At 44.3% G+C, this 117,670-nt stretch overlaps 4 protein-coding genes across 6 annotated transcripts; all 4 read left to right on the top strand.

Annotated features, from left to right (window-relative positions):
- Positions 1-19,445: 19,445 nt before the first annotated feature.
- ap2a1 (adaptor related protein complex 2 subunit alpha 1) lies at positions 19,446-88,900 on the top strand. 2 transcript variants are annotated; one of them, XM_056288543.1, is made up of 21 exons: positions 19,446-20,312; positions 23,203-23,414; positions 36,334-36,527; positions 36,946-37,075; positions 38,693-38,794; positions 38,955-39,214; positions 41,332-41,500; positions 42,684-42,821; positions 63,732-63,914; positions 64,214-64,311; positions 65,275-65,506; positions 66,835-67,023; positions 68,376-68,530; positions 69,986-70,057; positions 70,382-70,464; positions 71,037-71,126; positions 71,685-71,808; positions 77,125-77,241; positions 77,442-77,511; positions 77,777-77,911; positions 86,594-88,900. In XM_056288543.1, the coding sequence occupies exons 1-21, from the start codon at positions 20,246-20,248 to the stop codon at positions 86,669-86,671; spliced, it is 2,898 nt and encodes a 965-aa protein (XP_056144518.1). In that variant the 5' UTR covers positions 19,446-20,245; the 3' UTR covers positions 86,672-88,900. The 2 variants fall into 2 exon arrangements, with proteins under 2 accessions (XP_056144518.1, XP_056144520.1); XM_056288545.1 differs by lacking the exon at positions 69,986-70,057 and having other exon boundaries at positions 71,037-71,115; positions 71,674-71,808.
- Positions 88,901-90,064: 1,164 nt separating this feature from the next.
- si:ch211-195b15.8 (tyrosine-protein phosphatase vhp-1) lies at positions 90,065-93,313 on the top strand. The gene is made up of 5 exons (XM_056288333.1): positions 90,065-90,294; positions 90,585-90,697; positions 90,917-91,076; positions 91,328-91,451; positions 91,579-93,313. Exons 2-5 carry the CDS (start codon positions 90,605-90,607, stop codon positions 92,732-92,734), a joined length of 1,533 nt encoding a protein of 510 aa, XP_056144308.1. The 5' UTR covers positions 90,065-90,294; positions 90,585-90,604; the 3' UTR covers positions 92,735-93,313.
- A 3,834-nt stretch (positions 93,314-97,147) lies between these two features.
- rras (RAS related) lies at positions 97,148-112,130 on the top strand. Its single transcript, XM_056287353.1, has 6 exons — positions 97,148-98,035; positions 98,236-98,323; positions 99,705-99,807; positions 103,592-103,700; positions 105,886-106,004; positions 109,901-112,130. Exons 1-6 carry the CDS (start codon positions 97,949-97,951, stop codon positions 109,986-109,988), a joined length of 594 nt encoding a protein of 197 aa, XP_056143328.1. The 5' UTR covers positions 97,148-97,948; the 3' UTR covers positions 109,989-112,130.
- A 90-nt stretch (positions 112,131-112,220) lies between these two features.
- Positions 112,221-117,015, top strand: prrg2 (proline rich Gla (G-carboxyglutamic acid) 2). 2 transcript variants are annotated; one of them, XM_056288568.1, is made up of 7 exons: positions 112,221-113,461; positions 113,779-113,865; positions 114,441-114,604; positions 115,147-115,177; positions 115,989-116,121; positions 116,392-116,535; positions 116,702-117,015. In XM_056288568.1, the coding sequence occupies exons 2-7, from the start codon at positions 113,781-113,783 to the stop codon at positions 116,742-116,744; spliced, it is 600 nt and encodes a 199-aa protein (XP_056144543.1). In that variant the 5' UTR covers positions 112,221-113,461; positions 113,779-113,780; the 3' UTR covers positions 116,745-117,015. The 2 variants fall into 2 exon arrangements, with proteins under 2 accessions (XP_056144543.1, XP_056144542.1); XM_056288567.1 differs by lacking the exon at positions 116,702-117,015 and having other exon boundaries at positions 116,392-116,687.
- Positions 117,016-117,670: the final 655 nt, after the last annotated feature.

Here is a 117,670-nt window from a genome sequence, read left to right on the forward strand (position 1 = left end):
ATGTTGTCGCATGATCTTGAATCAACAAGTCTACCGGAACTGGTAGGCTACCAACAGAAGAAGTGGCAGTGACATCACATCCTGATGCACTGCCTAGTGTAAACATTGCCCTCTGGTGGACAAATAATATTATTGCCCTCTACTGGGCACAGGAGTTATATCCATTACTATGAACACAATAAGTAAGGGCGTACATTATATTATAATAAAACATTCAACACCCCCACTCGCACATAGCTTATTGTGGTATAACAGTGCAATGTAGAAAACAATAACCAAAAATATTCCCGCTATTTGGGGATTAGTTACCAAAATAACAAAAATACAATGAGTCACACCATACATGGCGTTTTAGCAGTTCAAGTACCAAACAAGTGCTGAGCAAACTTTTTAAGTTGTAGCTTTGTGGCTGGTTTGGTCATCAAGTCAGCGATCATGCTGTCAGTAGGACAGTATTCCAGAGATATCTTACCACTACTAACAGTCTCTCGTATGAAGTGATATTTAATATCAATGTGTTTACATCTTTGGCGATTAACTGGATTTCTTGCTAAAGCAATTGCTCCTTGGTTGTCATCATAAACCTTAGTTTGTGCATATTTGTATTTATCCATACCCTTGAGTAGCTGATGTAAATACATACACTCCTGAATAGCTGACGCTAAGGCCATGTATTCTGCCTCGCAGGTAGATAGTGCAACTGTCGGTTGTTTCCTACTCTTCCAAGAAATGAGAGAGCTTCTCTCACTTAGGCTGACACAATATCCCGTGGTGCTACGTCTATCAGAGACCTCTGAGGCCCAGTCAGCATCACTGTGGATTATAGGCCCTAGCTGACTTTTGTAATCCCTTTTAAAACATAAACCACGGTGACTTGTACCCTTGAGATACCTGAACACGTGCTTTACTGTGTTCCAGTGCTCCTCAGTTGGATCAGAGAAATGTTGGGAAAGTTTGCTGACCACAAAACTTAAATCTGGCCTAGTGCAAGTAGCCAAATAAATCAAACTCCCAACTGCCTCTCGATACAACCTTGGATCTTCCATTTTTTCTGCATCCTCTGTGTATTCTAGTTTTGCCTCGCATGGGGTCTCTCTAGACTTACAGTCTTGCATCCCAAACCTGGAGAGGATTTTATTCACATACCTCTCTTGTGACATAGTGACTTGGCTCCCTGACTGGTGAAAATCAATCCCTAGAAAATGATTGAGTTTCCCCAGGTCTTTCATTTTGAACCTAGCGGTGAGCATCATTTTTACAGTTTTCACAACATCCTCATTGTTAGCGGCAATGATTAGATCATCAACCCATACAATAATGATTACTTTTTCATTTTCCTTTTCCCTTGTGTATTGACAGTTATCAGCAGGATTTTGTTTGAAATCATTTTCTGTGAGGTATGCATGTAACAGAGCATACCAGTTCCTGCCGGACTGTTTAAGTCCATAAAGGGACTTCTGTAGTTTGCATACTAGTCGTTCTCCGGTTTTTGATACCTCCTCATAACCTTCTGGTTGTTCTAGGTATATCTCTTTATCTATTTTTGCATGCAGGTATGCAGTTTTTACATCCATCTGATGTAAAACTAAATCGTCCTGCACTGCTTTCTGCATGACAACTCTAACAGTAGTCATGTCAGCTGTCGGCGAGAAGGTTTCTTTGTAGTCAATACCTTCCTTTTGGCTGTAGCCCTTAGCTACATATCTAGCCTTACATTTTTCTGACCCATTAGCGTCACTCTTTAGGGAATACACCCACCTGCCCCCCACTGTCTTTTTGCCTGGTGGCAACTGGGTGATTTTAAAAGTCTCATTCTCTTTCAGTGACTGCATTTCGTCATCCATAGCATTTTTCCACTGTTTTGACTTTGTTGACCTGATAGCTTCCTGAAAAGTTTGTGGTATGTCACAAACAGCTCTGTAACAAGCATCTACACAAATTACCAGTGTGTCTGTTGTATCAGTGTCGTATCCCTGTAAATGCGCTGGCATTCTCCTATTTCTAGGTGGGTTCCTTCTAACTCCCCCACTGCTTGGCTGTTCACTCTCGACCTCAGAAACATCACCACCAACACTTTGACCTGATGCATTTTCATCATCATTTATCTCATTGTCATAGACCATGGGTTCTACCTCCCTGTCCTGACATTCACTGTGTGGTCCCTGTGTCTGTGTTTCTTTCTCTTTAGGGGTCCTATTGTTGAACTTCACCAACCTGTGTCGTGATACCTTCTGTGTGTCAGGAAAATATACAAGATAAGCAGGACTATTCTTATCGTAGCCCACGAAAACACCCTCTTTACATCTGGAGTCCATCTTCCCTTTCTCTTGTGTGTATGTAAAACACACAGACCCGAATTTCTGAAGTCTGGACATGTCTGGTTTCTTGCCTGTAAGCATCTCATATGGTGTTTGCTGGGTGCGTTTACTATAGCACCTATTTCTTACGTGTGCTGCGGTCTGCACAGCATGACTCCACAGTGTATCTGGTAACTTGCTGTCTAGCAGCATACACCTACCCATCTCAAAGAGGGTTCGCCAACCTCTCTCCGCTGTACCGTTCTGGTGAGGTGAATAGGGTGCGGATGTTTCATGTTTTATGCCATTTTTGGTTAGCAGTGCTCTGAACTCTTTACTGGTGAATTCGCTCCCATTATCTGAGCGAATTATTTTGACCTTTCCAAAGGGGGCGGAGTCTGCTAAGTACCTCTCTGTGGCCTGTAAGGCATCACTTTTGGATTTGAGAAAATATACGGTCATCGCACCCGAATAATCGTCTGTAAAAGACTGTGCATACTTGTGACCTTCTAGACTTGGGGTTCTCATGGGACCAGCAAGATCCGTATGGACTAGCTGAAGAGGCTCTGTAGCCTTTTTATCTGCCTCTCTATTCCGTGTTTGTGTGAACTTTCCTTTAGTACATATCTCACACATCTGTGCTGGTCTAACAGCACTACCTCGTATTTCCATACCTCTTACCACACCCATTAGTTTGCTTACATCCTCGTAGTTGCAATGCCCTAAAATCTCATGCCATGTTTGCATGTCATGGCACACACTGCAAGTATCAACATTTTTCACAACAGTGGGTAGGTAGAACAAATTACCACTTTCATGGAAATCAAACCTGGTACCCTTCTTGGTGAGCATGTGACTGTCCCCTCTCTTAAAAGTCACTGTCGCCCCTGCATTGGTTGCTCTTGCCACTGAAAAGATGTCGTGCGGGTACGTCGGCATATACAATGTGTCCTGTAGCTGTGCGGTTTGTTCTCGTCCATCGCTGTCTAGTAGAGAGATCAGCGCCGTCCCTCTGCGTTGCGCTGTCCCCGTGCACTTAGTTCCATCTGCCAGCTCGATTGAATGGGCGTCGGGCTGGAAAGTGTTATCGAAGCTCTCGAACATGGCAATATCAGTCACAATGTGAGATGTCGCCCCAGCGTCCACCATGATCCCTTTCTTTTTCACATTGGCTGGTGGCCTGTCGTTGCTCGTCGTCATGAAGAGGAAGTCCCTGTCGTTCCTGCTCTCCTCCTCTTCGTCCTCTGCAACCTTTCGGGCTCCGTCTCCTTTTCCCTTCTTCCTGCACACTGAGTCAGCGTGCGAGTTGCTCCTGCAGTGACTGCACCACACTTTCTGGGTGCACTTGGTCCTGACATGTCCTTTAACACCACATCGGTAACACGTCAGAGTGGCTTCCCCATCTTTTCTTTGTGTCTTGGTGCCTTGTTTGCTTTGCTTAGTGTTAGTCTTCATCACAGTGTCCGCAGATCCAGACGTCCTCATCTTTTCGGACTCTTCATACACCCTCAATCTTCTCTTAAAGTCTTGGAATGTGACATTGTCCTCATTTTGCGTTACATGGACAGCCAGTGGTCTGAATGAGTCAGGCAGTCCATTCAAGATGGTGGCTACAAGTAGCCCATCACTTATATTCTCTCCTGCATCGCGGAGAGCTGTTATAATATTCTCTGCCCTTATTATGTAATCTGTAACAGTCTCAGTTCCTTCCATACTTATAGTGGTCAAGGATGTGTACAGATTCAGAATCCTTGGCTTGCTTTTACCTGTATAGTGCTCTCTTAATATTTTTAGAGCTTTGCGGCCATCTTCAGCAGCATCGTGTCTTATTAATGACAGACTCTTATCATCAAGTGAATTTACTAATTGTGCATAACAGTCTGCATTTCTTGCTACATCTGTAGCTATAGCGTTAGCATCGGCACCGTCGGCTGGTGCTTGTAAAATAGTGTCTTTTAATTTCAGAATGTGTAACCGGCTAAGAAATCTTGTCTCCCACAGATCGTACTTATCCTCTGCTCCGTCGAACACGGGCCTCATTAACTGCTGCTGTAACAAGGAGACCGTTCCTGCTGCAGCCGCCATTATCACTTTCTTTTCCAAGTTCAATCTCCAAACGTTGAACTGCGGCTTGTAGAAACTCTCGTTGCGCGCTTTTCACTGCATTTTCAGCGGGAGTCTCTCGGCGCCGTCTTCAGAAGCCCTTTTAGGCTAGCTAGTAGCTTCACTTGGCTAACAGACAAAGGTTCGTTTTTCTGTTACCTTTCCTTGCTCTAAACTGGCATGACTGGGCCCATAACCTGTCAGATGTATCGGCGTAGCGGTGGAGATTGATACAACTTGACACTATTAGTATCTTTAGCCTTTGGCATATTTATTTTCCATCAGGCTCATCATGCGACCATGTTGTCGCATGATCTTGAATCAACAAGTCTACCGGAACTGGTAGGCTACCAACAGAAGAAGTGGCAGTGACATCACATCCTGATGCACTGCCTAGTGTAAACATTGCCCTCTGGTGGACAAATAATATTATTGCCCTCTACTGGGCACAGGAGTTATATCCATTACTATGAACACAATAAGTAAGGGCGTACATTATATTATAATAAAACATTCAACACCGAGGAGGAGGGCAGTGGGTCTGCTAACACTTGCTCCGGAAAATCGGTAACGTTAGTGACCAGATCATCTGTAATGTTTTTTTTCTTTTTTGAGTCGGGACACGTTGAAACAAAAAAATCACTGATTTTACGAATATTAACTTTACTGCTCTTGCCTGATTTACAGGTAGCTTTCGGCGGCTCCATTGCTTTTGAAAAGCAAACTATAGATCGACCATTTAGCTAGCATAACCAGTGGCAGGTTGCTTAGCTGACTCGTCAGACCCCTGAGCCAATCAAAAGCGTGTGATTTTATTTGTTTTACGAAACAGACCAATAAGATACATCATGTTTGGAAACAAATTAACTGACAGGTTTAACGCCTGTCAGTCACGATAGATGCAGTGTATGAGTAGGCTAGGGGGGCGGTGACAAATAATCAAAACGATAACTAAATAATTATTGGTGCCATTTCAGACGGGCCGTGGGGTTTCGGGGGGGGGGGGTTCAGACACGAAAACAGCCTACCTGGCTACGTGCCTGATCAGAACCCCCAAGGATGTACCAAGGGACCGTCCCCTTCATACACTAAACCCCATCTTAGATGAGAACAGCCTTCTGAGGGTAGGTGGGCGCATATCTCAAGCTAGAATTAGATATGAGAAGAATCTCATCATAGTTCCGGGACGACACCACATCACAACTCTGTTGGTAAGGCAGTATCACGAGCAATCACATCTTTTCGAGCAGCTCATGTGGGGTACTTGGGATTTAGTAGCCCCCCATCTATTTTTTATTTTATATACTTACCTTCATTGACCACTCACTAATAGTAAAGAGGAGAATTGTCTGCTGTGTTGTTGTGATAGCCGGTTCTCGCCACAGGAGGGCACTGCAGGTTAATTGCTTCTAGCCTGTGTGACGTAGTGCTGGCTCTCGCCGTGCACTCTGGGACATAGAGTCGTCAGATGAGTGTTGCCGTTCGTATAGTGAGCCATGCTCTGAAAACGTGTCCTCTGTAATGTCTATTTGACAGATGGAGTAAAACAACAAAAACACCAGCCCTTGTAAGTGTCATTCTTATCAAGTGTGCTACAAATATTGGTGCCGAAACCCGGGATCAGCGCCATTGCCACCATTGTCAGGAGAAGAAGTGGGGAGCGGAGTGAGAACACGTGACCAACAATGGAACTGGAGCTTGAGCAACTGCAAGACAGGCTGAGTGAGACCCTCCTGCAGTTAGGGCTGGACCAGTTAAAAGAGGTGTGTGTTATTGCTAAAGTCCCCACTGAAAACCAGACAAAGAGGCATGCGCTGATCAGACTTATTAGTGAAACTGTGGATGAAGCAATTGAGAAGGAGGATGAAGAGGTAGCACGTCAGTTTCTGTCCAGACTAGTGGACCTCTCTAGTGAAATGAAGCAGAGAGGGGCGGAGTCACATACTGGTGCAGGTGCAGACAGTACTAACAAGGATGCTGCTGAATTGGCAAGCTTACATGAACAATATCAGGCCTTACAGTCCAGCTTTACTGCATCCACAAAAGCGCTTGAGGAAGAGATATCACGCCTCAGTGAGAAACTAAGTCTTAAAGAACCCAGTAGACCTAGTCAACCTTCAAACCCAATCCCGTCAGTAATCCAACCCCCTGAAGTAACCATACGCAGAGACTTTAAGATAAATGGCCAAATAGGAGAACGGGGGCAGATAGACAAGTTGTCTTATATAAATCTTACGCATCAGATTGATATGGGGGTGAGAAAAGGCCACAGCGAGTTGGAGATAATAGAGGCTGTAATCCGAGCCATCAGCCCTGGGCTGACTCTCCGTGACTTGTTAGAGATCAAAACCGAACTCACCCTCCCTCAGCTGAGGACCATTCTGAAAGGCCATTTCAAAGAGGATAGCTCTGTGGACCTATATCACCGACTAATCAACATCACACAGGACAGTCAGGAGTCACCACAGAACTTCCTGTTCCGAGCCATAGCATGTAAAGAGAGACTCTTAGCAGCAGCGAGAGAGCCTGGCTCTGATGAACAATACAGCCCTGAACTGATACAGAAGAAGTTCCTAAGAGCTGTGGGAACTGGGCTAGTGAGTGACCAGGTAAAATATCAGCTCAAGAGCTATCTCGATGATCAAGCAACAACTGATGATGTTCTCATTGTTAAGATGATAGAGGCCGCAAGTTTCGAGTCAGAGAGACAGCGGAAATTCAAGAAGAGCTCCCACAGTAAGGAAACCAGAGTGCGGGAAGTGCGAGCTGAGGCACATCAGTATCTAGGAGCGGAAGCTGCAGTGGTCGGGGGTCAGGAGTCGTCACCATCAACATCCGCGAGTGTGAAAGCCCTTAAGACACAGGCAGGGAACCAAAAGGAGTCTGCGTTCTACGAGATAATCCAACAGCTGAAAGGAGAAATGGAACAGATGAGAAAAGCCATGAACCACTCCTCTGGCCAAAGACCTTCTCGTCAGCAGCAGCCTGTGAGGAAGCGCGGATGCAAAGCCTGTCAAGACAGTGAAAGGGGCGACCAGTGCAACCACTGTTTCAAATGCGGACAGAGTGGCCATCTTTCAAGAGGGTGTAGAGCTCAGAGGCCTGAAAAATCGGAGCAGGTAGACACGTCTAGCTGTACTGTCACCAGCAAGCTCATCGACGACAGTATTCAGCTACTAGAAGCCAGAGTGTCTGCCCGACAGCGAGACGAGGCAGGGCGGGAACAGCAAGCACCCACAGTGAGTCATATCTCCTCAAAACGCCAGTCACAGCTGCTGAACCTAATTGGAAAGAAATACATGATAAACTGTTACATTGATGGTGTAGCCACACAGGCATTGTGGGATACCGGGTCGCAGGTCTGCCTAATCAGTGAAGAATGGAGGAGAAAACATCTCCCACACACCAAGGTGAGAAGCACAGAAGAGATCCTTGGCCCTGGCACCCTGACTGGTAAAGCAGCAAACCAGACAACCATTCCTTTCTCTGGATGGGTGGAAGTGACTGTCCAGTTAGCACCGAATAGCACCACTCAGACTCCACCAATGGAACTCACTGTGCCAATACTAGTAACCACACACCAGGGCACCGCAGAAGAACCGATCATCGGTTACAATGTAATTGAACACCTGTTAGAGTCTGGAGCTGGACAGCCATCAAGTGTAATCACAAAGGCACTAAGCATTGCGTTCGCGGTTGACTACAAGAAGGCTGAAGTCCTCGTGAAGCTGATAAACAGCCAAGATGATATGGAAGGTGAGGGGATGGTTAAAGTGGGCCGAGAAAGCATGACTATTCCGGCGGGCCAGACAAAGATTGTTAAGTGTGGTGTTAGAGCAGGGCCCCTCCAAGCAGACCAGAACGTCCTCTTTGAGCCTAATGTGAACCCAAAGTGGCCAGAGGGCCTGAAGGTGGATGAAAACATTGTATGTTTACAGAAGGGAACCTGGTCACGCATCGCTGTCCCAGTGACTAACGTCACAGCTCATGACATCACACTGCCGCCACGGACTCCCCTGGGGCAGACCCAAAGAACTAGAGCCATCTACCCTGCTGCCGTGAAGCCGTTGGATGTGGATGGGACTAGTACAGTGAACCCAGTCATCCCAGGGACCTCCACAACAGGTACAGAACGAAGACCTGTGATTAGAGACACAACAAAGCTGAAAGGGCCAGGTGATGTCAAGACGGAACACCAGGAGGAAGATCTATGGGACCCGCCTGTCCCTCTGAACCACCTGACACCTGAACAACAACTGCAGGTGAGAGAGCTACTGCGGGAGGAGAGTAGTGTGTTCGCACGCGATGACCATGATGTGGGGACTATTCCATCACTCCAGCTCAAGATCCGCCTGAGTGACACCACACCGGTGAAGCGGACATACACATCAGTCCCAAAGCCTCTTCATAAAGAAGTGAAGGAATACCTCGAGGATTTACTGAACAGAGGCTGGATAACTAAGTCAAAATCACCCTACTCAAGCCCAATCGTGTGTGTGCGGAAAAAGGATGGGAGCCTCCGCCTCTGCTGTGACTACCGTGAGTTGAACAAGAGGTCCATCCCAGACCGCCATCCAATACCACGCATCCAGGATATGCTCGACAGCCTGAAGGGGAGTGCCTGGTTTTCTGTCTTGGATCAGGGGAAGGCATATCACCAGGGGTTTCTTGAGGAGTCCAGCCGTCCACTGACTGCATTCATCACCCCGTGGGGATTATATGAATGGGTGAGAATTCCCTTCGGACTGTCCTCAGCACCAGCAGAGTTCCAGAGGTCCATGGAGGAATGTTTGATTGGGCTGAGGGACAACATTTGTCAGCCGTATTTAGATGACAACCTGGTCCACTCAACCACATTCGACGAACACCTCCAGCACCTGAGAAGAGTACTGCACCGCTACAGAAGCCATGGAATCAAGCTGACGGCAAGAAAATGTGAACTCTTCAAAAACCAAGTAAGGTTCCTGGGAAGGCTTGTGACCAAGGATGGATACACAATGGACCCCGCTGATGTGGCCCCGGTCCAGGCACTGAAGGAGAGAGAACCTACGACCATCGGAGAGCTCAGGAAGATGCTGGGATTCATCTCGTATTACCGGCCCTACATACCTAACTTCTCCCGAATCGCAAGGCCTCTCTATGACCTCCTCACCCCAGAGAAGACAGCAGCGGGGAAGCTCAAACAAAAGAGAAAGGACAAGGGGAGGAAGGGCTCCCGAGACCATCTGCCCTCCTCTCACCCAGTTAAGTGGACAGCTGAACACCAACAGGTCCTCTGTCAGTTGATTGAATTCCTCATCCAGCCACCAGTGTTGGGCTACCCAGACTTTGAACAGCCCTTTATCCTTCACTGCGACGCGTCACGAGAGGGCCTCGGGGCAGTATTGTATCAAAGACAGTCACAGGGTGGGCTGGCAGTCATCGCGTATGGGTCTAGGACACTGACAACTCCTGAGAAGAACTACCATCTCCACTCAGGGAAGTTGGAGTTCCTCGCGATGAAATGGGCCATATGTGAGAGATTTAGAGATTACCTCTACCACGCTCCATCATTCACTGTCTACACAGACAATAATCCCCTCACCTATGTGCTCACGACAGCCAAACTGAATGCGACCACCCACAGGTGGGTAGCAGAGTTAGCCGATTTCCAGTTCTCTATCAAGTACCGGCCTGGACGAGCCAATGGGGACGCAGATGGCCTCTCACGCATGCCGATGGAGCAGTACATGCAGACCTGTTCACAAGAAGTACGCCCCGAGGTCATGAACAGTGTGACCCAGGCGCTGTCAGTACAGCTGGAGAGAGCTGAGCCTTGGATGTGTCCGGTAACCATAGCCACAGCACTAGCCGAGTTTGAGAAGGAACATACATCACCTGTGGCAGAGATACCCAGTCAGACGGTGAGAGACGCCCAGAGGGAGGATGCTGTCATTGGAGAGGTGCTGAAGTACATAACCTCCAATCAGTGGCCTCGGGGAAAAACACAGTGTGCGAGCAGGGGTGTTGCGACACTCATGAGAGAGAAGCATCGGCTGTGCCTTGATGATGATGGCATCCTGCGCCGGAAAACAGCTACCCGAACTCAGCTAGTCCTGCCGAAAAAGTTCCATGAGCTGGTATATAAAGAACTGCACAGAGACCTGGGCCATCTAGGCGTGGAGAGGGTGTTGCACCTGTTGAGGGACCGTTTCTATTGGCCTCACATGCAGAAAGATGTGGAACATTACATCACACAGGTGTGTAGCTGCCTGAAGACCAAGCGCCCCAACAAACCAACCAGAGCCCCTCTCACCAACATCGTGACCACACACCCATTTGAGATGGTCTCCATTTACTTCTTACACTTAGAGAAGTGTAAGGGAGGGTACGAGTATATACTGGTGGTTATGGACCACTTTACCCGTTTTGTTCAAGCCTATGCATGCAGAAACAAAGCTGCCAAGACCGCCGCAGAGAAGGTATTCGGGGACTTTGTGCTGAGATTTGGTTTCCCGGCGACGCTGCACCATGACCAAGGGAAGGAGTTTGACAATAAGCTCTTCGCCAAGCTGCAGGAGTACAGTGGAGTCAGGGGTTCTCACACAACACCGTATCACCCGCAAGGAAATGGTCAGGTCGAGCGTTTCAACAGAACGGTTCTGGCGATGCTGAGAAACCTGCCAGCGGTTGCGAAAACGGATTGGAAAGCGTCACTCCCAAAGGTGATACATGCATACAACTGCACCCGAAATGAAGCGACCGGATTTGCACCTTACTATCTGTTGTTCGGCAGAAATCCAAGACTTCCCATTGACCTGATGTTTGGCCTTAGAGCAAAGGACCAGGCACTATCCCCTCAAGAATATGCAGAGAAGTGGAAGGCCCGCATGAATGACGCCTATCGCCTAGCATCAGAGACAGCACGGAAGGAGGGGGCCAGAAACAAAACACTATACGACAAAAAGGCCCACGGGACAGAGCTGTATCCCGGATGCAGGGTTCTCATCCGCAACCTGAACGAGAAAGGAGGACCGGGGAAATTAAGACCATTCTGGGAGGACCAGGTGCATGTAGTAACACAGAGGAAGCACGCCGACAGCCCTGTGTATGAGCTGAAGCCGGAGAATGGAAAAGGACGAACCAGAATCATGCATAGGAACCTTCTTCTGCCATGCGACTTCCTGCCGGTGGAACCAAGAGAAGAGGACTTACCTGTGAAACCTAGACGGGAGAGAAAGAAGACAGACAGACAAATGCAGTGGAACCAGGAACAGGACAGTGACTCAGATGATGAGGATAACTGGAGATGCATCGTGGGACGACCAACAGTCAGAGCCAGTGAGCGGATCCAGAGTCAGCTGAGCCCAAATGCCTTGGAGTTCTATCCGGAGGAAAGAGACGGTCAAGATGAAGAGGATTTTGCGGAGCAGCCTGCAACAATAGAGGACAATGGGACAGTGTCAGAGAATGGCGAGACATCTGGAGCTGAAGAAGAGGATGAGCCCGATGACGACAAGAGCCTGGAAGATGCCTTGCAGCCTCCACCAGAAGATGCCTTGCAGCCTCCTCCAGGGGAAGCTGTGCAGCCTGCCAGAGAAAAAGCATATCCTTTGAGAAATAGAAAACCTACACCAGTGTTTACTTATCACAGACTAGGGCAGCCTAGTGTGTCTGGTAGATAAGCAAATCAGACAACTCAGTATAAATAAATAAATGAAAAAAAAACAAAACAAAAAAAAAACAAAAAAAACAAAAAAAAAAACAAAAAAACTTTTGACATGTTACAATTGTTATAGCTATGTGATTTTAGTTGTCCTGTGATCACCAGACACAGAGTTACTGTAGCATTGGGGTTTTAGAACACACCTGTTACCACCAGGGATATTACTATTACAAAGTTATTTGCTTTTAGTCAGATACTATAGCTCCCCGGCCTCAAGACGGACGAAGCAGTGGATTCAAGTGCACATTATTTACTGCAAACATATACCATTAATAGGAGATGTGTGTTATGTGATATGACTGATTACAGTACAGTATCCAGATTGACTCCTGCTTAGTAATAACCTATCTTTTCAATGAAAAGTTATGCAATGTGGACTGGTAGATTTGTTATGTCGGGACGCCATTATCTTTTTGAGGGGAGAGTGTGGGGTACTTGGGATTTAGTAGCCCCCCATCTATTTTTTATTTTATATACTTACCTTCATTGACCACTCACTAATAGTAAAGAGGAGAATTGTCTGCTGTGTTGTTGTGATAGCCGGTTCTCGCCACAGGAGGGCACTGCAGGTTAATTGCTTCTAGCCTGTGTGACGTAGTGCTGGCTCTCGCCGTGCACTCTGGGACATAGAGTCGTCAGATGAGTGTTGCCGTTCGTATAGTGAGCCATGCTCTGAAAACGTGTCCTCTGTAATGTCTATTTGACAGATGGAGTAAAACAACAAAAACACCAGCCCTTGTAAGTGTCATTCTTATCAAGTGTGCTACACTCAGCTGATCGTCAATCCAGCCAAGTGCTAGTTCGGGCTGATCACCATCGACTTCCTTGGACACTGAGTCACCAAAGACGGGGCGGTATCCCTCCTGTCAAAGGTGGACGCTATTCGGATCACGCTATTCCCCACAGTTCCCTTCCCTGAACAGGCGTCTCGACCGACCAGAGGAGGCGCTAGTGCAGCGACCAGGACACATACCCACATCCGGCATCCCACCCGCAGACACGGCCAATTGTCTCTCTATGGACGCCCGACCAAGCCGGAGGTAACACGGGGATTCCAACCGACGATCCCCGTGTTGACAAGCAACGGAATAGACCGCTACGCTACCCGGACGCCCCTTAGACCTTTATTTCTAGATATGTACTGCAACATTGTGATTATATTTTTCTATTAAGATTGCAATTTCCTTTTTTCTATTGTTACTATACGTTTTCGCACTTTTTTCAAATAAAAGAAACGATGCATAAAATCTCTGGCTCATGACCTGAGATCTCGTGTATAAAACAGGATCCTCACTGAAACTGTATGTGCGCACAAAAGCCGAAAATGGCGTGCGCCAAAAAAAAAAATCGGACTTATAAAACAGTGCGTGCGCACACCTGCAATCTTCCATTTATAAATCAGTCTACCTGGAAATGTGCGCACCTGTATCAGTCTCATATCCCGCCCAAATTCAACCACATATGGTCAATGCAAAGCACCACATGTATGCGATGCATATAAATAAGCCTGGTGATCAATGGTATGTTAGGGTGAATCATGGCAACAACAGAGGAAGACCAGGAAAAGGATTTTTTTCCCCCTGACAGTTTGATTGCCTCAGCAGTGGGGTCACAAACAAAAGGAAATGCAGCGGGTGTCAACATGTTGCTGCTGCTTTAATGCAGTGACTGCGGCAGAGAGGACAGTACCAGAAATAGTAATAAAAAAAAGTGGTCAGATCTGAAGGCAAAAAAAAAATTGCATCCACCGTCAGAGGTGCCTGCTACTTGTGGGGGCAAGCGCACACCTGAGCTCACGCCGCTGGAAAACCAAACAGCCTCAATTATCGGGGAAGCAAGTGTGTGTGGCATGGTGTTGGAGAAGGAGGGGGACACGGACATGGCCGAAACCACAGACGATCCCGGTGAAGCATTGTTTTATTACATGGCTGTGTATACCATTTAGAGACGCGAAAAAGCACAGCGAGCTAATGTGTTGTGTCCTTTAGTTCTTCCAGAGTCGGGAGCGCTCGGTGGCGTGGAGGTTCCCGGCGAGGAGAGTCCCGGCGAAAGGTCTGTAGCCACGGGGCGTCCGGCTGGCCCCAGCACCAATGCGTCCTGTGCGCATGGCGCGTCTGGAAGTGGTCGGACTCTGACTGACGCCGTCCTACAGACACCAGTGCAATTAATGACATAGCAGACGAACTGAAACAAGTAAGAGCTGTGATGTGTAACATAACCGTGATGGGTGAAATAGCTAAATTAAAAGATCTTGTCAAAAAATGAACCTTAATTGCTGTCTTTTTAAAAACGCCGCATTATATCCTCACTGCTCCCTGTTGATAGCCTACTTGTCGGGGGGGGGGGCTGTGGGTCAGGGTCCTCATGCTGAGGGGGAGGGAGAGGAATGCCAATCAGTGTTATGCACAACGCCACACGCCCTGATGATCTTGCAGACTTTTGTCGGGTAGTACAAAATCTGCCACCTGAGGCATCTGAAGACCGCCATCGGCATTTGAGGAAGCCGATGGCACGCTCCACAACTTGGCGCGCACGAGCATGAGCAGCAATATAGCGAGTTTCCTCTGCGCATTGGGAAACGGGGCGAGGAGCCAGCGCCTGAGGGGGGTAGCCACTGTCCCCTGCAGGTTATAACGGCAGAGTAATTATACATCAGGCTTGAATGGTCAGAATTTCTACAATACGTTGGTTATTAACTTACCAAGAAGCCAGCCATCACGCACAGCGCCTGCCTGAGGTCTGTTCCCTACACTGCTATGCGTCAGGATAAAAGGAGTCACGTGTTGAGCCAGGCCATCGTGCCATTATCGTCAGGATCACACTTGCACATTAACTGAATGCACATGCTTTCGACTAACGTAAAAACATTTTAATTTTCATATGGAGCCTTGAAAGCAGTGCAGTCCGTTGCACCGGTTACATTTGGGAAACCGGACATTGCTGCCAATTGCTTTTTAATGTTGGCCTGTTCTCCCGCAGTGTAAGGAAACCTGATGCATTCATAACGATGCCATCCAAGACGGCAAGCATTATTGCACGGTCAAGGACGGCTGCGATATCCCAGACCCAAGGATAGAATTTAACAGAAGTATATTATTCCCAAAATGGGCTTTAGGCAGAAAGGTAAACATTATATATTGTTAATCATATCAAACACATATCTGTCGGCTAATTCCCGTTGGTAACAGCCGGGTGCCAGAAACCCCAGAGTGGTTAGTAGTTGTATGTGTACCGGGATGGCGCGGTTCCGTCGGGTTGGTCTGTCTAAGGCTGGACCCAGTTCAGCACATAGATCCAACAGCACGGCTCTAGGGAATCTAAATCGGCTTATTAGCCAGTCATCATTATGGCCAGGAAGTCTTCGTGGTCCCTGCACGCTCGTTCCCTCCTAATCCTTCCATTCGCGTAGTCCTCTGCCAGTGCATCCATCATGCATCATTACGCACGACTGTCCCCGCAGTATTTATATGTTTACAGCAATCAGACTGATTGCGTCACACCTTGCCAAATTGATCGCGTCAATCAGCGGTAGGCCTATCCATCACCCTGGGATATCGTTTGAATACGGAAGTTTGATAGGTGAACACAATTTCTTTTATTTACGTCGGTTATTTTTATTTTAGCGCAAGTACACATAACACTGCTGGTTTGAATGTTTGTCATAACGTGGATCTATAATTAACGTTTGATATTAAGTGAAATGGCGGCGCAGTGGTTAGCGCGGTCGCCTCACAGCAAGAAGGTTCTGGGTTCGAGCGCCGGGTTAGTCCAACCTGGGGGGGGGGGGTCGTCCCGGCCCGGGTCGTCCTCTGTGTGGAGTTTGCATGTTCTCCCCGTGTGTGCGTAGGGTTTCTCCGGAAGCTCCCCCCACAGTCCAAAGACATGTAGGTCAGGTCAGAGCCCTAGAAAGAGAGTTACGTCAACTCCGTAGACGTAAATGGGCCAATTATTTAACAGCAATGGCGGATCATGGGAGCCCCGGATAGTTCCAAACAGTGCGCATAGAATATGTGTCACGTTGGAATATATCTATATATAAATGTAAAAATCTGAAAATATTGGTTAGTAGTTACCAGAAACCGCGGCTAAGCAGTTCATTTAAATGACCCGCCAAGCTTCGTTAGGAACTATTCGGCGGCTACATGAACCACGTGACCCTCTGGCGTTCTGACCCCTCATGGACGCAACTCTCTTTCTGGGGCTCTGGGTCAGGTGAATCGGCCATACTAAATTGCCCCTAGGTATGAACGTGTGCGTGTGTGTGTATGTCGGCCCTGTGATGGCCTGGCGGCCTGTCCAGGGTGTATCCCCGCCTGCCGCCCAGTGACTGCTGGGCTCCAGCAGCCCCGCGACCCTGAGAGCAGGATAAGCGGGTCGGATAATAGGTGGATTAAGCGAAATTAAACGTGAGAGGCATCATTATACAACCTGGCTTCAATTCACCACCTCACCATCTGCGTCGCCAATTTCCCCCGTCTTCAAAATGTTCGTACGCATGGGTCAGAGTTTACGTACAGGTGTGCACATTCTCCCGTCGCGTTTGTTTTTATACATCACACATTTTGCGTGGGAAGTGACGTACGCCTCGTTCAGGCTCCGCTTTGTGCGTACGCAACGGCTGAGACCCCTGGTGGTTTAACTGTCTGCATGATTTTCGAAGTAACAGATTTCAAGTGACAAATTTCTCTTAGTTCTTAGTACTTGAAAACGGACCAGAGGCAGTCAGAGCCAGGTTATATGGAGAGGCCATTAGATTACAGGGACACAGAATGAGGCAAACTACCAGGAGGATCAATCCTGAGGGAGTGGCACACAGTGTTATCTCACCGCTTGCAGGGAAGGGTGTATCTGGTAGTTAGGCCAGATTCTCTATAGCCAAACGTATCTTTAGTTAGGCCATACCCCCATAGTCAAACTATACACTTTCATGTGTTAGCCCAAACATATCACCTCCTTTAGGTTAAAATGCAATCACAAAAACAATATTGTGTTCCTATTGGCCCATTGTTAGAGGAGCAATATGTGATTCTTGTTTTGCAAAGTGTTCTTCCAGTGTCACCTTGTTGTGCCGTTTTTTCTTTTTTGCCCATTGTGGCAGATCAGTTTACTTGGCAAAGGTTTTACAAGGCACGGTGCAAAATTTGCCATATAGCAAGGTGCTTATTGTCAATGCACACATGCAAAACAAAATCATTACAGTAAAAGCACATATTTGGGGCCCAAAATAAGGTTTGAGTTGATGATTTTACTTGTCATTCATAATCATAATCACAGAGTAAAAAGAGAATTCAGACAAAACAAAGACAACTCAAGTCCATAGAGCAAAATGTGCAATAAACACTTGCAAAATAAGACTAGACCAGCTTTGTTAACGTGTGAAAAATCAAGTTGGAGTTGTTAGTTAAGTTAGTTAAGTAAGCATGGGTAAAGTCTTCTCCAAGTTGCTGGCCACACCATCTTCACTTCGTCTTCAAACTTGCTGTCAGCTATACTTGGCTGCTGTGTGCTTAGTCCCCCCCCCCCCCAGGAAAGTCCTACATGAAAGTAACCATTAAATTGAGCAAGACAAAAGTATATTCATGATTTGAATATTTGTGTATTAGCCATCATAATCAGTGACAGAGATGTTGAAAAGGATACTTGATACACCATTGGGTTGGTGGACTGAAATTCTTGGCTGACAAGAGCTGCTGCTCACGCAAGAAATAATTGTTACAAATGGTTGTTTTGGGTTTTTTTCTAATTGTCTTAAATTGCCAGGGGGTGTCTAATATGCAATGGCCAGTTGCCAAGAGTCTTGCCTGCATGCTGCCCATGCTGTAGAGGACCAGGAAGGGTAGGCCGGTTGCAACTAATCGATCATTCTCTCTGATCATTAGACCCATGATGCATTGTATCAAAATGCGTTGTAACTGAGGTCTGTATAGGATTAGACAATCACTGTGTGTGGCAGGCTGAATATTTTCATCAGCCACAAGAGGTGCAGCCTCTGGTAAGCCATTTTGATGATACAGTCAAATAATTACCCCCAATAATTACTCTGCTGAGCAGGGAAAGCAGAGACCAGGGGCTCTTCATCAAATCTTCCGTCATCTCCACCAGCTTCAGAGCACCGGGCGCCTGATTGTTGTTGGTCTATTGGGACAAGACCAACTCGACCTACTGTCTGTATGCTGACTAAGTGCTGTTTGGTATGAGACCATTCAGTGTTGCATCGTTAGCAAAATTGAGGAGCGTTATTGGGAAGTCCTTGGAGGGGCAGACGTTGGCATAGAGGAGGTACAGTAAAGAAAAGAGCACACAGTCCTGTGGTCCTCCAGTGCTGAGGGTCAGTGTGTCCATTGTGTGCTTATACCCCACCTCGCATGCTGTTTCCTGTCTTTCAGGAAGTTGGCGGTCAGCTGACAGTTGGGATCGTGCACACTCAGCTGAGAAAGCTTAGCCTGCAGGAGCCCTGGTAAGATGGTGTTGAATACTGACCTGGGATCCAAACACAGTATTCTGACGTAAGGACCTGGGTTGTTAAGCTGTTGTAGAATGAGTTGATAGGCCATGTTGACAATGTCATTTATAGACTTGGTGGCTGTATGGACACATTTCTGGGGCTCCAGCACTAGTTTAGTTTACTTGAGAGTCAGCACACATATTTCAAAGGTCACTTTGATCACAGGGGTTGAATGAATAGTAGTGGTATGTTGAGATGAATTGTATGTGGTAGTCAGTTTGAAGCAGAGAAATAAATTTTAAAAAAATCCTATACAAACGTAATGTAAGATAAGACATAAGAGTCCCAATGTGAGAATTTAAGGACTGTTTTTGATGAGGCTTGTGGTCGTTAAGGCCTGTGATTCTTGGCATTTTGGGGACTGATGCAGAGTTGGAACTTTTGAAGAAGGTGGGAATGGTGCAAAGGTCCAATGAAGGTTAAAATGTCTGTGAAAAGTAGACTCTATCTATCTATCTATCTATCTATCTATCTATCTATCTATCTATCTATCTATCTATCTATCTATCTATCTATCTATCTATCACTTCGTGGTTGTTGGATAATGTGAACAAGGATATACTATGTACATATATCCACAACGAAATACCATTCGTTTTGGGCGCAAATAATATCATCAAAAGCCAGTGTCTAATTCGCGGAGTAACGTGAGAAAGTGTGCGTCATTGGTTTCATGGCAATACTTAAAAAAAATGCTGTTTGACATTCAAACCTCTATACAATTACTGCAATTACCGTCCAACCTGGACTCAATCAGTAGTTTCAACCAATCAGCAACGTGCGTGTGTGTGTGGGGTGGGGGGAGCGAGAGAACAGAGCGTGCGCGAGACTGGACTGCGTCGACCAGCCCGCTGCCTGCTCTGCTGTCACGAGCCCTGTCCAGCCGACGGAGAGGTGGATGGCGGAATAAGCACTGACATACACTTGTTACGACCTCATCCTAACCACATTTCACCGATCGTTAATAATAACAAAAGGACTGTGATTGTACACAACTGGATGAAAATCAAGACTATTTGCTGAACGATTGGTCAATTGGTGATGTATTCCAGCATTTAAATGACATTGCTAGCCAGCTAGCTCGCTAGCTGTTTAGCTAGCCTGACCGTGCATAACTCGAAGCTAACTTCATCTTCTTGGGACGTTGTGCTCGGCAGCGTATATCAGGAAACATTTCTATAAGCTATATATCCTTGGTGAGAGGCTCGGCTTGAGTTAGCTGTCATTGTCTGCATTGTGCGCTGTCACAACCAGCAGCAGGCGTCGCTTCTAATCAGATAGAGAAGCATTGAATGAAACGGCTACCCCTAAGTCATCGGAAGCGAGCTTGTTAACGGGGATACCCTGCTGCTAGCTGATCTACGGCCAGCCAGCTAATCTAGCAAATGCTATCTAGGCTAGCCAGCGGTAAACCCGGAGCAAGTGTATTAAGCTAATTATAAAGTTGTAGCTCACGTTTTGAACTGTTAATTTGTCGGCTGCCACTATTAGTGTCTGTAAGCCGGCAGTACTCGCCAGTTAGCACACATACATACTACTAGTTAACTTGCTTCCACTGCAAGGCCAGTTTGAAAAGCTGTCCAACATCGGTTCATTTTTACGGGAAAGGCCGGAGTGAGGACAGAAACCTGCAAAATGCCGGCTGTGTCGAAAGGAGACGGGATGCGCGGATTAGCGGTGTTCATCTCGGACATACGAAACTGTAAGTGCGTCTTTAATACAGTTTGCACGCTAACTACTATTAAATTGAAACCAATAACGGTAGTTTTTCCAACTGCTAGTTCCACGTTAACTTCTTGCTAACTGACCGTATCATCTGAGGGTTACTCGTCATTGAAAGGCATTGGCATGTAGTTGCTGCATACCACCATTCCTTCAGCGAGTGGCTCACTGTGTAGTTAGTTTAGTTACCACAGCCTTTTAATCTGCCCTTTTTTTGCCAACCGCTAGCTAGCCAACGGAATAAATCCACCAGACATTGCATGCCAGTGTCGCTTTACTGAACGCGACCTGCCGCAGCAGAAATAACGGATACTGGTGAGGTGTTGACGGCAACCACCTTTTTTAGATTCAGTTCTCATCACATACTCATCAACGTTGTCCTGGTCAAACTGACCCCACAAATTTGGATGACAGTAGATTGCATTTTCTCAGATATTTAAAACTAATCTGAAAATAAGGGGTTTACAGTTCAAAGTGTTCAGGGGGTTTTGCTTGTAAACTGTTTGAATTTTATTACTTAAGCTGAGCTTCATTGCGGCTGAAATGAGTGCAGCACAACAGACAGCTCAGGTGTATTTACAAGGTAACCATACACCGATTAGCCAAAACATTATGACCACCTGCCCAATATGCTGTTGGTCCTTTGTGTGCCACCAAAACGGCACCGGACCCATCAAGGCACGGACTCTACAAGACCCCTGAAGGTGTCCTGTGGTATCTGGCACCAAAACATTAGCAGCAGATCCTTCAAGTCCTGTAAATCGCGAGGTGGAGCCATTATAGATGGGACTTGTTGGTCCAGCAGATACCACAGATGCTAAATCGGATTGAGATTGAGAATTTGGAAGCCCAGGCAAAACCTTGAACACGTAATGATGTTCCTCAAGCTATTCCCGAACAATGTGGATTGTGGCAGGGCGCGTTATCCTGCTGAAAGAGGCCACTGCCATCAGGGAATACCATTGCCATGAAGGGGTGTCTGCAACAATGTGTGGGTAGGTGGCATGTGTCAAATTGATGTCCACATAAATGGCTGGACCCAGGGTTTCCCAGCAGAACATTGCCCAGAGTATCACACTCCTTCCACCGGCTTGTTGTCTTCCCACAGTGCATCCATCCTTGAGCCATCACTTCTTTTTTGGGGGGGACCCCCCCCCCCATTTACTCCCCAATTGTACCTGGCTAATTAACCCAGTCCTCCGAGCCGTCCCGGTCACTACCCACCTCCTCTGCCGATCTGGGGAGGGTTGCAGACTACCACATGCCTCCAATACATGTGGAGTCGCCAGCTGCTTCTTTTCACCTTCAATTTGGCCCTTGTCAAAGTCACTTGGGTCTTTACACCTGCTCATTTCGCCTGTATCCAACACATTGACTACAAGAACTGCTTGTTCGCTTACGATCTAATCTACCCAGACCTTGACAAGTACCCTTGTTTGGAAATGATCGTTATTCAGTTCACCTGTGAGTGGTCATAATGTTTTGGCCCATCAAGTGTATATGTTGCTTTAACTGTGCTATGCTATGGCCAGAGAAGGAAGTTCTGCTATTTGCTCCCTCTCTAGCCACCGGCAGACTAGCCCTGCTTCCATCACTTACCATATAAGTCAGTGGTTCTCTATAATTTGATGCTTTTGATTATTTTCACCATCACATACTGTGCACATGCAGAGATGAAACTGTTAAGTACTAGGCTGTGCTGTAGAAGAGAGAGTTCCTTTACAGATTTGTCACCCATGTGTTTTGCACCTGTCAACTGACTGCACGTTACAATATAGAAGTTTTGCATAGACAGCATTACATGCAGGTCCTTCTTGATAGGCATATCAGTTGCCATACAGGTGTTGACATTTTCTAATTTGTTTATTATGACATTGAGCCAGTCTGCCCTAGCTGCTAATTTGGGTTGATGACAATGATCTGATTTGCATTGACTTCTGGCTTCTCTTACTTTTTCCTGCTTTACATTCTTGCATATTTTCTCTGTGGCTAACAGGAAACTTGTAAGAGACTTCCTAGTTAATTGCATTAGTATTGTAATAAGGCAAATGTGTTGAAGAAAGCATTAGTCCACAAGCAAGATGTCATGCCCTTAAATGTTAAAGTATATATTGTTTTCTGTTGTTAAGGAATGGTTCCTCAGTTCAAGCAGTTTTTACATGGAGCTGTTTTATATCTAGTGTGTCTGACTTTCATCTCACGTGATTGAGTCTACACTTTTGCTGATGATGTACCTAACTACAGTGTCTGCCTTTTTCAGGGATAGGAATCATGGAATCAAACTCTTCTATTCCAAATGGCTGTCAATTATATTTTTTGTGTCCTATTTTTATCTCGTTTTCTCACTTTTCAGTCTGTCTAAATTTGGCAGCATTTTTCTCCCTAATCCACTGTCCCCGCTCAAAACTGAAGTTAATGTCCTAAGATACGAAAGACATGACTTCCTCCATATTTTATATTTGTCTTTTCAAGATTCCCCGTATTTTCTATAAAATGCATGTAATTTTAATTACAGTGTTTACTGTCCTTTATCAAGCCATGGCTTATCATGTTGGATTTGATGAAAAAAACAATTTCATGAAATTTGGAACTGGAGATCTTTCTTTTGTTTTGAAGAAATAGTCATCTAAATGGGGAGACATATTTTTAATGAATACAAATGTAGATGGTTCTAAAACAGGATTTAAGGGGTTATGTCTCTCCCAAGACAGGCTCTCTTGACACTTGAGCCATTGCTTATTGTCAACATGGTAACTTTCTGTCAGTGTAGACCATGATCCAGAGTCTCTAAATCAAGAATGTAAAATATCTTTCATGTTCCAACAAAAAATGGCACCCTCATTTTCCCGTACTTTGTTCTTTATACTAAGGCAAGAGCAAGGAAGCTGAGATCAAACGGATCAATAAAGAGCTGGCCAACATTCGGTCCAAGTTTAAGGGAGACAAGGCACTGGATGGCTATAGCAAGAAGAAGTATGTCTGCAAGCTTCTCTTCATCTTCCTGCTTGGCCATGACATTGACTTTGGGCACATGGAGGCTGTCAACCTGCTTAGTTCCAACAAATACACAGAGAAACAAATTGTAAGTATTTTACTATGGGAGAATTTCCTCTGCACATAATTTTGTTTTGTGGTGTTTTGTTATTGCCATTTCTTTTAGTGATGCGCGGGTCAACCGTCGTCCCGCGGGTTCGGGTAAGCTTACTAGAAAATATCAAAGGTTTGGGTGGGCGAGTCAAAGAGGTGACAAAGCAGCATTCTGTATAATTTATAAACAACTTACAGAAACATTAGGTGCAGTAGGCTAGGCTGTGCATTACAAGTCCACCTTCTTTTCCCCTCTCTGTCACTCTCTCTCTCAAACACACACACACACACACACACACACACACACACACACACACACACACACACACACACACACACACACACACACACATACAAGTAGCTATATCATCAATTTGTGATTGGGGTTGATGCATGTGTTAGTGTTGAGGCTTCACCTATGAGTTTTTTCCCCTAAGTGGTATCCTTAGATTTTGTTTACACCGGCAAAAACTTTTTTTGGTCAGAAAGAAGGGGCGTGTGCGTGTGTGTGTGTGTGTGTGTGCGCGCGCGCGCTTGTGAGAGAGACAGAGTTCATGTCTTCAATGATAGGTTACTTGTTTTGCTGCTGTTCAACAATAGACAGAATTCATGTCTTTAATGAAGGGTTACTTGTTTTGCTGCTATTCAACAACAAAGAACTCTGTTTGGAACAATTCCTCTGTTTATTTAGTAGCCTAGATTCAGACATTAGTGGGCTGAGCTACAATAGGCTTTGCCTTGCAATCAAGTGTATTATGGAGGGGAAACAGCCCAAAAATGAAAAAGTACAACACTGCTCACATTGCTCTAGGCTAAATTTGGATGTTTGCTAGGTGGGTTAAGTCAGGTACGGGTGGTTAATTAACACATATTTTAGCAAGGTCAGGCAGTGCGGATGGGCTCTCATAACAGATCGGGTGGGTGCCAGTATTAAAAAACCCTGACCCGCGCATCACTAATTTCTTTGCTCTCTTTCTGGGTACTTTTCGGTTTCCAGCCCGTTTGTGGTTATTACAAATGTATGGTCAAACCAGCAGTGACTAGAATAGTTATTCAAATCTTGCAACAATTTAACCAAACTCAATTCCAGGGTCCTGGCTGTCTTTGTTGACAGAACTGCAGATCAATGAGCGGTGTTTCATTGTCCAAATATTGGATGAAAAGCACAGGTCCTATAACTCTGGTTCCAAGAACTGGAACATATTGCAGCAAACGGTACAAGCGTTGTACAACTAGTATTTAATTATACAGTCTGCATATATTTTTATACATATATATAGGTGATATTGATAAGAGTGACCAAAATGCAGAGCTTAAGACTAACATTTCTAAGGGGTCATTGACTCCGAAACAACATAAGTTGGGGGCCTTTTTAAGACTTGGGGGGTCCAGAATTTCCAGTGAACACACCAATTTAGCCCCCAACCTCTTCAGCCTGAGCTGATTTGTCAGTTTGTTCTCCTATTAAGATTTTTCGTCATTACTTTTGCAATCAATACATTTGATCACATTTACTTTATTAATATGTTGTCATTTGGTAAGCATCTGTATGAATAGTTCAGTCTACATCAACAAAATGTGTGCCTTATGTATTCATTTACTCACTTCTTTTTCCTGACTGGCTGGCCTGTAGTCTTTCTCCTTTTCCCTGTTTCTTCTGCTTTTCTTTTACTTTCACTCGTTATTTGGGAAGTTGTTTCTCTCTTATGCAGCCTTAATTTTTGCTTGAAACATTTGTATTGTATTACTGGGTTACTAGTATTATATACAGTTATATTTATTATTGTACTGGTTAATGTTGACATAATTATTTCACTCTGTAGCAGCAGTCGGGTTTGGATGGTTTGCTCTTTTGCTTAGATAGCTAATGCAGACAAAACGCTGGCAGAACTGTGAAAGAAAAAGCTGAATGACCACAAGTTATTTATTTAAAAAAAGTTCAATAACAGCTGGTCTTAACAATGCATCATGTAGGGGTGCCCTGGTAGACTGCGTACCACATAAGGTTGAGTTCTTACCGCAGGCGGCTTGGGTTTGCATCCGGCCGGGGCCCTTTGCCACATGTCATCCCTTCTCTCTCCCATGCCCTCCCTGTCGCTCTTCTGTTACCATCAAATAAAGCGGGAAATGTAAAAAACAAAAAAAGAAACTGTCATGTAAGTGTCACATGCGTAAAAAACTTTTTCTTACGTCATGATTGAAACAAATGGCTTGCCAAAAAGACCTGTAATGTCCCTTGCTATCTAACTTAAACATTAAAAAGATGATACTCCTTCAAAAATTACAAGCTTAGTTGAAGTATTTATCTTGTATCTGGGTTTTATCGTGCATTTGTTTATATAATAAAATTGTTTGTGCATTGGCAGATTTGCCTACCAACACGAGGATCACCGATTCAAATTAATTATCTTGAAACTTGATAACCTTGGATACAAGATAAAATTGGCAACCAAGCTGGTCTTTTTTTGTTGAGTGAAATCCACTGTCCTTCGGTCATTGGTCAAATCACCTCAGCAGTTTATATTGATTATGATTCATGTGTAAAAGCTAGACTCCCAAGTCAAGTTGCTTTTTTCCATATTCTAATGTGAGGGAGACACGCATTTGTCAACTAATCTGGAATAAACCTATGCCATTGGCAAAGGCAATTTTCTCATCATGTTGTAGCCCTGAGTTTTGTGTCTCACCATTATAACATTAGTCCTTATGACAGATGGTGTCATAGGGCAACACAGATGCATACTGAGAGAGCATCTTGAGCCAAGACATTGGATCCCTATCATTTCTAGGGATGGCGTTTGATGGCCAAGGAGAGGAGGGGCTAGCCTATGGAACCGAGACTATCAAAATATTAAAAAATGTGTTGAGCTAGTCTGAGCAATTTCCCTAATCCTCTTTCCAAGATAGTGCCAGTTACCTGCATTGTATGTAAATGCACTGTCCTACCTAATAACATCACATAGGACTGCAAAACTGCAGCCACTAGCATGTTCAATGAGTCAAGGTAGAGCTTCTTTCTCTCTGTCCTTTTTTACAAATCAGAAAATCTCTTGTATCTTGGCTTACTGGGAGTCATTCAAAACGTGTTTAATTTTACATTAGGATTTTTCAGCCTTTAACTAAAAATACATAATAAACATCAGACATACTTGAATCACAGTTGACTTCAAAAAGAGTTTCATATATTGTAATACTCTTGATTGCACAACAAATTAGGCACTTATTCTCTTATTCTTTGCCTGACACATGTTCAGTTTAGACAGGAAAAGGAAATGGTTTGGAAGTAGAGTAGTGATGTGTCAGGATTTTCTAGCCAAATGGAGTGAAAGTAAACCGCTGTCCCAACCAAGGCTGCACAAGTCAACTAAGGCATGTCACTGTAATGGATGTCCTTACACCCAGTTCCATAAACATCTGTAAGATCACAGACACAAAGCATCATATGCATGTAAGGATTTAGCCTGCATTAAAAAATTGTGGCTAGCATAAAAAATACACAATATAAAAATACCTTTTCTGTCTTCACACTTGGTTGGAGAGGGATGACGAGTTAAATTCAGTATTGAGCAAGCTCATGTCAGCTAACAGCCTTGAGTCAAGCTGCACTGTAATCCTTGGCGTAACAGGGCTTGCCAATTCTTTTTTTCCCCCCCTCTTTTTTTTTTGGCACTAGCAGGTTCAGGATGTTCTGAGAAGTGTCAGACAACACCTTCCATTATGAAAAGACAATCCCAGTGCAGTTACACAGCACAGTCATAGACCTTTTTTGTGTTTGTTATTTTTCTTTTAGTTTCTCTCTGACTCTCGCACTTCCACTGTTGTCTTCCTGTAAAAACCAACTCCTCACGGGATTATAGAGCGATATTGCTGCTCCGGATTGGAAATTGATTATCTATATAATTCTATGATTGTTATCTTCGCTGAGGCTCTTTAGACGCCTCTCAAAACATTCTCACAGCCTGTTGGTGGTCAAAAAAAGAGCTCTGTTTAGTGGATGATATAAGGCGGTGCCTTTTCCGCAAAGTATTGCATTACAGCATGGTGCGTAGCAGTTGGGTGATGCTAGCTTGCACAATACTGAATCAGTTTCAACAATTCTGCTACCCATTGCTCAGTTTGACACCTAATGGTAGAAAAATAGGGCTTAGGTTAAAAAATATGGGCGTTTCCCTTCAAGTTAAATGTACCCTGTGTGCTTTTCCAAAGGAGTTGAATCAAGTGCAACTGGACTTCGTATATATCCGTGAAAGGATATATATCCAGTTGCACTTGATTCAATTCCTTTGGATAACCATGACCTGGATGAATGAGAACATTCACAGACATACCCCTTGTGTGCCTACATACACACTTACATTTTGTGCAGAACCTTGCTCACACATGGGTAATTACCCCTACTGGCACATTATTACATATTCAAGACCATTTTTGATACTGGTCCCAATGCCTTCATTTTTTTTCATTATATATATAATAATGATATGTACTGGATGTCAGATACTCGGCTGTATTGTAAAGACAATTTGTGTTGTTGTCATGTTATCCTTTCTTGGCTTTTCTAAATCTAACACTTGATTTAAGTGCAGAATAGTTACAAAAATTAGGGAGATTTGATTTTAAGAAACAGTTTTATGCTCAGCTCTGTTCACACCAATGGGACTTTCCCAGCACTAAGTAAGCACTTTGGGATTAACAGGCTTTTTTTTTTTTTTTTTTTTTGTGTATTTTTCCCCATTTTTCTTTGTACTGGCCAATTACTCTATTTTCTGAGCCGTCTCGGTCACTGCTCCACCCCCTTAGCCGATCTGGGGAGGGCTTCAGACTACCACATGCTTCCTCCGATGGATGTGGAGTCACCAGCCGCTTCTTTTCACCCGACAGTGAGGTGGGAGTATCACGCTATTTCCTGAGTTCCCCCTCCCTCCTGAACAGGCACCCTGAATGACCAGAGGAGGCACTAGTGTAGCGAGCAGGACACATACTCACATCCGGCTTCCCACCTGCAGACACAGCCAATTGTGTCTGTAGGGATGCCCAAGGTTTTGTCAAAAAAAAAGTAATAGAAATGACTTGACATTATATAATGTAATATGATTTAATATAATATGATGGCCTTTAAAGTGATTTTAATGTCACCACAGAAGTAATTTTGATGTCACCACAGCCATTTTTAAATAATTGAATTTGCAATGAATTTTCTCTAATGATGAAGGAACTAAAGATTATATACCTCCCAAAAATCAGTTATGGCAAGTCAAAAGTCAGCTGTGACTAGTATGATTTATTCTAAGGTTATCTTAATTTATCATTTATAAGTTGTTTTTTGTTTTTCTTGCCCTTTTGTATCTGTTGAAGTCGGAGGGTACTGCTGGCGTTGTGTGTGGCGGCAGCTCCCGGCTGCAACGGGAGCTGCCGCTTCTCCCTCTTGTAGCCCCCCCCCTTCTCATCCACCTCTGTACAGTGCATCCGGAAAGTATTCACACCCCTTCACTTTCCCCACATTTTGTTATGTTACAGCCTTATTCCAAAATGGATTAAATTCCTTTTTTTTCTCATCAGTCTACACACAATACCCCATAATGACAAAGTGAAAAAGGTTTTGTAGAAATTTTTGCAAATTGATTAAAAATAAAAAACTGAAATATTGCATGTACATAAGTATTCACACCCTTTGCTATGACGCTCAAAATTGAGCTCAGGTTCATCCTGTTTCCACTGATCATCCTTGAGATGTTTCTACATCTTGACTGGAGTCCACGTGTAGTAAATTCAATTGATTGGACATGATTTGGAAAGGCACACACCTGTCTATATAAAGTCCCACTGTTGACAGTGCATGTCAGAGCAGAAACCAAGCCATGAAGTCAAAGGAATTGTTTGTGGACCTCCGAGACATGATTGTATCAAGGCACAGATCTGGGGAAGGGTACAAAGAAATTTCTACAGCTTTGAAGGTCCTGAAGAGCACAGTGGTTTCCATCATTCGTAAATGGAAGAAGTTTGGATCCATCAGGACTCTTCCTAGAGCTAGCCGCCCAGCCAAACTGAGCAATTGGGGGAGAAGGGTCTTGGTCAGGGAGGTGACCAAGAACCCGATGGTCACTCTGACAGAGCTCCAGCGTTCCTCTGTGGAGATGGGAGAACTTTCCAGAAGGACAACCATCTCTGCAGTACTCCACCAATCAGGCCTTTATGGTAGAGTGGCCAGACGGAAGCCTCTGCTCAGTAAAAGGCACATAACAGCCCGCTTGGAGTTTGCCAGAAAGCACCTAAAGGACTCTCAGACCATGAGAAACAAGATTCTCTGGTCTGATGAAATCAAGATTGAACTCTTTGGCCTGAATGCCAAACATCACGTCTGGAGGAAACCAGGCACCTCCCATCAACTTGCTAATACCATCCCTACAGTGAAGCATGGTGGTGGCAGCATCATGCTGTGGGGATGTTTTTCAGCGGCAGGAACTGGGAGACTAGTCAGGATCAAGGTAAAGATGAATGGAGCAAAGTACAGAGAAATCCTTGATGAAAACCTGCTCCAGAGCGCTCAGGATCTCAGACTGGGGCGAAGGTTTACCTTTCAACACGACAACGACCCTAAGCACACAGCCAAGACAACGAAGGAGTGGCTTCAGGACAAGTCTGTGAATGTCCTTGAGTGGCCCAGCCAGAGCCCGGACTTGAACCCCGTTGAACATCTCTGGAAAGACCTGAAAATAGCTGTGCAGCGACGCTCCCCATCTAACCTTATAGAGCTCGAGAGGATCTGCAGAGAAGAATGGGAGAAATACCCCAAATATAGGTGTGCCAAGTTTGTAGCTTCATACCCAAGAAGACTTGAGGCTGTAATCGGTGCCAAGGGTGCCTCAATCCAGTACTGAGTAAAGGGTGTGAATACTTATGTACATGCAATATTTCAGTTTTTTATTTTTAATAAATTTGCAAAAAAATCTACAAAACCTTTTTCGCTTTGTCATTATGGGGTATTGTGTGTAGATTAATGAGAAAAAAAGGAATTTAATCCATTTTGGAATAAGGCTGTAACATAACAAAATGTGGGGAAAGTGAAGGGGTGTGAATACTTTCCGGATGCACTGTATGTTTATGTGTTGTCTTGTTTCACCCCATTTATTGTGGAGTGACTTTGAGTGTTAGAAAAGCCCTATATAAGATTGATTTATTATTACTATTATTATTATTATTTATTGCATTTTGAATAGGGGAACAAGAAAATGTAAATGTGTGTTTAAGTGATCAAATGTTAGAACAATGATAATGCCATACAGTGACAGCACTCTCCAGTTCCCTGAGAGAGCACACACACCAAACCCAGGACGATATAGTATATCTATATTGCAGGAAAGTAGAGACGGACAACAATTTCTCTCATTGACTACACGAATGCGTGTCTCTTTCATTTTCTTTATACAAAACTAAGAGCCCGAGCAACATGGCGCTGCCCCAACCAATCTAGTCCTCGCTTCACCCTCTCAACCCAGAAACCCTTTCTTAAAGGGTCCGCGTCTATAACAATTATGGTGAATTGTGCCCATATAGTCTGCTACATGCATCCCCCCAGAATTCCTCAAAATAAAAAAAAGTCTACGTGGAGGGGGGCGGGTGGCCCGGCCGCAACGGCTTCGCCGAACAGGTGCAGAGGCCGGGGTGCCTACAGGAGGGGCCTTAAAGGAGCAATTGGCGGCCGTTGATTCTGGGCAGAACTTAGAAATATTTTCAAACTGAATTTGACACCACCCTTCCCAATCAGAAAGCATCAGGATGCCTCCAAAGCCATGCCCCGAAAACACATGCACGCGCTGGACACACCAGCTGATTGAAGCGAAAGCATTTCACCTGAGACGAGCATCATTCTGAGCGGAGCCGAATTAGGTGTACCGAATGGATGTCACATAGGTAAGAGAAAACTAACTTTATTATTATAATTAACATAAACTACGTCCGATGAAGAGGATTTGTCGATGGTCGGAGCTATGCCTGTTCAACAACATGGGCAGCCGTGTCACTGAGGGTTTGATAAACAGCTTGCTCATTTCAATCATTTGACTTGGTCGTTCGTTTGATTGGATGTCGTTGTTTTAGCTCCTGCCCCTTACAGGGACAATGGATTTTTTTTCATTTCGGTGTCAAACATCTTGTTTTTTTTTAATACTATCGATTACTGTCGAGATATAATAAGAAATTTAAAATTTTGCCAAAAATCGGGGGCCACCTATAGCTCCTGTGGCAGTGTGGGGGTAGGGTGGGTGTTGGAGGAACCTTAGGGGCCTTGTTGGGGGATGGGGACTGCGCAAGTCCAACAGGTCGGTTCAAGTCCAGGTGAGCTGGTTTGAGGCGATCTGCTGAAATGTGCTGTGGCTTGTTGTCGATTTCCACAACAAAGTGCTTGTTTCTGGTCTCAAGGACGAGGAACGGGCCGTCGTAGGGAGGCTGTAGGGGTCCACGGTGGACATCGTGGCGGATTAAATCATATTCTGCCGACTGCAAACTTGCGGGGATGTGAGACTGTGGGTGGCCATGTTGCGAAGTGGGGACCGGTGCGAAAGCTCTGGCATTATCCAGGAGCATGGGCCGTTGATGGGCTGCAGACCAGGGAGCTGTGGTGTTGGGGACGAAATCCCTGCAGCGGCTGTCTGTAAATTAGTTCAGCGGAAAAGGACTGGAGGTTCTCCTTAGGGGCAGTCCTGAGGCCCAGGATGACCCACGGGAGCCTGTCGACCCAGCTGCTATCTTTGAGGCTGGCCCGAAGAACGGCCTTCATAGAGCAATGAAACCGCTCGTACAACCTATTGGCCTGCGGGTGGTACGATGGAGCTTCACCCCTATGCTCTCTGTGACTGCATTCCAGAGCTCACACACAAACTGTCAGCCCTGGTCTGAGGAGAGGTGAGATGGGGTGCTGAACTGGGCGACCCAGGTCCCAACGAATGCCCGGGCTACGGTGGTGGATGTCGTTGATGACAGTGGGACGGCTTCTGGCCATCGAGTGGTCCTGTCCACCATGGTGAAGAGGTAAATAGAACTGTGGGAGGGGGACAGGGGGCCCACTAGGTCCACGTTTACGTGATCGAACCTCCTTTCCGGCACCAGGAACTGTGCCAGGGGGGCTCTGGTGTGGCGGTGCACTTTAGAGCGTTGACACTCAACGCAGGTGTCAGCCCATCTCTCACATCTTTTTTGAGCCCATGCCAGGCAACTTGGCTGCCATTAGTCTTTGAGACAGCTTTTTGCCAGGGTGGGAGAGGCCATGGACAACATTGAAAACACGCCGTCTCCAGCCAGTGGGAATGACGGGCCGGGGCTGACCCGGGGAGACGTTACACAGGAGCGTGGTGCCAGCGTTGTCGAAAGCCCCATTCTCTAACTGCAGCCCTGTGACAGCCATCCTAAAAGCCTGCACGTCTGGGTCGGTGGCCTGGTCAGCTGTCATGCGGGCATAGTCAAGACCCAAGTGGGGCCCCTGCAATGGCCTGGGAGGGGCAGTCTATGGCGAGGTTAGTTTTGCCAACAACATGCTGTACTTCCGTGGTGAACTCCGAGATGTAGGAGAGCTGTCGTTCCTGGCGGGCAGACCACGGCTCAGCCCCCTTGGCCTTGGTGAATGTCAGTGGTTTGTGGTCCACAAACTTCATTAACTTTTGGGCCTCCAGCAGGGAATGGAAGTGTTGAACGGCGAGGTGGAGAGCGAGGAGCTCCCGATCAAAGGTGCTGTACTTCTGTTCGCTGGGGCGTCATTGTCGGCAGAAGAAAGTGAGCGGCTGCCAAGTGCCTTTCACCCACTGCTCGTGCACCACCCTAACTGCGTAGTCCGAACCGTCTGTAGTAATGGCGACCGGAGCCTTGGGAGATGGGTGCGCCACTATTGTTGCAGCAGCCAGAGCATCCTTAGTGTCCACAAACGCCTTGTCCCTCTCTGCAGACCAGTCCACAGTGTGTTTGCTGGCCTTGCCTTTCAGGGCCTCATACAAGGGGTCGCATGGGTTGAGCAGCTTGGGGTATAAAGTGGTGGTAAAAGTTCACCATGCCAAGGAACACCTGTAGGGGCTTGACTGTGAGTGGTCACGGGAAGTTCATGACGGTGTCCACCTTTGACAGGAGGAGTACCGCCCCGTCTAAGTTGATGGTGGTCAACCCGAACTGGCACTTGGCTGGATTGACGATCAGCCCGTGCTGGCTGAGCCGCTCAAAGAATCCAAAGGTGGGACAGGTGTTCTGCTTTGGAGGTGATGGCGACTAGGATGTGGTCTAGATAGACGAAAATGAAAGGCAGGTCCCGTAGCACCGAATCCATGAGGCCCTGCAATATCTGCGCAGCATTCTTGAGGCTGAACAGCATGCGCAGGAACTCGAACAGTCCAAATGGGGTGATCACCGCTGTTTTGGGGGCATCCAGTGGGTGGATGGGCACCTGATGGTATTCACGGACGAGGTCCACATTGGAAAAGATGACTTTTCCAGCCAGGTGGGTGGAAAAATCCTGGATGTGTGGGACTTAGTAGCGGTCCAGTGTTGTACTCTTGAGTCGGCGGTAATCACCGCACGGGCGCCACCCGCCACCAGGCTTCGGGACGATGTGGAGGGGTGAAGCCCACGGGCTGTTGGAGCAGCAAATGATGCCAAGACGCTCCATATTCTCAAACTCCTCCCTAGTGACGGTGAGCTTGGCCAGGTTGAGGTGCCGAGCCCAAGCATAGACTGGTGGGCCAGTGGTGGCTGTGGTGCTCAACTCCGTGCTTGGTGGTGGAAGACGAGAAGGTGGGCTGCGTGAGGACCAGGAACTCAGCGAGAAGCCGGAGAAAATCATCTGTGGCGGATAGCATGCTAGACAGTCTGATGGAGTTCACTCCGCTGAGAGTACACACATACAAACTGAAAGTGACCGCATCGATCAAGCGGCAGTTTTTGGCATCCACCAGTAGCCCATAGGCGCATAGGAAATCCGCGCCGAGGAGGGGGACGGCCACTTTTGCCATGACAAAGTCCCAACCAAACCGCTGTCCTCCAAAACACAGCTCGACGTACCTAGTGCCATAAGTGCGGATGGGGCTGCTGTTGGCGGCTTCCATAGGGGGGCCATATCCGCAGGACAGGATGTCTACTCTCGATGCAGGCGGGATGCTCCTCTGCGTGCCCATGTCGCACCGGAACCGCTGTCCAGAAATGGAGTCTTTGATGAAAAGCAGCCTGCCAGTTTGGCCGATGCACATGGCCACTACTGATCGCTGGCCCCGGCATTTCCCACGGTGCTTGGCCTTGGGTCCAAACTTTGTGTGGTAAAAACACCAGCCATGGTCCTGCCACCATTGAGGAGCTGCTGCTGCAGCGGCGACTGTTGTGTCTCCAGGCAGTGATGAAAATGTTTGGGCAGGAAAAAACGTGGCTGCATAGTACTGTTTACCAGCCAGAGAGTATGCCAGAGAACAACAGTCAGTGATGGCGATGTTGGCTAAAGCAGCTCGTACCTGAGAAGTCAGCTGTCGCAGAAACAGTTGGATGAAGAGGAAGTCGGGCTAGTGCTCTCCCAGGAGATCCAGCATCCTGTCCATAAGTTCAGACGGCTTACTGTCACTGAGGCCTTGTAGAGAGAAAAGCCAACTGGCCCGCTCAGCGTCAGAAAGTTCAAAAGTTTTCTACAGGTGAGCCTTGAGTGTCTCGTATTTATCCTGCTGCGGAGGATTTTTTTGAGGAGGCACACCACTCTGGTTGCTGTTGAACTCTCAGGAGCTGACGCCACATAATTATATTTTCGTCCGCAGTGATTTCCCGCAATGCGAACTGCACTTCTGTCTGGCCAAGGCTAATGACTCCCAGAACTTCGGCAGCTTGAGAGAAGCTGCATTTGTCGTCATGTTCACAAAGAATTGTCTCAGGAAACATCCAGCAGACAACCGTCGTGGTCACCAATGTAGGAACTGCAGGAAAGTAGAGACGGACAATTGCTCTCACTGACTACACGTGCGTGTGTCTTTTATTTTCTTTATACAGAACCAACAGCCCGAGCAACATGGCGCTTCCCCAGCCAATCTAATGATGATAATAATAATAATGATGATAATAAATCAAACTTGTATAGTGCTTTTCTAACACTCAAAGTCGCTTTACAGTAAACGGGGTGAAACAAGACAACAGATAAGCATAACACAGACATACAGGGGTGGATGGGAAGGCAGGGCTACAAGAGGGAGAATCGACAGCCACACATGACGCCAGCAGTACTCTCCCACTTAAACAGATACAAAAGGGAAAGAAAAACAAAAATCTAGTCCTCGCTCTGCCCTCTCAACCCGGAAACCCTTTCTTAAAGGGCCTGTGTTTACCAATTATGGTGAATTGTTCCCATATAGTCTGCTACAAAATATAACTTAAAACCTGTAATATCAATCCATTGTAGTTTCTTCTTGTTTTCGGTCTTTTTCCCCTCTCGTTTGCTTTCTCAACCAACATCTCATATTCTCTTTCTGCCCTTTATTCTCTGTGTCCATTCTGTATGATGTCATTATTTCTTTTCTGCCACTACTTGCCATTTTCATCCTTCTTGCTTATTTTACACTTTTTATTTTGCATCACCCTTCTCCTACAATTTTCCCATTCCTCGTTTCACCTCCCCCCTTGGTTTTGCAAATCTGTTCCCTCCATCTACATGTGTTCAGCCTGCCATGTCCAAAATTAATTAACTGTCTCTGGTTTCTGATCTCTCTGTATTTATCACTCCTTCTTATCCCTCCTCCCCTACGCACTATCCCTCCTACCATTATCTGCTGTTCTTTTTGTCTTTATCCTCCCTCACTATTCACCTTGCGACATCCATCTGTCCCTCACTTGTCTGTACTGCCTTGATCAATGTCCTGACATTTTACTTTTCTCCCCTTTTCAATTACTTTTCCTCTTCCCACACCCAGGGCTACCTTTTTATTTCGGTGCTGGTGAACAGCAACAGTGAGCTTATCCGTCTGATCAACAACGCCATCAAGAATGACCTGTCCAGCCGTAACCCCACCTTCATGTGCCTGGCTCTGCACTGCATCGCCAACGTGGGCAGCCGCGAGATGGCCGAGGCCTTTGCTGGCGAGATCCCCCGCATCCTTGTGGCTGGGTGAGTTGTACAGGATGAGATGCTAGAAATTGGAGTTGAGCATGTGGAACTGTAAAATAATGAAAATTGTTCTAGGATGTGAGTGAGGGGGTTTAGATTCAGAAAAGGATGTCAGTGTAAGAACCTTTTTCAAATTATTCCTGTTCGGAGCATAAAATGTTCCTGTGTGACCACTAGATTATTTTTTTATTGTTATTATTATTATTACTAGCAGTCTCCTTCAAAACTATTCTCAAATAACTGATCCAGGTGACAACCAAGTTAAGTCAGTATCCTTGTAGACAAATTATGCTCTTAATAGCTGTTTTAGTTATGTGAACAGCATTGGTCACAAGAGTATAACAGTACAGCACAGCTTAATATCCTTGGAATAAGTTGTTCACAGACTTTGCTTATATTTTACTCTAATGGGCTATAGTGACACAATGGACAGTGTGAAACAGTCAGCCGCCCTGTGTCTGCTGCGTCTTTACAAGACCTCACCTGACCTGGTGCTGATGGGCGAGTGGACATCCCGTGTGGTTCACCTTCTTAACGACCAGCACATGGTAAGATTGGGCCCAAGCCAAGTAAATTTGACTTATTATCCCACTCCTGTTTCTGTCCACTTAGGGTGCTTAGTTACCCAATATGTATATATCAAAATGTTGGTGTGTACTTATTGTATCTGTCTACTTAAATACAGTGTGGTTGAAATCAATTTATTTCCTGTTAAGCAATTGGGTGTCATTTAGCAATATGTTCGTCAACAAATGTGTAAGTTTTACTCATATAAAACACCCACAAAGATGATTCTCATATGAGAGATGGCGTCACACAGGCAGGAAAAAAATGTTTTGAGCTAAAGGGGTCAGCAGGCGGAGCTTTAATGTGCATGAGTACACTCTATGGTGCTAGGGAAGTGAGCCAGATTGAAAAAGGCCTATTTGACGCCCAGCTGACTGTGTACTGTAGGAACATTTATCATAGGCCTATTGTGGAGGTAGTTTTACAGTTGAATGTAGCACATGGGGCAGTATGTGACTTATGGAAGGTTGGGATATTCCTGAATGGTGACTTATCTCCCTTAGAAAGCACTAGTGGCCAAAAGTCCAAGCACACACAAGACTTGGACATGTGTTTGAATAGCACTAATTGCCCATGTTTACCTCGTGAGGTTTGACTCTAAGATGTTGCACAGTCTTGGCAGTTGGACTCTAGGGAATCAGGTTTGGTTCATTGATTGATTAATTGATTTGTTGATTGAAATAAATCTGCCCTGTCCTTGATATTAGGCTCTTGCCAGAGCACTGTTGCCAAAACCTCGAACAACGCAAGGTCAACCATTGCATGCTTTGACTTTGAAGCATTTTGGCTCTTTAAATGGCCTTTGTCATCAATCAACAAAATGTGGGTAATCATAATCCAGGAGCCTATTATTCACTTTATACATTTTATCTCCTTTAAAGATTAAAACATTTTGTTTCTGTTGCCTTTTATTACTCTCTATCTATTTCTGTAGGCCTGTTGCAGAACAAAGTCCACTCAAATAAGGCTATTTAATGATCACTCTTCACTTGAATGAAGGTGAAAGGTTGCATATAAAAGTAGAATTGTGGAGTTGACAAGCATCTTGCCTGTGGTCTTGGGTTTTTTTAGTGTTTGTTTTTTGTAAAGTTTTTCATGTTTAAATGTTGGTACGAGGGATTTACACAGAAATTTGTTCATAAATTCCTTGACAAATGTGGCCCATTGTGTACAATTAACCACAACATGGCCAAGTAGGCCCTATCTAAAAAGAATTTTACAGGAGGTGATAAAGGCTAATGTTGGTGATTGTTGGGAAGTGACGGTCCTTTTTCAATGTGGCAATGTAGACTTATGGTCTTTTGACTAAGAAAGATGTAAATGTTAGTATTGGTCAATTTGTCTGCTTAAGGAAGTATGAGTGATGGAGAGGTATTTAATTGTTTATTTCTATCCAAATATGGAGATGGGAGAAAAACTGCAGTTTCTTGTCCACAAAGGTTAAGACTGATACTATATGTCGGCCAGTCGACTACTAATCCAAGGGAGCATCACTCTTATTTACAGTGTTGTCTTGTTTGTTTTAAAGTAATGTTTATTTTTTTCCTCCTTCTTTTTAATTCCCCTCTCTATGTATGCTGCTCTTCTTTGCTCTCCAGGGTGTTGTGACAGCAGCCATCTCTCTCATTACCTGTCTCAGTCAGAAGAATCCAGATGAATTCAAGACTTGTGTGTCCCTTGCTGTTTCTCGACTCAGTAGGGTGGGTTTTGTGTGTGTGTATGTGTGTTGGGGGGGGGGGCAATTTTGCTCCTCAACTTGTCTGTACTTTTAAATATAATCTACAAAACCTCAACGAGTTTCATAAATTTGTCCGCACAGCAGTCAATAATTTCCCCCTCCTATCTACACCCCTCTTTCAGATTGTGTCATCGGCCTCCACTGATCTTCAAGACTATACCTACTACTTTGTTCCTGCACCTTGGCTTTCCTGCAAGCTGTTGCGTTTGCTGCAGTGCTATCCACCACCAGAAGATGGTGCCGTCAAGGGCCGGCTGGTGGAGTGTCTGGAGACCATCCTCAACAAGGCCCAGGAACCCCCCAAGTCCAAGAAGGTGCAGCACTCCAATGCCAAGAATGCCATCCTGTTTGAGGCCATCTCCTTAATCATCCATTATGACAGGTATGGGCTCTCAACACAGGCTTTGCCATTAGCTGTGGACTTTCTCAAAACCTTTTCAGGATTTATAAGTGCAAATACATCTTAAAAACAAGTCAGTTGCTCTTTTGAACGATTTCAATATTATTTAATTTTGTATAACAAAATGTGCAAAAAGAGCTGTTAAGGTTGATTGCTGCTGTAACATTATACCTCAAAACAAATTTTTATTAAAGCATAGATGGTCAAAGCATTATTTACACAGAATATTGTACATAACCCTTTGACATAGAAGCAGTATAAAATCAGGGTTGCCGCATGGTCTTAAAGTCTTAAATTTGATATAAAATGTGTCTTTTGGTCTTAAATATGATTTTGATAGGTCTTAAAAATATAAGTATCAGGTTAAACATGTTTGAGGGAAATGTCCGGGCTGCAACGTAAGCACTACAGTAATAGTCAGTTCCACTCCAATAATCCATATTGAAAGAAAACAACATGGAACCAATAGTTATTACTTTGCAGCTCCCTGGTCAATTTATCTGAGAACACTGAACTAGTGTTTTGTGTTTGTATCCTGTAGCATGTCATGCTGTCAGTCCTAGCCAAGAGATAAATGAATGCTAAAGTCTTGAACTTCTGTCTGTTACTTTTCTAACTTCATGGGGAAGTGCAGATTCAACTGCCAATGGTTGGAGAAAAGCACGTTTAGTGCTTGGATGAAACCGGTGGAGGGGAACGTTTTTGAAGCCCGCTGCATCATACGCAAAAGAACTATTAAACTCGGGATATTGGGGGTAAAGGCTTTAGAATTACACGGTCAGTCAGAGAAACGCAAGACCCAACTGAAAAGCCAACAACAAACGCCTGCCATCTGTTCGGTGTTCGCCACTGCTGTGGGAGCATCAAGTGCAGCAGTTCCCTTAACAACATCAGGGATAATCGACCTCCGGACGATATTTGGGTCTACGGCAACCCTAAAAGTAGAGACGCTAAACACTGTAGCTAAACACCTTTCCTCCAGCACCAACAAGGACATAGGTGAGCTTTTTAGAAGCATGTCCCCGAATTCAGAAATAGCAAAAACATTCACGTATGGTGGGGACAAAACTGCCTACATCATGAAATTTGGTTTAGTGGAAAACTTCAAGAGAGACCTCGTCTCTGAAGTAAACAACGGTCCGTTCGTTCTCATGTTTGATGAAAGTTTGAACCAGACGACCAAAACCTTTGGCTTTTCTGTAAACAAGGAGGTAGAGACTTGCAATAATGCACGAGGACACTGCTGTTGCTCACAGGCTTGTGTGCGACTATGTCAGTCTACACGGAGGTATTACCAAGGTCCCACTCACTAAGGACCTCCTGAATTCTGTGGCATCAGCCAGGTCCAGGTACCGTGTCCACCTCGATCAGGGGAGAAGGAAGGAGTCGGAAGCACGGTCAGAAGAGAGAGGCTGCGGAGGACCACCTGGAGAAACTGAAAAAGAGAAGGAAAACCATCCTAGAGGTGTCTGAAGGTCTGGTCAGAGATGCAGACAGGTTTGCAGAGGAGGCAGAGGGCAAGGCTGGCAGCAAAATGGCAGAGCTCATCTCCAAGTCAAATATTCTGAGGAGGGGCCACAAGGAGAAGTTGGCTGAGCTTGAGATCATTGAAAAGGAGATTGTGGCCAAGGGAGAAGAGCTCAGAAAATAGCTCTTGTCAGACAGACACACACACACACACACACAAATACACATACACTCAGTATTCTATAAAATGTGCAGCTGTGTATAGACAAGTGTGTGACTGGCAGATGTAAACGCACACTAACTGTCCCCAAACTCCATTCATACCCCCACACATAATCTGTGGTCTGTAGGAGGTGCCTGTACTGTAGTTGTTTTTTACTGCATGTTCATTGAAAGAATTGTTCTGATGGAATGTGAAGTTGTTCTTGTTGAACATTAATAAATTTACTTTGTAAGTAATTCTAGGACTTTTTATTCTTTCATAGTAATTTTCCATCATTCTTTTTTGCCATGAAATAAGTCTTAAATTTTATTCAAAGTGGTCTTAAGAAGTCTTAAATTGAACCTGTTGAAACCTGCAGGAACCCTGAAAATGTATCTATTAAGTTCTTTTGCCATCATTGTTTCCTCAGTGAACCCAACCTATTGGTGCGAGCCTGTAATCAGCTAGGTCAGTTCCTGCAGCACCGTGAGACTAATCTGCGCTACCTTGCTTTAGAGAGTATGTGCACTCTTGCCAGCTCTGAGTTCTCCCATGAGGCTGTCAAGACACACATTGAGACTGTCATCAATGCCCTCAAGGTATGCCATAATATTAACTTATACATACACACACACACACACACACTGGCATTTTAGGAGCAGTCTGGACTCGGCTTATTTATTTCACGCCACTTTTTATTTGTATAGCCCTAAATCACAATTTTGTCCCAGAGGGATTTACAATCACATGTATAGTAAGTACAATATATGACACTCCCTATCCTTACACCCCCAATTCGAATGAGGAAAAAACTCCACAGAAAAACCCTTGTCAGAAAAAATAAAGGGGGAAACCTCAGGAAGAGCAACAGAGGAGGGATCCATCTTCCAGAACAGATAGGTGTGCAGTAGGTGACCAGTGGACAGAGTAGATGGACTATAACAGATTAAGAATAACTGCTCAATAGATAAAAAATGGATTGCACACAAAAAAAATTGTTTAAAAATATTTGATTAATAATAAGTAGTAGCAAAACTAGTGAAAACTTAATGATTGCAAACAAATGCAAAGTGCATAGTGAAGCATCAGGGATCCTCCCTAGCAGCATGTCGGGCAAGGTATGAGCCCATGCATGAACACCAGAGTAGTACCATGGAGCCCTGGAGAAAGGAAAGCGCTCTCATGCACACAGGAGGAAAACTGGCTCAGCACTCGCACAGATGGAGAGAAAAGTGCAGCGTGAGAATGATGCACAGTCACACTCAACACAGATGGTGCAAAGTTAATCACGAACAAAAGCAAAACAAGCAGCTGTAGAGTCTGCAGGCGCCTGAAGGCCTGGGTCAGTGGGGTAAACGGGACACAACAAAGACAGAGAACTTGATCCCACAGTGACCACACAGTCCATAGCAAAATAACCTTGAGTCCTGAGAGATAGAGAGAGAATTCTTATCCCCAGGCCCGGTGTTTAGTGCTAAACTAGAAAGACTAATTACATTGAGACCGGGCCCCTCCCAGAGAGGGAAAGTAAAGATGAGGCTCAAAATAAGGCCATATTAACATAGTAGTAACACCTGGCTGACAGACAATGAGACAAGATAAGTTTTCAGTTTAGATTTGAAGGTCATTTATATGTCTTTCGGGTTTGATTGGGATATCCTGAGTAAATGTTGTTTGTAGTAGTGTATGTCAGTATCTAAAATATACTCTCTCCTGGCCTTGTTCTCTGTCAACATCTGTTGTTTTCTGTCTTACTGTTTTTGTCACTGTTTCTCCGTGCAGACTGAGCGGGATGTCAGTGTCCGTCAGAGGGCAGCTGACCTACTATACGCCATGTGTGACCGTAGCAATGCCAAACAGATCGTTGCAGAAATGCTGAGTTACCTGGAGACGGCTGACTACTCAATCAGGGAGGAGATGGTGGGTGGTGGTGTGTGTGTGTTGCGCACGTGTGTGCGAAGTGTCCATGTTTGAGAGTGAGTGAGTTAAAATAACATGTTGCCATGCTATAATCTACTACTTTTGGCTGCTCCCATTAGGGGTTGCCACAGCGGATCATCCGTTTCCATTTCTTCCTGTCCTCTGTCACACAAGCCACCTGCATGTCCTCTCTCACCACATCCATAAACCTCCTCTTTGGCCTTTCTCTTTTCCTCTTCCCTGGAAGCTCCATATTCAGCATCCTTCTCCCAATATACCCAGCATCTCTCCTCCACACATGTCCAAGCCATCTCAATTTTGCCTCTCTTGCTTTGTATCCAAACCGTCCAACCTTAGCGGTCCCTCTAATATACTTGTTCCTAATCCTGTCCTCCTTCGTCACTCCCAATGAAAATATATATTATATTGATATATATTTTCATTAATATATATAATACATATAAATGTCATTTCATTTTCAATTTATAAAAAAACATTTTATATTATATTGTGGCAGGAATGCGGAAAAACACAGGAGACCAAGGCGAGTTTGATGTTTATTCCTCAACGCCAAAAACCAACTGTAGCAGGAACAATCCTGCACCGGCGAGCCCGGGAACGTAAACCACGCCCCCAGCTCACAGTCCTGCTGGGTGAGAGGCATAGCCCCTAGTGTCCGCCACACAGCCCCCCCCCCCGAACACCCAGAAGGGACTACTGGAAAGAAAATTAGTGTCTCACTGGAGGCTTAAGCAGCCTGCCATAACGGCTGCGCCGTCCCTCAGCCGAAACAGCAGGTGAAACACAGTCCAAAGTCGGCTGAGAAGCAGAACGCTGAACCCGTGAAGACACTGCCGGGGTCCTGGAAGGAGGATGACCCCGACGGGGAACCTGGGCCGGAAACACAACTTCGCCTGCCACCCTGTGCGCCGGTTTAAGCCTATCAAGCGTGACACGCTCCCTACGCCCACCCATATCTAGCACAAAACCCTTAGGACCCGTCTCAAGAACCTGAAATGGGCCATTGTATGGGGGTTGGAGGGGCGAGCGGTGAGCATCATGCCGTACAAAAACAAAACGAGCCGACATGAGCTCCGCAGGCACGAACGACCGCGGAAAACAGGGGTGAACGGGGCCTGGAACCCGAGTGCTGTCGGACAAAAAAGGATAAACGGCCGGACAGGGTCGAGGAGCGGAACTCCCAGGCAAAAATTCCCCAGGGACGCGGAGCGGCTGACGCGTCGAGGTCCTCCTTAGGAGCCGAACGCAACCCGAGCATAACCCAAGGTAAACGATCCACCCAGTTACCATTCGAGAGCGCAGCGCGCAGCGCTGCCTTGAGCAACCAGTGAAAACGTTCACACAACCCGTCAGCCTGAGGGTGATACGCGGTAGTGCGGTGTACCTGTACACCCAAGGATCGCGCAAGTGCCGACCAGAGCTCTGACACGAACTGGGGGCCCCTGTCTGAGGTGATATCTGATGGAGTGCCGAAACAGGCGACCCAGGAGGAAAGAAAAGCGCGTGCAACATCCGAGGATGTTGTGGAGGATAGAGGGACAGCCTCTGGCCACCTGGTGGTCCGATCTACCATTGTGAGCAGGTGCATAAAACCCTGTGAAGAAGGTAGAGGGCCCACCAGGTCCACATGCACGTGGTCGAAACGTCTGGCTGGGATCGGAAACGGTTCGAGGGGCGATTTAGTGTGCTGGTGGACCTCAGCGTGCTGGCACGCTACACATGCAGCTGCCCACCCCTTGACGTCCTTACGGAGGCCAGGCCAGACGAACTTGGAACCGACCAACTTCACCGACGCCCGAACTCCAGGGTGCGAGAGGGAGTGAATCGAATTGAGAACTTGACGGCGCCAGGCCACTGGAACAACAGGGTGGGGACGGCCGATGGAGACATCGCAGAGGAGGGCAGGACTGCCTTCCTGCATCACAGCGTCCTCCAGCTTGAGACCGGTACGCGTTGACCTAAGGGCAAGGACGTCCGGGTCGCTGGGCTGGTCGCCAGCCATAGCGGAGAAATCCGCACCGAGGTGCACAGGACACACAAGCACATGCGACAGACAATCAGCAACAGGGTTGGACTTCCCGGCCACATGCTGAATGTCCGTTGTGAACTCGGAGATCGGCCTAGGGTGCGCTGTTGACGAGCAGACCACGGCTCAGTCACCTTGGACATGGCAAAAGTCAGCGGCTTATGATCCACATAAGCTGTGAATGGGCGACCCTCCAGCAGGAAGCGGAAATGCCGGGTTGTAAGGTGCAGTGCCAGCAACTCCCGGTCAAAAACGCTGTACTTGCGCTCGCTATCCCGCAGTTTGTGGCTAAAAAATGTGAGTGGCTGCCACGCATTCGCCACACGCTGTTCAACCACAGCCCCCACGGCTATGTCAGACGCATTGGTTGTTAAAGCTATGGACGCCGTGGGTGTGGGATGGGCGAGGAGGGCAGCGTTAGCCAGGGCGCACTTAGCTCCGTCAAAGGCCTTGACCTGTTCGGGAGTCCAGTCGACAGGGTCGTTAGCCTTCTTAAGCCACAGGGCTTCGTGAAGTGGCTGAAGGAGGTGGGCAGCGCGAGGGAGGAAACGGTTATAGAAATTCACCATGCCCAAGAATTTCTGCAATGCCTTAACAGAGACTGAGCGGGGAAATTCCGCCACCGCTTGCAACTTAGAAGGCAAAGGGACCGCGCCTTGCGGCGAAATGCAGTGACCCAAGAAGTCAATCACCGGCAGTCCAAACTGACACTTGGCCGGGTTGACTATCGGACCGTGTTCGTCCAGACGACGGAAAACCTGTTTCAGGTGCGCAAGGTGCTCTTCAGCTGACGGACTGACCACTAATATGTCGTCGAGATAAACGAACACGAAATCAAGGTCCCGCAACACCGAGTCCATCAGCCTCTGAAAGGTTTGCGCTGCCCCCTTCAAGCCAAAAGGCATGCGCATGAACTCAAAAAGCCCAAACGGGGTGATCACTGTGGTCTTGGGCACGTCCTCTGCGCGCACGGGAACCTGATGATAGCCGCGCACCAGGTCCACCTTAGAGAAAATAGTGGTACCTGCCAGGCGTATGGCAAAGTCCTGTATGTGTGGGATGGGATAGCGGTCATTGGCGGTGACGTTGTTCAGGCGGCGAAAATCGCCGCAAGGCCGCCACGACCCATCCGCCTTGGGCACCATGTGAAGCGGCGAGGCCCACGGGCTGTTGGAACGCCTCACTATACCCAGACGCTCCATGATGGCGAACTCCTCCTTAGCTATAGCCAATTTTACTGCGTTGAGGCGCCGTGCGCGCAAAAACTTGCGGTCCCAGAGTGGGAATGAAATGTTCTACCCCGTGTTTAGTAACCGCGGTGGAAAAGGCAGGTGTAGTCACCGATGGAAAATCCGCCAGCAAACGCTGAAAAACATCCCCTAATGCTAAAAAGTTAGTGTGTGTTAACGGCCCGGCTCCCACTGTCTCGCATGGAACAGTGGCGAAAGACACAGCATCAATTAAACGGCGGTTTGCAACATCAACCAGTAGACTATTAGCACACAGAAAATCCGCGCCGATAATAGGAACAGTAATGGCGGCGACTACAAAGTCCCACTCAAAATGGCGCCCGTGGAAGCAAACAGTCACCAACCTTGTGCCAAACGTCGCAATGGAAGAACCGTTAGCTGCACTTAACTGTGGGCCGCCGCCTTCGGCCGACCTGTCTGTCTTAGCAGGAGGGAGTAGGTTCTTTTGCGAGCCTGAGTCCACCAGAAACCGTCTTCCTGACATCATGTCCTTAATGAAAAGCAGCTCACTACGTCCGCCAGCGCCCACAGCTGCTACTGAGCGCTGGCCCTGGAGTTTCCCGGCGCCTCAAACGTGCACGGAGGGACGCAGCGCCTCGCCTTGCCGCCGAACCGCTGGTGGAAGAAACCGAAGCCTCTCCCACGCCGTCTCCGGGCAGTCACTTCAGCCACCACTGCCGGGTCCGTGTCCTCCGACGTCGGCTGCAGAGGCTCCGATGCCACACTCTGCACAGAGAACCGTCTGGTAGCCAGCAGGACCCGATCGGCCTCCTCAGCCAAACCTCGGCAGTTACCAGCGGCCAGACACGGGGAGTTAGCCAAAGCCGCGCGCACAGGAGACGGGAGCTGGCGCAGGAAAACGTGCGGGAAAAGGAATCCACCTTCGTCTGAGCCTAGCAGCGACAGCATATTGTCCAAGAGATCCACAGCCGTCCCGTCGCCCAAACCGGATAGGGAAAGGATTCTATCTGCCCTCTCTGCGGCAGATAGGCTGTACCTCCGGAGCAGAAGATGTTTGAGGGCGACGTATTTATCGTGTTGCGGAGGGGGCGCGCAACAGCTGCATGGCCCGGCGTGTGGACAGCTGGTCCAGCGTAGCGACGACCAAATAGTATCTGGAGTCGTCCGCGGAGATTCCACGCAGGTGGAACAGCGCCTCAACATGCTGGAACCACGAGGCCGGATCGCTCTGCCAGAACTCTGGGAGCTTCACAGCCGCGGCGAGAACGGCCGGCTGTGAGAGTTGGAGTGGCGTGGCCGAAGTGGATTCACACTCCTCTTCTGCTCCAGACATGTTCAATTCGGGGTCACCAATGTGGCAGGAATGAGGAAAAACACAGGAGACCAAGGCGAGTTTGATGTTTATTCCTCAACTCCAAAAACCAACTGTAGCAGGAACAACCCTGCACCGGAGAGCCCGGGAACGTAAACCACGCCCCCAGCTCACAGTCCTGCTGGGTGAGAGGCATAGCCCCTAGTGTCCGCCACAATCTACTACTACTACTTTCGGCTGCTCCCGTTAGGGGTCGCCACAGCGGATCATCCGTTTCCATTTCTTCCTGTCTTCTGCGTCTTCCTCTGTCACACCAGCCACCTGCATGTCTTCCCTCACCACATCCATAAACCTCCTCTTTGGCCTTCCTCTTCTCCTCTTCCCTGGCAGCTCCATATTGAGCATCCTTCTCCCAATATACTCAGCATCTCTCCTCCACACATGTCCAAGCCATCTCAATCTTGCCTCTCTTGCTTTGTCTCCAAACCGTCCAACCTGAGCGGTCCCTCTAATATAATCGTTCCTAATCCTGTCCTTCTTCGTTACTCCCAGTGAAAATCTTAGCATCTTCAACTCTGCCACCTCCAGCTCCGCCTCCTGTCTTTTCGTCAGTGCCACTGTCTCCAAACCATATAACATAGCTGGTCTCACAACCATCTTGTAAACCTTCCCTTTAACTCTTGCTGGTACCCTTCTGTCACAAATCACTCCTGACACTCTTCTCCACCCACTCCAACCTGCCTGCACTCTCTTTTTCACCTCTCTACTGCACTCCCCGTTACTTTGGACAGTTGACCCCAAGTATTTAAACTCAAATGCCTTTGTCACCTCTACTCCTTGCATCCTGACCATTCCACTGTCCTCTCTCTCATTCACGCATAGGTATTCCGTCTTGCTCCTACTGACTTTCATTCCTCTTCTCTCCAGTGCATACCTCCACCTCTCCAGGCTCTCCTCAACCTGCACCCTACTCTCGCTACATATCACAATGTCATCCGCGAACATCATCGTCCATGGAGACTCCTGCCTGATCTTGTCCGTCAACCTGTCCATCACCATTGTAAACAAGAAAGGGCTAAGAGCCGATCCTTGATGTAATCCCACCTCCACCTTGAACCCATCTGTCATTCCAACCGCACACCTCACCATTGTCACACTTCCCTCATACGTATCCTGCACCACTCCGACATACTTCTCTGCAACTCCTGACTTCCTCATACAATACCACACCTCCTCTCTCGGCACTCTGTCATAAGCTTTCTCTAAATCTACAAAGACACAATGCAACTCTTTCTGGCCTTCTCTATACTTCTCAATCAACATTCTCAAAGCAAACATCGCATTTGTGGTGTTCTTTTGTGGCATGAAACCATACTGCTGCTCGCTGATCGTCACCTCTCCTTTTAACCTAGCTTCTATTACTCTTTCCCAAATCTTCATGCTGTGGCTGATCAACTTTATACCTCTTTAGTTGTTACAGTTCTGCACATCGCCCTTGTTCTTGAAAATCGGTACCAGTATGCTTCTTCTCCACTCCTCAGGCATCCTCTCACTTTCCAGGATTGTGTTAAACAATCTAGTTAAAAACTCCACTGCCATCTCTCCTAAACATCTCCATGCCTCCACAGGTATGTCATCAGGACCAACTGCCTTTCCACTCTTCATCCTCTTCATAGCTGCCCTCACTTCCTCCTTGCTAATCCGCTGAACTTCCTGATTCACTATCCCTACATCATCCAACCTTCTCTCTCTCTCATTTTCTTCATTCATCAGCCCCTCAAAGTATTCCTTCCACCTTCTTAGCACACTCTCCTCGCTTGTCAGCACATTTCCATCTCTATCCTTGATCGCCCTAACTTGCTGCACATCCTTTGCAGCTTGGCCCCTCTGTCTAGCCAATCGGTACAAGTCCTTTTCTCCTTCCTTAGTGTCTAATCTGTCATACAACTCACCATACGCCTTTTCCTTTGCCTTTGCCACCTCTCTCTTTGCTTTATGCTGCATCTCCTTGTACTCCTGTGTACTTTCTTCATCTCTCTGACTATCCCACTTCTTCTTTGCCAACCTTTTCCTCTGTATAATTTGCTGTACTTCCTCATTCCACCACCAAGTCTCCTTGTCTTCCTTCCTGTGTCCTGATGACACACCAAGTACCTTCCTAGCTGTCTCCCTCACTATTTCTGCCGTGGTTTTCCAGCCATCTGGCAACTCTTCACTACCACCCAGTGCCTGTCTTAACTCCTGCCTGAACTCCACACAACAGTCTTCCTTCTTCAACTTCCACCATTTGATCTTCGGCTGTGTCTTCACTCGCTTCCTCTTCTTGGTCTCCAAAGTCATCCTACAGACCACCATCCGATGCTGCCTAGCTATGTTCTCCCCTGTCACCACCTTGCAGTCTCCAATCCCTTTTAGATGGCGCCTTCTACATAAGATATAGTCCACCTGTGTGCACTTTCCTCCACTCTTGTACGTCACCCTGTGTTCCTCCCTCTTCTTGAAATATGTATTCACCACAGCCATTTCCATCCTTTTCGCAAAATCCACCACCATCTGTCCTTCCACATTTCTCTTCTTGACTCCATACCTTCCCATCACCTCCTCATCACCTCTGTTCCCTTCACCAACATGTCCATTGAAGTCCGCTCCAATCACCACTCTCTCCTCCTTGGGTACCCTCTCCACCATGTCGTCCAACTCATTCCAGAATTCTTCTTTTTCATCCATCTCACACCCAACTTGCGGGGCATATGCGCTGATAACATTCAGCAATAAACCTTCAATTTCCAGCTTCATACTCATCACTCTGTCTGACACTCTCTTCACCTCTAGCACGCTCTTGACATACTCTTCCTTCAGAATTACCCCTACCCCATTACTCCTCCCATTCACACCATGATAGAAGAGTTTGAACCCACCTCCGATACTCCTGGCCTTACTCCCCTTCCACCTGGTCTCTTGCACACACAGTATACCTACCTTTCTTATTTCCATCATGTCAGCCAGCTCTCTTCCTTTACCAGTCATAGTGCCAACATTCAAAGTTCCAACTCTCACCTCCACATGCCTACCCTTCCTCCTCTCTAGCTGCCTCTGGACATGCTTTCCCCCTCTCCTTCTCCTTTGCCCAACAGTAGCATAGTTTCCACCGACACCCTGCTGGTTAACAGTACCGGTGGTGGTCGTTGGTAACCCGGGCCTCGACCGATCCGGTATGTAAGTCTTATTTATGATCCGCATATTTGATTTGGCAAAGATTTTACGCCGGATGCCCTTCCTGACGCAACCCTCCCCATTTGTCTGGGCTTGGGACCGGCACTAAGGATGCACTGGCTTGTGCATCCTTAGTGCCTTAGTGTCCGCCACAATATATTAATTAATATAGATATTAATATATATTATGTATATTAATTGTTGAGGTCTTTTTTTCTACATTGAAGGTTTCATTGCAACATCCTGTAGACATATACATATATATGTATGTAAGTGTGTTTGTGTGTGTGTGTGTGTGTGTGTGTGTGTATATATATATATATATATATATATATATATATATATATATACACAGTGCATCCGGAAAGTATTCACACCCCTTCACTTTCCCCACATTTTGTTATGTTACAGCCTTATTCCAAAATGGATTAAATTCTTTTTTTTCCTCATCAATCTACACACAATACCCCATAATGACAAAGTGAAAAAGGTTTTGTAGGAATTTTTGCAAATTTATTAAAAATAAAAAACTGAAATATTGCATGTACATAAGTATTCACACCCTTTGCTATGACACTTAAAATTGAGCTCAGGTTCATCCTGTTTCCACTGATTATCCCTGAGATGTTTCTACATCTTGATTGGAGTCCACGTGTAGTAAATTCAATTGATTGGACATGATTTGGATAGGCACACACCTGTCTATATAAGGTCCCACTGTTGACAGTGCATGTCAGAGCAGAAACCAAGACATGAAGTCAAAGGAATTGTCTGTGGACGCCGAGACATGATTGTATCGAGGCACAGATCTGAGGAAGGGTACAAAGAAATTTTTACAGCTTTGAAGGTCCCGAAGAGCACTGTGGTCTCCATCATTCGTAAATGGAAGAAGTTTGGATCCATCAGAACTCTTCCTAGAGCTGGCCACCCAGCCAAACTGAGCAATCGGGGGAGAAGGGCCTTGGTCAGGGAGGTGACCAAGAACCCGATGGTCACTCTGACAGAGCTCCAGCATTCCTCTTTGGAGATGGGAGAACCTTCCAGAAGTACAACCATCTCTGCAGCACTCCACCAATCAGGCCTTTATGGTAGAGTGACCAGACGGAAGTCTCTGCTCAGTAAAAGTCACATGACAGCCCGCTTGGAGTTTGCCAGAAAGCACCTAAAGGACTTTCAAACCATGAGAAACAAGATTTTCTGGTCTGATGAAACCAAGATTGAACTCTTTGGCCTGAATGTCAAACGTCACGTCTGGAGGAAACCAGGCACCTCTCATCACCTTGCTAATACCATCCCTACAGTGAAGCATGGTGGTGGCAGCATCATGCTGTGGGGATGTTTTTCAGCGGCAGGAACTGGGAGACTAGTCAGGATCAAGGTAAAGATGAATGTAGCAAAGTACAGAGAGATCCTTGATGAAAACCTGCTCCAGAGCGCTCAGGATCTCAGACTGGGGCGAAGGTTTACCTTTCAACACGACAACGACCCTAAGCACACAGCCAAGACAACGAAGGAGTGGCTTCGGGACAAGTCTGTGAATGTCCTTGAGTGGCCCAGCCAGAGTCCGGACTTGAACCCCATTGAACTTCTCTGGAAAGACCTGAAAATAGCTGCGCAGCGACGCTCCCCATCTAACCTTACAGAGCTCGAGAGGATCTGCGGAGAAGAATGGGAGAAATACCCCAAATATAGGTGTGCCAAGCTTGTAGCTTTATACCCAAGAAGACTTGAGGCTGTAATTGCTGCCAAGGGTGCCTCAACCAAGTACTGAGTACAGGGTGTGAATATTTATGTACATGCAATATTTCAGCTTTTAATTTTTACTAAATTTGCAAAAATTTCTACAAAACCTTTTTCGCTTTGTCATTATGGGGTATTGTGTGTAGATTGATGAGGAAAAAAAAGGAATTCAATCCATTTTGGAATAAGGCTGTAACAACAAAATGTGGGGAAAGTGAACGGGTGTGAATACTTTCCGGATGCACTTTATACATATATAATATTAATATGGTGCCTAATTCATACGAGATCAAATGGATTTTTGTTGTTGTTGTTTCTTTAGCATATGCATATGTTTGCCACTGTAGCTTTAGCCTGCTGTAATAGTTTTCATTTATACCTCAACAGCCTGGGAAGTTAGACTAGGCTTTTGTGTTTCCCTGCTCTAATAACTGATCCCGTTGTTAAAATGGGTACAATTAGTTGATCCCTGGGGTATATAGTCAGTTTTATCCTAGAAGTGTCCTCTGATAAACATGTTTTGGAAAGTTGAATAATGCGCTCTTTAGGGATGGGCATTGATAAGATTTTAACAGTACTACTGCTTTTACTGATACGATTATCAATCCGGTACTTTAACAGTACTCTTATCGGTTCTTTTTGTTATTTTCTTTTAAGAGTAAAAACAAAACAAATTAAAAACAGAGTTAACGTTTATTTATTGTCTCGTGTTTGGACAGAGTGTTACTTTTAATCATTATCCCATGTTTGTATAATTTAGTTAACTCCATTTGGGCTATAGGCTGAGGTGGATCGAGCAACGAGAGATGAACTACGAGCTAGGCAGTCGAAAACTGCATTTCTCTGCCTGTATTTGATGCACTTTCGCGAGATCACAGAAAATTGAATCAGTTCATCTGGACACAACGTTTATTGAGAGAAACATTTCATCACTCATCTAAGTGACCTCTTCAGTCTCAACTGACTGCAGGTATCTCCACCCTAATAAACAATACAGTGGCATAACGACCGAAAATAACGATCGGTTTCATATGCAAATTGCCATGACCATTAAGTAGAGTGCAATGGCCATGTGTACTATTCAGAGGATTGGGGAATAGTTGCAATCACAGCATTGTAAGATGGCGACAGATGTACTCTTAGCCTCCCCTTTCAGGGAGGATTTTTCCCTCTTCACATAGATGGCCTCTTTGATTCCCTGTTCAAACCAGCGTTCCTCTCTATCAAGGATGTGCACATCCTAATCCTTGAAAGAGTGGCCTCTGGCCTATAGATGGGTGGAGACTGTGGAGTCCTGGCATTAGCTCTTCTGTGTTGTGCCATCCTCTTTGCCAGCATCTGTTTAGTTTCCCCGATGTACAAGTCATGGCAATCCTCCCAGCTTAGCAGCGTACACTATTTTGCCCTGTTTGTGCTAGGGGACCTGATCCTTGGGGTGGACCAATTTCTAGCACAGTGTATTTTGGGATTTGAAAACTGAGACACGGTGTTTGGAAAATACGCGTGTCAACTGTTTCGAAACTCCCGTCACATATGGAATCACCAATGGTTTATGCTTGGGCAGCTGTTGTCCTTCTCCTCTCTTCGATGTGCTGGTGCACTGTTTGGGCGTCTTCCTGGCTTTGACAAACGCCCAGTTAGGATAACCACACTTAACCAGGGCCTGTTTAATGTGGGATTTCTCCCCTTCCCTGGTCGCTGTGTCGGTGGGGGCATTGTCAGCTTGGTGGTGCAGCGTCCTGATGACTCCTAGTTTGTGCTCCAATGGACGATGAGAGTCGCACCTTAAGTACTGACCAATATGTGTTGGTTTACAGTAAACATCAACAATAAAATTTTACCTATCACCAGTTGCAATTTCACAGTCTAGGAGGGCTAACCTGTCATTTTTCACATCCTCCCTTGTAAACTTGATGCGGTTGTCCACAGAGTTAATGTGGTCGGTGAAATGTGGTACATCCTGAGATTTAATTTTAACCCAGGTGTTGTCCACAAATCTGAACCAATGGCTAGGCATTGTCCCTGGATAGGACATCAGAGCCCACTTCTTCCATTTTCAAGTTGGCCACCATAGGTGAAACTGGAGAACCATAGCACACCCATGTTTCTGCCTATATAGTCCATGGGCCAGAGCCCAAAATTTCCTATTTCGGTACACTCAAGGTGGCAAAACTTACTTATAATTTTTGAAAGGATCCATGTCTGTAGATGATATTTTGGTATGATAACCATTCCTGAGTGGCAGCTGTATCACAGTTATCAGCTCATGAAGTTAACCACCCTCTAAAGTAAATTGCATTTTAGACGCTGGTGCATATCCTGGTTTAGCCTCATGGTCAGGACATTTTTCAATGTTCTATAATATTGTCTTTGGTATCATTGTAAAGGGGACCTTCTTAGCTTTCATTCAAGCCCTGTTGTGGATATTTCTCACAAATATAGAGGTCACTTGAGCTCTTCAACCCGTCAATAACACACATCTTTCTGCAATGTTCGTCTAAACTATATACTTTCTTTTAGCCCTGTGGCATCTAGGAATATCAGGGACACAAAACACAAAAACTGGAATACTCACAGGACTGTAAAGATTCAGGAAATGTATAATATACCCATACTATTTCATTGTGTGAGGTGATTGTGAACCTTAAATTAGAAGGGCATTATTACTAAGAAACTAACTAGACCAAAGCCAGTTAGTCCATGGGTCAGACCAGATATCGATATCACCCAAGGTGACACAACTTCACTGGTGCCATTTTATTTGGTACACTAACAGAAGTAAAATAATACATGATAACCTTTCCAAATGAGCAGCTATTTAATTTTTCTTTCAGGAAACCTGTTTCTGTGCCTCTCACGATTGTGTATTTGCCCAGATTTTTACAAATATAGCATTTCAACACCCCTGGTACTGATTAGCCTAGCTTAAACTCTGGGACAGTTCTTAGTTGGCCAACAACCAAGGATAACCAGTACTGTGTACTTCCATTCATTGTGCTAAGCTAGGCTAACGTGCAGCCAGATAGCTTTCTACTAAACACATATAGAGGAAACTGGTATCTATCTTCTTGTCTCACTCTGGAGAAGATTGTAAGCTAATTTCCCATAATGTTAGCATGTTCTTTTAATGTATATGTTAATATGATTAGTTAAAGTAGCTACGAGGAACTTTCATCTTGTGTTGATTTTAGCGGCCTCATGTGGACAAAATACAGCTGTTGCATAGCAACTAGGTAATGTATCTATTTGTGGCTATGTAAGATAAATAATGGTAATATGACGCTGGTGAAGCAAAGTAAACTTTGTTTTAGTAGTGTTCATACACCTAAGTTACATGTATTTGTTTGTATGTGGCAGGTGAAAACTGACTGAATATGGCCACTGGTGAACAAGCAAGTTTTTACCCAATACCAAAGCGCCCACGGGTGGAGTGCATTATCCACTGTTCTGATGATACAGATAAGCTGGTTTCACTACAAATTGTCGACTCATGGAGAACTCTGCTCAGGGCAGCTCAGATACGAAATCATGCACCAGTTTTGAAACTGGCAAAAGACATTCCTGAGGGACAGATTCCAGCAATCTACTACCACAGAAAGTGTTGCAGTATCTTCACTATGAAGCAAATTCTTGATGGCCTCCTTGCAAAAGAAAAGAAAAGTTGTGTCTCTGCTGAAGAGAAACAATCTAAGAGAGTAGCTCGACATGCTCCAAGTACATCTAGGACTTATGATGCAGAGTGCATATTTTGTCAGAAAAACAGCAAATATTCCAAGAGACAGAATACGAGAGAAGTACTGGTGCAGTGTCGAGAACTGCGAGCTGATGCAAAGATCAGGAGTGCAGCCACAAAGAAAAGGGACAGCAGAATCCTTGCCATTGTGAGTAGAGACCTTGTAGCAGCTGAAGGGCACTACCACAGGTCATGCTATAGACTTTACACCAAAGAAGAGGTTTCCAAAGGAGAGGTTGCCAGCAATGAAGATGATGATGCTGCAGCCCAGTATGAAGCTGCTGTGAATAAGGCATACAATGAGCTGTTCCTCTTCATCAGGATGGAGCTTTTTGGCAATCCTCAAGTGATGACAATGACTGATCTCTCTTCTAGACTGGTAGCTTCAATGAACTCCCAAGGCATTGCCCAAGTCAAGGAATCAACCAAGAAGCACATAAGGCGAAACCTTGAGAGTGAGTTTGCTGGAGCCTTGCAGATATTCCCTGATGAGAAAGGAAAATTCCTCCTCTATCCCGATAACTTGTCCATGAGGGAACTTGCCAAAGAAAATCAGTCTCTCAAAAGGGAGCTGCAGACCCTGAAAAGTGTCAGTGCACAAGATGTTATAGCCAAAGCAGCCATCAAATTGAGAGCAGACATTAAAAGTCAAGATGTTCCTCAAACCTGGCCGCCTAAAGTCAAACCAGAAGCAGAATGTCCTACCATTCCAGAGTCGCTCATTATCTTCCTGTACTCTCTACTCACAGGCTCAAATGATCCTGATTATGCATCCCAGAGAGTGCAGTGCCTTCTGCAGTCATTTGGCCATGACATAGTATATGCAGTGACATGTGGAAATACCAAGCCTTCCAAGCACATTGTTCTGCCATTCAGTGTCAAATCGTTGACAGGAAATGTAGAGTTGATAAACATCCTCAACCGACTTGGTCACAGTGTGTCCTATTCACAGATGGAAGAGATCAACACTGCCCTGTGTCTCCAGAAACTCTCATCATCAGGGAGTGGCATTGCCCTTCCAGCTAACATCCATCCTGGCATATTCACAACTTTAGCCTGGGACAATATCGACCGTCTTGAAGAAACTGTCAGTGGTGAGGGAACATCTCACAGAGTCAATGGGATTGCTGTGCAAGCAAAGCCAGTCAACCCACTTCCTGTCCAACCCATGCCCACTGTTCCCAAAACAAAGAAGAGAAGCATTGATGGACCCCCACCAATGTTACCAACTTACATTGCTGGACAACGGGTAGGGTCACCACAAAGCAAAAAGTCAGATGCCGATACTGCAGCCAATACTAAGCTTGCCAGAGAGAAAAACCTTCTTTGGGTCCTAGCACGCCTGTCACAACAAGAAGAACAGTCAGTCAGCAGCTGGACAGGCTTCAACATCCTGACTCGAGGAGAGATGACGGTCATCCCCGACAATATAGGCTATCTGCCTACCATCAATGCTCCAGCGACACAAATGTCTACTGTCAACGAGGTGCTTAACCAGTCACTGAGCATCATGCAGTGCTTAGGCCTGACGAAGATTGTCTGTGTCTTTGACCAAGCCCTGTATGCGAAGGCTGTCGAGATCACATGGAAACACCATGACAAGTTCCATGATATCATCGTTAGGCTTGGGGTATTCCACACCATCTGCACACTGCTGGCAATAATAGGAAAGCGTTTCCAAGATGCTGGACTCAAAGACCTCTGCACTGAGTCTGGCATGATTGCAGAAGGCTCAACTGCTGGTGTTATGGATGGCCGCAAGTACAACAGGGCAGTGCGACTACACAAGCTCCTGTATGAGGCTCTCATGCGACTGACCTTGAATGGTTTCCTGTCCTGGTTGGAAGAAACTCACAGGAATGACATGGTTCACCTGAATGAGACACTGAAGACCATTGACAGGCTTGGGAAAGAAGTCTCACAACATGCTTTGAAGGAGGTCCTCGAGAACAGCTCTTGTACACGCATCATGGATCTATTTGAAGTCTACCGTGAGTTCCTTAGAGGTGGAAACGGCAGCCTCTCGAACTTCTGGATGTCCTATTTGGACATGGTTGAAATCTTGTTGGGGCTCATCCGAGCATCCAGAGAGGGAGACTGGATGCTACACTTGGCTAGCATTCGAGCAATGATCCCATGGTGCTTTGCTTATGACAGGATGAATTATGCACGCTACCTCCCCTACTACTACGCCCAGATGTCTGAGCTGCCCATCACACACCCAGATGTGTACACAGAATTCATGGAAGGAGGCTTCTCAGTCCAACTGGGCTCCACCAATCCCTTTGGCCGAATCCCTGTTGACCAAGCTATAGAAGAAACGGTGAACAAAGACACCCAAACAGCTGGAGGGACAAAGGGATTCAGCTTGAAGCCAGGAGCTGTGACCAAATATTATCTCACAGCTGAGTATAGAAGCATGTACCTCAGACAGCTGAGAGACCTGACAGGTCAAGGCAGGTGCAAATGGTCTCATCCAGATCTACAGAGTCCAAGGATCAAGAGAGATGAAGCAGATGTCCAGTCTCTCATGGACCTTATGGAGAATAACTGGCTCAATCCTATGTCCCCTGATGAGATTGATTTGGTTAGCCTCTCCACTGGCAACATGGCTCCACCTGATGTGACCATAGATCTCTTGAGAGCTCTTGAGAAAGGAGAAGAGGCCTACCAAGCATTCCAGCAAACAAGGTTAGATGCAGACCCACCACCTGTGAAATTCCACGACAAGATGACCAAGCAAAGTCTGAAAACATTCTCCAATGTCAGCACAAAACAAGCTCATGGAAAGAAAGCACAGGATGTGGTTCTGAAGGCAGATAGAAACCTTTTCAGTCACATGATCCTGGTGGCTGAAAGCAGAAAGGTGAATCTGAAGGATGTCCTTGCCTACCCATTGGGCCCACTACCATGGGCACTGGCAAATGCTGATGGGTCCTTACGAAAAACAAACAAGGCTGCACTTGCCAGAGAGCTTGAAAAGAATGTATCTCCTGCAGAAGACATCCCAATCCCATCTACTTCCATCATTGATGGGATGAGCCTGGTCCAAAAAATGAATGGCAACAACAAAACCTTTGCACAGGTGGCAGAGTCAGCCTTGACCCAGGTCCTCCATGAGGGAGCACAGAGTGGGAGGATTGATGTTGTTTTTGATGTCTATCACCAGACTTCGATCAAAGATGCTGAACGACTGAACCGGGGTGGAGACATCACTCTCCAGTACAAGAATCTTGCAGGGGGACACCACATCCAGCAGTGGAGAAAATTTCTGTGCAGTTCCTCCAACAAGACCAGTCTCATCAAGTTTCTGGTGGAAGAGTGGAAACTCCCACGATACAGAGCTATGCTGCATGGCAAGGTGTTGTACATGACCTGTGAGGAAACCTGCTACAAGTTGACAGAAGATGGGTGTGAGGAAGCAGCAGAACTGCACTCCACACATGAAGAAGCTGACACCCGTCTGCTCCTGCATGCATTGCATGCAGCAAATGCGGGCTCAAAGTCAGTTATCATCACAGCTGAGGACACTGATGTCATGGTGCTTTGTCTTGGCTTCCAGAAGGACATCACCTGTCCCATCTACCAGAAGTGTGGGACTCAGAACCGCACACGGTTTGTCGACATCACCAAACTGGCAAGTTCACTTGGAGACAGCATCTGTGACAGCCTAATTGGCTTACATGCCTTCACAGGCTGCGACACTGTCAGTGCATTCGCTGGTCGAGGGAAGCTGAATGCCCTGAAGATAGTGAGAAAGCACACTTCCTGCCAAGAGACTTTTAGTCAACTGGGACAGACATGGAATGTGAGTGATGAGCTGTTCCAGAAAATTGAGCAGTTCACCTGTCGGATGTATGTTGCTAATAGCAGCACTGCTGAGGTGAACAAACTGCGTTACCAGCTCTTCTGCACCAAAAGGGGAGAGGTTGAGTCCAGCCAGCTGCCACCATGTAGAGACTGTCTCTTTATGCATGTTCAACGAGCCAACTATCAGGCAGCAATATGGAAGTGCTGTCTGCAGGCTAACCCTGTGGTGCCAAGCCCTACTGAGTATGGATGGACAGACGATGAAGGCAAGCTGGCCATTTACTGGATGCGCTCCCCACCTGCACCAGATGTGGTCTTGGAAATGCTAACATGCAAGTGTGTGCATTCATGCAAAATGCCAAGCTGCATGTGCCTGTCAAATGGACTTCCATGCACAGACATGTGCAGGTTACAGACCTGCAGTAACCAAAAACAGCAGGATGGTCCAGAACTGGACTTTGAACTTGGGGAGTCAGATGATGAGAGAAACGAGCAGTTTGATGAATGACAGTGTGATGATTCTGATGGTATTACTGTGGTAGTAGTCTATTGATGCACAGGATGTTGATTCTGGACTTGGTTACCCAGAGCTTGATAACAATATTGTAACCATATTCACATATACCCATTACCCTACCCATTACCATTACATATACCCACTAATGATATGGGATTACATGTATCATTGACTAAGTATATGTAAATGTCAATGTTGTTTAAAATATTAAAATAGTTCATTACCTCACTATGGTATTCCTTTTTATCATGTATTTTGATTGTGTATTTAAACAAATGTATAGAGACCAGTTTGTGACCTAACTGGCTTTGGTCTAGTTCTCATTTAAGGCTCACAATCACCTCACACAATGAAATAGTATGGGTATATTATACATTTCCTGAATCTTTACAGTCCTGTGAGTATTCCAGTTTTTGTGTTTTGTGTCCCTGATATTCCTAGATGCCACAGGGCTAAAAGAAAGTATATTGTTTAGGCGAAAATTGCAGAAAGATGTGTGTTATTGACGGGTTGAAGAGCTCAAGTGACCTCTATATTTGTGAGAAATATCCACAACAGGGCTTGAATGAAAGCTAAGAAGGTCCCCTTTAAAATGATACCAAAGACAATATTATAGAACATTGAAAAATGTCCTGACCATGAGGCTAAACCAGGATATGCACCAGCGTCTAAAATGCAATTTACTTTAGAGGGTGGTTAACTTCATGAGCTGATAACTGTGATACAGCTGCCACTCAGGAATGGTTATCATACCAAAATATCATCTACAGACATGGATCCTTTCAAAAATTATAAGTAAGTTTTGCCACCTTGAGTGTACCGAAATATCTTCTGGCCCATGGACTAGCAGTGCTGCCCCCTTTATGTGAAGTATGTGGACTGAAGACACAGCTTCAGTAGCAAACACACTTGGTCAGTCCCCTGAAAGGGAACTGACCAAGTGTGGACCAGGACCTCCCTAATAGCGCCACCCTGTGGTCCTATTAGGACCACCCTGTGGTGGGGTCGTTATGTAATTTCACATGGACTACCTCCATTGCTTCATCAATAGGAACGCACATGAAGAGAGACGTAACATAGAAACCATTGTTTCACCCCCCTCCATAATGATGTCCCTCACCTTATCTACAAGATCCATAGTGTTCTGAATGTGATGTTCATTACCTCCTACCAATGGATTAAGAATAGATGCCAGAAACTTAGAGATGTTATAGGTCACTGAGTTAATCATACAAACAATAGGCCATAATGGCACATTCTGTTTATGTATCTTAGGTAAACCATAGAGACTAGGTGTAGCTTCCCCTGGGTATAATCTATGGTATAAAATTCTGTCAATAGCATTGTCCTGTTTTAACAGCTTCAGACAATCTAACACCTTTTTCTTGTAACCACTGCTTGGATCTTGTTTCGGGGGCTCATAAGTGTTCATGTCACTAAGTAACGTCACGATAGTCTGTCTGGTTCAGTAAAACAGTGCATCTGCCTTTGTCCGCCAGAAGGATGATGATGTTATTGTCTTTACTGAGAGTCATGAGTGCATTCCTCTCGTCTCTGCTGATGTTGAATGGTGGCACCTCCGCATTGCTGAGGCAGGCTGAAACTTTCGTCCGCAGTTGTTCCACTTCCGGGTCCACAACGTTGTTGTTTCGGATCGCCGATTCCGTAGCTGCGATCAGTTCCACTAGCGGGACTTGCCTCGATGTGACAGCAAAATTCAGCCCCTTAGCAAGGATGTCTTTCTCCACCAGGGTGAATTGTCTGTCGGACAGATTTTTCACCCACTGGTCCACATCCTTGGCGTGTGTCTGGAATCCATCTCTGTCTGCTACTGAGGGCGCCGTCTGTTGTCTGCCAATGTCTCTGGTGTGCATTAAGTAGTTTGCTGCCTGGTTTTCGACTTTCGGTGTTGTGCTATATGAGCCCTCTCTGTGAACTCAATCATGTGTTGGAAAGTGGTCTCATCTAGTCTGTGAATGTTCTCATTCACCCAGGTCATAGTTATCCAAAGGAATTGAATCAAGTGCAACTTGGTTATATATCCATGAAGATGTTTCGCCTCTCATTCAAGAGGCTTCATCGGTTTCATCACCAGCCAGTCAAACTTCTTGGTCTAGTCAGAAAGGCACGAACTGATGAAGTCTCTTGGATGAGAGGCGAAACGTCTTCACGGATATATAACCAAGTCCAGTTGCACTTGATTCAGTTCCTTTGGATGGTCTCATCTAGACGCGACATGAGTCTCTGTTGGATCTGCTCTTTGGCTTTCAAAGTGTCGATGGTAAAATTTGTCTCACCCGTTTGTTCAACAGCTGACTGTGCCTTCTGGAGCGTCTTGTTAGCTCGTAGCCCTTGACCAAAGATTTCATTTGCATGCTCTTAGTTGTAATGTCTGTCTAAACCTGAGGCTTAATCTCAGATGGTTCCTGTAGTCTGCCATCTTACGCACTGTTGGCTTGTACTCATGTATAAGTTCAAGACAATCCTCGCCGAAATGAGTCAAAATGTCTTTATGCATACTCAATAATCCAGGTAAGGACACACACTGTATTGTTTATAAGGGTGGGGATACCTGCAGTCAGTTGAGACTGAAGAGGTCACTTAGATGAGTGATGAAACGTTTCTCTCTGTAAACGTTGTGTCCAGATGAACTGATCCAACTTTCTGTGATCTACAGACGTAACACGGGGATTCGAACCACCGATCTCCGTGTTGGTAGGCAACAGAGTAGACTATCACCCCACCTGGATGCCCAAGATGTTTTGAAAATTTGCTTGTGTTTCCACCCTTACATGCAAAAGACTTGGTGCACTTGTGGCGACGAGCATTGTCAGCATCGACTCTAGTGAAGTTTAACCAGACTTTTGCTCGTTTAGTTCTCTCTCCGCCATTGTCACTAAGAGCAGGCTGTGCGTGTGGCGTGTGTGCGGCATGCATGCGTGCGTGTGTGCGGCATGCATGCGTGCGTGTGTGCGGCATGCATGCGTGCGTGTGTGCGTGTGTGTCTGACAGAGAGCTGGCCTCACCCCTCAGCTCGCATATACAACAGGCTTTGAAAGAGAGATCTCTACATCATAGACAAATGTCTTTATCTTATTGCTAATTAGAAGCCTAGTTGGTGAGATAAAAGGTGCATGATAACGTTTATGTAGCCTAAATCAGTAGGAAATGTATTTTCTTAATTACTGATAGCAGAACCGTTAACGTCGGAGCGTATCAATGCTTAAGTCTTTTACAATTTATCACCAGTGCCTGTTTAATACCGGGTTTTGGTGCCCATCCCTAGTGCTCTTGCCTGACTGGCTCCTCTGCTCTCCTTCCTTTTAGGTGCTGAAAGTGGCCATCTTGGCAGAGAAATATGCTGTGGACTATTCCTGGTACGTTGACACCATTCTCAACCTCATCCGCATAGCTGGTGACTACGTTAGTGAGGAAGTTTGGTACCGTGTCATCCAGATTGTCATCAACCGTGATGATGTTCAGGGTTATGCTGCCAAGACAGTCTTCGAGGTAGGACCTTCCCTATCTTGGAGTCACACCGTTCTGTTCTAGTCTTCTTGTAGTTAATTTGATAGACTCAACCTCTGGCATTTTATGACAACCCATATAGTGCACAGTGATGTGGCTTAACATGTTACCATAGTTTAAATTTTCATACCAGATGATAATGATTTTAATCATGATACTTATACACACACTATTTGATGTCAAGTGTATTTGCTCATCTGTAAAGAAAGATGTTTAATGGGTCTTCAATGCTGAGTTCAATGGGAATAGTTAACTTGGCTAAAACAGTTCCCTCTTCCCAGGCCCTGCAGGCTCCTGCTTGCCATGAAAACATGGTGAAGGTAGGAGGCTACATCCTGGGTGAGTTCGGTAACCTCATCGCTGGTGACCCACGATCCAGGTATGTTCTTAATATGTTTTGGGGTGGGGGACGGGGATATTGAAGATCTTAAATTGCACTGTTAAGCCTTCTTGAGGTGTCATGGTCCTAACTCAAAAAAATATTATTTAGGGAGGGTGCTGACTTGATAACACTTTTGACAGTCTGGCTTGCACAGTTTAAACCCTCTTAATAGCTGGTATATGTTGTTTAGTAAGTGATACTACCTGTGAAATGGGCTTCTAGATATAGACAGTGAAGCCTGATGTTCTCTATAGTAACCATAGGTTAATACATCATGGCAAAACATGGGTTAAGGGCAACTGGGTAGCGTAGCAAGTCTATTCTGTTGCCTACCAACACGGGGATCGCTGGTTCAAATCCCCGTATTAACTTTGGCTTGGTTGGGCGTCCCAACAGACACAATTGGCCGTGTGGGTGGGTGGGAGGCTGGATGTGGGTATGTGTCCTGGTCGCTGCACTAGTACCTCCTCTGGTTGATCGGGGCGCCTGTTCAGGGGGAGTGGGAACTAGGGGGGAATAGCGTGATCCTCTCATGCGCTACATCTCTCTGGGTAAACGCCTCACTGTCAGGTGAAAAGAAGCAGCTGGCGACTCTACATGTATCGGAGGAGGCATATGGTAGTCTGCAGCCCTCCCCGGATTGGCAGAGGGGGTGGATCAGCGACTGGGACGGCTCAGAAGAGTGGGGTAATTGGATGGATATAATTGGGGAGAAAAAAAGGGGGGAAATCCGGAAAAAAAAACATGGGTTAATACATTGGCCTATTGTTTGAGCTGGTCTTCAGTTTAAATGTTCACGCTGGAGTAAAGCACAGGGAATATAACTTCATATTCTGTGTACTAGTAAGGCCTGCCTGGATCTCTCCTTTCATACTTTCATTTGTCTCCATTTTCACAACTCTTGATTTTCCATTCCCTCAATCCCTTTACCTCATTTTCCCCGTCTCATTTCTCTTACAGCCCCTTGGTTCAGTTCAACTTGCTCCATTCCAAGTTCCACTTGTGCTCAGTGCCCACCCGCGCCTTACTGCTCTCTGCCTACATAAAGTTCATCAACCTGTTTCCTGAGACTAAGGCCACCATCCAGGAGGTGTTGCGCTCTGACAGCCAGATACGTAACTCAGACGTGGAGTTGCAGCAGCGAGCTGTCGAGTATCTCAAGCTCTCCTCAATTGCAAGCACTGATGTCTTGGTTAGTTCCATATTACTGTCAGAATTGAATTATTAGCTCAACTTGTAGCAGCTTTGTGAACATGCTTTGATCTGTTGTGATTTGCTGGAGGTAGTGACCACAAGGCTTGTCACAGTGGTACCATTTTCACACCAGAATAGCTGCCCACTAATACCATTGATAACCAAGAGGTTATCAGTGTTATTGGAGGGAATATCCTGACAGTATGTTGGTTAGTAACCCCCAATTTCCAGTAAGAGTTCAGTCTCATTTGCCAATATCTGGGCTCACCTTTGAGGTAGCTCCACCCAACTCAGTGCAAGCTCAGCTGGAGTGATGAAAGCTGAGTCAGACAGTCTCAACTGATCTTATATGTATTTAGTAGGGTAGAGTTGGACAGAATAGCAAACTGTCTAAACAGCAAATGCATGCAAAGAAACAGACACTTGTATATACATTTACTCACTCTCTTACTACCCTTCCATTTCCTTCCCTTTTCCTCCCACTCTCCCTAGATGCTGTCTCGCAATATCTCTTACACACACACACACTCACACAAAGGAAAGAACGATGAGTTCAGAAGGAGTTACATGAATTATAGTCATTTCTGTAACTTCATTGTGGTCCTTTTTAGAGTTTACAGAAACAAATTTGTGAAATGGCTGGGAGATATTGTGTAATGCAAGGGTAAAAATGTGAGGATCAGCTGATACCAGCTGATAGGACGGAGCTAACACTGAGGAGTGTGGAGCTGTCAGACACTATTGCACCATTGTTGATCAGTAATGAACATATTGGGCTTGTCATTTCACACATTTGTTTACTGTAATCTAGATACCATTTACTGAAACTGGTGCGATGATACACATGTTTTTATTTTGTAATAGCAATATATAACTGTCATGGTGTTAAGATCTCCAGTGTTGCTCCAATACCATATGCCAAGAATAAAAGTGCCTCGAGTGACGAGCCTAATTATTACACTTGTGTATCATGCCATCATATCAAATCCATTGCACCCCTGAACACACCAGCGGTGTTTTGGGGCAAGTTAGATGGCAGTGTCTGACATAAACGGGTACTAGTGATCATTGTGCCAGCTAAAATGCTGGTACAGTATTACTGTTTGTTTGGTTCTTTAACTCTATGTCAAGTTAATTTGTATAGCCCTAAATTACAGTCTGCGGCCTTTTACATTCACATTACATGCTTCAAATATGGGCTTACAGATAAAAACAATTTACAGTGTTACTTATCCTTAGAACCTCAATTCAGATGAGGAAAAACTCTTTTCAGGAAAAGTCTTTTCAGGAAAAAAACAACTTTGATTTCTCCTTGTTCAATCCCAGGCTACAGTTCTGGAAGAGATGCCCCCCTTCCCAGAGAGGGAGTCCTCCATCCTGGCCAAGCTGAAGAAGAAGAAGGGACCCGGTGCTGTGTCAGTGTCAGAGCTGGAGGAGGGAAAGCGAGAAGGAGGGGAGCTCAATGGAGGAGCCGATAGGGGGACAGAGACATCAGCCATGGCTGCCTCAAATGCTGTAAGTTGAGGGGCAGCAGTGTTTCTGATTAAGCCTTCCTTTTCTTAGTGAATGAATCGATAGATAATTGGTTAAGGGTTTTGTTGAGATAGTTTGCTGTAATCATTTGGTGGGTTGTAATCTGTAGCATTTCCTAAAAAAAAATGCAAGGACATTGCTAGTATCAGATAATACCTATAAATATCTACAGACTGGTGACAAATTAAAGGAAAAATCAGAATATATGAGTGGATAAACATAACGAATGCAGGTGCTTCAATACACGTTTGAGAGTTCAGTGATGCAAAAACCATAGGCACTGGTCTACAGAGATGTGGAAAAAAGTGATATGGTCAGATGAGTCATCCTTCATGATATTCTCGACCAGTGGGTGAGTGCATTTGTGGCGTACACAGAGAGAATGGTACAGGCCTAAATACTTGACCCCTACAGTAAGGGGGTCCAGGGGCTCTGTTATGCAGTGGGGGGCATTTTCCTGGCACGGTTTGGGTCTACTTGTCCCCTTAGGTCTACATTAGGGGTTGCTGCAAACCAATACAAAGTTAGTTTGAGTGATCACCTTTATGCTATGATGAAACCTTTCTCTTCTGATGGGAATGGTCCCCTCTAGGATGACAAGGCCCCATCCACAGCGCACGAGGGGTCACTGAATGGTTTGATGAGTATGAAAATAATGTAAATCATATGCTATGGCCTTCGCAGTCACCAGATCTCAACACAATTGAACACCAATGGGAGATTTTGGACTGACGTGTTGGACAGTGCTCTCCACCACCATCATCAAAACATCAAATGAGAGAATATCTTTTGGAAGAATAGTGTGAATAATAGAGTTCAGAGACTTGTAGAATCTATGACGAGGAGCTGTCCTGCTCCTCTGTTCCAGAAGAGCTGTTCTGGAGGCTCGTGTTGACCCAACACCTTACTAAGACACTTTATGTTGGTTTTTCCTTTAATTTGTCACCCATCTGTATGTCCTACAGCAGATATGTATTCGGGATTGCACACATTTGCAGATGGACATGTTCGTTGTGCAAGACACCACAGTGTGCTTGCAATGGAAAAGGGTCTGTTGGTCTTAATATCATCATTGTGTAGAATGATGACCTTGGGCATTTTGCTGAAGTACATTTAACTTAAACTTTCATTTAATTATTCATTCATTTATTCTTTGATGCTGAGAAAGAAGCTGGGCATATTTACAGCAAAAGTGGTAAATGTAGAAGTCAATAAGTGTTTTAATAGTAATGTAAATGACTAATTGGGTATTACTGATTTGTGATGTAATTGGCTCTGAATCTGGTTGTATTTTTGAGAGCACCCTCTCACTGTTAAGTTCTTTTATTTTCCAGTCCACCCCCTCCCCTTCAGCTGATCTGCTTGGGCTTCGCTCTGCTGCCCCAGTTGGCACCGCCGCTCCCAGTGCTGGCAGCTTATTGGTGGATGTGTTTTCAGAGGCGGGACCAACCGCCCCTTCAGCCGGTGTGAATGATGACGGCTTCCTAAGGTGAAAGTTCATCCTTTGATGAGAGATTCTTTATTTGCAGATTTTAGGCTCTACCTAAAGCCTCAAATAAATATCAGTGAAATGGCAGGTCAGCCACCCTGATGATTGGACAATACAGCCTCATAATGAACAATAATAATGCTGAACTGCCAGAGTAAAGAAGCAAAACCTCTGTTTTGGGATTAAACGAGTTTACTGATACAGGATTGAGGCTTCAAGAGCTCTCAGTAGATTGCTGCTGAATGGATAGACCTCAGTGTTTCCCCAACCATTATCTTGGGGTTGGCCACTCCACTAAGGTAATCTACCACCCTGCCAAGGATAATAGGGGGGAAAATGTCAAAGTCATTTGCTGTAGCAGCTGACTGACAGCACCTGTAGTTTTAGGAAGCCTACCACCCGGCTTGGGGAAGAAAAAAAAAATAGGGGAAACACTGGTCCTGCATGGGTGGGATAAGCACCCTTATTATGTGTTACACTTAATGTATAAATAGGTTCATGTTCTGTCTAAAACTACCATGTAGAGATGTGCTTTTGTTGTGGTGGATTGCAATGGCTGTCTGTGAGATGTGCTTGGTCCTCTGTTTCTGTCTTCTGACACTGTATCTGCAGTCTTTTGGTGTTCTCTGCGTGTTTGTGTAATCTTGTCTCTTTTATCTTACTGTGTATGACTGTCTTTCTCTCTTGCCTTTTTTTCCTCCTTTCTGTCTCTCTTCTTCCCTCTATTTGTATGTCTATGAATGTGGTTGTGTGCGCATCTGTGTACATGTGTGAGTGCCTTTGTTTGTGTGGCTGTGTGCTTATGTTTCTGTTTGTTCGGCCTGATTGTGTGTTTGTGTGTGCGTGTTCACCTGCCTGCCTGTCTGTCTCTTGTCCTCTGTTGTGATTGGACATTGGCAGAGATCTGGAACAGCCAACCGAGACCTCTGACTCCCTATTGGTCGAGGGTCCTGGTGACTCGGAGTAAGGGGCCAGTAGTAAACTGCAACTTCACTCAGAAAACTGCTCCGAAAAATATACCTGGCATAGTCTCAGTACACGTTGTATTACTTAGCCTTTTCAATACTCTATTTGTCATATCACTGGTAATATATCTTGCGTGGGCAGTTGGTTGATGGTATCTGTTTACTTCAAACATAGCTAAATGTTCCACGCGTTTTTTAGCCAGCAAATACCTTTCATTGTTCTGTAGCTGGATGCTCTCATTTTTGTACATACTGGACTTTGCTTTTACTAACCACCTCTGCATTTTTTCCATTCCTCTTCTTATTCTGTCTCATGCCTCACTGCTTTTGCTTCTTTCTTTATCTCTCTCCCTCACGTTTTCTGTATCCTCCATGTTTTGGATGGCTTGCTCTTATATACCTACCCCCAACCACATTACACGTTTTCCTTTCACCTCTTTTATTATTTGGCTACCTCTCCCTTTCGTCCCACTGTCCTCTGGTCTCTCAGCTCTGCTCCCCCTTCTGCGGCTTCTGAGGATCCTGCCCCTCCTCTGCCTGAGGCAGAAGAGCTTCTGAACAAGTAAGGGCTATTTCTCTCTGTGTGTGTCTCCTACCCCTCCCTCCACTCCCCGCCATGCAAGCTTTGTTGGGTGTCTATGGCATTATGAACAAAGGTATCTAACTGCAGAAGCACATTGTGCACACCAGTTAATTCAAACAAATCTTAAATCCCCTGTACCCTCAAGACAACCCATAGATTATTTGCACTGCAATTTTGATCAGGTTCATTGATATCCCAAATCATTTGATTTCTCAGAAAAGTCACCCAAGTGTCAACTGCTAACTCTTGGTCTCGCTCTTCATCTCTCCCTCCCTCTGTTTTTTTCTGCCGCTGTTTCTTTAGATTTGTGTGCAAGAACAACGGGGTGCTGTTTGAGAACCAGCTGTTGCAGATTGGTATCAAGTCAGAGTACCGCCAGAATCTCGGTGAGTTATATCAGCACAAGTTGGAACACAATTGGAATGCATTACCATAAATCAGATATATTGTTCAAAGAATTGTCCATTATGATCCTTCAGTTTCAAATATATTCACAGATACATTGAGCTTATTGAGCAGAGAAGAAAACTGGGGGTAGCTTTTGTTGTACCTTGTTGCAAAAGCAGTCTTTTTGACCCCTTTTGTGAAACAAATCCTGTGCTCATAACTACATTAGGTGAGCTAGAGAGCCTGAAAATAACTAACCTTGGTGACTATCTTCAATATGAGAATGGAGTTTCCCCCGTTTGTGACATAGAGTAAGTTCTTGTGTCAAGAGACCAGTAAAAAATGTGAACCCTCAAAAATGAAACTCAAAATATTCAAGTATTAAAGACAGTAAACTTAACCATTTAAACAGTAAACTGAACTGCACTAATAATGACAAGACTAGTTGGTTTATGGAAATCCTTGTTTTCAGGTGGCCCAGCAGGAAGTGACAGCTGTGTGTTGATTATAATCTAACCCTTAGTGTGTGTGTATGTGTGTGTGTGCGTGCGTGCGCGCATGTTTCTTTCAGGGAGAATGTACTTGTTCTACGGTAATAAGACGTCTGTGCAGTTTGCCAGCTTCAGCACCACAGTCAGCTGCCCTGGGGAGCTGCAGTCTCATATCCTTTACAGTGTGTGGATTTAGGATAATCTGATATAAAGACTTGGTTTTATTTGTCACAAAACATGTTAACACCCTGCTGTTTTGATGCAGTCTTTATAAATCATTGCAACCGACCCTGAATAAAATCGACGAGTAAAAATATTAATCCACAAGCCAACCTGGTACAATTACATTGTACTGTATTGTGATGAAATTTTCATATTGTCATATCGTGAGACAATTTTCTTTATATTTAATTCATAATAAGAATCTATAAATTACAAATTTCTCACAATATGAGGTCTGAAATATTCGAGGGAGTAATTTGAAAAGTAGTTTTGGTTCAATATTATACTTTGTATCACCGAACTGTTCTATGATATTAACATCAGCTGGATATGGTATATATGTATATATAAAAAAATGGTATTTTTGCATATGTAAACAGATAACATGCTACACACTGATATTGTGTAAAATTCCCTATTGTGATCTCGATAAAATTTTCCGTATTACCCAGCGCTATAGGCAGCTTTCAGTTATATTGTGGTGCTCCTTGACAGCCTGGGGCCACAGCTCAATGTACAGACCAAGCCGGTGGAGCCCCTGGTGGAGGGTGGAGCGCAAGTTCAGCAGGTGCTCAACATTGAGTGTTTGAGTGACTTCTCAGACGCCCCACTGCTCAACATCAAGTTTAGGTAAGCACACCTGACCAACCTCCTGTTTCAGCACCAGTCACCATTGCTTCTGGAAGCACAAGTAGACAAAGAAAGATTGATTTTAGTTACACATGCTAGAAAACCTGAAGATTTATCGGGGCTGCATGATATGGGAAAAAAACTTGCATTGCGATATTTTTTTTTTCAGCGATATATGAAGAGATATACCAGATGGCTTGAATAGCTCTATTTGGAAAGATGTAATCATTCTAGAAAGATTGGGGTGATTTTGTAGGAGAGTTGTTGGGAAATTGTGAAAAGTAAGCGATGCCTTTTTTCGCCATTCATACGAGAAGAGGAGATGGAGCCAGGCAAATGCAGAACGACGGCCGAGAATAGTGATGCACGGATTGGCTTTGACGTCATCTGATTACCATTATTTCTCAGTGGGATATATTTAAGCGTGATGATATGGTAACATGTAACACCATGTTTAAATAATAATGAATCAAACTTATATAGCGCTTTTCTAACACGTAAAGTCACTTTACAATAAACGGGGTGAAACAAGACAACAGATAAACAACACAGACATACAGGGGTGGATGGGAAGAGGGGGGCTACGAGAGGGAGAAGCGGCAGTCACACACGACGGCAGCAGTACTCTGCGACTTAGACAGATACATGAATTCATAGAGAGAAAAAAAAAACAACAGCACTGTGGACGTTGATTTTCTGTAGGGGTTTACTCCCATAGCCTATTCCTCCCCTGAGGTATCCACTAGGCAGTGGCACTATTTAACCCATAGCTGGGGGCTGGTTCGTGGGCATCAAGGAATATCCACACACCGGTGGACCTGTGTACCGCACGTCTAGGGGCCAGACCTCCTCCGAGTCCCTTTTTGAGGAGTTTGAGGTATTTTTGTGGCTATCATGTACATACAGCACTTCGCAGCTGTTGCATATGACATACCCAGCACTTGACTCGTCATGGTTAAGTATTTCATGAAATCGCTCCCACACAGAACTTTTCTGCCCTTCCTTTTTTTTTTTTTTTTATTCTTTTTTTTTAAATTTTCTCTCATATCTTTTTACCTCCATTGCTGCTTAAGGCAAATGGATCAGAGTCAGAATACTTTATTCATCTCCGAGGGGAAATTGGGTTCCCTTACAGACACTCACGCTCTAATAACGCAATTGCTCTAATGCCACAATTGGTGCAATGAGAGTTTGGTCCGCTAATTCGTGCCTGACGAAAAATGAAGCTTAAAATATGCTCACATTTTAGAGAATGTCATTAATACTTTCCTCAATGATGTATTATTTCGTCCACCCGCTATTAATCAGAATGTTAATTTTTATGACTTGACCCTGCCCTCGGATATAGCTGCGATCTGCACATCACTAGCTAAGAAGTAGACGAACACATCGATGTCATTTGTCCAAACGGAGGGAGAAATTACAGCGTTAAGTCAGTGTGAATATGTTATATTGGACAGACTTCTCATGTATAGATTAATCAGGGAAAATGAGAACCATGCGAGTTTTCCTTTTGTGTTACGTAGGGGTGTTGCAGTATACCGGTTTTGACGATAACGGTGATATTTAAAAAATGAAATGTCGATATCATGTTAATCATACACACGATGATATCGTGTAAATAATCCAGCACCTCTTAAGTAATTTCCATTTCTTTACATTCTCGCTTTGTTCCTTCCCCCCTTGACCCCGGGGGTGATGTGCGTGTGGTGATCGCCCAAATTATGTTGTTATAAATAATAAGACGTATGTTTCCAGTTATCAGTCTGTTGTCACTCACCTCCACACACCCATCAGTCCTGTCAACCAATGATATGGGTCTGATTTACCCACTTTTGGAAAGACCGGCCCCTTTATGATGAGTTGCACAAATCAGTATGGCAACTGACGCCGGCGAGTAAAAAGAGCAGGGAGAAGTTAGACCTCCACTCCATCAGTCTACCCAGGCATCTGCACCGTGTTAAGTCCGCGTTTGTTATATTCGCATGTGTGGCCCTGTGAAAATTATCTCATTGTGTCAAGGACCCGACAGCTAAACATCTCCGGAGACTCAACAACAGTTTAATAACTCACCATTAGCAACCGAGTGTCGGCAAAAGTCGGATGACCATTTGTCTTTTTTTTCCCCCTCTTGACTAAAGCTTTGGGGGTTTGTGGATTTTTGTTTGTGAGTTAACTGAACTGAACTGGGGCTGGGAATACTTACTTGTTTTTGTTTTGAGTTTTGTTAATTGGGTAAGCGGGAAATCCCGAAGGGGAGTATTTTTGTTGAGAGAAATAAACTGAATTGAACTGGTAGTGATAACCGGGAAATCACATATTTCTGCAAAGAAATATACTGAAAATAAAATATAAGCTGAAATGAATTATATGAAAATAAAGAAATGATATGAAAAAATATAAACCACGCTGAATTATATGGAGGCAGCACGGTGGCGCAGTGGTTAGTGTGGTTGCCCCATAGCAAGAAGGTCCTGGCTTTGAGCCCCGGGGTAGTCCAACTTTGGTGGGTCATCCTGGGTCGTCCTCTGTGTGGAGTTTGCATGTTCTCCCCGTGTCTGCATGGGTTTCCTCTGGGCTCCAGTTTCCTCCCACACTCCAAAGACATGTAGGACAGGTGAATTGGCCATACTAGAAATTGTCCTGTGTGTGTGTGTGTGTGTGTGTGTGTGTGTGTGTGTGTGTGTGTGTGAGCCCAGTGATGGCCTGGCGGCCTGTCCAGGGTGTCTCCCCGCCTGCTGCCCAATGACTGCTGAAATAGGCTCCAGCATCCCCGCGACCCTGAGAGCAGGATAAGCGGTTCAGATAATGGATGGATGGATGAATTATATGGCACTTTTTTCTTTCCCTTTTGCTCTAATGTAACCTTTGAAAACTGACCAATGGTGGGGTTGAGTTTATTTAAACTGAGTGTTTTATTTCCCTGCCTTGCAATTAATTACGAATTAGTTTGTGTTGTAAAAAAATAACCAGGGGTCATGTGTATTCTGAATGCATGTGTCCTTTGTGGGGTTTGACACTGACTCAGACTGGTTTAAACTTGGTCAAACTGCTACGCTAGCTAGCTACTACCGCAGTGTGTTTCTACCACTGCCGTGCAAAATTGTCATGGAAAATAGAAAGAGGAACAAATGATGTAAGGACATGGTCAATGGACATTAAATCACAGTATATCAGAGTGGTGAGTTGTCAGCCTGTGGTCTCACACACAGACTCTCTATCCCCCACTCCCCACAAGGGATTTTGTTTCAGATGACACGGTATTGATGGTAGATGTTAAGTCTTGTGGCTCTTTTGTTTATCAGTTCATCTTGTTGTCTCTTCACTATCCATTAAGTGTAATTGTTCTTTTTGTATGCTTTTGTACAATTATGGTTACAGACTCTCTCTCCGCCTCGCTACACTCTTATTTTGAGTGTAATTCATTTGCTAAAAAATACACAAAACGCACAATAAACAAAGTTAAAGATGAATTTCACTGATAATTTTAATTTTTTCAAATTTTCTTGCTATCGTGATATTATCATTGTGAATTCTTTTTGCCACGATAATTGTGTAGTGAAAATCTAATATCGTGACAACCCTAGTATCAAGCAGCAAAAAGTTGTAGTATGAGGTGTTTGAGTTAATTTGCCTTACTTTACATCGATGTGACTATTGCGCATGTGCATATCGCAGTGATGATAATGAAAAAAATATATCATGCAGCCCTAAAAATTATAGATTAGTTTTCCAGTTATGGAACACACCTGGAAAATGACAAAATTGATCAAATGTCCTGAAAATGATAATGAAGTCATGGAAAATTGTAAAGTTGGATTATAAAACAGTATTTTTACCTGCTGAGATTACATATTTTCAGTGTAATTTTTAGCTGAGATCACATATTTTAGCCATATTTTTAGCTGTTGGCATTGCACATCAGTGCATAAAGTTTGGCCGGCATATTCAGTGACCAGCTAAATGTTACTCAGTCTGTTTAGAGACTGTTGGTCTTTTGGTATGTGACGTTGCACCCACATGAACATATCCCAAGTTCAACATCTTTGCTTCTGACTCAGCGAGAAGTGGAACATTACGAATGGATGCATTTCAGTAAAACTCAGTCATCAAATGATAATTGTTTGAGGAATATTTTGTGTCTGTGTGTGTGTCAGTCTCTCGATCTATAGGGGTTGTAGTCAGGCTTCCACTTATAGTTGATGCCTAATTATATCACCTGTGAAAAACGGCTGTCATGTTCATATATCCAAGCTAAATTTCCGGAAAAATAATTTACTGAAAGGAATGGGAACTCTGGACTAAGGGATTTGGAAAAGCGAAATTTGGAAAAACAAAAAAAGGGATTTGGGAAAGCGGAACTAATGGGCAATTTGCTGGCTCTGTCTTTTTGAATTTTTATGACAGGTGAAATTGTGACATTGAAATAGACATCAAGCATTAATTTATTTTAATGCACAAACGAAAGTAATTCTCCAAGCAGTAACTTAGACTGTGTCTTTGTTACAATAGGTTTTTTGTACAACTGAGCTAACTTAGACTTTTGAGAGGAATTAATAAACACACATTGATCAGCTAAAGCTTTGCTTAAACAAAATCAACGTTATAAAGGTAAATGTTAAATCTGAGGAAAATCCTGGTATGGAGAGTGATCTTACTGGAATAATTGTGTGAAGATCTTTTTTTAAATTGCTGGTCTATCAGGTGGCTGAGTTTTCAGCCTGAGTTTGATGTTGCTCCCCCCAAAATGTCATGCCCATTGTTAGTTTTAGAGCTCCCATGTATTAAAATAGAAAATGCAGAAACTGAACAGTTTGCGTGTTAATTTGGATTAATATACCAAAAAGGAAAACTGAGATTGGGTGTGGCAGTTTTCGCTGTTGGGGTGAACATGTGAAGTTGCAAACTGCTACATTTTACCTGTGAAACCAGGGGATTAGACCCTCTGCTAGACCCTCACAAATCTTTTTTTTTATTTTATGGTTTACCAGTCCCATTCCTCAGTTACTTGCCAATCATGTGTCCAATTATGTTTAAATTATACATTTAATGAAAAGTCAAGATAGGTGTACAGGGTTGTACAGTGCAACAGTTTTGCTCCTATTTACTATTAAAGATTATGTGAAAAGATAAATATTAATCCTTTCACACTCGTACAATCCATCGCATTATAATTAAAATTTGTAAAATCAGCAAAAAAAACAAACAAATGCTACACACACAGTTTGTACCCTTATGGGCCTCTTGTTTACACATTCACCACTAGATGTCAGTAGTATAGTTGTATGCCCATTATACTTGGTTTGATCTTTGTAGATATGGAGGAGCTTTGCAGAATCTCACCCTCAAGCTGCCGGTCACCATAAACAAATTCTTCCAACCCACTGAGATGACCTCTCACGATTTCTTCCAGCGCTGGAAACAGCTCAGCCAGTAAGTTTGCATGGATGCCTTGCTTGCTGTTTTTTTATTTCACACGTTTAGTTTTTACCTATTCAAGTTTTCAAATGTTTGCAGTTTTATCACACTGTATAACTCATTCATTGAGTGCTAGAAAGTTCAAACAACCACTGGAAAGAAAAAAGTGTTGAATTTACTACCTGAGGATAAAGTCAATTATCATCTCATCTTAGGCCCCAACAAGAAGCTCAAAAGATATTCAAGGCCAACCATGGCATGGACACAGAAGTACTTAAGGCCAAGGTATATTCACACACAACATTTAATCCATATTGTGCTACACCCTTATGCTGTCTTTAACTGTGTATCTCCTTTTACTTTTTCTCTCCATCCTTCCTTTCTCATTTTGCCTTTCATCCAAACTCTCTTAACTTCCCCTGCCTTCATTCCATTTTCTCTGTGTTTTCTCCAACCAATCACCATCTTTGCCGCTGCCCCCCATCTTGGCATTCCACTCATCCATCCACTGCTCTTTGTTATCCCTCTGTCCCTCTGTGTGTGTATGTAGTTGTTGGGTCTGGGTACGGCCCTGTTAGAAAATGTGGACCCCAATCCAGAGAATTACGTGTGTGCCGGAGTCATTCAGACCAAGGCCCAACAGGTGGGGTGCCTGCTCAGACTGGAGCCCAATGCGCAAGCTCAAGTAAGTAAATTTATGCATGTGCACACACACGCACATTCACACATACACACACACACATAGTTGGTCTGTCCTTGTCTGTCGTACTGCTGTCATAGCATCACTCACAGCTGTATATGTCTCTCTGTGTGCTGCTGCAATTCAAGCCGGGCGTGCAGGTAACTGTCTCCCCTATTCCTTTATTTACACACTCGCTCTCTCTCGCTCTTTTACATAATCTTCTTAAATGAAAGAAAAAAAGTTGTCTGTCTACATGGGTTGTCGTGGCTGCCTAGTCATACCTACCGTAGCTCCCAGTTGGCTTCATCCTTGCCCTTCTATCCCTGCTGAAGCTCTCCCCCTTGTTGATGGAGAAACTATGAACTGGAAAAGGGACATTCAACCTTTCTTCTCTTGTTTATTTGTCAAACAAGTTGTTGCTGCATAGCCTGGTGAGCCAGCTGATATTAAAATGTGAACACAGTTAGATGTGTGGACCTGCTGTTTGATACATGGCTAGGAATAATGCACACTTAGGGGTAAAAAAAAAAAAAAAAAACATGATTTTGAGGCTATTCATCAGAAGGGCTTCCATTCTTGATGCAAAAATAGCTGTCATGGGAGGCGCCCGGGTAGTGTAGCGGTCTATTCCGTTGCCTACCAACACAGGAGTTGCGGTTCGAATCCCCGTGTTACCTGCGGCTTGGTCGGGCGTCTCTTCAGACACAGTTGGCCGTGTCTGCGGGTGGGAAGCTGTATGTGAAGAGCAGGGTAATTGGCCAAGTACAATTGGGGAGAAAATGGGGGGGGGGGGGGATAGCTGTCATGTGCATATATGAAGCCCAGTCATTTGCGCCTGCTCCAAAGTGTTCAACACCCTTTCTTGGCAGTTACAGCGTGAATTCTAAATTAATTGGATTAGTTTTTTGTCAATGATTTACACACAATAACCCATGATTGTCAGTGGGGTTTTTCCACTCTTGTAGGGGAAAAAATGATCTTTAAATGAAAACAACTTTATGACATTGTTTGAAGTATTTAAACGTTTAAAACATATGCAGCCTTTTAAGTGTTTTGTTTGTCCATGATATCTCTATAGCCCAGCTGTGACAGATACGCTTCTATGATTTCCAGTGAACTCTTTTGTAGAATTGGAAAAATTATGGCAAAGCATTGATCTGTGGAAGTTTATTGCTCATGAGGACTATCCCTCTATCTGGCTTGGCTGATGTTAGACAAATCTGCAAAAACAAGGGGGCGGGTCCCCAAATTATAATGTGCCAAACTGATATAGACTTGGAATCACTGCCAGAAGTGCTTCCATAAAGTATTGAGACTGGGGCTGAATACTTGCATAAATGAGAGATATAGATATTCCTAATTATTAAAGACTCATTCTCATTCTAGTGACTTCGTTCATTCAAAAATCACTTGAAATACATCTTTAATGTGCAATAAATCAATGAGCCATGATTTTTACCTGCATTAACATTGAATGAATAGATTTTATGCTCCAACAATTACATTATATATTGCTGTACTCTTAAGAAGTTTGGCTTTGTCTATTTTCTCACCGCAGACATTTGATTGACAAGTTGACAGTAAGTCTAACTCTGAGATTGGGGGTAAATATCAACTTTGAAATACACTCATGTTTGGTGGCATTCTATTACAGCAACTTTAGAGAGGAGACAATAAAATATACACTCAGTGACCAGAAAAATAGAAATCCTGGCCATTCTGAATTGAGTGCTCCCTTCCCATTTCCATATATGTAACTAAATAAACAGGCCCATACAACAGCAATTCCGTTTCCACAATTGCTTTGCATGTGTATAGATCCCTGAAAATGAGCTTAAAGTGTGACATACTTTGAGTAAGGCATGATTGTGGGTGTTGAGCATCACCAAGACCATTAAGGTGCTGGGCTTTCCGAAGGCGGCAATCGCAAAGATATACAATGAATGGACCAGAACGCAAGAAAACCTCATCAAAACACTTACTATGTGGGAGACAGCCCTTAGTAGATGAATATGGGCAATGTCAGGTGGCTTGGGCCAGAACAAGCAACTACCAGTCCACAATATGACAGTTAACATTACAATACAATTGTGGGGTACAATGACCAAGTTCAGAACATGCAGTACATTGCACTCTTGCCCGTATGGGGTATAACTGCAGACAGCCATGCAGGGTACCTCTCCTGTCCATGGTAAAGCACCAAAGGTGTTTGCAGTGGGCTAAGAAACATCACCAATGGATTTTTGATGGCTGGAAAAAGGTTTTCTGACCAAATGAATCCTGATCCCAACTGCACCACAATGATGGTAGACTCAGGGTGTGGCATAAACATGAAGCGATGGACCCAGCGTGCATGATTACAATGGTCCATGGTGGTGGGGTAGCTGTAATGGCTTGGGGTGCATTCAGCTAGCATACACTGGGTCTATTAATACCAGGAGATTAACATCTTGATACCAGAGCATACCTTAATATTGTAGCAGACCAGGTTCATCCACTCAGCCATCATGTACCCCCAAGGGAATGGGTGCTTTCAACAACATAATGCTCCCTGTCATCATGCAAAAATCATCCAGGAGTGGTTTGAGTTGTGATTTTTGCCCTCTGTCTGGAAGGGCCTCGGGCAGATTACCAACTACAAACTGAAAGCCCCCCACTCCACTAATGACTTGCACCTGGCCAGTGATCTGAATGAGTACTATTGTCAATTTGAAAGCCAATCGGAACAATCCTGACACCATCCCTTGTGACTCTACCCGCTAGCTCCAGACCACCAGCTCCTCCTCCCCTGCCTGAGCAGGGGCCCAGGCCTTTTCATAACTGCCCACCTTGAAGGCCCCCTCCTCCCCTATCCCATTGACGACGACTCTTCTTCCTGGAAAGGGACGTTAACAAGACTGTTCTGCTCTACCAGACACTGTCTCTCCCTCCACCCTGAAGCACTGTACCGATCAGCTGTCCTAGGTTTTCACAGACATTTTTAACACCTCACTGGAGACATGCCATGTACCAGTCTGCTTCAAGACCTCCACCATCATCCCCGTCCCCAAAAAACCAAAGACCACAGGATTCAAATGACTACATACCTACCGCCCTAACCTCTGGTAATGAAGTCTTTTGAGTGCCTTGTACTGTCCCACCTTAAAACCATTACCACCCCACTCCTGGACCCCATATACTTTGCCTACAGAGCTAATAGGTCTGTAGACGATGCAATAAACATGGCACTCCACTTCATCTTCCAGCACCTGGACTCTGCAGGAACCTATGCCAGGATCTTGTTTGTGGATTTCAGCCCGCATTCAACACCATCCCAGATCTGCTGCTGGACAAGCTCTCCCAGTTGCACATGCCTGACTCCACCTCAGGTGGATCACCGACTTCCTATCTGACAGGAAGCAGCACGTGAAGCTGGAGAAACCCGTCTCTGACTCCCGGACCATCAGCACCGGTTCCCCTCAAAGCTGTGTCCTTCCCCCTCTACCCTTTCTCCTTAGTACAAACAGCTGCACCTTCACTCAGCAGTTAGTCAAGCTCCTTAAGTTTGCTGATGACACTACCCTCATTGGGCTCATCTCTGGTGGGGATAAATCAGCCTACAGGTGGAAACTTGACCACTTGGTGTCCTAGTGTGACCAAAACAACTTGGAGCTCAGCACTCTAAAGACAGTGGAGAGGGTTGTGGACTTCAGAAAGAACCCAGCCCCACCCGCCTCCATCACACTTGTGTGGCTCCCCAGTCGACACTGTGGAATCCTTCCTGGGCACCATCATCACCACAGACCTCAAGTGGGAGCTAAACATCAGCTCCCTCACTAAGAAGGCACAGCAGAGGTTGTTGAGCAGAGGTACAAATGCCCTTGGCAGTCCCTCTTAATCATGGCTCCAATTCAGAGAAGAAAACCCACAAAATAGAACCAGCGTTCTATTCCATTATTCCTAGCTGAGGTATTCAGGTGATGTGGCCGGCTTTGAACACTCTAAATTTTTCAAAGTAAACACTGCGGACACCGCGGGAACACTCAGCTAAGAGCATCCTGGGGGCGCCGAGAGGCAGGGGCTAGAACAAACGGTGGCTCACCTTGTGGCGGACCGTCCGCTCGATCCAGAGCTCCAACTACCTGTGGTAGCTGAAGAAGTTCAACCTGCCAAAGCCAATGATGGTGTACTTTTATACCGCCATCACTGAATCCACCCTCACCTCCATCACTCTCTGGTACGCTGCTGCCACTGCCAAGGGCAGACTGAAGCGTACCATTCGCTCTGCTGAGCAGGTGATTGGTTGCAACCTGCTATCCCTCCAGGACCTGTACACCTCAAGGACACCAAGGCGAGCAGGAAAGATCATGGTCGACCCTTTCCACCCAGGCCATGGTCTCTTCAAAACACTCCTCTGGAAAGAGACTAAGGTCTATAAAAACCAGACACCCACAGATATTGATACTGCCCCCAACCCACCCCCTTTGACTCCCCCTCTCCACACCATGACATGACATAAACCTATACACATTTACATGCACAAACACAGTGTAATATGTCTATTTGCCCTACTGTGCCCTCTGTACATGGACACTGCACAAAAGCCCGTACTACTCTTATTCTACAACAGCTTCTCATTCTGTGAATTACTTATTCAAAATTCTCATTTAACATTTTGTTAATAGAGTACTTGCCATATTCCCAGTGTTTCCCCATTTTTGCACCTTATTGCACCCATTTTTTATTTTTATTTTATTTTATCTTGTATATATATTTTACTATATTATTCTTTTAACTTTTACCTCACTGTTTGCTGTTAATTTTCCCTCTTGCACCAACATACCAATTCAAATTCCTTGTATGTTCTTGAACTACTTGGCAATAAATATGATTCTGATTCTGATAGAGGAACATTCAGATGAAATGACGTTAATGACCTGGCCACCATAATCCCCTAATATCAATCCCATTGAACAGTTTTGGGATGAGCTCGAATGCAGCATCCATAGAAGGGAGTATTCACCCATCAACCTTGGGTAGTTGCATGAAGCACTGATGGTCAGTTTTAATGCCACCCATGGTCAGTTTTAACTCCAGGATGCTACAGGACCCTTGTTGAGTCACTGCCATTACGTGTGGCAGCTTTTATTAGGGGCAAAGATGGTTCAGTGTGGTACTGAACAAGGGCTTGTATTTTTCCGGTCACTGAGTGATGTAACTTATGTTGGCTGGCGGACCATGTCATGTAGCAACAAACTGTATAGATGACAGCGTTTGCTAATTGTCAGTCCATAAATGAACACAGTTGTAGGCTGAGCTTTGTAAGATTCAAAGATACATTTCATTTCATAAATGAAAACCATACAAGCTGAGCTTTGAAAGAGTCAAAGTTAACTTGCTGCAAATTAAGTATAGCTGTCTTACCAAGTGTTGGTCATTATCATTATAGTTGATTGAAGGAATGGCATCAAGTGTCAACTTAATACTTGATGAATCTTGTGTACTATTGAGAATGCGGTCCTTCTTGAAATGGCCTTGCAAATAAATGCATTATTTGGCTCAAACAATAGTGTTTTCCAATGAAAGCTATACACACATTCTGTAAGTTTTCCTCTTTGGGGATTTTGTTTAAACTGTAATTAATTTGTTAATATATGGTATTTTTGTACATTTGATCAGTTTAATCACTTTTATTCCGTTGTGAATACAGGCTGCCATGACACAAAATGTGGAAAAACTCAAGACGTTGCATACTCTTGGAAGGCACTATGCATCAATTGACAATACCCAACACATTGAAAGGCCTGCTGTTTGTCCCCCACCCCCCTTAATTTCCCCCCCAAATTAAAAGTAATGGGTGTAGAAGTTAGAACATTTAATAGCAAGCTTCAGTAGTTTGGCACAAGGAAGTGAGTAGGAAAGTAAAACATAGCAGGCTTAGCCCAGAGATATTTGTTTGTTTTGTAGAGATGTCAGACTACACCATTTAAAGATTCCCAAGGGGATATCAATATCTAACTAAAATTAGCTTCACATATTTAAAGAGAAAAAAATATCCATCCATCCATTATCCGAACCGCTTATCCTGCTCTCAGGGTCGCGGGGGGTGCTGGAGCCTATTCCAGCAGTCATTGGGCGGCAGGCAGGGAGACACCCTGGACAGGCTGCCAGGCATGCTTTAAAATGTTTATTTTTGGAGATCAATGAGATTAACAACATGGCTCAGTTTAAGTGGTTTTTTGTAATTAGGCCACTAGTCAGTTTCATTTCAGCAATCTCAGGCGCCTGGTCTAACTAGTTCCCTTAAAATGCCATAGTAGGAAGAATTGTTGTAGCGTTAGCCCTGCTTGTCTACTTTTTGCAAGACCATGATATCGTACAAATTGCACATATATACATTTTTGTAATGGACATTCTAGTGGCTGAGTCAAACTTTTGACCTTTCACCAAACGTTGGTAAAACCGCTCTAACTTGGTAGCCAAGGTCAAACTATGGGGTCGGGTTGCACATTGTTGGGTTTTGCAAATAACATATGTTTTTAAGGTAAGTGGCAGGGGAACAAAATTAAGGGTAGTGCCAACATAATCTAAGATTGCATTAGCTACAACATTTTCTTAATTTACACACCATCATGTTGCCTCTTATGTCTGAAAACAACAGTATCAGATAGGCTCCCCAAGCAACGATAACTATCACCAAATGAAGAGCAAATTAACCAATTGTAAAAACCCCTTAAATTCAAAAGTGAGGTTTCACTTTCATGAAGTGTGAGCGTTCCTTTTTCATTTCTGCTTAATCTCTCTGAGAAATGAAGTCCTGTCTTGCAGCTGAACCAAATTCGAGATTTAATATCAAATTTTAAAGCTATATCAGAAGTTTCAGCTTTTCCAAATCACTAGCCATTTAACAAATGTCATGGTACACATGCTAAATTTGTCTTTTTTTCCTTTCTTTTTTAAGAAGGTTCTCTGTCATTAGTATGTATCCCAAAATTTTAAATTCCATTGTACCTAGTATCTTTCTGTCCCACAAAATCTGTCAGTAATCTCCCCCCATTACATCACCACTCTTGTTTTGTTGTACTTTATTTCCTTTTTTGTTTGATGTTGCCCAACCTAGGATAGCATATAAAGGAGAGTTCCCACTTTCTTTTACCTTTAATTTTCTCCCGTCTCTACCGTTTGCTTTCCATCTGTTGATGTCTTGATGCATGCTCAATAATCCAGGTAAGGAAATCCCAGAAAGTTGAATCAGTTCATGTGGAACGTGGACACCACGTTTATTAGGAGAAACTTTTCATCATTTTTAAAAAAAAATTTTTTTAAGGGAGTTGTTCCTTATCTGATATGATGCGAGGGTCTAAGGACAGGATGTTGTATTGCTATAAAGCCCACTGAGGCAAATTTGTAATATGTGATAATGGGCTATACAAATAAAACTGACTTGACTTCTTTAGTCTCAGCTGATTGCAGGTATCCCCCCCCCCCATAAACAATACAGTGGCATAACGACGGAACCAACGATCAGTTTCATATGCAAATTGTTGTGGCCGTTAACTAGAGTTACAATGGCCATGTGTACTATTCACAGAGGATTGGAGAATAGTTGCAATCATAAATCGTACCATTATAAGATTGTGACAGATGTACTCTTAGCGTGCCCCCCTCGATTCAGGGATGGTCATTCCCTCTTCACGTAGATGGCCTCTTTGACTCCCCATTCAAACCAGCATTCCTCCCTATCAAGGAGGTGCACTTCCTCATCCTTGAAAGAGCTGCTTAGACAACAGCTGTTTAAGCGTAAACCAGTGGGGATTCCATATGTGGCAGGAGTGTTGGAGCAGTTGAGACACGTGTTTTCTAAACACCGCGTCTCAGTTGCTTTCAAACCCCAAAACACGCTGCGCCAGAAATTGGTCAACCCCAAGGATCGGGTCCCCCGGTACAAACGGAGCAATATAGTGCACGCTGTTAAGTGCCGGGAGGATTGCTGTCATTTATACATCGGGGAAATCAAACAGATGCTGGCCAAAAGGATGGCACAACACAGAAAAGCTAACATGTCAGGCCAGGACTCAACAGTCTACATCCATCTACAGGCCAGTGGCCCCTCTTTCAAGGATGAGGATGTGCACATCCATGGCAGGAATGCTGGTTTGAATGGGGAGTCAGAGGCCATCTATGTGAAGAAGGAACGACCATCCCTGAACTGGGGGGGGCACATCTTTCGCCATTTTACAGTGCTGTGAACTATTCTGCAATCCTCAGTGAATAGTACACATTGCCATTATAACTCGTTAATGGCCACAGCAATTTGGATATGAAACTGATCGTTGGTTTGGATCTTTATGCCACTGCATAGTTTATGGGGGGCGGGGGGGTACCTGCAGTTAGTTGAGTCTGAAGAGGTCACTTATATGAGAGATGAAACTTTTCTCCCAATACATATTGTGTCCAGATGAGCCGATTAAGCTTTCTGGGATTTCCATCTGTTAATGTTTTATGTCATATTTTTGTGTAAATCCTGCTGGTGTACATTATAACAGGGTGGTAGGAGTCTTGCACAAATAAGGAGAAAAAACTGAAGCTGGAGTTCTCCATTAGGGAGCAACCTTATGTAAACACATTGTGACTCTGCTTTATGGTAAGGGGCCTGCTTGCTCCCTCAGTAACCAATGACCTCCGTCTCTTCTCTCTGTCCCATAGATGTATCGTCTGACACTGCGTTGCAGTAAGGATACCGTCTCAAGGCGTCTGTGTGAGCTACTGGCGCAACAGTTCTAGAGTCGGGGGGGGGGGCCACCACCCCGTATCATGCGCCCAGACCATCATGCTCGCTACCCCCTCCCCAACAAAGAAACTACCAAGACCAGCGTTTCAAAGTTTCACAACCCTTCACCCCCCCTCCCCCATCCGCCATCTGTCCCCTACCCCCAACAGAGAATCTATGAGTACAAAACAGAAAAAAGGTGTAACCTACATAAGGGAAAAAGCAGCCGTCACTAGCTGTAACGGCCATATTATTGTCTTTATTATTGTCACAAATTGATTCCAGTTCTACTTATTATTCCTGTTTATTATCCTTGGCGCTCTAATTCTTGTTTTTATTGGTGTTTACCTGTGTATGTGGCGTGTATGGACATGACTGTGTGCGTGTGTTCCCAGAGTTGTGCTGGTATGTCCCATTCTGCTCCGTCCTGCCAGTCCTGTCCAAGCCCCGAGTGCACCTGTAGTTGAAATGACAGCTAGCGTGTGTCTACCTGTGCGTGTGTCCACAAACATTTTAGACAAGGGGGTACATTGGGGGATATTTCGCTTATCAGTCATAGATAATTTCATATGAGCAACCATTCCTTGAAGACAAATGGGAGAACCCGCTCTTCAAACTAGCTTTTGCACACACACACACAAGCTTGTTACGAATACATGCCCAAACTTTGCTTTTGGCCATTTTATTTTGCATGCTGGTTAATGTTGGACAGGGTGTCAAAACAAAATCACACTAATAAAGTCAAGATTTCCAGGGTCCATGCTTCACACCCGAACCCCCTGCCTATTATCCATCTTATTCTGACCTATTAGCAAGGAATTCCCAAACCCTACATTCCCAGTCTCCTACTCTATTCCAGTGGAAATGGCCAGTGCACTTTAAACGGTTTTGGGAGACTTCTCTAACCCGTGGCACCCTCATTACTCCACCTACGCCCCACAGGTATATACAGTACTTTATATAGAAACAAATAATTCTACTCTTGTTTGTAAAATGCTATGGAATCTTGTAATTAAGTAGCCTTCTTGTCTTATGTTTTGATTACTTGTGTTTTTGTTTTTTTTTTCATAGTGGGTTTATGATATGTCATTGATGTGTTTCTACATGTCATCATTGTATCTTTTTTTTTTGCTCTCTGGGACAATTCCATCAGGCTTTTTTTTTATTGTGTTTCAGATTAGGGCCAGCAACAAGTGCACCCATTTACTGGGTAGGCATTGACTATTGAACAATGGCGTGGGGAGTGGAAGAGAGCGCTCATTAAGCATTGTAGCAGGGTAACTAGCCACGTTTACAGTGTTAAAACAGGAATAAGTGAAGCCAGTTTTGTGTTGCTCCAAGCTCTTCAGGACAATTTATAACACATGTAGCCTAATTGGGCGGGAAGTGGTAAAATGCCGTTTGACCACACCAAAGTCTCGGGAGGCCCTCTGACCTCGTAGTGATATCAGGTTTTGTGACTGACCACTGTGTGTTTGGAAATATCCGAAGAGAGCGTGGAGTCCACCTATTTAGAGTTCAGGCAGAAATGTGTTATTTGCCCTTGGATACCTAGTACATGAGAAGTAGCCAACAAATAGTTGCAGTGTTCACTTACATATTGATTGTGCTGAAGGTTAAGAGAGAGGTCTGACATTAATACCATTAAATGTGACCTTTCTCTTTTTTTTTGTAATTGTGCGTTGTCACACAAATAAAGATACGTAAGAACATTACAATTTGCAGCAAAGCGAGCCATTGTCCTCTAAAACCTAGCTTTTTATGCATGTACCCTGCAGCACTTATTTTCGTCTACATTTCAGACAGGTTTACGGCTGATTTAAAATCGTTTCCCTTCAAGCACGAACACCCATGCTCGCTCACTCAAATACAGAGAGAAAGAAGGATGACCAATGTGACACTGTCAGTTGCAACTACAGGGGACTCTCGTTTGGGGTGGGCATTGCGTGATTGTTGATGTAACGGATTTGGAAAAGTTAAGATATGACGTTTAAAACGTGGTCATAGAAGTTCAACAGGTATCGCATCCTGCGTCGCTCAGTGGCATTTACAGGACAATGATCATTGTAGTGGAACATGTAGTCATTGTCATTGTGTGTGCGTGCGTGCGTGTGCGTCCATGCAGTATCCGCTAGCTATTGCAGCCCCGTGTATCGGTGTTAAAAGAAAACCCTGTCAAATACCTGTGTTAGATTTGAGATTTACTCTGTACTGAATAATGTGAAAGTAAAACTATGCCATATACTCAACACAACGCCTATTGTCATTCATGTGCAAAAACTGCGCGTAAAGTGTGACTGGGAAGTGTTCAGGACCATACTTATTGGGCCCCACCTCTCACCAACTTCTTCCATCCAAGGAGGAGCAGGACGGTACTCGGCATCAAAGTACAATTATTGCAAGTACCACCATTATCTAATAATATGCTTTAATTTCTAGATGCACAACACTCAACATGAAGTTGACAAGGCAGAAGATAACAGGCATGGAATACTCTGCGAGCCGTGACAAAAATAAATTGTGTGAATGGCGTGGTTATTGCTGTGTTTGGGTTATACGATGAGGGGGTTATGTCAGCCTGGTCCTCCGTCCAGCATCCTCATCCATCTCCTCGGGGGGGGGGGGAGTTCTCCTGGGGCAGGAGCTGCGCATATAGCCCCCCCCCCCCATAGGCACAGTTCACCGGGGACGAGCTACGTCATCAAACAGCCGAGACTAACGGTATATGAATTGTATTTTTATCGATTTCATAACTAATCTGTAGGAGCAAAACTATTTTTAACGATGCAGTTTAACTGGGACAAACGATGAAGGTGGCAAACGTCTACAATGACGCATATCGGTTATGCCGATGACAGGCTGCAGAGCAACTGGGCTCAGCATATTCAGGGACCACAAACCACGATGAGCAATGCGCGAAAAAAGACCACAAGTCCACCTCAGCGCTTCCCGGGGGGGGGGGTCAGAGGGAAACGGAAGACTGCGTCCGTCCATTCTTCCGTCGGTCCAGCTCGTCACAACGACGTGGTCGTTGTCTAGATGGTAACCCTGGATTTGTGAAACTCTCGCGGGATTTGTACCCTAACCTAGCCTCAATCCAACCTTGACCTAACGCGCACCTTTGCGCATGTGCGAGAGTTTTCGCAAATCTGGGGTTACCATCGAGACACGAGCCGACCAGGCGGACGGATGGAAGAGTGTTCGCGTCTGCGCCTGTCCGTGTTCGCCGCGGACGCCGATTGGCTGAAAATGACATCACTTTAGTAAAGCGCTATTCTTAGTGTGCAGAGAGAGAGAGAGAGAGAGAGAGAGAGAGAGAGAGAGAGAGAGAGAGAGAGAGAGAGAGAGAGAGAGAGAGCATTACATCATCGTGTTCAGGTACAGGCAGACAACAACGAGACATCCGACACAGTCGCGGAGAGGACAGGCCAGAGGGAGGGAGTAGACGGAACAAACGGTGTCGGTCTCTATTTTTCAACTATTATTTAGCCGCAGAAGTGATTTGTTTTTTTCCTCCCCCCTTTGCTTTAATTCCGGAACGATTGCTCTGAGCCATTTTTGTTCGACCCTGCTGCAAAAGCCTTTATAGTGCATACTTACCAGCTGTTTTTTTTAATCAAAAAGGAGAATTTCCACTGTGAGTATAACCTAAAATTTCCATTTTATGATGTTGAACTTCCTCGTAAACCGATATAATTTGTGCACACTAATAAGTTGCATGACAGCGTCTCTCTGCAATAACCCATGACTGTTGCATCCGTTATAATGACCATGTACCTAATAAGCAGCTTCGTAAATCCATCATTAGACGTCTGTGCTCTTAAACTGACGTTGAGGTTTAACATTATTTGAAGTTGTCAAAATATGCGGTTTTAAAAAAAAGTATCAGCAAGCATTAAAACTACCAAGTTTATTTCCCTGCGTCAGAGAGAGAGGGGGGGGGAGAGATGGTTTTCTACAAAGAGAGAGACAACGAGCGGCCGCCACTTTCTCGCCTTCTGCCGCATCTCTATCTGGGCGCTGAGAGCGACGTCACGCAGGTATGTGGTCCTTTTTTACTTGGACAGCATCTCATCATCTTTAATCAGCTTCACCAAAATGAACAAGAAATAAACATAACTAGAAAAGGTCTTAACACGTACCTTACACGTACCCCCCCCCGCCCCGAGAACCGGGGAACATCACAAAAGATTTTCCAGAAAAAAAATAAAATGCACATGCCCGGTGTGTCTTACCTCACTTTCCTGTGTGGAAAGCAGGACTGTCTCAGTGCCCAGGGCATCTCCCATGTGCTGAGTGTGAGCCGCTGCAGCCCGCAGCCCACCTTCCTGCCCTGCTCCCAGTATCTGCGCATCCCCATTGACGACTCCCTCCGAGACGACCTGCTGCCCTGGATCCCGGAGGCGCTGCGCTTCATTGGTAAGGACACCGGACCTGCACAATCTTGAGGGTTGTGTGCACAGAATCTACACATGTGTTTTTGTGTGATGCTTTGCATACACACATTTTAAATACTGAGTCATCAATCGACTCCAATGACGAATACACAAGAATTTGGTTTTTACATTTGCCTGTTTGCTATGCATAGTTCTGATTATGAAAGACGAACGTGACCTAATTTCTCTCTCGCGCTCTCTCTCTGTCTGTCTCTCGCTTTCTCGCTCTCTTAGATGGTGCCATGTCCTCTGGTGGTTCAGTGCTGGTTCATTGTGCTGCAGGAATCTCCCGCTCCCCTGCTCTGGCTGTGGCTTACATTATGTATAGTTTGGGATTGGACCTTGACCATGCATACCGGTGTGTGTGTGTGTGTCTGTGTGTGTGTAAGATTATCAACGTGATCAGCTTGCCTTCCATTACATAGGCATGGAGCATGGTGCTGATGAAATTAAAACTAACCAAATCCTGTTTCTCCCTCTTACAGATTTGTGAAAGAGCGAAGGCCCTCCATTTCACCAAATTTCAACTTCCTGGGTCAGCTGCAGCACTTTGAAGGCAGTCTCAGTCAAAAAGCCTCAGACGGGAGCCTTGTCATCCAGCCGCTCAAACCTCTGGATGCACACCAGCCATGGGAAATGAACAACACCAACCATAGCTCCAAAGACCTGCTGACCGCCAGTCACGGCATTAAGTATCAGGGCAACTGTGTTCCCAGTGACTCTGCAGTGGCTGAGGAAGAGCGCAGTGAGAATTTCTCCAACACAGATAAAGAGGTGCAGGAATATTCCCATTCCGGTAAAATGGTGAAAACTCCGCATTTGTCAGGAAACCTGCAGCAGGAGCTGAGAAATTCTCTGCAGCTGACGCTTTCACTCTCTGGGAAACTTCGGAGCCTCAACCTCACACCTAACCAAAACCAATGGGAAGTCCAAACGCCATTTGATACTCCAACCCCAAGTCCCTGTGAGCCAGCTAAACCACCACTAAAGCCCACTCAGCTACGACTCCCAAATAGCCATACATCGTTGTCAGAGAAACGCAAAAGCCTCACCCTTTCCTTGTCCCCCCTGGGAGCCACTACACCCACCTACCATCAGTCGACCCCCAAAGGCGACAACAGCACAGCTGCTGGCCGGCACCCACAGTGCACAGGTACTTCCAAAACTGTCCACAAGAGGGAGGTGGGAGTAGAGCTCGAGGCAAACGGGTGTAGCAGTAAACCATTAGCTGACAATGTCAACTCTACCCGGGCAAGGGCGAAGCAGAGAGAGCGGAGTTCATCTCGCACTAAGTATGCCAGGCCCACGGAGGGGAGAGCTCAGGGGAAGAAAGCCACCAGCAGGCCTACAACAGTGGAAAAAAGTGACGCTAAATTGGCTCAAAACACGTACAGGGATCTGAGCAGAGGCAAGGAAAGCAGGCAGCATAGCACGGTGGTGGACCACCAGCCAGTGACGGAGGTCAAAGTAGCACCATCTGTCACGGAGTCTGAGGAGAACCTGATTGAGGACCATGGCCTGCTGTCCCCTCTCAACCTGACCATGAACAAACTTCTGGGCTGGGGAGAGAGGATGCTGCTGGGGGTGCTGCTGAGCCCTCGCATCAAAATGGGACAGGCTGCTTTGCCATACAGATGTTGATGAGGGAAGATTTCACTGCTGATAACTTAGGAATAGGAGGATACGAGATATTTTGAGTGGAATAGTCAAAGAAATTGCCAGTGTTGGTGAGAATTGTGGAAAAGGTTTGCGGAGCCACTGTTCAGGATGGGGATATTGTGCGTGTGTGTGTGGGTGGGTGGGTGTGTGTTTGCATGTTGAATGGGTGAGGCCCATCAAATGTACTGAACTGCATGTATATTACACATCTGTCCATTACATGTCATTTTTATTATGATTGTGATGATGATGATGATTATTATTTGCTCATCAGGAGCTCTGAAGGATCACTTTGTGCAATTCTGTTTTATTTATTGATTTATTCTTGATGAGAATGAGAACCACACATTTACGCGTTTGATGATGGGGGAGAGTATGCCTCCAAAACAAATGCATCAATATTTTTGAACATTTTGATTACCCGTCTATTTAATGATATTTGTCATGTGTTTTGGTTTCTTGTTATTTATAAGATGAAGATATTTTGGAAGGTAATATTTTGACACTAAGACTTGTAATGAAAAGTGTTCATTAAAAATGATGTTTTAATCTGCTCTCATCTTGCTTTTATCACTCAACTTGCTTTTCACCAGGCCTATTTGAGTCTTAACTGTTGTCATGAGTTTTTGACCAATCCCTCAAAGGAGACTCTCTTTGCCACAATTAGCACAGTTTGGTTTCCCGAATGAATCTGGACTATAGATCACAGGGTGTAGTGTCCTGGTCAAACTAAATGCTTCCATACACACACAAAGATATGGAGAAAAAAGACTGCTGCATGACATTTTGCAAAAATCCCAGAGTGATTCATGCAAGTGCATGTCTATCTTTTAATAAGAAAATGCTGAGCTGTTGCATTTGAGCCAAATATGGTGTCCCTTTGCAGTGTCCATCTCCAAAGAAATTGTCTTTTCATTTTTTTATCCACTTTATTACTTTTCTCTTTACTTGCAAAGCACGTGAAACTGTTCCATGGTGCCACGAATGGTTCAAACCCCTTAGACTGTGGCCTAATTTTACTTGCTTGTGTAATACAATTCAGACCATATTTGTTCAAAACGTACAATTTAATCATATCCCTTTTTTATTAATAGATAATATTTTAATGCATGAGATGTCAAACATTGACACGATATCACGTGGCCTTATGGACACCTATGATGGAGAACCATTTCATTATCCGAACCGCTTATCCTGCTCTCAGGGTCACGGGGATGCTGGAGCCTATCCCAGCAGTCATTGGGCAGCAGACGGGGAGACCCTGTGGACAGGCCGCCAGGCTATCTCACACACACACACATTCACACCTAGGGAACAATTTAGTATGGCCGATTCACCTGACCTACATGTCTTTGGACTGTGGGAGAAAACTGGAGCACCTGGAGGAAACCCATGCAGATGGGGAGAACATGCAAACTCCACGCGACCCCCCAAGGTTGGGCTACCCCAGGGCTCGAACCCAGGACCTTCTTACTGTGAGGCGACTGCGCTAACCACTACACCACCGTGCTACCTCCAAATGTTAGCTTTTACAAGTAAATTCTATCCAAAAGACAGAACTGTTAAGCGCTCATGACTGATGAGCATATTTTGAATACTGCAAGGAAATAAGTAGGCTACTTTAACTAAGCTGGTGATCAGCTAACAGCACTCCATTGCTGTACAGTTTATGAGGGGCTCGTGTCACCAATGCCGTTTTTCTAGACACAGCAAAAAACCATGCATAACAGACAGGCAGCCATCAGCGGGTGGAGGCACAAGTTCAAAACACATCTATGCTGGATTCAAGCTCCCAAGACTTTGGTTCGGTTTTTAGAGCAGTTATACTTGTACTTGATATTTACAAATGTGTAAAATAACACTTGAAAAAAGAAACCCAAGTCTGGATCAGTGTAAAATATCAATTCTGCAAATCACTGCATTATTATTTTATCATTACACCTGACATACACATGCAACCTTACACGTTACTCTCCATCTATGCTAAAGGACATTTGACAAGACATTTCACACATTAGTGTGATCATCCTGAATGGATGGTCACACTGATCACTTAGACTGCTGCCAACGTATTTCACATTCATCTTCCCTTTAATAAACTCTTAGTTATTTCATAGAAAATGTTCCTTCTGAAAAATCTGTAGTTGAAATTGGCCATGGTCTTAAAAGAAACCCGCAGCGTAATTTCATATCCGTCAGTAACGGGAAGGAAATATTTATCCCGATCCGTTTGTGAGTTTCAACCTTCCGACAAGGTCAAGGTCACAGTGCCAAATGAAAGTCCACGTGGACCTTACTATCCGTCAATAATAGAAATTAAGCGGCACGTCTGCCGCTATTTTTGAGTTGAACTGGAAAGTATGTAACGTTGATTGATGACCTTGCTCGACCCCAGTGACCTTCAAAACGATGCCTTTTTTATGACAGAATTATATCTTAGAAATGAAAATCTAATTTGGTCCCTGTTTGAAAATAAACAGGACAATTTTGATAATGAAATGGGGGGGGGGGGATTTCCACTTTTTTGTGACCTAAAATGTCCTTGACCCAGTTTTGTCCCAAATTAAATGGGAACCTTCTGGGGTGGCATCCCTCGCCATCGTCTTTGTTTCATCAGAGCTGATTGTTCTGCTGTTGCTAACACACAAAAACACAAACAGAAACAAGCGGGGATCAAAAACATGACCCCATCTCAGGAGTCGGGTTAATGCTGTTCGTTATTTATTCTGTTACGTTGGAGGACTGAGTAGAAATCTGGATCTGTTTTACATTAAGAGTCTGATTCTATGCATTTATAGATATTTGGTCTAGCTAATATATGAACAGACGTGATGCATATTCAAGCTGAAACCTTAATAAATAGTCATTTTATCCGTCTGTGACAGGGTGTTAGGTCACACAGGCCCTCTACTAACTGGCCTCTGTACCACGGCTGGAGTCTCGTTGTACAGCTGTGGAAACACCGGTGCAGCGGGAAACAGGTACGTGTGAAACAAATATTAAAATGGGATAATGATGTGGCCGTGCTTCTGTTGGACAGACAATCAATATTACCGTGGAACCGCTTAATGATATATTTTTATGTAATTTGTAATTCATTAGGTTGCCTGTGTAAGCGTTGGTCCAAGGACGCCACTTTTACAAGGCCGCGGACAGTTTACCGGTGAGCAGACGGGCACACGGACGACAATGGCCGCTACACCTTGCTTGTAGTCCGAGTAAATGAGTGTCAACAGGTCTGTTACTCTCTGCCTCGAAATATATCCGAACATTGGTCTTCTGTAAAATCGACAACCCGTCTAACAGAATCGCTACATTATCTTGAGGTTACAAATTGATAAAATAACACGACTTATTCAACTTTTAGGATCCGGCTTTAACGATACAGAGACAGAAGCTGCACCACCTGCTGGGAAACTGACAGCCGTACTCTGCACTGCAACAAACCACATTTGGCTTGCAAAATGGGATGTAAAATCTTACACCTCATTTGGTCCGATCACACGGACGTGTGGATTCCCGGAAACAATGAATAGATGGAGAGTAACATGTAAGATGGTATGTGCACATCGGGTATAGCATGCAAAAAGGATATCTATATATTAATTTACAGGTAATTGAGTTGCGTATCAAAGTACACATTTTTATACATTTCCAGAGGCTTACAGCTACGATTTGGATTTGTTCCCCCCACCCCTCTACCAACTTTTGCAAATATTAATAGACAATATGAGTAGGAAAATAGACAAGTGCCAAATACAATACAAGTCCCATCTAGAGTCTTTTGTAACGTAATAGACTTCCAGCGCCATACTTATCGCGCTACTGGAATGCAGAGATTTGTCTTCAACTACCGCAGGGAGAGGCTGGCTGGGAGACACGCCTCTACCGTGAAGTCTGCACACGGATTTTAAAAGTAATGAGTAACTGGCTGCCGCTGTGCAGATGTCTGTTGCAGCATGCACAGGGGGGGAAATTGTTACGCAATCGGATGTGAGCGGCCTCAGGGTTTTAGACAAATGCTTTGCGAGACAGCTCCAAGTATTTTTTTCCCCCGTATATAAATATATATCATTCTTTTCATGTGCTAATTAGAGGACTCGGATGCTGCGATGTTTCTTTGTGTTCGTCCACATTCAAGTCAAAGCAGCACAAGTTTTCTCTCTCTGGTCTCTCGACATTGCCAAATAAGGAAGTGGTCGCATCACGGGGCGAAGTTGCTACATTATTTTTTTTAATTTTTATTAAATAAAATGTGTTTCATTCCGTCCCTTTAAATGCGTGCAGAGAAACAATCAAATCAACAATAATGTTTACCCTACGAAATATACTTTATAAAGATGCCTGGAGAAGAGGAAGCGGAGATATTTGCATAGGAAACTCCGGTCTACGCACGCCCACTTTCACGTATGCGTAAGATTTGGGCAAACCTTTGGCCGAGAGACGAAGAAGAAGAAGCTTCATTTAGAGGAAAAGAGGGAAAAAAGGGAGAGAAAAAGAGACGGATGACGAAGGAAAACTGACGAGAACACCAGAGAAAAGGGAGTAAACCACGGGCGGAGCGGAGAGCCTCGCATACTACCAGTGCGTTTATATCGAGCGGCTTGAGGAAAGCTGTGAATTTCCTCGACAGACTGTCGACCAAAGCTTTTATCAGTAGTCGTCAACCGGACAAACCGAGACGGTTTTTGTACTATTTTGTTTAGTTTTAGCAGAGGCGGGTTTCGACGCCCCCCCCAACCAGGATTGAATTAGAAAGTATCGTTATTACATTGTAATAGTGCACCGAGCGCCCCCCTCCTCCTCATCACTTCCGCTGAAGATCTAAATATAAATGGAACTGATACAAACCGAAGATATAGAAGCGTAACGTCCGAGCGCTCAGCGAGACGTAACATGGACTAATCGTCGCAAAACCAGTTGCAAATGCATCAGACGACGTGCATTTAACTTTGTTTTGATATTTGTCCCGAAAAAACCCCCAAAACGTCTCCATGTGTAACCAGATTGGGAATACTTTGCTTTGCGATATTTTAAACAACTGTGTGTGTGTGTGAAGAGGCGGCCTGGTGACTTCTGACTTGTTCTGCGTTTTGTTCCGCTCCTTTTCATTCGAGTCCGGTTGAGCACACCAACACCACCACCAACACCACCAACTTTTGTTTTAACCAAGAAACAGAAGATACCAAAGTCGCGATGTCAGGCGACGAGGAGAGATTCAAACTAGTTGTCGTGGGTGGAGGCGGTGTGGGCAAAAGCGCTTTGACCATACAGTTTATTCAGGTAAATATGAAATACAGGGCACCGTCCAGTCAGTGTTGACACCAGCCTTGAAGGCGTTTGTGTTGTCTGTGTGTGAATTCACCAGTTTGGCTTAATGTGTGAAAATACGTGGTGGGATTGTTGAAGGTTAACAACCCTTAAAAGTGTATTTTCACAAAACAAAGTTGCCCCCTCCCAATAACCCTCGATCTGTCTTCCAGTCCTACTTTGTGTCCGACTACGACCCCACCATCGAGGACTCTTACACCAAAATATGCACCGTGGATGGGAAGGAGACACGGTTAGACAGTAAGTGTCATTTAGTCATGATAGAAACGATACTTATCCCATAATGCATAGACAGAATGTTACGCCTGGTGATTTTGTTTCGACCTGTTTGCAGTGTTACTGCAGGACAGATTTACACGTCACCGGGATGAGGCTTGGCAGTAATTCACTATTATCGGTTATCATCTTCCAGTTGTACTGAGTCAGCATGAAATTCTGATATTGTCATATCTTGATTCAGGGTTTTTTGTTGTCTGCATTAACAGTAGCAAGAATCTGTTTCCTAAAATTTGTCAGAAATGTTGAGGAAGTATTCTTTGAAAGACTAGCTTTGGTTTGATATTACACTTCACATGACCAAACACTGCAATATGATGAACCTCAGATTGAAGATCAAATAGATATTTGCGACATATATGTATCTCAATATTGTGTGAAATTCTTAATGATTTCTTTACATATCGCCCGGCATCTACGCTATGCTAAGGTAAAGTTCAATCAATTAGGTATTTGCAAGGGATTTCCGTTACTTTTTGGGACTAGATGGCGGGTGAGCCGCTCCCTGCCTGTGAGGTAAGAGATTGAGTCTGTTTGTGTCTGGATGATTCATCCCCATGTTATGACTTGCTCTTAGCCAGTATGCATGCTCTCAAGGTATAGTCTTTGGCCAGAAACACAGCCATCACATTGATAATAACTTCTAACTTTTCACTCCATCTGATGCCTTATACTGTAGAAGATAAACAAAAAAAATAATAACACTTAATACATGTCTCAATAGCAGCTCGACCATGTAGACCTAAGTGCTGTTTGTGAATACATGCCTTAGGGAGGTAGGTAGGGTTGTTTGCCTTGGGCAAGTATATTAGTCATCGTCGTTTTTTTTAAAGCTGTTTCAGACTTAAAAAAATATTGACAGAGTATGTCGCTAAGTACTCGATGCTGGTTTTGGTCTGACTTTAAATCAGGCTTTTTTACTGTCCCAGAGGGCATTTCATGTACAGCAACATCTTGGATGCAATCAAACAATAGTAACAACACATTAAAAACAATACAACAAAGACAGTCATATAAGTACTCATCAAAGATTGCAGCTGTCTTTATTTTAAGTGTGTGGGTGCCAAAGTTTCTCAAGATTGGTCATTTAACAGATTGACAGCTTTGTGGATGATTGAATATTTGTATCTGCTGGTTTAATAGTAGGTTGCTTGAGGCTAATATTGCAGGGGTGGGGTGTGGGGAGTCAAATCTTCATGTCACGATCAGGGAAGATTGCATGTATGTAATAGTTTTGAAGCACAACCCAGTGATACAACTACACATTTTTTATTGTGTGTGTGTGTGTGTGTGTGTGTGTGTGTGTGTGTGTGTGTGTGTGTGTGTGTGTGTGTGTGTGTGTCAGTCCTGGACACAGCAGGTCAAGAAGAGTTTGGTGCAATGAGGGAACAGTACATGCGCTCTGGAGAAGGCTTTCTACTGGTGTTCGCCTTGAATGATGTTGGCAGGTAATGAACAAATATGAGTGTGTGTTAATGGGAAGCTTCAACTTCACTTCAGCTGAAGTTTTCTTATAAGATAATAATTGGATAAGAAATTGACCCCTATTACCAACTAGTTTCTCAGTATAGTCAGTGTACTCTCTCTCTCTGGAATAAAGTCGGATCACAGCACAATTAAAGTCCGCTTCGCTCCTTTTATTTTATTACGTACTTCAAGTTTAGCACAGAGAAGTCGGTGACTTCCGTCCGTGAATCTAACAAATTGTCTATAGAGGAAACTATAGAGGAACCGAATGGGGTGTAAGACCTTTGCACAGATGAGCTTCATGATTACATTAGTTCCTGATGCACTGTTTGAAGTGGATGTGAAAACTGGTAACATAGCCTACTCATCACTGTAATGAGTATCACGCACACAAGGTGATGGGGAACACTTCCATATTATGGGTGAAATATAGCGATTATTTTGACAGATTTCGATTAGTCACTGACCTCAATTTTTAAAGCCTAGCCCATGATCAAACTCCTAATTACCATTTGATGTTGAGTGAAGCAAAGCCTAGCTGTATATTAGATTGGTATTCCTGCTCACATTTAAAGTAGAGCATTGCATTTATTCATTACATTAAACACAATTTTGATTTTGGCTTCCTCAATTAATTGATTGTGACCAGGGGTAATTATTCCCACTGGGTTAAGCCTGCTCTGGTGTGAAGAAAGTATTGTGATTTGATGATTTCTTTCCAAGTTTATAAAATACATCATGAATGTGAAGGCAATTTTCCATTGCTTTTAAAATGCCCAATAAAAAAATTATGTTCCCAAAAATGGATGAAAAATCATGGTAAGTAACCAGGATTGTGCAACCCCAATAGAAAGTCTGCTCTTGAGAAAGAAGTACATTTTAATCTGTGTACTTTAAAAATGAATGAACTTCTTTAATGTTGCCTTTTCGACACAGGCTCTAGACTTATAAAACACAAGACAAAGCCTGCCCTACAACCAGGGGCTGTTTGAGTCCCCCATGCGTCTGGATTTGCAAACATATCCATGAGAAAGATATTTAACCCCAGTCCCAAGGGTGATTCACCAGCCGGCTGATCCTCCACTTAACTATTTGAATATTGCTTGAAGCGAAAATTTGACATGGGTTAAGAGATTATGGAATAAAAATGATAGAAACACGATATTTAAGTTCTCCATATATTGCTAACCCTTGGCCATTTTTTGATGAAATATTTTTATACCTTTATTAGAAAGTCAGTGTTTGCAGACAGGAAATGGGGGGAGAGAGAGAGAGAGAGAGGGGTAAGACATGCAACAAAGGTCACTAGCTTGATTCGAACCGGTGATGGTTGTGGCCATGTGGTATGTACTCTAACCATTTGGCTATGGAGGTGCCCTGATGAAATGTTTTTGATGTTGTAGTTCTGCACACACACGAACTGTAAAATTAAATTATTAAAAACCAACCAATGGATTCAGTTGTGTGTGTGTGTGTGTGTGTGTGTGTGTGTGTGTGTGTGTGTGTGTGTATACACTCACCGGCCACTTTATTAGGCACGCCTGTCCAACTGCTCGTTAACGCAAATTTCTAATCAGCCAATCACATGGCAGCAACTCAATGCATTTAGGTATGTAGACATGGTCAAGACGATCTACTGCAGTTCAAACCGAGCATCAGAATGGGGAAGAAAGGTGATTTAAGTGACTTTGAACGTGGCATGGTTGTTGGTGCCAGACGGGCTGGTCCGAGTATTTCAGAAACTGCTGATCTACTGGGATTTTCACGCACAACCATCTCTAGGGTTTAAAGAGAATGGTCCGAAAAAGAGAAAGTATCCAGTGAGTGGCAGTTCTGTGGGCGAAAATGCCTTGTTGATGCCAGAGGTCAGAGGAGAATGGCCAGACTGGTTCGAGCTGATAGAAAGGCAACAGTAACTCAAATAACCACTCATTACAACCGAGGTATGCAGAAGAGCATCTCTGAACGCACAACACGTCGAACCTTGAGGCAGATGGGCTACAGCAGCAGAAGACCACACCGGGTGCCACTCCTATCAGCTAAGAACAGGAACTGAGGCTACAATTCGCACAGGCTCACCAAAATTGGACAATAGAAGATTGGAAAAACGTTGCCTGGTCTGATGAGTCTCGATTTCTGCTGCGACATTCAGATGGTAGGGTTAGAATTTGGCGTCAACAACATGAAAGCATGGATCCATCCTGCCTTGTATCAACGGTTCAGGCTGGTGGTGGTGGTGTAATGGTGTGGGGGATATTTTCTTGGCACACTTTGGGCCCCTTAATACCAATTGAGCATCGTGTCAACGCCACAGCCTACCTGAGTATTGTTGCTGACCATGTCCATCCCTTTATGACCACAGTGTTCCCATCTTCTGATGGCTACTTCCAGCAGGATAACGCGCCATGTCATCAAGCTCGAATCATCTCAGACTGGTTTCTTGAACATGACAATGAGTTCACTGTACTCAAATGGCCTCCACAGTCACCAGATCTCAATCCAATAGAGCACCTTTGGGATGTGGTGGACCGGGAGATTCACATCATGGATGTGCAGCCGACAAATCTGCAGCAACTGCGTGATGCTATCATGTCAATATGGACCAAACTCTCTGAGGAATGTTTCCAGTACCTTGTTGAATCTATGCCACAAAGGATTAAGGCAGTTCTGAAGGCAAAAGGGGGTCCAACCCGGTACTACCAAGGTGTACCTAATAAAGTGGCCAGTGAGTGTATGTGTGTATATATATATATATATATTTTGTCTTTTTGAGAGTGCCCTCAAATTGGTTTCATATTAGGATGGCAATATGGATGCTGTGCTTACACAATCCTGACCTCCACAACGATTTCCCCTTCGAGGATTTTATGAATTATTGGTGTAATGGAATTGATGATCAAAATCATCCTCAGTCTAAAATCATCTCATGTGAACAAACCAGGAAGCTGTTTGACATGTTAAGTTATTCAAATTAGATAAAACTGACTTCAGTCCAGTTTTTTTCTTTCCTTGGTGATTATTCTTGATTGTATGTCATTGAATAGTCTTAAGTGTATACGGAGCTTTGTGTAGGCTTAAACAGATGTATCAAAATCTGTTTTGTCCACCAAATAAACTTTTTTATGACTGTCATGAGCTTTAATTGATTTCAAGATTTTCAAGAGCTTTTATGTGGATGCTAAGGACGGAGTGGTACCAAAGAAGGTTAAAAGTTTGACTAATATGTAAGACTGATGTAAACATAAGGGTTTCTTATGTCTCAGTTTGTCAATCATTATTTATCCAAATCAAATGTCAGAAAGAGATATGCAAGACATTTGGGACACATGGCTCCTCAACCAGTACAAAATGGTCTCAAACATTAAGTAAATTGAGAGATGAGCTTGATAAAATAACTGTTGTAGGCACGAACACAGGCATGCTCAGTTTCTCCAGAACCCAAAGAAAATACTAAAGGTCCCATTTTTGATTGAATCTCATCTTTAGGAACTGTGTATAAAGTCCACTGCAGACTTTACAAAGGGAGTGTATAAATTACCCTCACTAAAGGCAAGGTGCGTTATAAGCAAATCCACAAATGTGCGTCATGTCTTCAATTGAATATTTGGAACTTCCCATTCAAGGCCTCACATTTAAAAAGAAGCCCTAATGCGGGATCTACATGAACATGGTGGTTCAGCCCTGCTGGAGTAGAGGCTTGTTGGCGGTTGGATGTTGTTGTTTTTTTCTTCTTCTTCTTCAATTTACCCTCTTTTCTCTCACCAGTTACAACGAGATCCAGAAGTTTCATACCCAGATCTTGCGAGTGAAGGACCGGGACGACTTTCCCATGGTGCTGGTGGGAAACAAGGCCGACCTGGAGCAGCAAAGAGTGGTAATCATCCTCACTCCTACTGTTTACATCACCTCTGCTCAAATCTTCCTGTTGGATGTCTTTTTGTTTGTTTTTTTTAAGGTCTGCAGGTGTATTTGTGTTTGACATCATAGTGGCTTAACAAGCTAGTGACCAGGCCACAAATTTGCTATGTCATGGGTTCGTTCAGAGTTCCCTTGCCATGTTCAAAGTTACCTTAGAAGATGATGCTAATTTTGGGTCAGTTGGTTAATGTCAGTGCTTTCAATATTTGCATTTATACCTCTTTCTCGTTACCTTAAACCAGATTATTTAAAATCATCCTTGATTGGTCACTTTTCTTGTATGGACCTGCTTGAAAATTAAATTGATATGAATAGAGTTATTCCAGAGAATATCACTTGATGACAGTGGAGTTTGGGGTCCTACGGGTCTATTCTGGGACAGTATTCTGGGACAGGACAGTTCCTGATGTAAACATAATAACTAAATGGAGGAGGTCATGCCATGTTAATTTTTATTTACACATTGTCTAACAGCTTTTCATCATGATTTACTGACAAAACCCAACTTAACTGAAATAGTAATTCAGTGTGTGGGACAAAAATAAAAGCATACATAGCCTGTTCTGCACTGGTAGTAACCACAGGCACCCCATTTAACTGTGAGACTTAATGGATTGCTCTGACCGTTTTCTTTATTGTCAACTCAGATTTTGAAGCTTGAAAATGCATAGATGTGATTACAAAACAAGACACAAGCACTCCTTGGATCTAATATAAATTATCAATAAGTGTTCTTCAGTTTGTAGTTTATATTTTTAACAGGTTTATGACGGGACATTTTTAGAAGAATTTGCTTCACGTTAGCAACTACAGCTGAGATGTAAGGATTTACACCAGTACATTTGCATTTCCAATATGTGATAGATGTGTTTTTTTCCTTGGTCTGTAGAGGGGGGCCTTGCTCTTTCCAAAAAAGATGTAAATTGTGTTTGAGCTGCTTGACACACGTGGTTGAGTGTATCTTGTAGGCAGGAAGGAGGTTATTCTGAAAGCATATAAATCCAAGGAGTCAGAAAAACCTCTTGCTTCTGTCTTGACAAAAAGGTTTTTCTTTCTTAGGTTAGGATTGAAAGTGAGATTTTGACATACTGGGGTTTATATTCATCCTGCAACTCAGAGAAAATAGTTAACTTATAGAGAGAGAGAGAAGCGGCACAGTGGTTAGCGCAGTCGCCTCACAGCAAGAAGGACCTGGGTTCGAGCCCTGGGGTTGTCCAACCTTGGGGGTCGTCTCGGGTCGTCTTCTTTGGGAAGTTTGCATGTTCTCCCCGTGTCTGTGTGGGTTTCCTCCGGGTGCTGCGGTTTCCTCCCACAGTCCAAAGACATGTAGGTCAGGTGAATTTGCCGTACTAAATTGTCCCTAAGTATGAATGTGTGTGTGTGTGTGTGTGTGTGTGTGTGTGTGTGTGTGTGTGTGTGTGTGTGTGTGTGTGTGTGTGTGTGTGTGTGCGTGCGTGCGCGGGCGCGCATATGTCGGCCCTGTGTGATGGCCTGGCGACCTGTCCAGGGGGCCCCCCCGCCTGCGGCCCAATGACTGCTGGGATAGGCTCCAGCATCTCCGCGACCCTCAGCGCAGGATAAGCGGTTCGGATAATGGATGAATGGATGGAGAGAGAGAGAGAGAGAGAGAGAGAGAGAGAGAGAGAGAGAGAGAGAGAGGGCACATAATCCCCAGCTGCTCTGGGCTGATGCTGGCCTCACCACAGATCTCCAAGGTGTCAGTGTGCATAAATCTTCCCCTCTGTACAACCACACTGTCGGGCTGTAGTAAATGAGAGCATATTCTTGGACACCTTGCTTTGTTGAATAAGGCCTAATTTGCGAAGCTGGTGGTAAAGGTTCTCCATGAGTAAAGCGACACTTGATTAGTGCAACTCCGTTTCAGCCAGGACTTCATACAATGAGATTACAGGCCCACCATTATCATCAAAAAAGTCAGCAGTGATGTAAGAACCCCTGAACATGAAAGCACTCTTTTGTTATACTCTTAATGGTTGACAAAGGTTAGAAACCAATTTTCCTGACAAACCCAACGCAGCTATAGAAAAGAAAGTAGAATCACAGAGAACAGGGAGGTTGTTAAGAGGTGGGGGTATGAGGATTACAGCACCTGAAACTTGACTAATTTTACTGGACTCCAGATCTCTAGGGAGGAGGCCCAGTCATTTGCCAGAGAGAACAGGATCCACTACATGGAGGCCTCAGCTAAGAGCCGTTACAATGTGGACGAAGCTTTCTTGGAGGTGGTGCGAGCCATAAGGTCTGTTTATCTTCAGAGCGCCGAATTTTCTCTCCCACCTACTTTCTCCTTTCCATACTTTTATTTTTTTGCATTTATTAGAAGTGTGATTTTTATCACGGGGAGACACACTGAAATTCTCCAAATCATTGATTCCCCCCATTTCTCTCTTTTTCTCATATATTACACACACACACACACACTCGTTTCACTATCCTTATGAGGACCCCTCATCGACTACATTCATTTCCTAGCCCTTAACCCTAACCTTAACCAAGCAAACTACATGCCTAACCCTAACCCTTACCCTAACCTTAACCTAACCCTAATTCTAACCTTAACCCTAAAACCAAGTCCTAACCCTAAAATAGACCCTTTTACTTGTGAGGACCTCTAAGATGTCCACACAAGGTAGGTGGTTTCTGGTTTTTCTATCCTAATGAGGACATTTGGTCCACATTAGGATAGTTAAACATGTGTACACCCCCCCCCCCCCCACACACACACATCGTATTTCCTGGACTATAAGTCGCTGTTTTGTTTTTTGTTTTTTACTCATCTGGCTGGTCCTGCAACTTGTATTCCGAAGCGATTTATCCACCTTATTCCTAGCCCCCATGATACCATGCATAAATTATGGGCATGACTTCCGGCGCGTCCTGTCACTGAACCGGAACCGGCGTTTTCCATGGCAACGGTACGCTAACCGTCTTTCTTAGAGCAATTTGTACGGCGTCTAATCCATTCATGAAGACCTAGCCAGCCAAATTAGCTAATGATGTGGGAACACAACCTCACGGAGCTCAAGAAGGGTGAAACAAGGGTACCTTTGCCGTCCGTAATAGTTGGTTGGGAAGATGATGTGAAGAAGTGGCCTCGTATCACATACAGTAGCATTTTTAGCTATTTTGTTGAGACCGTTACCTGTGATGGTAAGGTGATGATCAATTCAAAAAGCTCGATACCAATATCCACACAACAATAAAATCGGCAGGGTGTTATTTAAGGATGTTGGAGATGACCTTGTCTACCCAAAAGCAGACATAGAGCCGAGTCAGAGCCTGAACGTATCTCATCATAAGGCTTGGGTGCTAGCATTTTTGACAGGTGACATACAGACAGCGGGTTGCTCATGTATTGCAGGGCCAGGGCACTCTTGTAGTCATGCAGCAGCGATTCTGTGGAAGGTCAGTAAAGTAATGACATGAAAAATTTGATTTTATTGTGATATTTTTACAAATAAATTTACTGAACCAAAAATTATACTGAACTTCAATTAATTCACACTTAATTTGTTGTTGTTGTTGTTGTTGGTGTGGCACATAACCTCAAATCGCACTACTAACTACGTACATTTAGTCAACTACTGTGCTTGAGTACAATTTTGAGGTACTTATACGTTACTTGAGTATTTACATTTTATAATATACTGTACTATACTTAGTGCCACCTTAACCAACTACAACATTAAAGTTGCCTACTGCTTACATATTAATGCATCAGTATGATTCAATAATACAATATAATAGAACAGACAGTAGCCACTATGCGTTATTGAGTACTTTTACGTTTGATTCTTTAAGTACATTTTGTTGCTGATAATTCTGTACTTTTCCATTTTGAATTTTGAATGCAGAACTTTTACTTGCAATGGGGTATTGTTATACTGTGGTATTGCTACTTTTACTTAAGTAAATGATCTGAGTACTTCTTCCCCCACTGTTGGATAATGAACTAAGGTTATTCCATTCAATGTAGGTTGAGGGTGCAGTCAGGCAAGACAAGACAGGGATGTCATGCACTGATGAGCAGGGGAAGTGGAATTCTGATGTTAGGAAGAATGTAGGGCTGAGGAAGGTGAAACACATCAACTTTAAACACCACCAGCTACACCACGCATATCCAGGCCCATCAAGAAATTCAGTGGAAGATCCCTCAACCTCCCCCCAACTTTTTAAAACCCATGCAGAGTTCATAAGCCACAGTAATTCCTTGGTAATGGCCCTACTATTTTACCTCCAGGCAAATGGTCTTCTTCAGCTGAGCTACAGAGCAGATGAAGACAGCAGCAAGGCAGGCCCAAGCCAACATGATTCAGCGCACACAAGCACACTATCATACCAAACACAGCACAACTCTTAACCTGCAGGAAGTGCAAAATGTTTTATGAGGCTTACATCAAATTATCCCCTGAACAAGCGGCTACATTGATGGAAGAAACCATGATCCAAAGTGCTTCACAGTTATGGCATGATGCTAGAAAGCTGCGTCTAACAATCAGCACAGCGAAACGAGTCCCCAAACGAAACACCAAGGGTCCAAAAAAATTGCGCAATGAGCATTTGTACCCAACCTTCCCTGGCAATACAGCAACACAGGATGGCAAAGAAAATGAGGTCAATGTCGTCACACTCATGGAGAGCAGAGGGCATACTGTGGAGAAGAGAGGCCTGGTGGTGCACTCTGACCATCCTTGGTTGGGAGCCAGCCCTAATGGGATCCTTGATTCAACACAACTCCTTGAGATCAACAGCCTGTTCAAGAGTTCCATGTCTGGCCGAATTTCTGAGTCGGCCAAATGGTGACATCAGATGCTTAGGTGACGGACAGTACCCAGTACCAGTATTTCAAAAGTTCGCTTAAAATTAGCTTGACAATTAATGGAAATATGGCTATTCTTAAACTTTCTTAATAACAGATTATCCTTTTTACCTGGTGGGTTAACATAGTATATGATTTGCGCAAGTTTCTGACACCTGACTACCCTGAAATTTACCTTATAGCCCACATCAAGTAAAACCCCTTCTCTTCATGTGAACTACATTTGTCTGTCTGCCATTAAACCTGTAGTAGCACTCCTGTTGTCGCTGTCTGGTTTCATTGTTCTTGTTATTTTGCTTACATTCTTCTCTGGTTTTTGTAGCCCTAATATATGTCATTAATTTGGATCTGAATACATTAAAAACCAAAAGCAAAATTTGAGAAATGCATTCTGTAGTTATCTGTAAATGAAGTTTTTTCTTATTTACAGGAGAGTTGACTTGAAGAAAGTATTTGATCTGGCATAAGGCTCTAAACCGTTCCTCTGATCTCTTTCTTGGTGTGTGTGTGTGTGTGTGTGTGTGTGCGCGCGCGCGGTACTTCAGGTTAGCAACTTTTATCGTCTTTTTTTAAACATGAACAGCAATAGCTAACACTTCTTTAGCCAAATCTGCAGCCGGTCTGTGATACTGCTTCCGCCGAACACCGGAAGTATTGCCCATAAGCGTTTCCCCAGTGACTCCGCCCCCCCCCGGGAAACTCTTGATGCAATGTAATTTCGTCGGACGAACACACTGCATTTCAAACAAGGCCACTAGATGGCACTGTTTAATTTTGTGACCCAATTGAAAATGCTGTACCACTCATAGAAACTGAATGAGAGTAACGGACATTGAACTGTTTGCCGTGGTCATTTGAGTAGTTCAAAAGAAAATGGCGATTGCTGTTAGCTGTTATGGTGCCAACACACGTCACCGGGGCCGTTAATGTTCATACTACTCCACTGCTCATTTGGTCGTTACTGCAAAACCTCACTTCAGTGAGTGGGTGACATGGGAAAAAAAAGAGTCCGACTTGCTGCGTCAGTTTATATGGAAGTCAGCCTGCTACAACTGTCACAGTTCTTTGCAGTGGCAGTGGTTCAAATAAAAATGGCCACTGCTCTGACCATCCTGTTATGTTGATTTGAATGGGAATGTCCGTTCTACACATTCAATTTCTATGGTACCATATGAATGTGACTTATAAACCAAAGCGACTTATATTTTTTTTCCTCACAACAACACGGTTTATGCTGGGTGCGACTTATACTCTGATAGGAACCTGTAGTCCGGGAAATATGGTATATATTACTTTTTCTGTCCCTCTCTCTCTAGAAAATATCAGGAGACGGAGAGCCCTCCCATCCCTGCCAACCATACAGGGAAACAGAAGAGTGGCGGCTGTCCCTGCACCCTTCTCTAACTGGCCCTGCACCTCCATCTCTTCACGGTTACTATGGAGACCGAAGCACCTCCCCTCATTGGCTTGTCTGTTGCAGAGGTAGAGAGCAGGGGAGTGGGGTGTGCAGAAGGAAGCAGCCCAGTGGACTGTTGTGTGCGTATTTAAGTTTGCCTGTGTATTTCTGTACACGTGGCCATGTGCGGGTTGCTAACGGAAGTGGGTCAGTGGGTCGCAAAGAGATGGAGCGCAACAGTTTTTGTTTCTTTTTTGTTTTTCCTCCCATATGGTTGGCACTTTTTGCTAAAAGCATGTTTGTGTATCGTTTTTATCTTTTATACCTTTGTTTCTGTCGTTTTGGTGAAAAGGATTGTAGAAGGAAGAGGTCCCAGTCTTGGTGCAGGGAAAGTCGGGGCTGAAAGGGAGTATTCTCGTGTTTCTGTTTTGTTTGTGTGTTGTGTCCGGATAAGGTTGTTTTCTGAATCCAGGGCCACCTGCCCGTAAAATCACTTGTAACTAGAAAGGCTTTACTGGCAAATTTCACAATAGCAGTCATCCAAGCAGCCTTTCCCGGCCTATTCCTGTGCTTTCAGATCACTTCATGTGCACGGTCAAGGTTGAGTGTGAGGGAAAAGAAAAGGGAACAGCTGAGTGAGCAATATCAAAACTGTTAAAGTGCCTTAAATCCAAACTAGTCAATCAAATGGAAGTCCTGGTGTGTGCAAACAATAAGCCATGGACATTTGAAACTTCACAAACTGGTGATGTTAGTTAAATTGAAAATGGGGTTTTGTTATGATTGGTTAGATAAAGATGAGTGGAAGATGGGACTGATTTGAGTGTTTTTACACTCCTGGTACTTTTTAGAGAGCAATACAGTATTTTCTGACTGCGAAATTCTGTATATATTCTGTAACCATAGACTGATGAAGAACATCAGACTTACACTAAAATGTTTTTGTTTTGTTATTTTCAACGAATTTTGGGATGTTGGGTGGATGAACATGAAGCTGTGTCTAGGTACTTTTGTCGTTGTGGGTATTGGACTGCTTTTTAAATTGCATCTAATTTTGATGCTGTGCACATCATTTTAGTCACACAGTGCTACCAGACATCAGTAATACGGACTAGAAGCCATAGGCACTGCCTGCTTTATGATGCTATTCACAGTATTAAAAAAAAAAACCATTTCAACATATATTTAAATGTAAGACAAAAACGAGCTATTTCAACCATTATAGAGTTTGTATAGTCAGTAAAATAATTGTAATTGTGCAGCACTGGTTTTATAATCATTTATATTCTTTGTCCCATATGATTTCTGGGATCTCGTTATTGTCTCCATTGACAGCATTGACACGGCTCATGATGGCATATCTTTATTTGTTTCCACTGACAGAAATGTTGCAGGATGTTAAACATGGCAGCCTCTTGGCTGTCTCCTATTTTTACATTGTTGTTCTGCTGTGTAGCCTCTCCAACCCTCCACTGTGGCCTTTTGGAGTAGAGAAGAAGAGAAGAGAGCAGGGGCTGTGTATCTTTGAATGGGCTTGGACAACTGAATAACATCAGTCCTATGGGCTTGATATCTTTGTGCACTAGGTCCTCAAGTGTCACCAATCCCAATTTGGCAACCACAATTTGTCATGCAATACAAACCCTGCAACACAACCATCAGTCTATTTAAGTGAGTACATGTGCGTAGTACGGATTTTTCTTAACTTCTGAAATTCAGCTTTGAATGCCCAGTGCTTTTTTTATGATGTTACTCATATGAAATCAATTTTCACCCAAAGCAGATCAAGCCTGATTCCATATCTGCCTCATTCCAATGCTTTGGCCAATTTGGGTTTGATTTTTGATAAGAATTTCCATTTATATCTAATTTACAGCCTTTTAATTCAAACAAAATGTGTTTTATATTGTAAAAGAGAAAAACAAGGAAATTTTGTACACAATTAAAACATTTACTTCAAAATTTCTCAAAATGGTGCTTTGTATGACACTTGATTGCATTCTTTTTAATAGAGGTGTTGACAAAACTGTTGATTCCACCAACCTCACTCTGAGACTTTTTATTTTCCATATCCACCCACTACATTTTCTGGACCTATGTAGCCTATGTATAAGCATCGTTAAATGGTCGTTTCCACAAAGTAATCCTGTAACAAGGCCATAGTGAAAGGACATTTCATTCTTATCCTCTTACACAGCATGATCTAGAGCCCAGATTGACAATGTGGGAATCAAAATTCATTCATCAGTACCAGAGTTTACCCATCTCATGATCTGGATGGTTTTCACTGCCGTATCTGCATTCATGTGGACCAACTAGTGGCGTGGAAGACCAGATGGACGTTTTGGTAGTCCTCAGCAGGGGCCAACATGTGGTCATAGGCCTCAGTTTTGGCATCTGTACTCAGATGCACGGGGTTTATTTCTCATGTCAACAAGTACACGTTATGTGCTCACCGTCACAATCCCAGTCAGGTTGTGAGATATTAGATATGAAAACACACGTGCCATTAACATGCGGTGCCAAAAAAAAAAAGTAAAATAAATAAAAGCATTTCCGGCCCCCCTTATGAAGCAAGCAAAATTTAAAAGTGTTTCAATGAGATTACAACACTCATAAGTAAATGTCTGCTGTGTTTGGCGTGGGTAATCAAAAACTATATTGAAACTTAGCTGGGGAAATATAAATGACAAATCTTAAGCCCTTTTATAGTCGTTCAGTGATGGAAAAATACATAGGTGTACATATTAAGAGGCTAATATTTCAAAACTTGTGGAAAGGTTTATGATAACTTCTGAGCCCATCAGTTTAATGACAATAAATTGAATTGAATTGAATGAATATAAATTATCCAGTATGTGCCGGTATAATAAATACAGGTTTAGCTGTTTTGAGCTAGCCTGGGAACCAGACGAATCTGCGAGCTGGTGCGCAGGCTAGTTTTGAGGTAAATGACAAGTTGCGGCGACCTCTCTCCTCTGTCGCTCTCCCTGAGGTTTTCTCCCTGTTAAGGGTTTTTTTTGTCTTTATGGAGTTGTTCCTTATCCGATGCGAGGGTCTGAGGACAGGTTCTTGTGTTTCAGGCCCCTTGAGGCCTATTTGTAATTTGTGATGTTGGGCTATACAAATAAAATTGACTTGACTTGACCTCCGGTAAACGAGTGTGTGCTTACGGAGAAACTCCCCTGAGGCAGCAGCTATGTCGTCTAACAGGTATGTTATGTTATACATGTCACGCTGCGTGACGTCGGCTCGGGAGGGTGTGTGTACGGGGAAGTTGGTGGAAAAAGTTTGGACGTCTGCCGACTCTGGGAAATTACATGAATCTGCTTTCAAACTTGAAGAAAAGCTTCGTTTGGTCCGACATTGATCAAAGCATGCTACGCGTCTTATCGTGGGGGCAGAGTGTGTCTTGAGTGGTGGACGGAGAGGATTTAATTGGTATTTTTCTTCCCCGACGCACCGAACAAACCTCACTCAGGTAAAGGGGAGGGCACCGGAACCAACTGTTTTGGCATTATTATTATTATAAGATATAAATGTGCTGTAAAAAATGATGTGGTTCTCAACATTGTGACTTGACAGGTTTTATTGGCTACCTGACGCGTTTCGCTCATTTCTGTAGACGTAATCGATACAGTCGTACACCGCAAGATGGCGCCAAAACGTAAAGGATCCACGTCTGCTGCATACAGAAAACGCTTGCGCCGAGAATGACAGGGAATGTGGCATGGTGTGTAATGAAATGCATCCCGTTAATTGACTAAATAGTTTTTATTTTTTATTTTTTACCTGTAGCAATGGCAAGCTTGGCAGGGGTGTATTTTGCTGCCCTCTCCCTGTTCCACTTGGCTTGGGCGGGCGTTATCAACAGGCACGACGAAGGTAAAGACAAGTCGTGTGGTCTTGTGTGTACTAGCAGTCTTAGATGGTGAAGTCCTAAGCCCTCACTATCACATTCACCACATTCATCCGTATAACACGATCCCTCCTTTTCTGATTTTTAGGGTCATGCACTTTAACGTTACTGCAGTCTCCTATTCCTCCTATGTTATTATCCGTCTTACAATTTTCTTCTGAGCATGTCAGCTTCTAGGTCATATGCATATGCTTTGACTGATCACAAGTGTTTAGTTTCATTACAATACAAGAGTGTTGAAAACCTGTTATGGAATATGGTGATGAAACAACATAGAAAACAGACGTAAATTATGATTTCAGTGCGGCTGAGAAAGGAAAAGACTCAAACTAAAGAAACAAGCCATGCAGCAACATGCACGGACAAAGCTGGATTTGATCATCTAAATTACATTTTTTTTTTGTCAAAACCTGGTGTGTGTGAGAGAGCGAAAGAAAGAGATTGTCTACACTTATAAATAAACCTGTCCAACCCTGTGCTGCAACACATTCTCTTTCTCTAATACCTATGACTGTCTGCAATTATGCTTCTGGTGGTCCAGTGTTCCTTGGGGAGAAGGCGGCGGTCTCATTCCTGTCACGCTCGCTGCTCTACAACAGCTGGGACTTTGAGCTTGTGGTGTCTGACAACCTGGAGCGAGAGTGTGTTGAGGAGCTCTGCACCTACGAGGAGGCCAGGGAAGTGTTTGAAGACACCATGCAAACGGTAACATGCAAACGCAATATAAAATTATGTTCCTCTGGTTTGAAATTGGCCTATCTCCTGTCCTCTGCTTGTGCCACCAGTGAGCTGTGATGGAAATCCACGTCTTTTACTGTGATAAAAAAGACAAGTCTCATTTAAATTTAGCTAAGAGACCTTGAATAAGAATGACTGTAGTTTCCATCTGACTTTAGTGGGACACCTTTAGATGTTGCAGGGAAAGCTATTTGAGAGTGAGATTGCTCATGATTTACACTACACTATATAAAAAGTTTTTTTTTCCTGTGGCAAGAGCTCTTTCCAATTGAAGCCAGATGTGAGGTGCACATTTTTCACTGAGGAAACAGGTCCCTGTGTGTGTGTGCGTGTGTGTGTGTGCGTGTGTGCATGTGCGTGTGTGTGTGTGTGTGTGTGTGTGTGTGTGTGTGTGTGTGTGTGTGTGTAAGCAAGGCTGTGTGAAGTTCACGTAAAAGTAATTATTGCAGTCCTTTGTCTTTTTTGAGCAGAGTTAGCTCATTAAATCTTCTTTTCCTTCCATTTTCTAGGACTTATTCTGGAGCAAATACACAAGTCAAGGTAATACTACAAGAACCTTGGAACTGGGTACCTTTTTAGCAGATTAAATGTCACGTTTAAAATTTGCTGATGTAACAGTCAAACATAAATACCAAACATGCATACACTTATTCAGCATCTTTCTCAAACCCGGTTTTAGACAAACTGGTGTTGAAATACAAAACTTAACACCATGTTCTTAAATCTTATGAATTATGCTTATTTTAGTCTTTTTTTTCGTGTCATTTGAATGTCTGGAATCCAACTAAATTAAGTTTTACTGAAAGTCAAAGATAGTGCAAAAACATATTTCATATCAGAATTCAGTAACATTTCTTGGCACTAAAAATCTGTATCGTGCAGAACTTCCACCTGCACTACAAATTCAAATTTATTGCCGCTATGCTTTGAATGCACAAAAATTCCAGTTGCCCAGCACTGAGATACCATAATCTCAAAATTGAGGTATTTCATGTCCATTACTTCTGTACAACAGACCAGCAATTTAGAAGTTTGAAGATTTTATGAACAAATTCTTACATAGCCCTTTTATCATTTTGCAGGATGCATGCAGTAATCACATTATGTGGTACCAATCATTTACAATGAAATCAAATTGTCATGTGTGAGTGGCAATGATTCCCATAAACCAATCATTCCAAGGTGGGGCAGTAATAGGTACAATAATTATTGCTTTGAGTAATAACTGACAGCTTGTGAGTGATAAGTTATAGTATTTTGGAAACCCAGTTGGTCTGTAGTTTGCATAGAAATCAAATTGCTAAAGGACTGCACAGATGAATTTAAAAGCAATGAATGGTTTCTGTTGTAGACTCAGTGCCCGCAGTGGATGTGTCCGGTCTGGTGGCTGGAATCATAGCCATTCTGGTGTCTGCTGTTATGGCCACCGTGCTGGGAATCTACTGCTACAAAAGCAAGAGTAAGAGTGGCGGGAGGCCGGGCAAGTAAGTGTTCTCTTAGATCAAGTACAAGTCAATAGAGGCATGGAAGTAACAAAATCTCTTAAAAAGAGACGTCTCTTGGTTTGACTGGCAAGCTTCGTAATTATAGGTAAAAGCTGCAGCTCATATTGAATTTAGTATTTTTAGTTTGTAGCTGCTTGTTTCTGTTATTGTTTTTATAATTTATGTTGATATGTTTGTTTTTCCAGTGATTTTGTAACCATCGTTAATATTATTGGTAATTCCACTTAACCGTCTCCTCTCTTGATCAAGTGCACCAGTGAGGATGGCTGCAGACGGTCGTCCAGCCCCAGAAACAGTACCCCTCTCTGGGATAATAGCCCCGGGACTACCCACATACAGTGAAGCTCTGTACCGCAGTGGACAGCATGATGCTCCCCCACCACCTTATTCTGGGTATGTGAGCAGGACACAGTGCTATGTTGCGTTTTTTACCATCTTTTTTTTTGTTGTTGTTGCATAAAGACATGAAGAGACCGCATTCAGTTGTATCTGTCACTATTTCCACTCCAAAACCCGAGACTCATGCGATTCCCACTAGACTTGCTTTCTTTGTCCACAGGGGGGCGCCATCGGAGCCACCTGATCCAGAGGATAACGCATGAATGAGGAGAGCGGCTGAGCGTTTTAATTGCGGTTATTTGGTAGTGATTGTTTTGATGAATTTTAAATGTGTGTTTTTAGAGTATTTATATTTTGAATGTGGGTACGGTCCAACTACGCACAGTGCCAACAGTTTTGGCAAAGCTTTGTGTTTTAACTTGTTCCGTCATTGCCTGTAGGCAACACATGACGCTTTTTACTTTGGATATGTGGGGGGAGAATGACACTCTGAAAGTGTTGGTTAGTACGTGACGCCAATCTATCGATACTCACAATTTACGGTTTTGTTTTTTTTTAATCTGAAAACGTTGAGCCTTACGATTTTAGCAAGGCCTTTTTTCCATCGGATTAAAATTTGTAAAAAAAAAACTTCACTGGTTGATGTGTTTGTGTGCGTGTGTGCTTGGGAACATTAAAGAGAATATGATCCTTTTTTTTTAATAACAGCCAAACAAGCCATGATATATGAAGAACACCCCATTCATCACCTTGGGGAGGGGTGCGGATGTATTCGCAAAGACCAGAGGCGAATAATCCAGTGGTCGTTTTTTAAACTTGTACGAGAAAGAACGTGTGGCAGTAAATGGACACATCCCAAATAGTAATCCAACCGCCCTGGTCATTTGTTGTTGGTTTTATCCAGCCTTTAGAAGACAGGTAAGAGTGCACAGCTGTCTTGTTTTATGAACGAATATGACGGGCTGTTGGACAAAAATAGATAACCCTGTGCGATCATTTAAACGAGAGGTATGCAATTTATCGCACGCGCTGTTTCACTCATTTCAAAACGGGCTGTAGGAAGAACAATCCGTGGTTTAAATGTCAGCAGTACACCATTCCTGCTTTGATTCCAGTAGCACCATGCCTACATCAAACTGGAGGAGCCTGGTGTGTGCTGCCTTTACCATGACAAATCATGAGGGGAGCA

The sequence above is a fragment of the Lampris incognitus genome, chromosome 10 (genome assembly GCF_029633865.1).
Source record: "Lampris incognitus isolate fLamInc1 chromosome 10, fLamInc1.hap2, whole genome shotgun sequence".
NCBI classification, from domain to species: Eukaryota; Metazoa; Chordata; class Actinopteri; order Lampriformes; family Lampridae; genus Lampris; species Lampris incognitus.

What these genes read in the sequence shown, in the direction of transcription:
- ap2a1 (XM_056288543.1), top strand. Translation starts at nt 20,246, where the DNA reads ATGCCGGCTGTGTCGAAAGGAGACGGGATGCGCGGATTAGCGGTGTTC. An exon ending in GCTGGTGACCCACGATCCAG is followed by an intron (nt 64,312 to 65,274) that starts GTATGTTCTTAA and finishes TTTCTCTTACAG; the next exon opens with CCCCTTGGTTCAGTTCAACT. An exon ending in CAGAAGTACTTAAGGCCAAG is followed by an intron (nt 77,512 to 77,776) that starts GTATATTCACAC and finishes GTGTGTATGTAG; the next exon opens with TTGTTGGGTCTGGGTACGGC.
- si:ch211-195b15.8 (XM_056288333.1), top strand. Translation starts at nt 90,605, where the DNA reads ATGGTTTTCTACAAAGAGAGAGACAACGAGCGGCCGCCACTTTCTCGC. An exon ending in GGAGGCGCTGCGCTTCATTG is followed by an intron (nt 91,077 to 91,327) that starts GTAAGGACACCG and finishes TCGCTCTCTTAG; the next exon opens with ATGGTGCCATGTCCTCTGGT. An exon ending in GACCTTGACCATGCATACCG is followed by an intron (nt 91,452 to 91,578) that starts GTGTGTGTGTGT and finishes TCCCTCTTACAG; the next exon opens with ATTTGTGAAAGAGCGAAGGC.
- rras (XM_056287353.1), top strand. Translation starts at nt 97,949, where the DNA reads ATGTCAGGCGACGAGGAGAGATTCAAACTAGTTGTCGTGGGTGGAGGC. An exon ending in GAAGGAGACACGGTTAGACA is followed by an intron (nt 98,324 to 99,704) that starts GTAAGTGTCATT and finishes TGTGTGTGTCAG; the next exon opens with TCCTGGACACAGCAGGTCAA. An exon ending in ACCTGGAGCAGCAAAGAGTG is followed by an intron (nt 103,701 to 105,885) that starts GTAATCATCCTC and finishes ACTGGACTCCAG; the next exon opens with ATCTCTAGGGAGGAGGCCCA.
- prrg2 (XM_056288567.1), top strand. Translation starts at nt 113,781, where the DNA reads ATGGCAAGCTTGGCAGGGGTGTATTTTGCTGCCCTCTCCCTGTTCCAC. An exon ending in TTGAAGACACCATGCAAACG is followed by an intron (nt 114,605 to 115,146) that starts GTAACATGCAAA and finishes TCCATTTTCTAG; the next exon opens with GACTTATTCTGGAGCAAATA. An exon ending in AGTGGCGGGAGGCCGGGCAA is followed by an intron (nt 116,122 to 116,391) that starts GTAAGTGTTCTC and finishes CTCTTGATCAAG; the next exon opens with TGCACCAGTGAGGATGGCTG.